The 122,404-nt window shown below is 42.6% G+C and overlaps 9 protein-coding genes and 1 long non-coding RNA gene across 10 annotated transcripts; all 10 read left to right on the top strand.

Moving 5' to 3' along the window:
- Window positions 1-21,837: 21,837 nt before the first annotated feature.
- LOC110519431 (B-cell receptor CD22) lies at window positions 21,838-24,373 on the top strand. Its single transcript, XM_090194602.1, has 5 exons — window positions 21,838-22,872; window positions 23,023-23,292; window positions 23,535-23,798; window positions 23,906-24,206; window positions 24,346-24,373. The coding sequence occupies exons 1-5, from the start codon at window positions 22,797-22,799 to the stop codon at window positions 24,371-24,373; spliced, it is 939 nt and encodes a 312-aa protein (XP_090050728.1). The 5' UTR covers window positions 21,838-22,796.
- Window positions 24,374-24,377: 4 nt separating this feature from the next.
- LOC149978740 (uncharacterized) lies at window positions 24,378-25,088 on the top strand. The gene is made up of 3 exons (XM_090195503.1): window positions 24,378-24,464; window positions 24,570-24,624; window positions 24,766-25,088. The coding sequence occupies exons 1-3, from the start codon at window positions 24,454-24,456 to the stop codon at window positions 25,003-25,005; spliced, it is 306 nt and encodes a 101-aa protein (XP_090051629.1). The 5' UTR covers window positions 24,378-24,453; the 3' UTR covers window positions 25,006-25,088.
- Window positions 25,089-52,123: 27,035 nt separating this feature from the next.
- Window positions 52,124-54,003, top strand: LOC149978739 (uncharacterized). Its single transcript, XM_090195495.1, has 3 exons — window positions 52,124-52,391; window positions 52,618-52,959; window positions 53,061-54,003. Exons 2-3 carry the CDS (start codon window positions 52,638-52,640, stop codon window positions 53,318-53,320), a joined length of 582 nt encoding a protein of 193 aa, XP_090051621.1. The 5' UTR covers window positions 52,124-52,391; window positions 52,618-52,637; the 3' UTR covers window positions 53,321-54,003.
- A 6,266-nt stretch (window positions 54,004-60,269) lies between these two features.
- Window positions 60,270-61,974, top strand: LOC118940327 (uncharacterized). Its single transcript, XR_016485717.1, has 4 exons — window positions 60,270-60,409; window positions 60,702-60,782; window positions 60,955-61,047; window positions 61,120-61,974. It is a non-coding gene; the product is annotated as an uncharacterized LOC118940327 (long non-coding RNA).
- Window positions 61,975-74,679: 12,705 nt separating this feature from the next.
- On the top strand, window positions 74,680-78,108 carry LOC118938178 (B-cell receptor CD22-like). Its single transcript, XM_090194601.1, has 6 exons — window positions 74,680-74,734; window positions 75,012-75,353; window positions 75,517-75,735; window positions 76,776-77,102; window positions 77,263-77,517; window positions 77,726-78,108. Exons 1-6 carry the CDS (start codon window positions 74,680-74,682, stop codon window positions 78,106-78,108), a joined length of 1,581 nt encoding a protein of 526 aa, XP_090050727.1.
- A 144-nt stretch (window positions 78,109-78,252) lies between these two features.
- On the top strand, window positions 78,253-79,038 carry LOC149978738 (uncharacterized; the record flags this gene model as incomplete). The annotated part of the gene is made up of 4 exons (XM_090194600.1): window positions 78,253-78,365; window positions 78,460-78,499; window positions 78,626-78,706; window positions 78,846-79,038. Coding segments are annotated over 4 exons (303 nt in total), but the record flags the coding sequence as incomplete, so codon positions are not given.
- An 8,702-nt stretch (window positions 79,039-87,740) lies between these two features.
- Window positions 87,741-89,311, top strand: LOC149978737 (uncharacterized). The gene is made up of 4 exons (XM_090195508.1): window positions 87,741-87,812; window positions 88,051-88,395; window positions 88,559-88,777; window positions 88,905-89,311. The coding sequence occupies exons 1-4, from the start codon at window positions 87,758-87,760 to the stop codon at window positions 89,309-89,311; spliced, it is 1,026 nt and encodes a 341-aa protein (XP_090051634.1). The 5' UTR covers window positions 87,741-87,757.
- Window positions 89,312-91,774: 2,463 nt separating this feature from the next.
- LOC149978736 (sialic acid-binding Ig-like lectin 7) lies at window positions 91,775-96,677 on the top strand. The gene is made up of 8 exons (XM_090195512.1): window positions 91,775-92,110; window positions 92,211-92,431; window positions 92,640-92,661; window positions 93,629-93,892; window positions 94,094-94,184; window positions 94,298-94,349; window positions 94,445-94,680; window positions 94,988-96,677. Coding segments are annotated over exons 1-8 (1,209 nt in total). The 5' UTR covers window positions 91,775-91,788; the 3' UTR covers window positions 94,989-96,677.
- Window positions 96,678-107,465: 10,788 nt separating this feature from the next.
- Window positions 107,466-114,845, top strand: LOC149978735 (uncharacterized). Its single transcript, XM_090194530.1, has 9 exons — window positions 107,466-107,974; window positions 110,684-110,932; window positions 111,070-111,402; window positions 111,513-111,734; window positions 111,963-112,304; window positions 112,410-112,637; window positions 112,774-113,106; window positions 113,787-114,050; window positions 114,838-114,845. The coding sequence occupies exons 1-9, from the start codon at window positions 107,614-107,616 to the stop codon at window positions 114,843-114,845; spliced, it is 2,340 nt and encodes a 779-aa protein (XP_090050656.1). The 5' UTR covers window positions 107,466-107,613.
- LOC149978734 (uncharacterized) lies at window positions 114,825-115,411 on the top strand. The gene is made up of 2 exons (XM_090195502.1): window positions 114,825-114,999; window positions 115,095-115,411. Exons 1-2 carry the CDS (start codon window positions 114,919-114,921, stop codon window positions 115,332-115,334), a joined length of 321 nt encoding a protein of 106 aa, XP_090051628.1. The 5' UTR covers window positions 114,825-114,918; the 3' UTR covers window positions 115,335-115,411.
- Window positions 115,412-122,404: the final 6,993 nt, after the last annotated feature.

Genomic DNA, 122,404 nt, shown 5'->3' with positions numbered 1-122,404 from the left:
AGTCAACGGAGGACAAGAAGCCAGAGTAGAGTAACAGTAGCAGAGTCAACGGAGGACAAGAAGCCAGAGTAGAGTAACAGTAGCAGAGTCAACGGAGGACAAGAAGCCAGAGTAGAGTAACAGTAGCAGAGTCAACGGAGGACAAGAAGCCAGAGTAGAGTAACAGTAGCAGCAGCAGAGTCAACGGAGGACAAGAAGCCAGAGTAGAGTAACAGTAGCAGCAGCAGAGTCAACGGAGGACAAGAAGCCAGAGTAGAGTAACAGTAGCAGAGTCAACAGAGGACAAGAAGCCAGAGTAGAGTAACAGTAGCAGAGTCAACGGAGGACAAGAAGCCAGAGTAGAGTAACAGTAGCAGAGTCAACGGAGGACAAGAAGCCAGAGTAGAGTAACAATAGCAGCAGCAGCAGAATGATGTGAGATCAGACCCGGTCAGTTTAATAGACCACAGAATAAGATGGTGGTGAATGATACTAGTCTCTAATTGGACACTCAGGTTTCCTTCCTGAACTGGCCTACTGTTCTTGTGTACTTATCTGTTTACTATCTGTAGATTGTATTGCTTATCTTTTCTATTGGATTTTGCCAAATCCTGATTTTTTTAACATATAAAGTATTGTCTTGTCTTAGTGACACAAAAATGAATAATATTGACAAGAGATTTTAAATATTTGTATCTCTGGAGTTGTTCCTGATGTGTTAAAATATGTTTTACTTTGTATTGCTGTCAGTCATTACTGGTCATTTTATATTTTATATTAGGTAATACCATATTGTTCAGTGTCATGATATTGCTTGTTTCATTATCACATAATTAATAATGACGTATTTTAGATACATTGAACACAGTATAAGCATCATGTTGTAAATAAGCTCAAAGGTAGACAATAAAAAGACAACAAATAAATGGATAATTTTGTTAATTTACATCTATTCATAACTACATCCATTCAGCTTGTTTCTTGTATTTCTGCCCATTGGGGGACACACACACACACACACACACACACACACACACACACACACACACACACACACACACACACACACACACACACACACACACACACACACACACACACACACACACACACACACACACACACACACACACACACACACACACACACACACACACACACGTCTAGATCTTGCCAGATTCTTTCCCAGTAGTTCAGACATTGTATGGGTGTGTTCTTGTTTCTTGTGGATGCCTATGTGTGTGATAGGGGTATGTTGCTCCCTAGACTATTGAATGAGAACTCAAATGTAAGTTGTCAAACAGATTTTCTAGGTGGCAAAAGATCTGGACTATTTCTCCTTTGATCTCATTTCTTGTATTTCTTTGGGAATGGTTTGTCCTCCTAATGGTGTCTGGAGCTCTACCCCTCTGCCCTATCAGATGCTCAGAAGTCCATCCAGCTCTCTACTGTGAAAATGGAAATTGCTGCGTGTGTGTGTGTGTGTGTGTATGTGTGTGTCTGTCGGTGAAATCTGACTCTCAATCTCTTTGCTCTCTCCCCACTCATCTTATCTCCCCTCTCTCCCCCCTCCTCCCATCCCTCCCCTCTACCTCCTCTCACCCCCCCTCCTCCCATCCCTCCCCTCTTCCAGCTGTATGGTGAGGCAGAAAGGGCCATGGATCAGGTGTTAAAGCTAGATCAGGACTGAGATGAGTCCTCCACTGAGGTCTTCAACTGCAAGGTCCTGCAGATCATGATGAGGGGAGACAGGGGTCAGGCTCCGGCCTAATGGAGTTGGTGGTAGTAGAGTTGGATAACTCAATGTGTCCGAAGTTGAGGTTTGGTTTTCTGTCTCTCCTCCCTCTCAGGACTCCAGTGGTGGACCTCTCCTCTCCTTCCCACTGGACTCCAGTGGTGGACCTCTCCTCTCCTTCCCACTGGACTCCAGTGGTGGACCTCTCCTCTCCTTCCCACTGGACTCCAGTGGTGGACCTCTCCTCCCCTCATGACTCCAGTGGTGGACCTCTCCTCTCCTCATGACTCCAGTGGTGGACTCACCTCTCCTCTGGACTCCAGTGGTGGACCTCTCCTCTCCTTCCCACTGGACTCCAGTGGTGGACCTCTCCTCCCCTCATGACTCCAGTGGTGGACCTCTCCTCCCCTCAGGACTCCAGTGGTGGATCTCTCCTCCCCTCATGACTCCAGTGGTGGACCTCTCCTCCCCCAAGGACTCTAGTGGTGGACCTCTCCTCCCCTCAGGACTCCAGTGGTGGACCTCTCCTCCCCCTCAGGACTCCAGTGGTGGATCTCTCCTCTCCTCAGGACTCCAGTGGGGGACCTCTCCTCCCCTCAGGACTCCAGTGGTGGACCTCTCCTCCCCTCAGGACTCCAGCGGGGGACCTCTCCTCCCCTCTGGACTCCAGTGGTGGACCTCTCCTCCCCTCTGGACTCCAGTGGTGGACCTCTCCTCCCCTCAGGACTCCAGTGGGGGACCTCTCCTCCCCTCAGGACTCCAGTGGTGGACCTCTGCTCCCCTCAGGACTCCAGTGGTGGACCTCTCCTCCCCTCAGGACTCCAGTGGTGGACCTCTCCTCCCCCAAGGACTCTAGTGGTGGACCTCTCCTCCCCCCAGGACTCCAGTGGTGGACCTCTCCTCCCCTCTGGACTCCAGTGGGGGACCTCTCCTCCCCTCATGACTCCAGTGGTGGACCTCTCCTCCCCTCACGACTCTACTGGGTGAGTATGTTTAAGTCTGGTTATCATACCTGGGTCTAGACCATGCTAGCTCACTGAGCTAAAGTCTATGCATTAGCCCTGAGAGCTAAAATTAATCTCCAGGTCTCAGACAAGGTTATCTCATTATTACAGACCAGTTTGGTTCACTGAGACCAACTCCACTCTGTTGTTTGGTTATTCCACATCTAAATTATGCATGATTTAATATGAGTATACATAGCTATGTTTATAGATTATATAGACAGTCCCAAATAGAACCATATTCCTATATAGTACACTACTTTCAACCGGAGCCCTATGGGCCATTTAGAACCGTAATGTGTTGTTATAAGGTTGCTTTAATGGATTTATTCTGACCATGGTCCTTCCCTCCTTCTACTCTCATCCTCAGGTCCCCTTGTCCCTCTCACTGGATGGGGAACGTCACCATGGACCTCACTGAGAAACACATATGGGACCTCTCCAAAACGTATGACCACCACACTCATCTGTTTTAGTTCTGGATCTGCATCTCTAACTACAAATTATTAGTCATTTAACAGCCGCTCTTATCCAGAGTGACGTACAGGAGAAAGTAGAGTTAAGTGCCTTGCTCGAGTGCAGTTTTTTCACCTATTTGGCTCAGGGATTTGAACCAGCAACCTTTCTGTTACTGGCCCTACACTCATAACCGCTAGGCTACCTGCATGTCCACTGCTTGGCTTCTCTTGCTGTGAGTTTCTTTGTTTCTGACATGGTGTGTGGTGATAATCATCAAGTAACATAACATTAATACTTTAAATGGTTCACTCAAAATGGCCGCCGGTCCACCATTCTAACATGACATTTATCTCTGTCTGCTGAGTTGGAATGAGAATCATCATTATTGTACATTCTAATACTATGACATTTACTGTAGGTGTTGGGAGATGGAGTATCATTGTTCTGCATGAGAGATTATGTGCCTTTGTCAACATCAAGAATACCAACATGGCCGCTGTCGCCTTGGAGAGGCTCCAGGTGAGAGGTGGGATGAAACATAATGCTGTCTAAATGCCTTCAACTATGTGAGACGTGCTTTCAATTATTTAGCTTAATCTTTAGGAGTTTGTACTTTTGGGAATGTGCTACTGGTTCCATTGTACTTTTGGGACTACGCTTATTAGTCCCATTATTTGTGGATCACACTCCCACTCCACTCAATAGCAGGCTGGTTATTGCTTTGCAGCGCTTGCAGTCATCCACTGATTCCTTTTAAACCACTCATAGTTGAATTTGTGATTTCCAACTTGTTGTGTAATGTTCATGTCCATTGGCCGATGCTTGCTAGCTAAGATTTTGAAGTTGTGATGTTGACATGATCAGTCAAATCAAAGCGAAGGTAGATTTAATGTGATTTGACATCATTTTATCTGTGGCCAATGACCTTCAGCCTACTTGGATGGGCACTTCTAATGGCAGCACCCAAGGGGCTTGAATTTTCGAGATCTCCCTGTAGATTTTGTGGTGACGTAGTGTCCCCATGAGTGACAGAATACTGAGCCAATCTCGGCGCAACTAGAGATCTACAGAACAAACCCAGATTTGTCCGTCGGACTGCCAGATGGTGAAACATGATTCATCAATCCAGAGAACACGTTTCTACTGCTCCAGATGTAACAGGGTTATATTGGTGATTCCCCTTGCCACTTTATTGTTAAGCCAATGGGTTTTTGGTTTGAGTTTGTCTTGCCTTCACCTACTCAACATGGCATCTTATTGGCTGGTTTGTGTAGCTTGCTTACGAGGGGGGATGTTCCAGTTAGAATCGTCCCAGTGAACAAGCACCAAACCAGCGGTAAGTTGTTGGTTGCAAAGCACTGTACATCAAAAGTGATTTTTATACTCTCAAGTGATGATTTAAATGTACAATTTATATAAAATTGTTTGTAAATGTTATTCGAACATCACACATAAGATGCAGAGGTTTTTGGAGAATATTTGTTGTGCATTTTGTTGTAGAGAATTCCCACCAGTACTAGCTAGCAACTTACTGTGTCTGGTGGGGGGGTTCATATATTTTGTACAGTGCGTGAGTGCAGAGTTGGATGGTGAGACGAGCATTGCATGACGTGCAATTTTGTGCCGTTCTTATCAGGTACATTGTTAAAGACATTATATTGTGATTGTATTATTTTGGTAACTAGCCCAGTGAACAAGCACCCAACCAGCGTGCGTGAGTGCAGAGTTGGATGTTGAGACGAGCATTGCATGACGTGCAATTTTGTGCCGTTCCTATCAGAATAAATCTACATGACTGGTGCTACATGTTGGAGTTCCGTGTCGATGACTGATTGTACACAACGCAAGACGAGTACTGTTACAGTGGTGCCGTGACCGTTCTTCTGGATCGGATCATCCTTCGCTGGATTTCCATCTCAGAACTTCGCCGTGGTTGCTGTTGAAGAATCAGATAAGTCGTTGCTGGTGCAGTTTCTGGCGATATCGCATTTCGCCACAAGAGGGCGCCACTAGAACGTTTTATTATCGAAATTGATGATTTCTCTGGCTGAGGCTCTTCAAAGATAAACGATAACTTTTATGTTACTTGTTTATTTGCAATTCTAATGTATATCTGATATAAGTAGGGTGAGTTTTACCAGTGTACTAGATATAGGTTAGATTTTGACGTGAGGTTTAAAAAAAATATATATATATATACATGTTTTGCTATTTACATTTTTATTAGGGTGTTGATTTCCCATTGTTAAAATAGAAGGTGTTGGGAGAGGTAGGGGTTTCCTGTCATTTAATCTGTCACCATCTGTTGGTAGGGGTTCAGCCAAAATTCCAGTTACTTCTACACCTAGGCCCAAACTGGAGGGTTTTGATGATAGTTTACCCATGGACACGCTCAAGGATGTGTATGAAAGAGTTTTGCCAAATACAGGGAGTGGGGAGGTCTCCATGGATTTCATAGCAGACATAGTACAGCAGATTGGTCATTCCATTGGGGAGAACATTGCCTCCTGTTTGGAGTCAAAGGCAATTGTTGGACATGTTGGGGACAATGTTATGGGGAGTGTATGCAGCTCGAGGGGTATGGATGTGTCAGGCCTGAACCTGGTATTGGAGTCTGATATCAGGGAACCGGTTTACTTTCGGGGGGATGGCTCTGAAAAGTGCACAGTGCATGAGTGGGAGGATATGGTAATGGTTTACATGCGTAAGAGGGGTGTGTCTGTGATGGACCAAGCAGTTGATGTTATGGGCAGGCTTATGGGAAGGGCCTGAGATGTTGTTAAAGTTGGCATACGCAGCAATCCCTCCATTGATTTATCTAAAGGCCCGAGTCCCATCTTTGACATACTGAAACAACATTTTAGTGACACTGTTTTTTCAAGCATGCCCCTTGCTGACTTTTATGCCACATTACCTCTGACTGATGAACAACCATTTGAATATTGGCTCAGACTAAACAGGGCTATGGAGGTTGCTGTCTAAAGAGACAGGAAAAAAGTGTTGAACACCCATCTCGTGAGCTCACAGTCATGTTCATCAGACATTGCCCTAAAGCTGAACTGTCGCTTATCTGTAAGTGCAAGCCATTACAGCAGTGGACTGCTGCAGATGTTCATGAGAGGCTGGAAGAATACAGGAGGGAGCGGAGGTACTCTCACTTATCTAAGTTGACCCCAGCCATCGCAACAATGAAGCAGGAAGTTGGTGCTGTCATGCCGATCACTATGCCTGCTGTGAGAACCCACATGGAAGTACCCAATACGTTGCCTTACCCAGCCCAGACTATTCAGGGCTCAGCTGAGCCGATGGAACGTATCCTTGCCGTGCTGGAGCGTGTGCTGGAGCAGAGGCCACAACAGTCCGACCATAAGTTCCAAAAAGGGAATAGGAGCAAAGTGAAGTCTAATGGGCCATGTAACGTGTGTGGGGATGCTGGACATGATACTTACTTTCACTGCAGGGCCAATCACCTCTGCTTTCTTTGTCATGTAGCTGGCCACGCACGCTCTCAGTGACCCAAGGCTGCAGCTCTGAGCACAGCTCCCGGAAAACTAGTAGGCCTGCATGTAGAAGGGGAGAGTGTTGGGCCTTTTGTAGAGTCCCCATCAGTGAGAGCTGTTGATTTGGAGTCTGTATATAAAAGTGTTTGTGACGAAATGGAAACTGAGAAGAGTATCATAATGCAGAACACACAGAGACTTTCCCCGTATGATGATTTATTCTATGCCAAGGTGTTAATAGGAGGAGAAGTAGAAGTGAGAGCTATGCTTGACAGTGGATCCATGGCTTGTACCTTGAGCTCTAGGGTTTTACCTGAACTGTTGCATGCAGAAGTGTTGAAAAGTCCATCATTGAGTCCTACAGAGGTAGTCTTGGTTGGTTGTGGTGGGTTGAAGACGAGGCCTTTGGGAGTATGTGAGCTGGAGATGGAGGTGTACGGATGTAGAGTTGCTGTGCCTACACTGGTGGTGGAAGGCCAGAGTGATGACCTCATCTTGGGCAGCAATCTCCTAAAGCACTTGATTCGCCACCTGAAGACGGATGGAGATCTCTGGAAGAGGGTTTATACTCCTGTGTGTGACGGGGGTGAGGAGAGCAAGCTAATCGATATGATGGCTAATGTGGAGAGATGGAGAGACAGTGAAGTACCTGACAAAGTTGGAACTGTGAGACTAAAAGGGGCTGTGACTCTAGAGCCTATGCAGGAGCACTTAGTCTGGGGCAGACTAAGAAACACTCAGAATCTATCAGCTGGCAGTGCTGTTGTCATTGAGTTCAAGGTCAACACCAAGGTCAATACTGGTAGGGAGGGCAGTAGCTCTATTGCGGGGGGATGGGTGGCTCCCTGTTAGAGTGATAGACCCTTCTCAGAAGACAGTGACATTGAGACGAAACGCCACTCTAGCCGATGTCTTTCCTTACATGGCTCTAGAGGATTTTGACTGTTCATGTGTGAAAGATTATTAATCAGCAGCTTTCCAGCAGCAAGTGCAGAGAACGGCTGATATACTCACTGACTGCCAAGATGACTTGACACTGACTGACGGTTCCAGCCAACTTCACGATACTGACGGACCTGACAGTTCAAACGATCCTGAGGTCTTACGTGACTTAGGTTTGACTGATATTGATGTCTCCTCCTGTCAAGCGTCTCCTGCTGGTAAGGAGAAACTCATCCAGCTCATAGCTGAGTACCAGTCTATTTTTTCCAGGCACAAGTTGGATTGTGGAAAAGCTTCCGGATGTCTTCACCGCATTCAACTGAGTGATGAGAAACCCTTTCGGATGCCCTACCGACGCCTTTCACCAAATAATTATGAGAAGCTCAAACAAGCATTGAATGAGATGGAAGAACGTGATATCATAAGGAAGTCTAGTAGTGAGTTCGCCTCTCCCCTTGTCCTTGTATGGAAGAAGTCTGGAGACCTGAGACTCTGTACTGATTTTCGTTTGCTCAATGCTCGCACCATCAAAGACGCCCACTCCCTCACCAGGCTGACGCGCTGGCTGCGTTAGGTGGAAATGCCTTTTTCCTCGACAATGGACCTTACCTCTGGCTACTACAATGTGGAAGTGCATGAGGATGACCGGAGATTCACAGCTTTTACGTCGCCATTTGGATTGTACGAATACAATCGAATGCCACAGGGGTTATGTAATAGTCCTGCAACCTTTATGAGGATGATGCTAAACATCTTTAGGGATTAGAACTTTCTTAGCCTGCTGTGTTACCTTGACGATGTCTTGGTCTATGCACCCACTGAAGATCTGGCTATACAGCGCCTGGAAATGGTTTTTGAGCGTCTCAAGGCTCACAACCTGAAGTTGGCGCCAAAAAAGTGTAACTTTCTGCAGAGGTCTGTGAAGTTTCTGGGGCATATCATTAGTGCGGATGGTGTAGCTACAGACCCTGAGTAGGTGAGGGCCATTACAGGAGTAACAGTAGCTGATCTGATGAAAGATGGCACTGACATTCCATCTCAGAAGAAATTGAGGTCATTCCTTGGGATGGTGGTGTATTATCAACAGTTCATTGAAGGTTGCTCTACCATTGCAAAGCCTCTCTTTGGATTGACTACTGGACACAATGCTCCACGCTGGAAAAAGAAGTGAAGCTCACCTGTCAGGAAGTTGACGGCTGCCAACTGGACAACAGAATGCAGATAGGCCTTATTCCAGCTAAAGCAAGCCTTACTGGACCAGGTTTTGTTGGCCCACCCCAACTTCGAAAAACCCTTTCTACTCTCGGTGGATGCATCCAGCAATGGCTTAGGTGTTGTGCTATCTCAGGTGCAGGAACCGGGAGCTACAGCGAGACCTATAGCCTTCGCGAGCAAGTCCCTCAGTTATGCACAGTCGAGGTATCCTGCGCACAGGCTCGAGTTCTTTGCCATGAAATGGGCTATCTGTGACAAGTTCCACCACTGGCTACGGGGACAGCAGTTCACAGTATGGACGGATAATAATCCCTTGACATACATTCTGACCAAAGCAAAGCTTGATGCTTGTGAACAGAGATGGGTCGCCAAGCTGGCACCGTACGAGTTTGACATTAAGTACATCCCTGGAAAAATAAATGTTGTTGCAGATGCTATGAGCAGAGAGCCCTTCGTATGACCCAGTGCACTCCATCGCCTGACAAGGGTCCCATACGAGACCTTACTAGCTGAAGCCGACGCTGTGCGCACAGACAGAGTGCAAGATGTGTTTCGCTGGTCCAGCCACCCATTTGACAAAGCCTCTGACTCCAACGAAGTGGTCATTAGCTGTCAGGCTACTGTTGACCCCCCATCTGGTGCTTTATCAAGACATGAAGTTGCAGCTGTTCTTCATTCACACAGGTGCTGGGTGGGTGAAGTGGGCTCACATGCACTGCTGTTGCCACAGCTCCCACAGGCTGTTATGCCATCAGAGCAGACAGATGTCGATGTTCTGCCACACGACCTACTGATGAGTAAGCAGCGTGATGACAACGTGATCAGCAAAGTCATCTTCTTTGTGGAGAGGGGGAGAAGACCATCCCGGAGAGAGCGTGCCCATGAGAGTGTTGAGGTTTTGTGTCTTCTCAGAAGTTGGGACAAGTTGACCATGAAGATGGGTGTACTGTATCGTGTTTCGAAGAATGTGGTTACAAAGAGGAAAATGTATCTGTATGTGGTTCCAGACTCCATGAAAGCAATGGTGTTGAAGGGTGTCCATGATGAAGCTGGCCACCAGGGCCAACAGAGAACAGTCTACCTGACAAGACAGAGGTTCTTCTGGCATGGCCTGGAGAGGGAGGTAAAAGCTTATGTGAAGTGCTGCAGGAGATGCGTGGTGAGCAAGACTCCTGATCCGGAAGCAAGAGCTCCTCTTGAGAGCATAATAACAACTGAGCCTCTTGAACTAGTGTGCATAGACTTCTGGTCTGCAGAAGATTCTTCAAACAAATCCTTGGATGTGCTCGTTGTTACTGACCACTTTACCAAATTCGCTCATGCCTTCTTGTGTCCGAACCAGTCTGCTAAGTCAGTAGCTCATCAGTTGTGGAACAACTATTTCTGTGTCTACGGGATGCCCCGCCGTATACACTCAGACCAGGGAGCCAACTTTGATTGCGCTTTAATAGCCGAACTGTTGAGTGTTGCAGGCGTTCAGAAGTCTCACACCACGCCGTACCATCCGATGGGGAATGGGTCCTGCGAAAGGATGAATAGGACTTTTGGAAACATGATCCGGGCCCTGCCAACGAGAGCAAAGCACAGATGGCCTCAGGCGCTGAAGTCCCTTACGTTTGCATACAATTGTACAATCCACAAGACCACAGGCTTTGCCCCTTTCCTGCTAATGTTTGGGAGGACGCCAAGACTGCCTGTTGACATAGTCTTTGGCTCTGTCGACTATGACCAGTTTGTTCAGTCTTTGAGGAGAGATCTGAAAGAAGCCATGAATGCAGCACAGGCATCTGCAGCGAAGCAGTTGAAGAGGCATGCTGACCTTTATGACAAAAGAGTCAGAGGAGCACCAGTGTAGATTGGGGATCGAGTATTGCTGGCTAACAAGGGGGAGCGGGGAAAGCGGAAGCTCGCTGACCGTTGGGAGGATACTGTCTACCTTGTCACTGGATTGAATGCTGACAGTCACACTTTTAAGATTCAGAACAGCTCCACTGGACGGGAGAAGACGGTACATCGCAACCTGATAATGCCAGTCAACTTTCTTCCTCTTCCCCATGCTGCTGTTGAGGAGGGAACAGACATGTCTGGATTAACAGAGTCTGAGGACATGAATGACAGCCTTGTGGCCTCAGCTGCAATGGACACTGCAGTGGATGATGGTGCTGAGTACAGAACCAGAGTGTGGGTGTCAGAGTTGTCTTCTGAATTAACATGTGACACAAGCCTGGAGGGTGATGTGCGATCCTTGGATGGTCAGGATATTCCACCTTTGGATTCCATGGATGATATACTGCAGCTGGAAGGTCTGCCTCGATCAGAGAGTCTTCAAGAATCTGACTGAGACTGTAACAGTGTAGTGAGTGAGTTAATTGACCAGTCATGCTTACAATATCCGTACTGACCTACCAAACGCGGACCATTCCTTACCTGATCAGTTACGTACTGACTGTGTTGACGGACACACTATTGCAACAGTACACAACACTGTTACCCCTTATGCAGTTGAAGGTAGTTGGGGTCATATTAGGTCAAGGGCAGGAAGGCTAGTTAAACCAGTGTCAAGACTGATTGAGATTATGAATCAGCAGAAAGTTAGCTCTTGAAGGTTAAATATGTGAATAGAGGGTCAATGGTATTGACATCTTTTATTTGTTTTGCTTTTACATCATTGTGACCATGATTAGAGGTTGCAGGATGGTAAAGTGACACATGATAAAGTCTCTTATGGTGGTTTATTTTATTACTTGGATGTTTTAAAGTCACCGAGTGTACTTAACATGTGACAGGCATGTTTACCTATGAGGGCTAAGGGGATTGATCAACCGCTTTTCACTCTAATTCTCAAGGAGAATAGTCTAATGACTGGAATATTTTGTGACTGATTTAAAGCAGGGTCTGCATCCTTGATATACACAGCTTTACCTTTTAGTTCTCTCTATTAGGTAGTATATATTTTTTTTTTCTCTGGATTATTCTGTACATATGTTGAGTGTCTCTGTATCTGGTATGTTTGCACAGTGCCGTTTTGTATTTTGTTATTTTTCTTGGCAAGTGGAATTCAGTAGGGGGGAGTGTAACAGGGTTATATTGGTGATTCCCCTTGCCACTTGCCACTTTTGGTTTGAGTTGGTTTGAGTTTGTCTTGCCTTCACCTACTCAACATGGCATCTTATTGGCTGGTTTGTGTAGCTTGCTTATGAGGGGGGATGTTCCAGTTAGAATCGTCCCAGTGAACAAGCACCAAACCAGCGGTAAGTTGTTGGTTGCAAAGCACTGTACATCAAAAGTGATTTTTATACTCTCAAGTGATGATTTAAATGTACAATTTATATTAAATTGTTTGTAAATGTTATTCGAACATCACACATAAGATGCAGAGGTTTTTGGAGAATATTTGTTGTGCATTTTGTTGTAGAGAATTCCCGCCAGTACTAGCTAGCAACTTACTGTGTCTGGTGGGGGGGTTCATATATTTTGTACAGTGCGTGAGTGCAGAGTTGGATGGTGAGACGTGCATTGCATGACGTGCAATTTTGTGTCGTTCTTATCAGAATAAATCTACATGACTGGTGCTACATGTTGGAGTTCCGTGTCGATGACTGATTGTACACAACGCAAGAAGAGTACTGTTACACAGAGTCCAATGTCTGCTTTACACCACTGCAGCTGACGCCTGGCATTGAACATGGTGGTCTTAGGCTTGAGTGTGGCTGCTCGGCCATGGAAACCCATTTCCTGAAGCTCCGGACTAACAGTTATTGTGCTGAAGTTGCTTCCAGAGGCAGTTTGGAACTCTGAAGTGAGTGTTGCAACCGAGGACAGACAATTGTTACGCGCTTCAGTACACGGCCTGTTCTGTGAACTTACCACTTCGAGGCAGAGCTGTTGTTGCTCCTATTTGTTTCCACTTCACAATAACAGCACTTACAGTTGACCGGAGCAGCTCTACCACTGAAGAAATGTGATGAACTGACTTGTTGGAAAAGTGACATTCTATGACGGTGCCACGTTGAAAGTCACTGAGCTCTTCAGTAAGGCCATTCTACTGGCAATGTTTGTTTACAGAGATTGCATGGCTGTGTGCTCAATTTTATACACCTGTCAGCAACAGGTGTGGCTGAAATAGCCTAATCCACTAATTTGAATGGGGTGTTCACATACATAGTGTTTGTGTCCAAAGAAACACACATATTTCCTGAGCTTTGTTATATCTCCTAGATATAGGACAGTCACTTCAAAACCTTAGTCCTGAAGATACATGTTTTCACTTCCTTTTTTGCCAATAATGAAAGTGTTACTTAATGTGTTTAAATGGGCTATAGCACTAAAGGCCAAATTCATATTCATTTTTTTATACCTAAAGGGGTACTAAAATTCAAAATCAAATAGGTAAATGATCCATGGTATGACCACCACTTCTTGTGACTCTCAAACCGGGTCCGGGAGCGTAATCATCGCCTGACACCAATTAGCATAACGCAACGGACATAAATCTTCCTAGAAAATCTTCCTATTCATGGAAAATCACAAGTGAAATATATTGGAACACAGCTTAGCCTTTTGTTAATCACCCTGTCATCTCAGATTTTCAAAATATGCTTTACAGCCAAAGCTAGAGAAGCATTTGTGTAAGTTTATCAATAGACTAGCATAGCATTATGCCTTGCTAGCAGCAGGCAACCTTGTCACAAATCAGAAAAACAATCAAATTAAATCGTTTACCTTTGATGAACTTCGGATGTTTTCACTCACGAGACTCCCAGGTAGATAGCCAAAGTTCATTTTTTCAAAACATATTATTTTTGTAGGCGAAATAGCTCCGTTTATTCTTCACGTTTGGTTGTGAAATTGACCGGAAATTGAGGTCACGACAACGCCGAGAAATATTCCAAATTAGCTCCATAATATCGACAGAAACATGGAATCAATCCTCAAGGTGTTTTTCAAATATCTATTCTATAATATATCAACCGGAACAATTGGTTTCTTAGTAGAAGAGATTGGAATAATGACACCTTTGTACAGTAGATTTTCTCCGGGAGCCATCATGTGACCACTTGCGCAATGTAGCCCCCTACGTGTATTATTCAACATAAATGTGTAAAACTACGTCACAATGCTGTAGACACCTTGGGGAATACGTAGAAAGCGTAAGCTGGTTCATAGCACATTCCCAGCTCAATAGGGACTCATTGGAACGCAGCGCTTTCAAAATATGGGGCACTTCCGGATTGGATATATGCATATTCTAGCATCTTGTCCTGACAAAATATCCTGTTTAAAACAGGAACGTTTTTTTTCTTCAAAAAATGAAAATACTGCCCCTAGAGTCGCAACAGGTTAAAACAATTCCATATGTCAGCAAGTAGAACACCCCCCCCCCCCCAAACGGCTCAGACTTTTAGATGTTCAGAACCCCAGTGTCAGAGGGAGTGTCCAGCACCTAAACACACAAAGCAATTGTCAGCACCAAAACACACAAATCAAATCAAACCTAATTGTTTTTGTCACATGCGCTGAATACAACGGGTGTATTTGACCTTACTGTGAAACTCTTACTGACAAGCACTTAACCAACAATTCTGTTTTTTATGTAAGAAAATATTTTTTTTTTATAAAACGCAAAAAAATATATAAATTAAAATAACAATAATGAAGCAATAACCTATTGCATTAAATATTATTCATTGTCGTTTAAAAAACACACCCATCATGCAGACACAATAGGACAATAATCCCAGACAGAAAGACAGACTTAGTTATATGGATGTCAGGGTTCACTTTGGGTCCGTTGTTCTGAAGATCAGTGAGCTGAAGACATCTCTTTCACACAAGAACACACACTGGAAATTCAGAGCAGATTGCCTTGGCCTTGTCATAATGACAGCTCACTGTTGTCTGTTGTTTCTAGCTAGCTAATGTTGATAGCTAAATGTCAGCTAGCTAACTAGCTCACTAGCTAACTATGGGGTCTTGCTGTAATTCAGCGGCAGTGCATCATATTGTTCACAATCCAGTCCATTCAGAGTAACTGTGTGATGCACAAAAATGCTTGTTTATCACTGAATAACAACATCTTTATGTTGCTAACAAGCTAGCTGAGTTCACATGTTCGCTCAATTCAAACGCCAGTTCAACATAAGTCGCAATAACAGTATTTTTACGTGCGTGACTGTTTTATTCTATATATATATTTTGTATATGTTCTACCTTGTATTTTGTATATTTTCATCAGACTAGTAGTAACATATGAAGCCTGGAAGTTGCAGTAATGTTGAGATGTCAGTAGGGAGAGCTCTAGTCTAGAACACTGGAACCAAAGATACTCCCCTTTCATCTGTTCTGGAACCTTCAGTACCAGCTGATGAGGAGTGATGGGAATGGGTCACATTTTGTCTCTTGTAAAACATGTAGGTCCACTCCTCAAATAAAGAAATGTAACTACAGTATTCTGACTTTAGACCATTTTCTATTTAGATACAGTAACATCCCTTATGTGACATGTTGTTGCTGCATGTTAATGCCCTGACTAGGCTACTTTAAAATGTATCAACCACAGAACTCACACTTAGGCTACGCCTGCTTCTACTAATACTTACAGTGTTACAGAACTTCTTGTTCCCACGCAGTGACAATAAGTTGACTGACAGTACAAGACCTCTCCCCTTCACTTCACTCTGTAAGTACACTTGACAATATCTTGAAATATAGTTTTAGTTTTGATGTTTTTAGCCAAACATCACATGACTTCCTGTATCTTTGTACTTGTTGGTTTATTTTGAACTGTGTTTTGGTTGTTACATCAGGGCCTGTATTCATAAAGTGTCTCAGATGGTCCATATAATTATGATCTAAAAGGCTAAACTGATCCCAGATCAGCTCTCCTACTCTGATACACTTTGTGAATACTGACCCTGGACTGTGGTTTCATGTGTTTAGTTTAGATCAGTTTATTCATTTACATGTTTAAAACATGATCAGTAGAGTATACCAGTAATACCCAGATCTCCATTCAATAGGGTCATGTTCACTGTCAAAGTATAACAGGGTCAAGTATAACTGTGTGTGTGTGTGTGTGACATTTTGAAAGTGGCCTAAAGTAAGAGTTATGAGTGATTGAATGAATGAATGCTTCCTAAGAGCTTTAGGAGTAGTATAAACCTAGTATTAACATGAGACACAGTGATGGTGGGTTGTGTTTAGGAGTAGTATTAACATGAGACACAGTGATGGTGGGTTGTGTTTAGGAGTAGTATTAACATGAGACACAGTGATGGTGGGTTGTGTTTAGGAGTATTATTAATTAACATGAGACACAGTGATGGTGGGTTGTGTTTAGGAGTAGTACTAACATGAGACACAGCGATGGTGGGTTGTGTTTAGTTTAGGAGTAGTACTAACATGAGACACAGTGATGGTGGGTTGTGTTTAGTTTAGGAGTAGTACTAACATGAGACACAGTGATGGTGGGTTGTGTTTAGGAGTAGTATTAACATGAGACACAGTGATGGTGGGTTGTGTTTAGGAGTAGTATTAACATGAGACACAGTGATGGTGTGTTGTGTTTAGGAGTAGTATTAACATGAGACACAGTGATGGTGGGTTGTGTTTAGGAGTAGTATTAACATGAGACACAGTGATGGTCGGTTGTGTTTAGGAGTAATATTAACATGAGACACAGTGATGGTGGGTTGTGTTTAGGAGTAGTACTAACATGAGACACAGTGATGGTGGGTTGTGTTTAGGAGTAGTACTAACATGAGACACAGCGATGGTGGGTTGTGAGCTAGTTAGAGTAGTTGGTAGAGCACCTGCAGTGTAATGAGTTTGGTTCCCAGGACCACCCATACCTAAAATATTCTAAAAACAGGACATGTCAAAGTAAAATAGACCATATGTGATGGACAACCAGGCTAGTCACTGCTGTCCAGGAGATTCATCCTGTTGGCTATATTGTCATGATCAGTGGTTGTAAGTTTGTATCCTTCAATTCTTTTACAAGGCTAATAATAGCGAAAAATAATAATATTTCTGGGTTTTGTTGCTGTGTAAACACATTGGAAATAGGCTCAGGATAACTCCTCCTGATGAAGTTGGGTGTCTGATATTCAGAGCTTAGAACAGTAAGAACACCCCCGTAAGAACAGGTCTACATGGTAGAATACACCCCCATAAGAACAGGTCTACATGGTAGAATACACCCCCATAAGAACAGGTCGACATGGTAGAAAACACCCCCATAAGAACAGGTCGACATGGTAGAATACACCCCCATAAGAACAGAAAACACCCCTCATAAGAACAGGTCTACATGGTAGAATACACCCCCATAAGAACAGGTCTACATGGTAGAATACACCCCCATAAGAACAGGTCTACATGGTAGAAAACACCCCCATAAGAACAGGCTGACATGGTAGAATACACCCCCTTAAGAACAGGTCTACATGGTAGAATACACCCCCATAAGAACAGGTCTACATGGTAGAATACACCCCCATAAGAACAGGTCGACATGGTAGAAAACACCCCCATAAGAACAGGTCTACATGGTAGAAAACACCCCTGTAAGAACAGGTCGACATGGTAGAATACACCCCCATAAGAACAGGTCGACATGGTAGAAAACACCCCCATAAGAACAGGTCTACATGGTAGAAAACACCCCTGTAAGAACAGGTCGACATGGTAGAAAACACCCCCATAAGAACAGGTCGACATGGTAGAATACACCCCCATAAGAACAGGTCTACATGGTAGAAAACACCCCCATCAGAACAGGTCTACATGGTAGAATACACCCCCATAAGAACAGGCTGACATGGTAGAATACACCCCCATAAGAACAGGTCTACATGGTAGAAAACACCCCCATAAGAACAGGCTGACATGGTAGAATACACCCCCATAAGAACAGGCTGACATGGTAGAATACACCCCCATAAGAACAGGCTGACATGGTAGAATACACCCCCATAAGAACAGGTCTACATGGTAGAATACACCCCCATAAGAACAGGCTGACATGGTAGAATACACCCCCATAAGAACAGGTCTACATGGTAGAAAACACCCCTCTGTAAGAACAGGTCGACATGGTAGAAAACACCCCCATAAGAACAGGTCGACATGGTAGAATACACCCCCATAAGAACAGGTCTACATGGTAGAAAACACCCCCATCAGAACAGGTCTACATGGTAGAATACACCCCCGTAAGAACAGGTCTACATGGTAGAAAACACCCCCATCAGAACAGGTCTACATGGTAGAATACACCCCCATAAGAACAGGTCTACATGGTAGAAAACACCCCCATCAGAACAGGTCTACATGGTAGAATACACCCCCATAAGAACAGGTCTACATGGTAGAAAACACCCCCATCAGAACAGGTCTACATGGTAGAATACACCCCCGTAAGAACAGGCCGACATCTTTTGGACATATATTTTGGTCATGTCTGAACTGGCTTTACCTCAGTGAGCATCGTCCAACACTGACACCTTTTGGATGGTGTTTTTGTGCATTCCAGACCGGCCCTGATTTCCACGTTCACGGACGTTGGTTTTTGGTCTGGTCCGGACCAAATCTGAACCAATCATAGACGTCTGTGTTTCGCCAGCTTTCATTCGGCCCAAACACAGACATCCATAAATCACATATTTTCATCTCTCTTTAAGAACCTAAGGTGAACCTAACTTCAACGTCATGAAAAACAAGCATTTTAAAACCACGACCTAGAGAGGTAACACCGGCCATCAACTTAACACTTTACAACTAAACACACTGAAAATAAACAGGACTTCTGCAGAGTTGCACACACTGTGGTCCAACCAACAGCTCCACACAGAGAGCCAGAAGAGCTTTATTTCATCCTTCCTGACTGCTGATGTGCTCTTAAAGTGGCAGTGCACGGTGAAGGCTCTGTGCAGGATTTCACCACAACATTAAACTATATATGGATAACAGGCTACATTAGACTATACATGTATAACAGGCTATATTAGACTATATATGGATAACAGGCTACATTAGACTATATATGGATAACAGGCTACATTAAACTATATATGGATAACAGGCTACATTAGACTATATATGAATAACAGGCTACATTAGACTATACATGTATAACAGGCTACATTAGACTATATATGGATAACAGGCTACATTAGACTATACATGTATAACAGGCTACATTAGACTATACATGTATAACAGGCTACATTAGACTATATATGGATATCAGGCTACATTAGACTATATATGAATAACAGGCTATATTAGACTATATATGGATAACAGGCTACATTAGACTATTTATATGGATAACAGGCTACATTAGACTATATATATGGATAACAGGCTACGTTAGACTATATATGGATAACATGCTACATTAGAATATATATGGATAACAGGCTACATTAGACTATATATATGGATAACAGGCTACATTAGACTATATATGGATAACAGGCTACATTAGACTATATATGGATAACAGGCTACATTAGACTATATATGGATAACAGGCTACATTAGACTATATATGGATAACAGGCTACATTAGACTATATATGGATAACAGGCTACATTAGACTATATATGGATAACAGGCTACATTAGACTATACAGTATATGGACAGCAGCAGTCAATACAGCAGACTATGGTGATGATGATACTGATTCCTCTGCTAACTAATGCTACTACCAGTCCTGTACACAAGGGTCAACAGTGTAACATAATATGAAAGTGGCATGGTGTACTACTACAGATATCAGTGTTTGTGTGATTAAATGTGACTTTGTCAAGTAGTCAGTGTTGTGTTTCACCATTCTATCTGATGTATTGTCAGTTTGGAATGTTGTTATTAGCCCAACATTATTGAGGGCATTATTATTAGGATGGTGCAGTAATGTTGAGATGCCAGTAGGAGGAGCTCTAGTCTAGAACACTGGAACCTTCAGTACCACTTTGATGCAGATGATGAGGAGTGTAAATTGAATGTGTTTGTAGAATAGAATGAATGACATCATGGAACTGACCAAATGTAAATGGAACTTTGACCTGTTCCATGTAGAACTCAGAGGGACAAGGCAACACATTCTAAGATATTATAAACGTTCCATATAGAATAGTCAACATATTGTTAACATGGTTCTGTATTTATATAAAAGTGGAAATGGGGGACATTTTGTCCATTATAGAAATGTAGGACCCTCTCTAATACAGTAACCTCCCTTCTTTGACATGCTGTTCTGATTGTCATGCATGTTAATGTCTTAAAAGAGGAAGGAAAGGACTGTTCTGCATCAGCTACTTGTGTTCTGACTACTTTAACTATGTATCAACCACAGAACTGACACTCACTACCAGTAAGTTGACTCACTGTACAAGACCTCTCCCCTTCAGTCTGTAAGTACTCTTGAGATCTTGAAATATAGTTTTTTGTTTTTAGCCGTAAGTCATGTACTCAAGGGTCTCAGACATGGAGTGCTGATCTAGGATCAGGTCCTGCTGGTCCATATAATTATGATCTAAATGGAAAACTAATCCTAGATCCTACTCTAGGACACTTGGTGAATACGAACACTATCATATAATGATGATATAAAAGGTATGTGTGACTTGTTGTTTATCCTCACAGCTTGGGGATAGGAGTTCTCATTCAAGCTGGTGGTAACTGCCTTGCTCAAATTGGCAGAGGTTTCCACCTTGCCAGGTCTGGGATTTGAACCAGTAATGTTTCAGTTACTGGCCCAACGTTCATAACCGCTATTATGATGAATGTGATTTACACACCATCCTCTCAAGGCTGTGATGATGATGTGTTGTTATTCTGCATCCCAAATGACACCATATTCCCTATAGAGTGCACTACTTTTGACTAGAGTCCTACCTGCTGCCCCTGATGGTATGTATGTAGTTAGTCACCAGCTATAGAGTGCACTACTTTTGACTAGAGCCCTACCTGCTGCCCCCCTGAGGGTATGTATGTAGTTAGTCACCAGCTATAGAGTGCACTACTTTTGACTAGAGTCCTACCTGCTGCTCCTGATGGTTTGTATGTAGTTATTCACCAGCTATAGAGTGAGTTGTTGTTTATGTTTCTAAGACTGCAGGGTGGGAGATGCAACAATGGCCTTGAGAACAGCAGGAAGTGTGTTGGTGGTCTTTCTCTGGTCTGTAGCAGGTATGGTCTCATTCTTATTTTTTAGTTGCCCGTTTTATCAATCTACAGATATTTATAAAAGGATAAGAATCATAATGAAATTCTGGTGTGTTCTGTTAGGCGTCTCCACTTCACTTTAAATAGTTATCTTTCACACCTCACTGAGTGATGCTTATCTGTGGTTTCCATTCACACTCAACTCAGGAACTATGGCAACAAAATGTGAACAAACCCTACAGTCAGTGTGAGCCAATAGTCCTCGTTCTCATTCTTATACCATTGTGTTGTGTGACTGTGTTTCAGTGGTACTGGGTCAGGATGGCTGGAGTGTTACATACATCACTCAGAGTATCTGTACCTTGAAGGGGTCATCAGTGGATCTGTTCTGCTCTTACACATATCCCAGTGGTTATACAGTCACAACAACCTTCTGGTTCACTGAATGGGGGACTGGTATAGAACCTGAAGATCTAGGTCAGGACCCAGAGTATGCAGGTCGTCTGGAGTATCATGGAGATAAGAAGAAAGACTGTACCCTGAAAATCACAGACCTGAGAGAGAGAGACTCAGCTACGTACAATTTCAGATTCATAACAGATCAGACTGAAGGGAGATATTATGGTGATCCTGGAGTCACTCTGTCTGTTACAGGTACAGTAACTGCTAGTCTGTTGAATTCATATCTACTGTCCATTTAGGTCTAGAAATTGGATTTGCATATATGAAACAGATTTAAGAATTAAATGAGTTTGAGAATGTCTTGCATCATGTGATTAAACTATAGAACAGGTGATTCAGGGTTTTAATGTTGTGATCAACTCCAGCTCTGCAGGTGAAGGTGACTCCTGCTGCAAAGGGACAGAAGACACTGACCTGTAGCACCACCTGTACTCTGACTGACAACCCCACCTACATCTGGTATAAGAACGGACAGGTAGAAACCGTGAAGACTTCCACCTATTCAGTCCTCCCTAATGCTAAGGACAGCTACTCTTGTGCTGTAAAAGGCCAAGAGGATCTCCACTCTCCTGCAGTGTGTGAGTGAGAATTCAACTCAGTATTCTAGTATAACTTTTCAGATATAATTATTCTGTCTGCTAAACAGCTTCAGAGTTGTCTAGCAAAACTATCACACGATTACTGAAGCTCAATATTCTACTGTGTAAATCACGCCCTCTTGTCATTATGTTTCAGGTGTTCAGGGTCAGAGCTGCAACAGAGTGAATTACAATAAGATGAGAATCTGTGTCTTGAAGTGGTCAACAGTGGACATATCCGGTACTTATGTTGGTTATTATTACACCACATCATCATTCTGGTTTAGAAGTGATAAGTCGACCCCTGAAGATCTAACCAGAGACCCAGGGTATGCAGGTCGTGTGAAGTACCCTGACAAAGAGACAAGGAGAAACGAAGGTCCCTTCACCCTGAGAATCACAGATCTGAGAGAGGAGGACTCAGCTGAGTATCGCTTCACTTTTAAAACTCACAGCTTTGACTGGGGTCATAGTTTCCCAGGAACAACTCTGTCTGTCACAGGTAATACTACCCTGTATGATACAACTGTAAATCATAATGAATTACAGGATAAATATATTAACCATCCTATTAACACAGAGGTGTATGTGGTTTTATACACATTGTTTCAGGTCTGCAGGTGAAGGTGACTCCTGCTGCAGAGGGACAGAAGACACTGACCTGTATCACCACCTGTACTCTGACTGACAACCCCACCTACATCTGGTACAGGAACAGACAACCTATAAAAGAGGACTCCTCCCCCATGTACTCCATCAGCAGTGAGGATGCAGACAGTTACTCCTGTACTGTAAAAGGCCGTCTCAGCTCTCCTGCAGTGTGTGAGTACAGTACAATAGTACAGAATTCTACTCAGCAAGTATAATGTAAATTCAGGTAAATGAGACTTTATCAATCATTTTAGAACAAAAATATATTTTTTTACTAATTGCTAATTTTACTTTGATAAAATGTTTGGTATTTTACATCAGATAAACCAAAGAACACCTCAGTGTCAGTCAGTCCCTCTGGTGAAATAGTGGAGGGCAGTTCAGTGACTCTGACCTGCAGCAGTGATGCCAACCCACCTGTGCAGAGTTACACCTGGTGGTACAAGAAGAATGGAGGTGACTATCAGAGTATGACAGGACCACAACATGTCTTCAATCAAATCCAGTCATCTGACACTGGAGAGTACTACTGTGTGTCCCAGAATGAGATGGGGACAAACAGGTCTAGGACCATCAACATGGATGTGAAGTGTGAGTAAAGTACAGAACAGTGTTTGAATGAGAAGGTAGCAAAACAATTATAGCTAAATGCATTAGTCCAAAAGCATAACATCTCCAAATGAGTATTTGTTAAAGTTTTGTGTAAGTTAGAGTTTTAGATAGTTCTCTAACTAAACAGATAATTTATTTTTGACATGACATTTAATTTGTAAATATACTACTGTGGTAAATATACTAGTCATATCCCTCTGACAAATTCTCCTTTACATCAGATAAACCAAAGAGCACCTCAGTGTCAGTCAGTCCCTCTGGTGAAATAGTGGAGGGCAGTTCAGTGACTCTGACCTGCAGCAGTGATGCCAACCCACCTGTGGACAAATACACCTGGTACAAGAAGAACGTATTCTCACCAAAAGCATCAGGACAGAGTTACAGCATCACTAACATCATCTCTGAGGACAGAGGAGAATACTACTGTGAGGCTGAGAATAAATATGGACGTCTCAACTCTTCTTCTGTGTCTGTGGACGTTCAGTGTAAGTTCACCTAACCTCATCTTTAATCAGAGGATCACATTTAAATTCATATTTCAATCACAAGTAAAACACTATTTAATACACTGTTGTTACATATTGTCCACCAGACGGCCCAAAGAACACCTCAGTGTCAGTCAGTCCCTCTGGTGAAATAGTGGAGGGCAGTTCAGTGACTCTGACCTGCAGCAGTGATGCCAACCCACCTGTGGACAAATACACCTGGTACTTTCAAAATGAGACTTTTCTAAATGGATGTGGACAGATGTACAACATCAGTAACTTCAAGTCTAAGGACAGTGGACATTACCACTGTGAGGCCTGGAATGGAAGAGGATCTGGGAACTCTACAGCTCTGATGATCATTTTACCAGGTGAAGTTTCATCTTATATATTTCAACACAAAATGATGTTTCAAACTAATATTAATAATTATACTTTAGATTATAAAACGTTGTTTTATAATTATATATACAGTCAGATTAGATCAGTTAACAAATATTGTATTATTGTCCTGGACTATGTTTATGTTCAGTTTATTATATGCCAGGGCTCATATCATCCATATTTTATTGTAGGGAAACAAACATCAGTTGTGACTGCAGCTGTAGGAATCATAGTGGTGGTTCTGGTTCTCATCCTCTGTCTCTCTGGACTCATGTGGTTCAGGTGAGAGATTATTTTAAAGATTATTTCACTCCAACTCTTTTTTATTAACTTCATTTGTTCATTGATTCGTTCAATAATTAATTAATCCATTAATGTGTAAACCAGGAAGAAGGCCTCCATATCCACCTCTGACACAAGAGACATATCAGAGAATGTACAGGTGAGTCTGTTGGAAACAGAGAATGTACAGGTGAGTCTGTTGGAATCAGAGAATGTACAGGTGAGTCTGTTGGAATCAGATTATTTGTATTGCTTTGTGAATCATTTCTACTCATCATGTTGTCTGTCCTCTTCCCATCAGGGAGACTCTAGTCCAGTGTATGAAAATGTAAAAAGCATGTCCACAGCCCCTACTGCAGCACAGACAGTAGCCACAGACGACCAGGACGATGTCCACTATGCCAGCGTCCACTTCTCTCGCTCCAAAAACCAGGAAGTGCCTCTAAACTCCACCGTCCAAGTGCCTCAGCCCCAGAAAGAGGATGAGGATGTCCAGTACGATGCTGTGAAATTCAACCTCCACAGTGCTGCCACCTGGTGAGCATATTCTGTATTAAGGTCATTCATATGCTGCTGTTTATTGTAGGAGATGTCATCAATAAGCAAAACAGTTGACCCTTAGTGTGCAGTACAGAGGCTCTGAAAAAACATGAACAAATGCTCCAAAAACCCCCTAAGACGTCCTTTTAGAAACAGAAATATCTCAGTATAGTGATGCAGGTCTTTAGACGTAACAGTTGTACACATGACATTGTGTCATTCTGAACTTTATCCACAACGTTATATTCCGTTTTGTGTGACTCCTGCTGTTTCTCCGTCCAACGGTTCTATTCTCCGAGTATCAGGCTGCTAGAACGGACGAGAAGCATCGTTCAAGTCTCAACAACATGGAACATGACGTTACGGAGTTCAGAATGACACCATTTCATGTGTACAACATCTAAAGACATGCATAACTACAGACTTCTTAGAGCTTCTTAGTTTCTAAAATGATGTTTTGGGGTGTTTTTGGAGCCCACTGACTGAACAACGAAGTGAATTGATGGTTGGGGATAGTTTCTCAAAAACGAGTGAAATCGCCCAAAGAAAATCTGACCCTCCTATAACATTCCAGTTACATATGTTTCTAGATTTGGTTGTAAACAAGCTATATTCTTGATTACAGCTCATTCATATGTTGCTACTTATTGGACGAGAAGACCATGACGTCATCAATAAGCAAAAGAGTTGACCCCTAGTGGCCACTAGTAATGGCATTTCCTTACAAACCCAACAATATAATGAGAGAGTGGTGGTTTTGAGGAACTGTTCTGTGTTCCAAATGGAACCCTATTCCCAATTTAGTGCACTACTTTTCACCAGAGCCATATAGGCCTTGGTCAAAGTAAAGCACTATAAAGAGTATATGAAGGTTTTTTAGGGGGATGCAGATTCTGTTAAATTTCTGTTTCTCTCTCTTCAGACCCACGGCAGCACAAGCAGCTGAGGAGGACTCTTCTGAGATCTATAGTAGAGTCAACAAACCCAGAAGACCTGAACACAACAAACCCAGAACCAAGAAGACCTGAACGCAACAAACCCAGAACCAAGAAGACCCGAACACAACAAACCCAAAACCAAGAAGACCTGAACACAACAAACCCAGAACCAAGAAGACCTGAACACAACAAACCCAGAACCAAGAAGACCTGAACACAACAAATCCAGAACCAAGAAGACCTGAACAGAACAAGTTTGACAATAACCTTGTGTATCTGGACCTGTATATCTAAACTAAGTGATATAATGCCTGTGGAGGTGTGGAATATTGACCATTATAAACTGGGTGGTTTGAGCTGTGAATGCTGATTGGCTGACAGGCGTGGTATACCAGACCGTATACCATGGGTATTAAAATGTGTATTTACTGGTCTAAGGACATTGGTAACCAGTTTAAAATAAGGCACCTCTATGTTTGTGGTACGTGTGGGTTGTGGTACGTGGTACGTGGCCAATATACCATGGCTAAGGGCTGCATCCAAGCACTCCGAGTTGCATTGTGCATATGAACAGTCCTTAGCGGTAGTATATTGGCCATATACCACACCTCCTCAGGCCTTATTGTTTAACTTTATAATGGCAACAAGGTACTTCAGGGGTTTGTGTTATATGACCAACATACTGTTCCACGGCTTATTTTAAACTGGTTAACAACATAAATAGAACATTAAACAAGTATTTTTACGTATATTGTCTTATATACAGTATAGACTTCTGAAATGCTGTTTCAGCCAATCAGCATCCAGTGCCAAAACTACCCAGTTTATAACAGTATTTAATAATATATGCCATCTAGCAGACACTTTTATCCAAATTCACTGTCATTACAGTCATGTTTGAATACCCATGCTCCATAATGTACCAACTGAGCCACAGGACGACTCTATTCACACTTAGAGTAGGAGTTCTGATCTAGGGTCAGTTATGACTTTGAAACAGTTATGAATTAGAAAGGGACCTTAACATTTTTTTACATCTTTTTTACGTTGAAAAATGTTGTATTTCTGAAGTAGGAAACCTTGAGTTCCAGTTATATCTTACAGAGCATTCAGAAAGTATTCAGACCCCTTGACTTTTTCCACATTTTGTGATGTTTCAAACTTTTTCTCAAATTGATGAAATAGTTTTCTCCTCATCAATCAACACACTAAACCCCAATAATGATAAAGCAAAAAAGTTTTTTTGACGATTTTGCAAATGTATAAATACAAAACAACTGCAATATCACATTTACATAAGTATTCAGACCCTTTAATCAGTACTTTGTCGAAGCACCTTTGGCAGCGATTACAGCCGAGTCTTCTTGGGTATGACGCTACAAGCTTGGCACACCTGTATTTGGGGAATTTCTCCCATTTTTATTTCCAGATCCTCTCAAGCTTTGTCGTGTTGGATGGGGAGCGTCGCTGAACAGATATTTTCAGTACTCTCCAGGGATGTTCGATCAGGTTCAAGTCCGGGCTCTGGCTGGGCCACTCAAGGACATTGAGATTTCTCCCGAAGCAACTCCTGCTTTGTCTTGGCTGTGTGCTTAGGGTCCTTGTCCTATTGGAAGGTTGAACCTTCACCCCAGTCTGAGGCCCTGAGCCCTCTGGAGCTTGTTTTCGTCAAGGATCTCTCTGTACTTTTCTCCATTCATCTTTCCCTCGATCCTGACTAGTCTCCCAGTCCCTGCCGCTGAAAAATATCCCCACAGCATGATGCTGCCACCACCATGCTTCACCGTAGGGATGGTGCTAGGTTTCCTCCAGACGTGACGCTTGGCATTCAGGCCAAAGAGTTCAATCTTGGTTGCATCAGACCAGATAATCTTGTTTCTCATGGTCTTAGGGTCTTTAGGTACCTTTTGACAAACTCCAAGCAGGCTTTCATGTGCCATTGGCTTCCGACTGGCCACTCTACCATAAAAGCCTGGTTGGTGGAGTGCTGCAGAGATGGCTGTCCTTCTTGAAGGCTCTCTCATCTCCACAGAGGAACTCTGGAATTCTGTCAGAGTGACCATCGGGTTCTTGGTCACCTCGCTGACCAAGGCCCTTCTCCCCCGATTTATCATTTTGGTCAGGCAGCCTGCTCTAGGAAGAGTCTTGGTGGTTCCAAACATCTTCTACTTAAGAATAATGGAGGCTACTGTGTTCTTGGACATTAAAAAATACAGAAATGTTTTGGTACCCTTCCCCAGTTCTAGAGACAAATCCTTAAACCTCATTATTTTTGCTCTGACATGCACTGCAAACTGTGGGACCTTGTAGACAGGTGTGGGCCTTTCCAAATCATGTCCAATTAATTTAATTTACAACAGGTGGACTCCAATGAAGTTGTAGAAACATCTCAAGGATGATTCAATTCCGAGTCTCAAAAGGTCTGAATACTTATCTAAATAAGATATTTCTGTGTTTTAGTTTTAAAACATTTTCAAAACTTTCTAAAAACCTGTTTTTGTTTTGTCATTATGGGGATAGTGTGGTATATTTTTATTTAATCTATTTTAGAATAAGGCTGTAACGTAACAACATTTGAAAAAAGTCAAGGGGTCTGAATACTTTCCCAATGCATTGTATATAATTCTATATTTATTTATGTCATGTTTCTGAAACAATCATCAAACTTGTGAGACTTTTGCCTTTTTGCCATGTTCTAATGTAGCCTGTTGTCCATTCATATTCTAATGTAGCCTGTTGTCCATTCATATTCTAATGTAGCCTGTTGTCCATTCATATTCTAATGTAGCCTGTTGTCCATTCATATTTTAAGGTAGCCTGTTGTCCATTCATATTTTAAGGTAGCATGTTGTCCATTCATATTCTAAGGTAGCCTGTTGTCCATTCATATTCTAAGGTAGCCTCTTACCCATATATAGTCTAATGTAGCCTGTTGTCAATATATAGTCTAATGTAACCTGTTGTCAATATATAGTCTCATGTAGCCTGTTGTCTAATGTAACATGTTATCCATATATAGTCTAATGTAGCCTGTTATCCATATATAGTCTAATGTAGCCTGTTATCTAATGTAGCATGTTATCCATATATAGTCTAATGTAGCCTGTTATCCATATATAGTCTAATGTAGCATGTTTTCAATATATAGTCTAATGTAGCATGTTTTCCATATATAGTCTAATGTAGCATGTTTTCCATATATAGTCTAATGTAGCCTGTTATCCAAATATAGTCTAGTGTAACATCTTAAAAAATGTTTTACTTTACGAATGTTTCGTTCTATCTAATTGGTAGTTACAGTCTTGTCTCATCACTGTAACTCCCGTATGGACTCGGGAGTGTCGAAGGTCAAGAGCCACGCGTCCTCCGTAACATAACCCAACCAAGCCACACTGCCCACTGAACCTGGAAGACAGCCACACCCATGTGTCAGAGGAAACACCGTGCTGTGTCACACCCGACACGTCACAGGAGTTTCTAGAGCGCAATGGAACAAGGACGTCCCTGCCTACCAAACCCTCCCCTAAACTGGAAGACGCTGGGCCAATTACCCACCGCCCGCTCGGTCTCCCGGTCGCGGCCAGCTGCGACAGACCCTGGACTTGAACCAGGATCTCTAGTGGCACAGCTAGTAACTGTGATGCAGTGCCTTAGACCACTGCACCACTCAGGAGGCCCAGATCAAGTTTCTCCTGATGTGTTTAATGATGATTTACCTTTGTATTGCTGTCAGACATTATTCCACAATTTATATTGCGTATTACCATATTGTTCAGTGTCATGATATTGCTTGTTTTATTATTTAAAAAAATCATTATTACATATTTAGATACATCAAAGATTTTGACCTTTGCAGCTTTTACAGTGTGGTTCAGTGTCAATACAGGATAAACATCATATCAGCATCATGTAGTAAATAATAAAACAAATGAACAATAAAGACATTAATGAATTATTAATACATTGATTCATGACTATTTCCATTTTTTTTTCTGCCTATTGGACACATGATGGCGCCATTGAACCACGTAGCCAATGAGTGGCTAGTCTGTAGGCTCGTCAGACCTGCTACATTCTGTCAGGAGATAAACTGTCATTGATCAACACCCAGCACTGTTCATCTCACACACACACACACACACACACACACACACACACACACACACACACACACACACACACACACACACACACACACACACACACAGAGAGAGAGAGAGAGAGGCCGTGTTAATATCAATGTAAAAAGTCAATCTGTCTGTTTCCTCTCAGCATGTGGGGGAGCTGAGTGTACAAATGACTACTGGTTTATTATGTCAATCAGTTGTATTAATTCATAATAAAATACAGTTTAATCCAATCAGATGTAGTTTCATTATTGAATGTCATTTTAATCTGTATCTTTATCTGCTGCCATGTGTTGTATATTTATATTTACGTTTCCCTCTGATTGGATTGTCTGAATTCACTCGTCAAGTGACAATTAAATTTAAAAAACGACATTGATGAAAGATGTGAAACCCTCTACCCTGGCAAAGACATAGACCGTATCTAGGAAAACGATTTAGGCTTTGACTCTTCCTCTCTGCCCCTGTTTCTCTCTGCCCCTGTTCCTCTCTGCCCCTGTTCCTCTCTGCCCCTGTTCCTCTCTCCCCCTGTTCCTCTCTGCCCCTGTTCCTCTCTGCCCCTGTTCCTCTCTCCCCCTGTTCCTCTCTGCCCCTGTTTCTCTCTCCCCCTGTTCCTCTCTGCCCCTGTTCCTCTCTCCCCCTGTTCCTCTCTCCCCCTGTTCCTCTCTCCCCCTGTCCCTCTCTCCCCATGTTCCTCTTTGCCCCTGTTCCTCTCTGCCCCTGATTCTCTCTGCCCCTGTTTCTCTCTGCTCCTGTTCCTCTCCGCCCCTGTTCCTCTCTGCCCCTGTTCCTCTCTGCCCCTGTTCCTCTCTGCCCCTGTTCCTCTCTGCCCCTGTTCCTCTCTGCCCCTGTTTCTCTCTGCCCCTGTTCCTCTCTGCCCCTGTTTCTCTCTGCCCCTGTTCCTCTCTCCCCCTGTTTCTCTCTGCCCCTGGCCCCTGCCCTTACTGGCTGCGTCCCTATTCTCCACCCTTCACAAAGTGTGCACTAACAATGAATCACCAATCACACAAACAAACACACACACACAAACACAAAGACACACACACGCACACAGAGGCAGTGTTAACTGAGTGGTCTCATTTCAGGTTTAGAGTTCAGACACTGTGAAGAAGAAGGCAGTCTCACTAACAGGGGACATGAACACAATTATCTCAGAATGATTATTTCTATTCACTGAAATGACCCCAGTTTAACACTGTATGTGTGTGTTCTCCTCCAGAGAAGGGTATTCAGTTGTTTAAGCAGGGACAGTACTCTCAGGATGTGGACATGTTCTCAGAGTCTATCCACTGTGACCCCAATGACCACAGATGCACAGCACCTTAAAGCTTGACCTCTAACCAATGACCCCAAACAGAACAGGTACACAACACAAAATACCACTATACTCCCATCAATCGCTCTCTCTATCGCCCCGTCGCTCTCTCGCTCCTCTTTCCATCTCTCCCCACTCTCTCGCTCTTCCTTTTCTTTCTCTCTTCCATCTCTCTCTCTCTCTCTCTCTCTCACTCTCTCTCTGGTTCTTTGGGAATAATTGCTACAGCTAAGGGTGTTTGGAGCTCTACTCCTCTTACTTCAGATGCTCACAAGTCCATCCAGCCTGATCCTGATTGGCCAAAGGGATACTTCCACAAAGGGAGTGTACTAATACAGGGTTGAAGGTCACAATCTGAGCTTTCTACTGTAAATGTGGACATTGCTCTGTGTGTGTGTGTCTGTCTGTCAGAAATCTGACTCTTTTTCCTCCCCTCTTCTCTCTCCTGCGGTATGTTGAGGCAGACAGGGCCATGCAACACAGTGGAGGCTCCACAGAGGAGGAAGGAGAGCAGAAGGTCTACAGTGGACAGCATTCTGTAGGTTAGCACCATGGTGTAGCTGGAGGACAGTTAGATTCCGTCCTACTCTGGGTATATTGATTTCAATACAAAATCTAGGAGGCTCATGGTTCTCAACCTCTTCCATAGACTTACACAGTAATTATGACAACTTCTGGACGACATCCTCCAACCTATCAGAGATCTTGCTGCCTGAAGTGACATGTTGTCCACCCAATCAAAGGATCAGAGAATGAATCTAGTACTGAAAGCATAAGCTACAGCTAGATAGCACAGCAGTGCATACAATGTGGTGAGTAGTTGACTCAGAGAGAGAGAAAAACAATAGTTGAACAGTTTTGAACAAACACAGTACTTTCAAAATGAAGGAGAAGCAGGAGAGATATAAATCTTTTTTTTCACTTTCACTTACTTAGCTAGCAAATGCAGCTATCTAGTTTAGCCCAGTCAAACACCCTGCTGAAACAGAGGGATGCTATATTAGCTAGATGGCTATGATGATCCAACACAACACTGGAACTCTTCCACATCAAGGGAAGCTTTTGGTTTTACTAATTTATTGCCTCACCTGTCTAAGTGCTAAACTGCTTACTGACTGTTCACAGTAACTTTACCTCATGATTTTAGCTGATTTACTAATGCTTTAGTTCTATTAGCTATGCTGACTATGACGTTACTTTAGCTAATATGGTGACAACGATATAGGGTGTGTGTAGTGGTTTGGCTTGGAAAGTTTTTTTTCGCATGGTCACATACAGCTGATGCGTTGTACATTGCTATTATAACAACCTCCACTCTTCTGGGAAGGCTTTCCACTAGATGTTGGAACATTGCTGTGGGGACTTGTTTACATTCAGCCACAAGAGCATTAATGAGCTTAGGCACTGTTTTTGGGCGATTAGGCCTGGCTTGCAATCGGCGTTCCAATTCATGGGGTTGAGGTCTGGGCTCTCTGCAGGCCATTCAAGATCTTCCACACTGATCTCGACAAACCATTTCTATATGGACCTTGCTTTGGACACATGGGCGTTGTCATTTTGAAACAGGAAAATGTCTTCCCCAAACTGTTGCCATAAAGTTGGAAGCACAGAATCGTATAAAATGTCATTGTATGCTGTATCTCTTCACTGGAATGAAGGGATCTAGCCCGAACCATGAAAAAGAGCCCCGCCAAACCCAGATTCATCCATCTGAATGCCAGATGGTGAAGCGTGATTCATCACTCCAGAGAACGCGTTTCCACTGCTCCAGATTCATCCATCTGACTGCCAGATGGTGAAGCGTGATTCATCACTCCAGAGAACACGTTTCCACTGCTCCAGATTCATCCATCTGACTGCCAGATGGTGAAGCGTGATTCATCACTCCAGAGAACGCGTTTCCACTGCTCCAGATTCCAACGCCAGCCGACGCTTGGCGTTGCACATGGTGATCTGAAGCTTGTGTGCGGCTGCTTGGCCATTGAATCACATTTCATGAAGCTCCCAACAAACAGTTATTGTTCTGACGTTGCTTCCAACAGCAGTTCGAAATTCGGTAGTGAGTGTTGCAGCCGAGGACACACTATTTTATTTTTTTTACACGCTTGGCACTTTGCTGCTGAGCCGTTGTTGCTCCTAGATGTTACCACTTCATAATAATAGCATTTACAGTTGACCAGGGCAGCTCTAGCAGGACAGAAATTTGACAACCTGACTTGTTGTAAAGGTGGCATCCTAGGAAAGTCACTGAGCTCTTCAGTGAGACCATTCTACTGCCAATGTTTGTTTATGGAGATTGCTCTATTTTATACATCTGTCAGCAACGGGTGTGTTAAGGCCTTATCCACTAATTTGAAGTGGTGTTCACATACTTTTGAATATATAGTATCCTGAACTTTGTTACATCTCCTAGATAGAGGACAGTCACTTCAACACCTTAGTTCTTATTAGACATTTCATCACTGTCTTTGCCATTTATGAAAGTGTTACTCAATGTGTTTATATGGGCTATAACAGTAAAGGACTAATTCAATATTTTATCAAATCATTTTTAAGAATTGTATTTTTTTTAACCTAAAGTGGTACTATAATTCAAAATCAAATATCTAAATGATCCATGGTATGACCACCTTAAAACAATTCCATGTGTCAGCTAGTGGAACCTCTACAAATGGCTGAGGTTCAGAAACCCAGTGTCAGAGGGAGCAAGGTCCAGCACCTAAACACACAAATCAAATCAAATTGTATTTGTCACATGCACCGAATACAACTGGTGTTACTGTGAAATGGTTAATGACAAGCCCTTAACTAACAATGCAGTTGTTTTTATGTCAGAAAATAATAATAAATACACAAATATGGAAAAGCTACAAAAAACGATCACACAATAAAATAACAATAAAGAAGCAGCAATTACATAAAAGAATAATCATTGTAATTTAAAAAAACACACGCATCATGCAGACACAATGGGACACAATAATCCCAGCCAGAAAGACAGACTTAGTTATACACATGTCAGGGTCCACTTTGGGTCCGTTGTTCTGAAGATCAGTGAGCTGAAGACATCTCTTTCACACAAGAACACACTGGTAATTCAGAGCAGCTTGCCTTGGCCTTGGCATAATGACCACTCACTGTTGTCTGTTGTTTCTAGCTAGCTAATGTTGATAGCTAAATGTCAGCTAACTAACTAGCTCACAAGTTAACTATGGGGTCTTGCTGTAATTCAGTGGCAGCGCATCATATTGTTCACAATCCAGTACATTCAGAGTAGCTGTGTGATGCACAAAAATGCTTGTTTATCACTGAATAACAGCAGCTTCATGTAGCTAACAAGCTAGTTGAGATCACAAGTTCACTCAATTCAAACTGCAGTTCAATATAACTCCCAATAACACAGTGTTTTTACGTGCGTACCTGGTTTATTATATATATATATATATTTACATTTTCAAATGTTATTTTACCTTCTATTTTGTATATTTCCATCAGACTACTAGGGACATATGAAGCCTGGAGGCTGCAGTAATGTTGAGATGTCAGTAGGGAGAGCTCTAGTCTAGAACACTGGTACCAAAGATACTCCCCTTTCATCTGTTCTGGAACCTTCAGTACCAGCTGATGAGGAGTGATGGGAATGGGTCACATTTTGTCTCTTGTAAAACATGTAGGTCCACTCCTCAAATAAAGAAATGCAACTACAGTATTCTGACGTTAGACCATTTTCTATTTAGATACAGTAACATCGCTTATGTGACATGCTGTTCCTGCATGTTAATGCCCTGACTAGGCTTCTTTAAAATGTATCAACCACATAATTCACACTTAGGCTCAGCCTGCTTCTACTAACACTTACAGTAGACTACTTCTTGTTTCCACGCAGTGACAGTAAGTTGACTAACTGTTCAAGACCTCTCCTCTTCACTTCACTCTGTAAGTACACTTGACAATATCTTGAAATATAGTTTTAGTTTTGATGTTTTTAGCCAAACATCACATGACTTCCTGTATCTTTGTACTTGTTGGTTTATATTGAATTGTGTTTTGGTTGTTACATCAGGGCCTGTATTCATAAAGTGTCTCAGATGGTCCATATAATTATGATCTAAAAGGCTAAACTGATCCCAGATCAGCTCTCCTACTCTGATACACTTTGTGAATACTGACCCTGGACTGTGGTTTCATGTGTTTAGTTTAGATCAGTTTATTCATTTACATGTTTAAAACATGATCAGTAGAGTTTACCAGTAACACCCAGATCTCCATTCAATAGGGTCATGTTCACAGTCATAAAACAGGGTCAAGAATAACTGTGTACGTCAGGCTACATTAGACTATACAGTATATAGACAGCAGCAGTCAATACAGCAGACTATGGTGATACTGATTCCTCTGCTATCTAATGATACTACTGTATACAAGTGTAACATAATATTTATTTATTTAACCAGGCAAGTCATTTAAGAACTGATTTTTATTTTCAATGACAGCCTAGGAACAGTGGGTTAACTGCCTGTTCAGGGGCAGAACAACAGATTTGTACTTTGTCAGCTTGGGGGTTTGAACTTGCTACCTTCCAGTTGCTGGTCCAACACTCTAACCACTAGGCTACCCTGCCGCCCCAAAAATATGATAGTGGAATGTTGTACTACTACAGACATCAGTGTTTGTGTGATTAAATGTGACTTTGTCAAGTAGTCAGTGTTGTGTTTCACCATTCTATCTGATGTATTGTCAGTTTGTAATGTTGTTATTAGCCCAACATTATTGAGGGCATTATTATTAGGATGGTGCAGTAATGTTGAGATGCCAGTAGGAGGAGCTCTAGTCTAGAACACTGGAACCTTCAGTACCACTTTGATGCAGCTGATGAGGAGTGTAAATTGAATGTGTTTGTAGAATAGAATGAATGACATCATGGAACTGACCAAATGTGAATGGAACTTTGACCTGTTCCATGTAGTACTCAGAGGGACAAGGCAACACATTCTAAGATATTATAAACATTCCATATAGAATAGTCAACATATTGTTAACATGGTTCTGTATTTATATAAAAGTGGAAATGGGGGACATTTTGTCCATTTTTGAATTGTAGGGCCCAATTTAATACAGTAACCTCCCTTCTCTGATGTACTGTTCTGGTCGTCATGCATGTTAATGTCTTAAACAGGAAGAAAGGACTGTTCTGCATCAGCTACTTGTGTCCTGACTACATAAATATGTATCAACCACAGAACTGACACTTACTAGCAGTTGCCACAAACTACCAGTAAGTTGACTCACTGTACAAGACCTCTCCCCTTCACTTCACTCTGTAGGTACTATAGACAATATCTTGAAATATAGTTTTGGGTTATTTGTTTTTAGTAATAAGTCATATACTTGAGGGTAATGTATCATTTTACTTGTTGTTATGTTATGAGATGTGTTTTGGTTGTTACATCAGGGCCAGTATTCACAAAGTGTCTCAGTGTAGGAGTGTTGATCTACATAGAGATGAGATGATTAACCAGGGTAAAAAAAGAAAAATAACAATTTAACACTGCAGTATATGGGTGTGTGTGTGTGTGTGTGCGGGGGATTTGTACACTGCTAGACATGACCACCTTGTTAACCTGATAGCCAGCCAGGTGAGACAAGTATTCTCACCAACAGCACACATGCATAAACATTATTTTGCAAAGGGACACCTCGTTAGCGCTGGAGAAGATGGCTGCTGTTTTATGGGATCTTAAAAACTTATTTGGGATAGGGGGCAGTATTCTGAAATGTTAATGAATGAGGTGCCCAAAGTAAACTGCCTGTTACTCAGGCCCAGAAACTAGGATATGCATATACAGTGGGGAGAATAAGTAATTGATACACTGCCGATTTTGCAGGTTTTCCTACTTACAACGCATGTAGAGGTCTGTAATTTTTATCATAGTTACACTTCAACTGTGAGAGACGGAATCTAAAACAAAAATCCAGAAAATCACATTGTATGATTTATAAGTAATTAATTAGCATTTTATTGCATGACATAAGTATTTGATCATCTACCAACCAGTAAGAATTCCGGCTCTCACAGACCTGTTAGTTTTTCTTTAAGAAGCCCTCCTGTTCTTCACTCATTACCCGTTTTAACTGCACCTGTTTGAACTCGTTACTTGTATAAAAGACATCTGTCCACACACTCAATCAAACAGACTCCAACCTCTCCACAATGGCCAAGACCAGAGAGTCTTGTGGTGGTGGGTTGGGTTAAGGAGAAGAATTAACATGAGACACAGTGATGCTGGGTTGTGTTTAGGAGTAGTATTAACATGAGACACAGTGATGGTGGGTTGTGTTTAGGAGTAGTATTAACATGAAACACAGTGATGGTGGGTTGTGTTTAGGAGTAGTATTAACATGAGACACAGTGATGGTGGGTTGTGTTTAGGAGTAGTATTAACATGAAACACAGTGATGGTGGGTTGTGTTTAGGAGTAGTATTAACATGAGACACAGTGATGGTGGGTTGTGTTTAGGAGTAGTATTAATTAACATGAGACAGTGATGGAGGGTTGTGTTTAGGAGTAGTATTAACATGAGACAGTGATGGTGGGTTGTGTTTAGGAGTAGTATTAACATGAGACACAGTGATGGTGGGTTGTGTTTAGGAGTAGTATTAACATGAGACACAGTGATGGTGGGTTGTGTTTAGGAGTAGTATTAACATGAGACACAGTGGTGGTGGCTTAATAATTAGCCACATTGATTAGTCACATGAATCAGGACTAATTAAGTTGATACAATGGCTTGTTTTACAAACGGTGGACCTACCAAATGGATGGGCATTCATAAAATTCCATTGTGGTCCGACGTGGTAGAAAACAGCCCCGTAAGCACAGGATGACATCTTTTTTGGTCATGTCCGAACTGGACATTTTTTTTGTGTTTTATAAATGGTAGACCTACAACATAGATGGCATTCCTAAAATTACATTTCAGACAACACTGTACTTACCTCAGTAAGCACCGTCCAACACGGACACCTTTTGGATGGTGTTTTTGTGCATTCCAGACCGGCCCTGATTTCCACGTTCACGGACGTTGGTTTTTGGTCTGGTCCGGACCAAATCTGAACCAATCATAGACGTCTGTGTTTGTTTGAGATTTTGCCCGGTCTGGACCAGCTTTCATTTGGCCCAAACAAAGATGTCTATAAATCACCTCTTTTCATCTTTCATTCAGAACCTAACAGGACAGGTCAGGGTAAAAGAGACAATATGGTCTGGATAACCAGGCTAGTCACTGCTGTCCAGGAGATTCATCCCGTGGGCTAAATTGTCATGATCAGTGGTTTCAAGTTTGTATCCTTCACTTGTTTTACTAAGCTGATCATAGCGAAAAATTAAGTATTTCTGGATTTGTTGCTGTGTAAACACATTGCAAATAGGCTCAGGATAACTCCTCCTGATAAAGTTGGGTGGCTGATATTCAGAGCTTAATAATTAGCTACATTGATTAGTCACAGGAATCAGGACTAATTAAGTTGATGAAATGGCCAGTTTTTACAAACGGTGGACCAAATGGATGGGCATTCATAAAATTCCATTGTGGCTGAAAATAAACAGGACTTCTGCAGAGTTGCACACACTGTGGTCCAACCAACAGCTCCACACAGAGAGCCAGAAGAGCTTTATTTCCTCCTTCCTGACTGCTGATGTGCTCTTAAAGTGGCAGCGCACGGTGAAGGCTCTGTGCAGGATTTCACCACAACATTAAACTATATATGGATATCAGGCTACATTAGACTATATATGGATAACAGGCTACATTAGACAATATATGGATAACATGTTACATTAGACTATATATGGATAACAGGCTACATTAGACTATATATGGATAACATGCTACATTATACTATATATGGATAACAGGCTACATTAGACTATATATGGATAACATGTTACATTAGACTATATATGGATAACAGGCTACATTAGACTATATATGGATAACATGCTACATTAGACCATATATGGATAACATGTTACATTAGACTATATATGGATAACAGGCTACATTATACTATATATGGATAACATGCTACATTAGACCATATATGGATAACATGTTACATTAGACTATATATGGATAACAGGCTACATTAGACTATATATGGATAACAGGTTACATTAGACTATATATGGATAACATGCTACATTAGACTATATATGGATAACAGGCTACATTAGACTATATATGGATAACAGGCTACATTAGACTATATATGGATAACAGGCTACATTAGACTATATATGGATAACAGGCTACATTAGACTATATATGGATAACAGGTTACATTAGACTATATATGGATAACAGGCTACATTAGACTATATATGGATAACAGGCTACATTAGACTATATATGGATAACAGGCTATATTAGACTATATATGGATAACATGCTACATTAGACTATATATGGATAACAGGCTACATTAGACTATATATGGATAACAGGCTACATTAGACTATATATGGATAACAGGCTACATTAGACTATATACAGATAACAGGCTACATCAAAATATATATGGATAACAGGCTACATTAGACTCTATATGGACAACAGGCTACATTAGACTATATATGGATAACCGGCTACATTAGAATATGTATAGATAACAGGCTACATTAGAATATGTATAGATAACAGGCTACATTAGACTATATATGGATAACAGGCTACATTAGAATATGTATAGATAACAGGCTACATTAGACTATACATGGATATCAGGCTACATTAGACTATACAGTATATGGACAGCAGCAGTCAATACAGCAGACTATGGTGATGATGATACTGATTCCTCTGCTAACTAATGCTACTACCAGTACTGTACACAAGGGTCAACAGTGTAACATAATATGAATGTGGTATGTTGTAGTACTACAGACTTCAGTTGTTTGTGTGATTAAATGTGACTTTGTCAAGTAGTCAGTGTTGTGTTTCACCATTCTACCTGATGTATTGTCAGTTTGGGATGTTGTTATTAGCCCAACATTATTGAGGACATTATTATTAGGATGGTGCAGTAATGTTGAGATGCCAGTAGGAGGAGCTCTAGTCTAGAACACTGGAACCTTCAGTACCACTTTGATGCAGCTGATGAGGAGTGTAAATTGAATGTGTTTGTAGAATAGAATGAATGACATCATGGAACTGACCAAATGTAAATGGAACTTTGACCTGTTCCATGTAGAACTCAGAAGGACAAGGCAACACATTCTAAGATATTATAAACATTCCATATAGAATAGTCAACATATTGTTAACATGGTTCTGTATTTATATAAAAGTGGAAATGGGGGACATTTTGTCCCTTATAGAAATGTAGGGCCCACTCTAATACAGTAACCTCCCTTCTCTGACATGATGTTCTGGTCGTCATGCATGTTAAGGTCTTAAAGAGGAAGAAAGGACTGTTCTGCATCAGCTACTTGTGTCCTGACTACATAAATATGTATCAACCACAGAACTGACACTTACTAGCAGTTGCCACAAACTACCAGTAAGTTAACTCACTGTACAAGACCTCCCCCTTCACTTCACTCTGTAGGTACTCTAGACAATATCTTGAAATATAGTTTTGGTTTATTTGTTTTTAGTAATAAGTCATATACTTGAAGGTAATGTATCATTTTACTTGTTATGTTTTGAGCTGTGTTTTGGTTGTTACATCAGGGTCTGTAGTCATAAAGTGTCTCAGTGTAGGAGTGTTGATCTACATAGAGATGAGATGATTAACCAGGGTAAAAAAAGACATGCAAAATAACAATTTAACACTGCAGTATGTGTGTGTGTGTGTGTGTGTGCGGGGGATTTGTACACTGCTAGACATGACCACCTTGTTAACCTGATAGCCAGCCAGGTGAGACAAGTATTCTCACCAACAGCACACATGCATAAACATTCTTGTGCAAAGGGACACCTCGTTAGCGCTGCAGAAGATGGCTGCCGTTTTATGGGATCTTAAAAACTTATTTGGGATAGGGGGCAGTATTCGGAAATTTTAATGAATGAGGTGCCCAAAGTAAACTGCCTGTTACTCAGGCCCAGAAACTAGCATATGCATATACAGTGGGGAGAATCATTATTTGATACACTGCTGATTTTGCAGGTTTTCCTACTTACAAAGCATTCAGAGGTCTGTAATTTCTATCAAAGGTACACTTCAACTGTGAGAGACGGAATCTAAAACAAAAATCCAGAAAATCACATTGTATGATTTTTAAGTAATTAATTTGAATTTTATTGCATGACATAAGTATTTGATCACCTACCAACCAGTAAGAATTCCGGCTCTCACAGACCTGTTAGTTTTTCTTTAAGAAACCCTCCTGTTCTCCACTCATTACCTGTATTAACTGCACCTGTTTGAACTCAATCAAACAGACTCCAACCTCTCCACAATGGCCAAGACCAGAGAGTCTTGTGGTGGTGAGTTGTGTTTAGGAGTAGTATTCACATGAGACACAGTGATGGTGGGTTGTGTTTAGGAGTAGTATTAACATGAGACACAGTGATGGTGGGTTGTGTTTAGGAGTAGTATTAACATGAGACACAGTGATGGTGGGTTGTGTTTAGGAGTAGTATTAACATGAGACACAGTGATGGTGGGTTGTGTTTAGGAGTAGTATTAACATGAGACACAGTGATGGTGGGTTGTGTTTAGGAGTAGTATTAACATGAGACACAGTGATGGTGGGTTGTGTTTAGGAGTAGTTTTAACATGAGACACAGTGATGATGGGTTGTGTTTAGGAGTAGTATTAACATGAGACACAGTGATGGTGGGTTGTGTTTAGGAGTAGTATTAACATGAGACACAGTGATGGTGGGTTGTGTTTAGGAGTAGTATTAACATGAGACACAGTGATAGTGGGTTGTGTTTAGGAGTAGTATTAACATGAGACACAGTGATGGTGTGTTGTGTTTAGGAGTAGTATTAACATGAGACACAGTGATGGTGGGTTGTGTTTAGGAGTAGTATTAACATGAGACACAGTGATGGTGGGTTGTGTTTAGGAGTAGTATTAACATGAGACACAGTGATGGTGGGTTGTGTTTAGGAGTAGTATTAACATGAGACACAGTGATAGTGGGTTGTGTTTAGGAGTAGTATTAACATGAGACACAGTGATGGTGTGTTGTGTTTAGGAGTAGTATTAACATGAGACACAGTGATGGTGGGTTGTGTTTAGGAGTAGTATTAACATGAGACACAGTGATGGTGGGTTGTGTTTAGGAGTAGTATTAACATGAGACAGTGATGGTGGGTTGTGTTTAGGAGTAGTATTAACATGAGACACAGTGATGGTGGGTTGTGTTTAGGAGTAGTATTAACATGAGACACAGTGATGGTGGGTTGTGTTTAGGAGTAGTATTAACATGAGACACAGTGATGGTGGGTTGTGTTTAGGAGTAGTATTAACATGAGACACAGTGATGGTGGGTTGCGTTTAGGAGTAGTATTAACATGAGACCACCTGGAAAAATGGCTACCTCAGTATTTTACGCAAGATTTTCTGCGGGAGACACCATGTGACCACTACATATGGTCCCTTACGGCCATTCTTCAATGGAAATGCCTAAAAAGACGCCGCAATGTTGTAGACACCTTGGGGAATACGTGAAAAACGTAAGTTCATTTGTAGCTCATTCACAGCCATATAAGGAGTCATTGGCATGAGGCGGTTTCAAAAAATGTGGCACTTCCTGGTTGGATTTTTTTCTGGGTTTCGCCTGTAACATCAATTCTGTGGCACTCACAGACAATATCTTTGCAGTTTTGGAAACGTCAGAGTGTTTTCTTTCCAAAGCTGTAAATTATATGCATAGTCGAGCATCTTTTCGTGACAAAATATCTTGTTTAAAACGGGAACGTTTTTCATCCAAACATTTTAATAGCGCCCCCTAATGCATAACTGGTTTTAATGTTATAAATAGTTTAGTCAACACATTGTTTACATGGTTCTGTATGTAGTATAAAAGACCACAGTGAAAATTGACACATTTTTTAAAATATAATAAATATATGCCCAGACTTGTCTTTTTCACAATTTCTGTTCTATTACAGTAACAGCCCTTTTCTGGCGTGTTGGTCTGGTTGTCATGTTAATGTCTTTAATAAACAGGAAGGACAGTTCTGCATCCACTACTTGTGTTCTGACTGCTTTTATAAGGTTTCAACTCTTACTTCTTGTTTTCACTCACTACCAGACAGTTGACTCACTGTACAAGACCTCTCCTCTTCACTTCACTCTGTAAGTACTCTTGACAATATCTTGAAATATAGTTTTTGGTTATTTGTTTTTAGTCATAAGTCAAATATTTGAGGGTAATGTATCATTTGTGTGTGTGTGTGTGTGTGTGTGTGTGTGTGTGTGTGTGTGTGTGTGTGTGTGTGTGTGTGTGTGTGTGTGTGTGTGTGTGTGTGTGTGTGTGTGTGTGTGTGTGTGTGTGTGTGTGTGTGAGAGAGAGAAAGAGAGTGAGAGAGTGAAAGTCACTGGCTGTTTAGCCTCACAGCTTGAGGATAGGTGCTATCATTGAACCTGGTGGTCAGTCTTTAGTCACTGGCTGTTTAGCCTCACAGCTTGGGGATAGGTGCTATCATTGAACCTGGTGGTCAGTCTTTAGGCTGCTGTACAGATTGAGGGACCGTAGAGGATTGAACATTTATCCTTCTATATTTGGGGTTCTGAGAATAAAAAAACTTCAGAACAATCAATGTAGAAATATGTGTTTACAGTTCAATAAGTGATTGTTGTTGTTGTTGTTTACAATGATGATGATGACTACTGTATATATTAGGAATTTATTTTTGCATCATGTCAGTTTAAGTAGACAGACGTAGACAGACATGCAACACATCACACACATTACATACATACATAGTGCAGTAGACTTACAGACAGACAGTATTCACATAGACAACCATTTAGCACAATACAACACAACACAATATGAGCCTGGTTCATTTTCAGTAATGAGGCCCTGTACCCCATTTACAGTTTATACTTCAATGTATCAGGTGGAGTTATTCACCAGCTATGGAGTGAGTTGTTGTTTATGTTTCTAAGACTGCAGGTTGGGAGATGCAACAATGGCCTTGAGAACAGCAGGAAGTGTGTTGGTGGTCTTTCTCTGGTCTGTGACAGGTATGGTCTCATTCATAACTTATATGTTTGTCAATCTACAGACATGTGTATTACATTTGCTTGTGTTCTGTTAGGCATCTCCACTTCACTTTAAATAGTTATGTTTCACACCTCACTGAGTGATGATTATCTGTGGTTTCTAATATGGCAACAAAGTGTGGACAAACCCTACCTTCAGTGTGAGCCAAATACCTTGTCCTAATTCTGATACCATTGTGATGTCTAACTGAGTTTCAGTGGTACTGGGTCAGGATGGCTGGAGTGTTACATACACCACTCAGAGTATCTGTACCTTGAAGGGGTCAACAGTGGAGCTGTTCTGCTCTTATACATATCCCAGAGGTAAAGTCACAACAACCTTCTGGTTCACTAAAATGGAGGCTGGTGTAGAACCTGAAGATCTAGGTCAGGACCCAGAGTATGCAGGTCGTCTGGAGTATCATGGAGATAAGAAGAAAGACTGTACCCTGAAAATCACAGACCTGAGAGAGAGAGACTCAGCTACATACAGGTTCAGATTATTAACAGATCAGGAAGGAGGGAAATATTATGGAAGTCCTGGAGTGACTCTGTCTGTCACAGGTACAGTTACATTCAATATAGTTAAACTGTTGAATTCCATTTAGTTCAGGAAAATTGTCTTGGTTTGTGTTTCTGTCTGTATAACATAGGATTTCTTCCATCTTTGTATTAGAGTGATAAGTCAGTGATAAAGGGATTTACAGTGATATTGTTTTTTCTCCAGGTCTTCAGGTGAAAGTGACTGGTGGACATCAGGATAAGACACTGACCTGTAGCACCACCTGTACTCTGACTGACAACCCCACCTACATCTGGTACAAGAACGGACAACATCTAGATGAGAGCACCTCCCCCCAGTACAAAGACCCAGTCTCCAGTAACTATGAAGACAGTTACTCCTGTGCTGTAAAAGGCCATGAGGATCTCCACTCTCCTGCAGTGTGTGAGTGTTTATTTATTAAGGGACAGATTGAAATTTACTGGGGGACGGGACAGGACTGGTCTTCAAAGTTTAAAATATTTTCACATGACCCTCCCCTTGTACTGTAAAATAAATTGAACACCCTCCCCCTCATAGAATTAACTCAAAATAATGTTTACGACCACAAATAAGAATAACTGTAGTGACCCTGCATTTATAAACGTGAATACCGACTTTGCCACTTCAGCCTGCTTTTGTGGCCTGATCGATGCCACACAGGGCTACGGGCCAGAAGTTTGAGGGTTCCCGACCACCACAGACAAGCTCACCCTGCCTGTTCTATTACACTGCCATCATATACAAAATATATGCAACACATTTTCCACCAACAGGTTTCTGTGCCAATGCAGCACACAACCAATAAACAAAGCATACCGACTTCAGACACTTCAATGTCATGGTTTGTGTTTTCAACACCACAATACATAGACAATGTAAATCTGGACAAACAGAGAATACATCCCTCCCTACCTTGTAGTCTGACCCAGTATTGAAGGCTTGACAATCTCTGAATGTCATTCAACTTTTTGGTGTTTTGTAACTAATGTCTCTTTCCGTTCATCAAATGGCTGCTGCTCAGTTTGGATTGACTGATTGATTTTATTTGTCAGTTAAAGAAATACATATATAAACAATATTATTTTAAGTAAACAGGATTGTTGTTTTAAAGGATTGCACAATAAAGTTGGGGACTTATTTTCATTGTGGTCCCTATGTTTTACATAAATACATTTACAATAATACTGAACAAAAATATAAACGCAACGTGCAACAATTTCAACCATTTTACTGAGTTACAGTTCATATAAGGTAATCAGTCAGATGAAATACTGTATATTCATTAGGTCCTAATCTATGGATTTCACATGACTGGGCAGGGTCACAACCATTTTACTGAGTTACAGTTCATATAAGGTAATCAGTCAGATGAAATACTGTATATTCATTAGGTCCTAATCTATGGATTTCACGACTGGGCAGGGTCACAACAATGGGTGGGCTTGGGAGGGCATAGGACCACCCACTGGGGAGCCAGGCCCAGCATATCAGACTGAGGTTTTCCCAACAAAAGGGCTTTATCACAGACAGAATTACTCCTCAGTTTCATCAGCTGTCTGGGTGGCTGTTCTCAGATGATCCTGCAGGTGAAGAAGCCGGATGTGGAAATACTGGGATGAATGTAAAAAAACACACAATCCTCCCCAAAATAAAAACTAAATAGATCCCTAATACATCACTGTAAAACTGTATACAATGTATATCTGTGTTGGTTTCATTTTATAATATGAGAACTGTTAGCATTTCTAGATAGAACTGAGAATACAATCTAGTTGACCTCTTGTTATGTCACTGTGTTTCAGGTGTTCAGGGTCAGAGATGCAACAGAGTGACTTACACCAAGAGGAGAATCTGTGTCTTGAAGGGGTCGACAGTGGACATATACTGTACTTATGTTGGTTATTATTCCACCACATCATCATTCTGGTTTAGAAGTGATAAGTCGACCCCTGAAGACCTAACCACTGACCCAGGGTATGCAGGTCGTGTGAAGTACACTGGAACATACAGAGGTCCCTTCACCCTGAGAATCACAGATCTGAGAGAGGAGGAATCAGCTGAGTATCGCTTCACTTTTAAAACAGACAACTTTGACTGGGGTCATAGTTTCCCAGGAACAACTCTGTCTATCACAGGTAAAATACTACACTGTATGATACAACTGTAAATTTTAATGAATTTCAGGATAAATATATGAACATATGTTCTTTTTCCAAGATGGCATAGCAGTTCAGACGTCTTTTGTCCTCGTCTTGTCGTGTCCCGTATATATATATATTTACAACTTTTTTCACATACCTTTTTATACATATATTTTTAAATTTTCCATAAAGTCATCTTCAAAACACTCTCCTGCAACCCGCCCCACCAATTTATATTTATAAAAAAAATATTATTTACCTCAAATCTGTAATCCTCCAAGAAGCTAGCCAGAAATTAGCCCGAAGCTAGCCAGAAATTAGCCAGAAGCTAGCCAGGAGCAAATCCAGAAGCTAGTTAGCTTCTTTTCTGGCTAATCGTTAGTATTCAGCTAACCACGGTTTGTAGTCATCAGCTTTCCTTTAGCTCGAAAATCTATAGCCAGTTTTGTACGGCGCAGCGCGGCTCGGAACGGAACATACCGGACCAATTTTTTTCTCCATGTCCCTGGATTTCAACCGCTAACTCTGGACATTCATACCCGGATCTCACAACTATGCTAGCTGCTATCCGTGTGACTATCGGCTTTCGTCGATTCCGGAGCAAACATCAATTATTCCGGAGCTAGCCAGCTGAAGAGTTCCATCAATCACTCCTGGGCTACAATCACCTATCCGGACCCGCTTTACTGCCGATACAGAGCCCCACCGGGCCTTCACAACTGGACTGCCGACGTTATCTACCCGAAGGAGTTATCTGGCTGGCTCCTCCGTCGCGACGTTACCTGAACGCCCATCTGCGGCCCGCTAACCGTTAGCTGTCTTATCGGCTGCTATCTGAATAGACAATCGGACAATTTATTTATTTATTTGTATTATTATTTTTTATTATTTTTCTTCTCGGGCCTCTATAACTATATCTATTGTTTTTTTTTTGTTGTTGTGTGATTTGGATTAATCCCCTCTACCAGACGGAACCCCACTAATCTACTGACGGAACGCAAGAGGTGGCTAATAACAGACCTCCATCCTATGCTAGCTTGCTACCGATGGCCTGGCCAGCTGTCTAAATCGCCGTGACCCTCAACCAACCTCTCTACTCACTGGACCCTTTTGATCACTCGACTAAGCATGCCTCTCCTTAATGTCAATATGCCTTGTCCTTTGCTGTTCTGGTTAGTGTTTATTGGCTTATTTCACTGTAGAGCCTCTAGTCCTGCTCACTATACCTTATCCAACCTATTAGTTCCACCACCCACACATGCAATGACATCTCCTTGTTTCAATGATGTTTCTAGAGACAATATCTCTCTCTTCATCACTCAATACCTAGGTTTACCTCCACTGTATTCACATCCTACCATACCTTTGTCTGTACATTATACCTTGATGCTATTTTATCGCCCCCAGAAACCTCCTTTTACTCTCTGTTCCAGACGTTCTAGACGACCAATTCTTATTGCTTTTAGCCGTACCCTTATTTTACTCCTCCTCTGTTCCTCTGGCGATGTAGAGTTGAATCCAGGCCCTGCAGTGCCTAGCTCCACTCCTATTCCCCAGGCGCTCTCTTTTGACGACTTCTGTAACCGTAATAGCCTTGGTTTCATGCATGTTAACATTAGAAGCCTCCTCCCTAAGTTTGTTCTATTCACTGCTTTAGCACACTCTGCCAACCCGGATGTTCTAGCTGTGTCTGAATCCTGGCTTAGGAAGATCACCAAAAATTCTGAAATTTTAATCCCAAACTACAACATTTTCAGACAAGATAGAACTGCCAAAGGGGGCGGTGTTGCAATCTACTGCAAAGATAGCCTGCAGAGTTCTGTCCTACTATCCAGGTCTGTACCCAAACAATTTGAACTTCTACTTTTAAAAATCCACCTCTCTAAAAACAAGTCTCTCACCGTTGCCGCCTGCTATAGACCACCCTCTGCCCCGAGCTGTGCTCTGGACACCATATGTGAACTGATTGCCCCCCATCTATCTTCAGAGCTCGTGCTGCTAGGCAACCTAAACTGGAACATGCTTAACACCCCAGCCATCCTACAATCTAAACTTGATGCTCTCAATCTCACACAAATTATCAATGTTACCTACCAGGTACCTCCCCAAAGCCTTAAACACAGACACCCTCATAGATATCATCCTAACCAACTTGCCCTCTAAATACACCTCTGCTGTCTTCAACCAAGATCTCAGCGATCACTGCCTCATTGCCTGCATCCGTAATGGGTCAGCGGTCAAACGACCTCCACTCATCACTGTCAAATGCTCCCTGAAACACTTCAGCGAGCAGGCCTTTCTAATCGACCTGGCCGGGGTATCCTGGAAGGATATTGATCTCATCCCGTCAGTAGAGGATGCCTGGATATTTTTTTTAAATGCCTTCCTAACCATCTTAAATAAACATGCCCCATTCAAGAAATTTAGAACCAGGAACAGATATAGCCCTTGGTTCTCCCCAGACCTGACTGCCCTTAACCAACACAAAAACATCCTATGGCGTTCTGCATTAGCATCGAACAGCCCCCGTGATATGCAGCTGTTCAGGGAAGCTAGAAACCATTATACACAGGCAGTTAGAAAAGCTAAGGCTAGCTTTTTCAAGCAGAAATTTGCTTCCTGCAACACTATCTCAAAAAAGTTCTGGGACACTGTAAAGTCCATGGAGAATAAGAACACCTCCTCCCAGCTGCCCACTGCACTGAAGATAGGAAACACTGTCACCACTGATAAATCCACCATAATTGAGAATTTCAATAAGCATTTTTCTACGGCTGGCCATGCTTTCCACCTGGCTACTCCTACCCCGGTCAACAGCACTGCACCCCCCACAGCAACTCGCCCAAGCCTTCCCCATTTCTCCTTCTCCCAAATCCATTCAGCTGATGTTCTGAAAGAGCTGCCAAATCTGGACCCCTACAAATCAGCAGGGCTAGACAATCTGGACCCTTTCTTTCTAAAATTATCTGCCGAAATTCTTGCCACCCCTATTACTAGCCTGTTCAACCTCTCTTTCGTGTCGTCTGAGATTCCCAAAGATTGGAAAGCAGCTGCGGTCATCCCCTCTTCAAAGGGGGGGACACTCTTGACCCAAACTGCTACAGACCTATATCTATCCTACCATGCCTTTCTAAGGTCTTCGAAAGCCAAGTCAACAAACAGATTACCGACCATTTCGAATCTCACCATACCTTCTCTGCTATGCAATCTGGTTTCAGAGCTGGTCATGGGTGCACCTCAGCCACGCTCAAGGTCCTAAACGATATCTTAACCGCCATCGATAAGAAACATTACTGTGCAGCCGTATTCATTGATCTGGCCAAGGCTTTCGACTCTGTCAATCACCACATCCTCATCGGCAGACTCGACAGCCTTGGTTTCTCAAATGATTGCCTCGCCTGGTTCACCAACTACTTCTCTGATAGAGTTCAGTGTGTCAAATCGGAGGGTCTGCTGTCCGGACCTCTGGCAGTCTCTGAGGGGGTGCCACAGGGTTCAATTCTTGGACCGACTCTCTTCTCTATATACATCAATGAGGTCGCTCTTGCTGCTGGTGAGTCTCTGATCCACCTCTACGCAGACGACACCATTCTGTATACTTCTGGCCCTTCTTTGGACACTGTGTTAACAACCCTCTAGGCAAGCTTCAATGCCATACAACTCTCCTTCCGTGGCCTCCAATTGCTCTTAAATACAAGTAAAACTAAATGCATGCTCTTCAACCGATCGCTACCTGCACCTGCCCGCCTGTCCAACATCACTACTCTGGACGGCTCTGACTTAGAATACGTGGACAACAACAAATACTTAGGTGTCTGGTTAGACTGTAAACTCTCCTTCCAGACCCATATCAAACATCTCCAATCCAAAGTTAAATCTAGAATTGGCTTCCTATTTCGCAACAAAGCATCCTTCACTCATGCTGCCAAACATACCCTTGTAAAACTGACCATCCTACCAATCCTCGACTTTGGCGATGTCATTTACAAAATAGCCTCCAATACCCTACTCAACAAATTGGATGCAGTCTATCACAGTGCAATCCGTTTTGTCACCAAAGCCCCATATACTACCCACCATTGCGACCTGTACGCTCTCGTTGGCTGGCCCTCGCTTCATACTCGTTGCCAAACCCACTGGCTCCATGTCATCTACAAGACCCTGCTAGGTAAAGTCCCCCGTTATCTCAGCTCACTGGTCACCATAGCATCTCCCATCTGTAGCACACGCTCCAGCAGGTATATCTCTCTAGTCACCCCCAAAACGAATTCTTCCTTTGGCCGCCTCTCCTTCCAGTTCTCTGCTGCCAATGACTGGAACGAACTACAAAAATCTCTGAAACTGGAAACACTTATCTCCCTCACTAGCTTTAAGCACCAACTGTCAGAGCAGCTCACAGATTACTGCACCTGTACATAGCCCACCTATAATTTAGCCCAAACAACTACCTCTTTCCCTACTGTATTTAATTAATTGATTTATTTTGCTCCTTTGCACCCCATTATTTTTATTTCTACTTTGCACATTCTTCCATTGCAAATCTACCATTCCAGTGTTTTACTTGCTATATTGTATTTACTTTGCCACCATGGCTTTTTTTTATCTTTACCTCCCTTATCTCACCTCATTTGCTCACATCGTATATAGACTTGTTTATACTGTATTATGTAGACTTGTTTTACTCCATCTGTAACTCTGTGTCGTTGTATGTGTCGAACTGCTTTGCTTTATCTTGGCCAGGTCGCAATTGTAAATGAGAACTTGTTCTCAACTTGCCTACCTGGTTAAATAAAGGTGAAATAAAAATAAATAAATATATTAACCATCCTGTTAACACAGGATGCTGGTTATGTGGTTTTATACGTATTGTTTCAGGTCTGCAGGTGAAGGTGACTCCTGCTGCAGAGGGACAGAAGACACTGACCTGTATCACCACCTGTACTCTGACTGACAACCCCACCTACACCTGGTACAAGAACGGACAACATCTAGATGAGATCACCTCCCCCCAGTACAAAGACCCAGTCTCCAATGACTATGGAGACAGTTACTCCTGTGCTGTAAAAGGCCATGAGAATCTCCACTCTCCTGCAGTGTGTGAGTATGAATGAAACTAGTATTTTATGTGGTATCATTTGGAACAAATAAGAATGATTTTACTTTCTCTGTCCATATTATTAACTAGATATATTGGAATGATAAACAGTTTTATAGATTTATGTCAATATTAATATTGTTTTATTCAAAATGAACCTGTCCAATACATCTATAACATTGAGTCTCATTATGGTTTCAGGAATTGATCAGTTGCATTTTGTTTCAGGTGTTGTGGGTGAGAGCTGTATGAATGTGACTTACACCCATCAGAGTATCTGTGCTTTGAAAGGGTCAACAGTGGACATATCCTGCTTTTACACACATCCCAGTTGGCATAACGTCACAGAAGTGTCCTGGTTCAACAAATGGGAGACTGGTGTAACTAACGATCTGAGCCAGGACCCAGAGTATGCAGGTCGTTTGGAATACCATCAACAAACAGACAAGGACTCCACCCTGAGAATCACAGACCTGAGAGAACGTGACTCAACTGAGTACAAGTTCAGATTTACAACTGATGAGGCAAGATGGGGGTACAGCTTCCCTGGAACAACTCTGTCTGTCACAGGTAACACAGCACATTATAACGTTTTGAAGAGTCATGATGTTAATAATTAACTCAAACCAATTCTGAACCATATACTCTTTTTTTGTTCTCCTTTAATTCAGGTTTTCAGGTGGAGGTGACTCCTAAATGGAGATCAGAGTCGAAGACACTGTCCTGTATCACCACCTGTACTCTGAGTAACCCCAACCCCATCTACATCTGGTACAAGAACGGACAACATCTAGATGAGAGCAACTCCCCCCAGTACAAAGACCCAGTCTCCAGTAACTATGACGATAGTTACTCCTGTGCTGTAAAAGGTCATGAGGACCTCCACTCTCCTGCAGTGTGTGAGTGTTTATTTATTAACAATACTGTTTAACCTCTCTGTGTGTTGGTTTCACTTTGAAAACTTGAGAACTTTTAGCATTTCTAGAAAGAACTGAGAATATAATCTAGTTGACCTCTTGTTATGTCACTGTGTTTCAGGTGTTCAGGGTCAGAGATGCAACAGAGTGACTTACACCAAGAGGAGAATCTGTGTCTTGAAGGAGTCAACAGTGGACATATCCTGTTCTTATGTTGGTTATTATTCCACCACATCATCATTCTGGTTTAGAAGTGATAAGTCGACCCCTGAAGACCTAACCACAGACCCAGGGTATGCAGGTCGTGTGGAGTACACTGGAACATACAGAAGTCCCTCCTACCTGAGAATCACAGATCTGAGAGAGGAGGAATCAGCTGAGTATCGCTTCACTTTTAAAACAGACAACTTTGAATGGGGTCATAGTTTCCCAGGAACAACTCTGTCTGTCACAGGTAATAAATACTACACTGTATGATACAACTGTAAATCATATTGAATTACAGGATAAATATATTAACCATCCTGTTGACACAGAGGTGTATGTGGTTTTATACATATTGTTTCAGGTCTGCAGGTGAAGGTGACTCCTGCTGCAGAGGGACAGAAGACACTGACCTGTAGCACCACCTGTACTCTGACTGACAACCCCACCTACATCTGGTACAAGAACGGACAACGTCTAGATGAGCCCACTTCCCAACAATACTCTAGTAATATCCTAGTAGTGTTGGGTCATTCTGCGGACAGTTACTCCTGTGCTGTAGAACACCATGAGGACCTCCACTCTCCTGCAGTGTGTAAGTATGAATTAAACTACTATTCTACTTAGAAAGTATCAAAAACGTTATATCAATGAGAAGAGTATTACTGCTTTATCTATACATATTCATCATTACATAGAAATTACAGACAATGTCATAGATGTATGCATGTCTATAGTTAGAATGTTCAGTACATCAGACACTTGAAGAATAGTTTAGTAGACACTAAAGTCCTTGTTATGGTGAGTGAATGAGGACCCAAAAGCGAACTAACTTAAACAGAGCTTCTTTAATAACCAAACTTAGGTAGGCTCAGATAGACCGGCAGATTCCGACAGGACAGGACAAGGTTACAGCAAACATGACGATAGTCTGGCTCAGGCATGAAACACAAACAAACAAGAATCCGACAAGGACAGGAGCAGAAACAGAGAGAGATATAGGGACCTAATCAGAGGGAAACAGGGAACAGGTGGGGAACGGGTAGTTAGAGGAGACAAGGGACAGCTGGGGGAAAGCGGGGGAGAAAAGGTAACATAACAACGACCAGCAGAGGGAGACAGGGTGAAGGGAAAGGACAGAGACAAGACACAACATGACAGTACCCCCCCACTCACCGAGCGCCTCCTGGCGCACTCGAGGAGGAAACCTGGCGGCAACGGAGGAAATCCTCGATCAGCGCACGGTCCAGCACGTCCCGAGAGGGAACCCAACTCCTCTCCTCAGGACCGTACCCCTCCCAATCGACAAGGTACTGGTGACCACGGCCCCGTGGACGCATGTCCAAAATCCTGCGGACCCTGTAGATGGGTGCGCCCTCGACAAGGATGGGGGGGGGGGGGGAAGACGAGCGGGGGCGCGAAGAACGGGCTTAATACAGGAGACATGGAAGACCGGGTGGACGCGACGAAGGTATCGCGGAAGAAGAAGTCGAACTGCGACAGGATTAATGACCCGAGAAATACGGAACGGACCAATGAACCGCGGGGTCAACTTGCGAGAAGCCGTCTTAAGGGGAAGGTTCTGAGTGGAGAGCCAAACTCTCTGACCGCGACAATATCTAGGACTCTTAGTTCTACGCTTATTAGCAGCCCTCACAGTCTGCGTCCTATAACGGCAAAGTGCAGACCTGACCCTCTTCCAGGTGCGCTCGCAACGTTGGACAAAAGCCTGAGCGGAGGGGACGCTGGACTCGGCGAACTGAGATGAGAACAGCGGAGGCTGGTACCCGAGGCTACTCTGAAAAGGAGATAGCCCGGTCGCAGACGAAGGAAGCGAGTTGTGGGCGTATTCTGCCCAGGGGAGCTGTTCTGACCAAGACGCAGGGTTGCGAAAAGAAAGACTGCGTAAGATGCGACCAATAGTCTGATTGGCCCGTTCTGCTTGACCGTTAGACTGGGGGTGAAAGCCGGAAGAGAGACTGACGGAAGCCCCAATCAAACGGCAAAACTCCCTCCAAAATTGAGACGTGAATTGCGGACCTCTGTCCGAAACGACGTCTGACGGAAGGCCATGAATTCTGAAAACATTCTCGATGATGATTTGTGCCGTCTCTTTAGCAGAAGGAAGCTTAGCAAGGGGAATGAAATGGGCCGCCTTAGAGAACCTATCGACAACCGTAAGAATAACAGTCTTCCCCGCTGACGAAGGCAGTCCGGTGACAAAATCTAAGGCGATGTGAGACCACGGTCGAGAGGGAATAGGAAGCGGCCTGAGACGGCCGGCAGGAGGAGAGTTACCGGACTTAGTCTGCGCGCAGACCGAACAAGCAGCCACGAAACGACGCGTGTCATGCTCCCGGGTGGGCCACCAAAAACGCTGGCGAATGGAAGCAAGCGTACCCCGAACGCCAGGGTGGCCGGCTAACTTGGCAGAGTGAGCCCACTGAAGAACGGCCAGACGAGTAGGAACGGGAACGAAAAGAAGGTTCCTAGGACAAGCGCGCGGCGACGGAGTGTGAGTGAGCGCTTGTTTTACCTGCCTCTCAATTCCCCAGACAGTCAACCCGACAACACGCCCCTCAGGGAGAATCCCCTCGGGGTCAGTGGAGGCTACTGAAGAACTGAAGAGACGAGACAAAGCATCAGGCTTGGTGTTCTTAGAGCCCGGACGATAAGAAATCACGAACTCGAAACGAGCGAAAAACAGCGCCCAACGCGCCTGACGCGCATTAAGTCGTTTGGCAGAACGGATGTACTCAAGGTTCCTATGGTCAGTCCAAACGACAAAAGGAACGGTCGCCCCCTCCAACCACTGTCGCCATTCGCCTAGGGCTAACCGGATGGCGAGCAGTTCGCGGTTACCCACATCATAGTTACGTTCCGACGGCGACAGGCGATGAGAAAAATACGCGCATGGGTGGACCTTGTCGTCAGAGAGGGAGCGCTGAGAAAGAATGGCTCCCACGCCCACCTCTGACGCGTCAACCTCGACAACGAACTGTCTAGAGACGTCAGGTGTAACAAGGATAGGAGCGGATGTAAAACGATTCTTGAGGAGATCAAAAGCTCCCTGGGCGGAAACGGACCACTTAAAGCACGTCTTGACAGAAGTAAGGGCTGTGAGAGGAGCGGCCACCTGACCGAAATTACGGATGAAACGACGATAGAAGTTCGCGAAGCCGAGAAAGCGCTGCAGCTCGACGCGTGACTTAGGGACGGGCCAATCAATGACAGCTTGGACTTTAGCGGGATCCATCTTAATGCCTTCAGCGGAAATAACAGAACCGAGAAATGTGACGGAGGAGGCATGAAAAGTGCACTTCTCAGCCTTCACAAAAAGACAATTCTCTAAAAGGCGCTGGAGGACACGTCGAACGTGCTGAACATGAATCTGGAGTGACGGTGAAAAAATCAGGATATCGTCAAGGTAAACGAAAACAAAGATGTTCAGCATGTCTCTCAGGACATCATTGACTAATGCCTGAAAGACAGCTGGAGCGTTAGCGAGGCCGAAAGGAAGAACCCGGTATTCAAAGTGCCCTAACGGAGTGTTAAACGCCGTCTTCCACTCGTCCCCCTCCCTGATGCGCACGAGATGGTAAGCGTTACGAAGGTCCAACTTAGTGAAAAACCTGGCTCCCTGCAGGATCTCGAAGGCTGAAGACATAAGAGGAAGCGGATAACGATTCTTAACTGTTATGTCATTCAGCCCTCGATAATCTATGCAGGGGCGCAGAGACCCGTCCTTCTTCTTGACAAAAAAAAACCCCGCTCCGGCGGGAGAGGAGGAGGGGACTATGGTACCGGCGTCAAGAGCTACAGACAAATAATCCTCGAGAGCCTTACGTTCGGGAGCCGACAGAGAGTATAGTCTACCCCGGGGGGGAGTGGTTCCCGGAAGGAGATCAATACTACAATCATACGACCGGTGTGGAGGAAGAGAGGTGGCCCTGGACCGACTGAACACCGTGCGCAGATCGTGATATTCCTCCGGCACCCCTGTCAAATCACCAGGCTCCTCCTGTGAAGAAGAGACAGAGGAAACAGGAGGGATAGCAGACATTAAACATTTCACATGACAAGAGACGTTCCAGGAGAGGATAGAATTACTAGACCAATTAATGGAAGGATTATGACAAACTAGCCAGGGATGGCCCAAAACAACAGGTGTAAAAGGTGAACGAAAAATCAAAAAAGAAATGGTTTCGCTATGATTACCAGAAACAGTGAGGGTTAAAGGTAGCGTCTCACGCTGAATCCTGGGGAGAGGACTACCATCCAGGGCGAACAAGGCCGTGGACTCCCTTAACTGTCTGAGAGGAATGTCATGTTCCCGAGCCCAGGTCTCGTCCATAAAACAGCCCTCCGCCCCAGAGTCTATTAAGGCACTGCAGGAAGCTGACGAACCGGTCCAGCGTAGATGGACCGACAAGGTAGTGCAGGATCTTGAAGGAGAGACAGGAGTAGTAGCGCTCACCAGTAGCCCTCCGCTTACTGATGAGCTCTGGCTTTTACTGGACATGAAGTGACAAAATGACCAGCAGAACCGCAATAGAGACAGAGGCGGTTGGTGATTCTCCGTTCCCTTTCCTTAGTCGAGATGCGGATACCTCCCAGCTGCATAGGCTCAGCTCCCGAGCCGGCAGAGGAAGATGGTAGTGATGCGGAGAGGGGAGCAACGGAGAACGCGAGCTCCTTTCCACGAGCTCGGTGACGCAGATCAACCCGTCGCTCAATGCGAATAGCGAGTTCAATCAGGGAATCCACGCTGGAAGGGACCTCCCGGGAGAGAATCTCATCCTTTACCTCTGCGCGGAGACCCTCCAGAAAACGAGCGAGCAAAGCCGGCTCGTTCCAGCCACTGGAGGCAGCAAGAGTGCGAAACTCAATAGAGTAGTCTGTTATGGATCGATTACCTTGACATAGGGAAGACAGGGCCCTGGAAGCCTCCTCCCCAAAAACAGATCGATCAAAAACCCGTATCATCTCCTCCTTAAAGTCCTGATACTGGTTAGTACACTCAGCCCTTGCCTCCCAGATTGCCGTGCCCCACTCACGAGCCCGTCCAATAAGGAGAGATATGACGTAGGCGACACGAGCAGTGCTCCTGGAGTAAGTGTTGGGCTGGAGAGAAAACACAATATCACACTGGGTGAGGAACGAGCGGCATTCAGTGGGCTCCCCAGAGTAACACGGCGGGTTATTGATTCTGGGCTCCGGAGATTCGAAAGCCCTGGAAGTGGCCGGTGGATCGAGGCGGAGATGGTGAACCTGTTCTGTGAGGTTGGAGACTTGGGTGGCCAGGGTCTCAACGGCATGTCGAGCAGCAGACACTTCCTGCTCGTGTCTGCCGAGCATCGCTCCCTGGATTCCGACGGCTGAGTGGAGAGGATCCGAAGTCGCTGGGTCCATTCTTGGTCGGATTCTTCTGTTATGGTGAGTGAATGAGGACCCAAAAGCGAACTAACTTAAACAGAGCTTCTTTAATAACCAAACTTAGGTAGGCTCAGATAGACCGGCAGATTCCGACAGGACAGGACAAGGTTACAGCAAACATGACGATAGTCTGGCTCAGGCATGAAACACAAACAAACAAGAATCCGACAAGGACAGGAGCAGAAACAGAGAGAGATATAGGGACCTAATCAGAGGGAAACAGGGAACAGGTGGGGAACGGGTAGTTAGAGGAGACAAGGGACAGCTGGGGGAAAGCGGGGGAGAAAAGGTAACATAACAACGACCAGCAGAGGGAGACAGGGTGAAGGGAAAGGACAGAGACAAGACACAACATGACAGTCCTAAAGTTTATTATTATTGTTCATGTTTTGTGTAAGTGATAGGTTTAGATAGTCCTCTGAGTTTAGATATGATTTATTTTTGACATGATGTCATTTGAGGCAGTATACTACAGTCCTGACCCTCTGACATATTATCCTTTACTAGATGCTCCAAGGAACCCCTCAGTGTCAGTCAGTCCCTCTGGTGAAATAGTGGAGGGCAGTTCAGTGACTCTGACCTGCAGCAGTGATGCCAACCCACCTGTGGACAAATACACCTGGTACAAGAAGAACGTAACCTCACCAAAAGCATCAGGACAGAGTTACAACATCACTAACATCATCTCTGAGGACAGAGGAGAATATTACTGTGAGGCCCAGAATGGAAGAGGATCTATGAACTCTACAGCTCTAATGATCATTGTAGCAGGTAAAGTTACATCTTCAATACTTCAATACAAAATGATGTTCAATAAGAAATGATGTTTCAAGGTGATATTCTTCTAGTTTGCCTCATTACACTTTGGTTTATACATAGGCTTCTATATACAAGTATTGCATTAATGTCCTGTATTTCTGTATATTCGTTGTCACTTCATAATAACATGTACTCATATCATCCATTTGATCTTTTAGGGAAACAGACCTCAGTTGTGACTGCAGCTGTAGGAATCATAGTGGTGGTTCTGGTTCTCATCCTCTGTCTCTCTGGACTCATGTGGTTCAGGTGAGTGAAGAAGGAAAACTGATATTTGTATTATTCTTTTACCTTAACACTCTGATTTGTTATTGACTTAATTCATTCAAAAATGCATTTATTGGCCCAACGCCCTTAACTGGAATAGTAACCGCAAGGTTGCAAGATCGAATCCCCGAGCTGGCAAGGTAAAGATCTGTCGTTCTGCCAAGAACAAGGCAGTTAACCCGCTGTTCCTAGGCCGTCATTGTAAATAAGAATTAGTTCTTAACTGACTTGCCTAGTTAAATAAAGGATTTTTTTTAACTGCTAAATTGTATCAGTAACATATCAACTTCCACTTGAGGTCAGTAGAAAGCAGAACTCACTCTGTCCATCTTTACAGGAGATTCACAGGAGGAAGTGATGCGACAACAGACACACAGGTGATTATATCAATCAGTTATCAGTTACACCAGGACACCCCCCCCCCCCCCCGTGTAGTGTTAGGGCAAAAAACAAAACGTGCACCCAGGGGGGTCCAGCTCTGAGTTTGGGAAACCCTGAGTTACAAATCCATTTTCATTAATTTACTGTCAAGACAGTCTCTTTCATATTATTTTCATTGTTACGTCTCTCTCTCTCTCTCTCTCTCTCTCTCCCTCTCCCTCTCCCTCTCTCTCTCTCTCTCTCTCTCTCTCTCTCTCTCTCTCTCTCTCTTTCACTCTCTCTCCACAGAGTGTCCGTCCTGACTGTAACAGTGACACGTACACAGGTCTGAACATGAGGACCATGTCCCCTGACTATGACACTCTGGCAGTAAGTCTCTATAATACATTTTGATTGTTTGTGAGAGTGTTTGTGTTTTATACAGTACTTGAATGTGTTTATAGAAAATGATGGAAAGACTGTTTCAAAGAACACATGCATTCCCTCCCTCCCTCCCTCCCTCCCTCTCTCTCTCTCTCTCTCTCTCTCTTCCTGTCCACAGAATGTCCATCCTGACCCTAACAGTGACCCCAACAGTGACATGTACACACCTCTGAACATGAAGACCAGGTCACCAGAGTATGACACCCTGTCAGTAAGTGTGTTTGTGTGTGTCCATAAACATTTTAGTGGGAGTGTAAATTGCTAATTCAGTATCTTCTTTCAGAATATGAGGGGACCCTCCCACTTAAGAGAACCACTACAGAACCTGGACTGAAGAGAACCACCACAGAACCTGCACTGAGGAGAACCACCACAGAACCTGGACTGAAGGAAAGTACTTCAGAACATCAACTGAAGAGAACCACCACAGATCCTTTACTGAAAATAACCACCACAGAACCTGGACTGAAGAAAAGTACCTCAGAACATCAACTGAAGAGAACCACCACAGATCCTAGACTGAAGAGAACCACCACAGATCCTGGACTGAAGAGAGCCACCACAGATCCTGGACTGAAGAGAGCCACCACAGATCCTGGACTGAAGAGAACCACCACAGATCCTGGACTGAAGAGCTACGGTTCCGATCCAAAGCCAGGCCTCACTCCTCTATTCTCTAGCAACCATATCTAGATGGTTTTCCAGACCATGAACTTTAACTTTGAGTAAATGCTGGAATATATTTTTTATTTTCTTATTCTGATAATTATGTATATTGATGATAAATGGGAGGGGTTATGCTTCTGCTTTTTTTAAATGGGATTTTCCCATTTCCATATTTTTTCTTGTGTACCAATCTGTTTCCTATCTATAGTTTAAGATAACATTCCTGATATTTTTCTAAGTGGATTTTGCCGTATTGTTATAACATCAATAGTACTACTTGCCTCAGCAACTAATGTGGATCATATTGATAACAGCTTTCTATTATTTGTTTAGCTTTTGGGCCAAGTTTCTCCTGATGTGTTTAATGATTTACTTTGTATTGCTGTCAGATATTATTAATTATTTTTATGTTTTATATTACGTAATCCTATATTGTTTTCTTTTATAAAAAAATAATAAATACATTACATATATTTAAGCATTTGCAGTTTTTTACATGTTATATTAATTATAATTGTATATTAAAAACATGTGTCTGTGTGTCTGTCTGTCTGTCTCTCTGTCTCCCCAGCCATAGTATAGACAGGCTGCACTACCAGACCCCACCACAGGGGCATAGTATAGACAGGTTGCACTACCAGACCCCACCACAGGGGGCGTAGTATAGACAGGTTGCACTACCAGACCCCACCACAGGGGCATAGTATAGACAGGTTGCACTACCAGACCCCACCACAGGGGCATAGTATAGACAGGTTGCACTACCAGACCCCACCACAGGGGGCGTAGTATAGACAGGTTGCACTACCAGACCCCACCACAGGGGGCGTAGTATAGACAGGTTGCACTACCAGACCCCACCACAGGGGGCGTAGTATAGACAGGTTGCACTACCAGACCCCACCACAGGGGGCGTAGTATAGACAGGTTGCACTACCAGACCCCACCACTCGGGCATAGTATAGACAGGCTGCACTACCAGACCCCACCACAGGGACATAGTATAGACAGGCTGCACTATCAGACCCCTCCACTGGGACATAGTATAGACAGGCTGTACTACCAGACCCCACCACAGGGGCATAGTATAGACAGGCTGCACTACCAGACCCCACCACAGGGGCATAGTATAGACAGGCTGCACTACCAGACCCCACCACAGGGGGCGCAGTATAGACAGGTTGCACTACCAGACCCCACCACAGGGGCATAGTATATGCAGACTGCACTACCAGACCCCACCACAGGGGCATAGTATAGACAGACTGCACTACCAGACCCCACCACAAGGAGCATAGTATATACAGACTGCACTACCAGACCCCACCACAGGGAGCATAGTATAGACAGACTGCACTACCAGACCCCACCACAAGGAGCATAGTATATACAGACTGCACTACCAGACCCCACCACAGGGGCATAGTATAGACAGGCTGCACTACCAGACCCCACCACAAGGAGCATAGTATATACAGACTGCACTACCAGACCCCACCACAAGGAGCATAGTATATACAGACTGCACTACCAGACCCCACCACAAGGAGCATAGTATATACAGACAACACTACCAGACCCCACCACAAGGAGCATAGTATATACAGACTGCACTACCAGACCCCACCACAAGGAGCATAGTATATACAGACTGCACTACCAGACCCCACCACAAGGAGCATAGTATATACAGACTGCACTACCAGACCCCACCACAAGGGGCATAGTATATACAGACTGCACTACCAGACCCCACCACAGGAGCATAGTATATACAGACTGCACTACCAGACCCCACCACAGGGAGCATAGTATATACAGACTGCACTACCAGACCCCACCACAAGGAGCATAGTATATACAGACTGCACTACCAGACCCCACCACAAGGAGCATAGTATAAACAGACTGCACTACCAGACCCCACCACAAGGAGCATAGCCATTATTAGAGGAGTTTGATTTCTGATTTAACCAAAACACTTCAACAATAAAGAAATACATGCTATATCAAACATTGATTTATTGTGATGTTTAGCTACAATGTTTCCTGATGGAGGACCTCTCCTCCCCTCAGGATTCCAGTGGTGGACCTCTCCTCCCCTCAGGATTCCAGTCATGGACCTCTCCTCCCCTCAGGACTCCAGTGTTGGACCTCTCCTCCCCTCAGGATTCCAGTGATGGACCTCTCCTCCCCTCAGGATTCCAGTCATGGACCTCTCCTCCCCTCAGGATTCCAGTGTTGTACCTCTACTCCCCTCAGGACTCCAGTGTTGGACCTCTCCTCCCCTCAGGATTCCAGTCATGGACCTCTCCTCCCCTCAGGATTCCAGTGTTGTACCTCTACTCCCCTCAGGACTCCAGTGTTGTACCTCTACTCCCCTCAGGACTCCAGTGTTGGACCTCTCCTCCCCTCAGGAATCCAGTGTTGGACCTTTCCTCCCCTCAGGACTCCAGTGTTGGACCTCTCCTCTCCTCAGGATTCCAGTGGTGGACCTCTCCTCCCCTCAGAACTCCAGTGGTGGACCTCTCCTCTCCTCAGGACTCCAGTGGTGGACCCCTCCTCTCCTCAGGACTCCAGTGGTGGACCTCTCCTCCCCTCATGACTGCAGTGGTGGACCTCTCCTCCCCTCATGACTCCAGTGGTGGACCTCTCCTCCCCTCAGGACTCCAGTGGTGGACCTCTCCTCCCCTCATGACTGCAGTGGTGGACCTCTCCTCTCCTCAGGACTCCAGTGGTGGACCTCTCCTCCCCTCAGGACTCCAGTGGTGGACCTCTCCTCCCCTCATGACTCCAGTGGTGAACCTCTCCTCCCCTCAGGACTCCAGTGGGTGAGTATGTTTATTTCTGGTTATTCCACAGTATACATTTCTACAGTTATAGGTTCTATAGGCCGTCTCAAATAGCACCCTGTTCCTACATTCCTTGTATTTTGACTGTGGTCACCTCCCTCCCTTCCTCTCCTCCTTCTACATTGTGTGCTGTAGGTGAGGGGAGATATAATTAGAATGTAGAACTCTGATACTCTCTATGTTTTGTACTGTAGGTGTGGGGAGATAGAGAGTATCAAAGTTCTACATTCTAATTATATGTTCTCTACTGTAAATGTAAATCTCCCTCGGCCTGAGCTGTGAAACATGGAAATGACATCATCATTAGAAGTTGAAGGGATCTTTGCCCAGTGAACCTCCTCTATGATGACCATGTTGTAGACACTAAGGGGGATGACATCTGTTGTTATCATGTGTTTTACTGTGTATGTATGGTCATGTGACTGGACATGTGACCCATTGTGATGTCATTGTGAGACTCAGTGCCAGCCTGATGCCATAGGGTGCCTAGTAATTGCCCCTACAGGGGATAAATAAATGTTATTTTTGAATTGAATTACAGTTGAATATGGGGCATGTTCCATGCAGACTATATTGCAGTCACCTGCCTGCTCTCACAAACATTAGTCCTTATCCTTGTTTACCTAAAGGGGTACTATAATTCAAAATCAAATAGCTAAATGATCCATGGTATGACCACCTTAAAACAATTCCATATGTCAACTAGTAGAATAACCCTCCCGTCCCCGTCCACTGGCGGCTCAGACTTCTAGATATTCAGAATCCCAGTGTCAGAGGGAGTCCAGCGCCTAAACACACAAATCAAATTGTATTTGAAACATGCGCCGATTACAACAGGTAGACCTTACTGTGAAATGGTTATTAAATGCTTATTAAGCAACAATGCAGTTTTTTATGTAAGGAATTTTCCTTTTTTTTAATTATAAAAATTGTAAATAAAACTAAAACTAAAACTAAATCACAATAAAATAACAATAACGAAGCAGCAATAAATAATTATTCAATGTAAATGTTTTTTAAACATGCATCACTCAGCAGCAATAAACAATTATTCAATGTAAAAAAAAAATAAAAAAACGCATCATACAGACACAATAAGACATAATAACAGACAGACAGACAGACAGACAGACAGACAGACTTAGTTATATGGATGTCAGGGTTCACTTTGGGTCCGTTGTTCTGAAGATCAGAGAGCTGAAGACATCTCTTTCACACAAGAACACAGTGGAAATACAGAGCAGCTTGCCTTGGACTTGGCATAATGACAGCTCACTGTTGTCTGTTGTTTCTAGCTAGTTAATGTTGATAGCTAAAAGTAGGCTCACTAACTAGCTCACTAGTTAACTATGGGGTCTTGCTGTAATTCAGTGGCAGCACATCATATTGTTCACAATCCAGTCCATTCAGAGTAGCTGTGTGATGCAGAGAAATGCTAGTTTATTTAGGAAAAATCTTCATGTAGCTAACAAGCTAGCTGAGCTCACTTGTTCGCTCAATTCAAATGTCAGTTCAACATAAGTCCCAATATCACAGTATTTTTATGTTTGCGCCTGGTTAGTTCTCTATACATTTTACATTTTCAAATGTTATTTTACCTTCTATTTTGTATATTTCCATCAGACTACTAGGGACATATGAAGCCTGGAGTCTGCAGTAATGTTGAGATGTCAGTAGGGAGAGCTCTTGTCTAGAACACTGGAACCAAAGATACTCCCCTTTCATCTGTTCTGGAACCTTCAGTACCAGCTGATGAACAGTGATGGGAATGGGTCACATTTTGCCTCTTGTAAAACATGAAGGTCCACTCCTCATATAAAGAAATGCAACTACAGTATTCTGACTTTAGACCATTTTCTATTTTGATACAGTAACATCCCTTATGTGACATGTTGTTGCTGCATGTTAATGACCTGACTAGACTACTCGATAAGTGTCAACCACAGAACTCACACTTAGGCTATGTCTGCTTCTACTAATACTTACAGTAGACTCCTTCTTGTTTCCACACAGTGACAGTAAGTTGACTCACTGTTCAAGACCTCTCCTCTTCACTTCACTCTGTAAGTACACTTGACGATATCTTGAAATATAGTTTTAGTTTTGATGTTTTTAGCCAAACATCACATGACTTCCTGTATCTTTGTACTTGTTGGTTTATTTTGAACTGTGTTTTGGTTGTTACATCAGGGCCTGTATTCATAAAGTGTCTCAGATGGTCCATATAATTATGATCTAAAATGCTAAACTGATCCCAGATCAGCTCTCCTACTCTGATATACTTTGTGAATACTGACCCTGGACTGTGGTTTCATGTGTTTAGTTAAGTTCAGTTTATTCATTTACATGTTTAAAACATGATCAGTAGAGTTTTCCAGTAATACCCAGATCTCCATTCAATGTTCACAGTTTAACAGTGTAAGTTTAACAGGGTCAAGTATAACTGTGTGTGTGTGTCTGTGTGAGTGAGTGTAAATTTATTTTTACATATTAATCTGATTGTTGGATACAGAGTCATGACCAAAATTATTTGCACCCTTGACAAATACAGAGATATATTGTATGCTATAAAAAGATGGGATGTACATTGTACATGTGGTTTCACATAAAGACTTGTGCATGCTGTTTTAAGAGTTTTAAGAGCTCTGAGAGCAATACATTTTGAAAATGGCCTAAAGCGTGACAGTAAGAGTGATTAAGTGGATTCTTCATAAGAGCTTTAGGAGTAGTATTAACATGAGACACAGTGATGGTGGGTTGTGTTTAGGAGTAGTATTAACATGAGACACAGTGATGGTGGGTTGTGTTTAGGAGTAGTAGTAACATGAGACACAGTGACGGTGGTTTGTGTTTAGGAGTAGTATAAACATGAGACACAGTGATGGTGGGTTGTGTTTAGGAGTAGTATTAACATGAGACACAGTAATGGTGGGTTGTGTTTAGGAGTAGTATTAACATGAGACACAGTGATGGTGGGTTGTGTTTAGGAGTAGTATTAACATGAGACACAGTAATGGTGGGTTGTGTTTAGGAGTAGTATTAACATGAGACACAGTGATGGTGGGTTGTGTTTAGGAGTAGTATTAACATGAGACACAGTGATGGTGGGTTGTGTTTAGGAGTAGTATTAACATGAGACACAGTAATGGTGGGTTGTGTTTAGGAGTAGTATTAACATGAGACACAGTGATGGTGGGTTGTGTTTAGGAGTAGTATTAACATGAGACACAGTGATGGTGGGTTGTGTTTAGGAGTAGTATAAACATGAGACACAGTGAAGGTGTATTGAAATGCTGACTAAACGTGTCCTTTCCAACAATGCAGAGTTAAAGATAAAAATACAGTGTATTCGGAAAGTATTCAGACCCCTTGACTTTTTCCATATTTTGCTACGTTACAGCCTTTATTCTAAAATGGATTCAATTGTTGCTCCTCATCAATCTCCACACAATACTCCATAATAATACATACAAAAACAGTATGTTATACAATTTTGAAAATGTATTAAAAATGTAAACTGAAATATCACATTTCCATAAGTATTAAGACCTTTTACTCAGTACTTTGTTGAAGCACCTTGTCAGCGATAACAGCCTTGAGTCTTCTTGGGTATGATGCTACAAGCTTAGCAAACTTGAATTTGGGGAGTTTCTCCCATTCTTCTCTGCAGATCCTCTCAAGCTCTGTCAGGTTGGATGGGGAGCATCGCTGCACAGCTATTTCAGGTCTCTCCAGAGATGTTAGATCGGGATTGTCCTGCCTCTGGCTGGGCCACTGTTGGACATTCAGAGTCTTGTCCCGAAGCCACTCCTGCATTGTCTTGGCTGTGTGCTTAGGGTTGTTGTTCTGTTGGGAGGTCCTGAGCGCTCCGGAGCAGGTTTTCATCAAGGATATCTCTCTATTTTTTTCATCTTTCCCTCAATCCTGACTGATCTCCCAGTCCCTGCAGCTGAAGAACATCCCCACACCATTATGATGCCACCACCATGCTTCATCGTAGGGATGTGCAAGGTAACCTCCAGATGTGACACTTGGCTATTGAGGCCAAAGAGTTCCATCTTGGTTTCATCAGACCAGAGAATCTCATTTAGGTGCCTTTTGGCAAAGTTCAAGCTGGCTGTCATCTGGCTTCCATCTGGCCACTCTACAATAAAGGCCTGATTGGTGGAGTGCTGCAGAGATGGTTGTCCATCTGGAAGGTTCTCCCATCTCCACAGAGGAACACTGGAGCTCTGTCAGAGTGACCATCAGTTCTTGGTCACCTACCTGACCAAGGCCCTTCTCCTCCTATTGCTCCGTTCTTCCATTTAAGAATGATGGAGGCCACTGTGTTCTTGGGGACTTTCATACTGCAGACATGTTTTGTACCCTTCCCCAAATCTTTGCCTAGACCCAATCCTGTCTCGGAGCTCTACAGACAATTCCTTCGTCGTCATGGCTTGGTTTTTTCTCTGACCTGCATAGTCAACTGTGGGACCTTATATAGACAGGAATTTACCACAGGTGGACTCCAATCACATTTTAAGGACGATCAATGGAAACATGATACACCCGAGCTCAATTTCGAATCTCATAACAAAGGTTATGAATACTTGTGTTAAAAAAAACAGTTTTTGCTTTGTCTTTATGGTGTATCCTGTGTAGAATGATGAGGGAAATGGTTTATTTATTCCATTTTAGAATAAGGCTGTAATGTAACAAAATGTCAAAATAGGTAAAGGGGTCTGAATACTTACACTGTGTAAATGTTTTGAGGGAAATAGTGACACAAGGAATAAATACAGAGTGAATAACGAATATCAATAACGAGTAAAAATAACATCTGTTTCACAGTACCGAGTCGTTGTGCAGGGGTACGAGGTAATTAAGGTGTTTATGTACATACATATAAGGGAAAGGGGGATACCTAGTCTGTTGCACAACTGAATGCATTCAACTGAAATGTGTCTTCTACATTTAATTCAACCCCTCTGAATCAGAGAGGTGCGTGGGGCTGTATTAATGGACATAATCGATGACTGGGAGCAGTTGTTGTTGTGGGTTAACTGCCTTGCTCAAGGGCAGAACTGCAGAATTTACTGCTTTTGCCAGTTCAGGAAGTCAAAACAGCAACCTTTACTGGCCCAACGCTCTTAACCGCTAGGCTACCTGCTGCCCCATAGGTAGAGGTAAAGTGACTAGGCATCAGAATAGATAATAGACTAAGTGAGCATAGAAGTAATTTACTTTAGCTCGTCTGGTGGACTTGTGTCACTGGGCAGCTCGCGGCTGGATTTCCCTTTGTAATCCATGATAGTTTGCAAGCCCAGCCACATGCTTCTCGCTTCAGAGCCAGCATTGTAGGATTCAGCCTTAGTCCTGTATTGACGCGTTTCCGGTTTGATTGCTCTTCGGAGGTCGTAGCAGAATTTCTTTAACTGTCTGGATTAGTGTCCCGTTGCTTGAAAGCGGAAGCTCTAGCCTTCAGCTCTGTGCAGATGTTGCCTGTAATCCATGGCTTCTGGTTGGGGTACGTCTGTAGGTCACTGTGGTGACAATGTCGGCGATGCACTTATTAATGAAGTGGTGAAAGACGTGATCAATTCCTCAATGTTATTGGATGAATCCCGGAACTTATTCCAGTCTGTGCTAGTGAAACAGTCCTGTAGCTGAGCATCCACTTGATCGGACCACTTCTGTATTGAGCGTGTCTCTGGTAGGTCCTGTTTGAGTATTTGCTTGTAGGCAGGAAGCAGGAGGACAAAGGTATGGTCTGATTTGCCAAAGAGAGGGCAAGGGAGGGCCTTTTATTCATGTGTAGAGTATAGGTGAACTAGAGTTTTGTTCCTCCTAGTTGGACAGGTGAGGATCCAAAAGTGTTCTTCGGCTGTCCCCATAGGAGCACCCTTTTGGTTCTATGTAGAATTAGTTTTGGTTCCAGGTAGAACCTTTTTGTGTTCCATGTAGAACCCTCTGTGGAAAGGGTTCTACATGGAACCCAAAAGTGTTCTATCTGGAAACAAAAACAGTTCTTCAAAGTGTTCTCCTATGGGGAGAACCAAACAACCCTTTTAGGTTCTAGATAGCACCATTTGTTTTCTAAGAGTGTAGACAAATCAGCAAGATGTAAATCCATGATGTAAATCCACGTTCAGCCACGACTCTGAGAGACATATATTACAGTTATTCAGGTCCCGTTGACAGGATAGCCTCGAGCTCATCCAGTTTGTTGGTCTATTTGTTGGTCTATTTGATCACCGACGTAATCTCGTCAGGATGCCTGCTCGCTTGACTCTCGGCTGCCGGGGATCAGGGTTGCCGGGTATCAGGGTCTGGTCCGGAGTAAGTTGCAGACTCATTGAAGTTGAAAATTTAGTCCAAATCAAGTTTAGTGATCACTGTTGTGATGTTTAGAAGCTGTAGGCCAAAGGAAATGTGTCACAACTTCCTCCGAAGTCGGTCCCTCTCCTTGTTCGGGAGTCGTTCGGTGGTCGACGTCACCAGCCTTCTAGCCACCGATCCACTTTCATTTTCCATTTGTTTTGTCCTTGTCTTACACACCTGGTTTCACTCCCTCAATTACTTGTTCATTATTTAACCCTCTGTCCCCCATGTTTGTTAGTGAGTGATTGTTTGTTGTATTTACGGTCTGTATTGTGGGCTAGGTATTATTGACTATTTTTAAGTCTTGAGTAAAATGACGTGTATTATTTATCTCTGCTGTCCTGCGCCTGACTCCTCTGCACCAGCTACACCCAGACCTATTACAACATGATGGCAGAGACATTAAGAACAAAAAAAATTTAAGACCAGCATAAAAAACACAAATTAGCATCCACTGCAGCACCATCTCCTTCTATCACCAGCCTCCTCTGCTGTACATAAGGGCCAACATTGTAACATAATATGATAGTGGCTAATACTACTATAGACATCAGTGTTTGTGTGCTTAAATGTGACTTGGTCAAGTACTAGCCAGTGTTGTGTTTCATTAGTTTGTTATGTTGTTATTGACCCAAAATGTTTGAGGACATTATTATTAGGTACCAGTACTAAACACAAAGACCAACAGTGGTTGTGTGTGTGTGTGTGTGTGTGTGTGTGGTTTTACTATCCTTGGACCAGAAGTCCTCACAAGGACAGAAAATCAAGGAAAAGGTGGACAAGTGGGTACATTTCACAGGTCCACACAAGGAAAAAGGCTATTTTTGTTTGAGGGTTAATTTTCGATTTAGACTTAGGTTTAGTGGTTAGGATTAAGATTAGAGTTAGTGGTTAGGTAAAACATATTTTGAATGGGAATAACTGTTTTGGTCCAGGACAGTAACACAACATTTTGTCTGTGTTTGTCATTAGTTTACTCCAATTAGAGGAGAGGAGGTAGGGTAAGGGGAACATAATAAAGATTCAGATTGTTTAATAGTCACATGCACAGGGTTGCAGGTGTAATTGCAGGGTTCAGTGAACATCTTAGGCTTGGAGCTCCAACATGCAGGACTAGTGAAATAAAATGATGAAAAATGGAAATGAAAACAACAGAAATAGAACTAGCACTATATAGATAATAACTCTGGCAGTGATGAATAATGACCATTGGGGTGGAGGCAGAGTAAAGACTGTAGAGGGGGTGGGGTGGAATGACCATAGGGGGAGCAGCAGCATGATCCTTGGGGTGGAGGCTGTAGAGGGGGTGGGGTGGAATGACCATAGGGGGAGCAGCAGCATGATCATTGAGTGGAAAACATATTTACAAAAAATATATATAAAAACTGAAACGGCCTCTCACTGTCAACTGCGTTTATTTTCAGCAAACTTAACATGTGTAAATGTTTCTATGAAGAAATAACTGAGACATAGACTGACCAAGTTCCACAGATATGTGACGAACAGAAAGGGCATAATGTCACCCTGAACAAACGGGGGTGGGGGGTGGGGGGGGGGGGGGGGTCAAAATCAAAAGTAACTCAGTATCTGGTGTGGCCACCAGCTGCATTAAGTACTGCAGTGCATCTCCTCCACATGGACTGCACCAGATTGGCCAGATCTTGCTGTGAGATTTTACCTCACTCTACCACCAAGGCACCTGCAAGTTCCCAGACATTTCTGGTGGGAATGGCCCTAGCCCTCACCCGCCGATCCAACAGGTCCCAGACGTGCTCATCGGGATTGAGATCCGGGCTCTTCGCTGGCCATGGCAGAACACTGGCATTCCTGTCTTGCAGGAAATCACACAAAGAAAGAGCAGTATGGCTGGTGGCATTGTCATGCTGGAGGGTCATGTCAGGACGAGCCTGCAGGAAGGGTACCACATGAGGGAGGAGGATGTCTTCCCTGTAACGCACAGCTTTGAGATTGCCTGCAATGACAACAAGCTCAGTCCAATGATGCTGTGACACACCACCCCAGACCATGACGGACCCTCCACCTCCAAATCCAAATCCAAATCGATCCCGCTCCAGAGTACAGGCCTCGGTGTAAAGCTCAGTCCTTTGACGATGAAAGCGAATCCAACCATCACCCCTGGTGATACAAAACCGTGACTCATCAGTGAAGATATCTTTTTGCCAGTCCTGTCTGGTCCAGCGACGGTGGGTTTGTGGCCATAGGCGACGCTGTTGCCGGTGATGTCTGGTTAGGACCTGCCTTACAACAGGCCTACAAGTCCTCAGTCCAGCCTCTCTCAGCCTACTGTTGTACCGATCCTGTGCAGGTGTTGTTACACGTGGTCTGCCACTGCGAGGATGATCAGAATTGGAAATGATTCAGACAATTACATTGATTGAAGCCACAATCTATCTGCAATATTGAAGCTGAACAACCCCCTTAAAAAAGTGTGTGTGTGTGTCACTTGCTGTTTATCCACACAGATTGGTGATAGCAGCTATCATTCAACCTGGTGGTCAGTCTTTAGGCTGCTGTACTGCTTGGTGATAGCAGCTATCATTCAACCTGGTGGTCAGTCTTTAGGCTGCTATACAGCTTGGTGATAGCAGCTATCATTGAACCTGTTGGTCAGTCTTTAGGCTGCTGTACAGCTTGGTGATAGCAGCTATCATTCAACCTGGTGGTCAGTCTTTATGCTGCTGTACAGCTTGGTGATAGCAGCTATCATTGAACCTGATGGTCAGTCTTTAGTCACTTGCTGTTTATCCTCACAGCTTGGTGATAGCAGCTATCATTCAACCTGTTGGTCAGTCTTTAGGCTGCTGTACAGCTTGGTGATGGCAGCTATCATTGAACCTGTTGGTCAGTCTTTAGGCTGCTGTACAGCTTGGTGATAGCAGCTATCATTCAACCTGGTGGTCAGTCTTTAGGCTGCTGTTCAGCTTGGTGATAGCAGCTATCATTCAACCTGGTGGTCAGTCTTTAGGCTGCTGTTCAGCTTGGTGATAGCAGCTATCATTGAACCTGTTGGTCAGTCTTTAGACTGCTGTACAGCTTGGTGATAGCAGCTATCATTCAACCTGGTGGTCAGTCTTTAGGCTGCTGTACAGCTTGGTGATAGCAGCTATCATTGAACCTGGTGGTCAGTCTTTAGGCTGCTGTACAGCTTGGTGATAGCAGCTATCATTGAACCTGGTGGTCAGTCTTTAGGCTGCTGTACAGCTTGGTGATAGCAGCTATCATTGAACCTGGTGGTCAGTCTTTAGGCTGCTGTACAGCTTGGTGATAGCAGCTATCATTCAACCTGGTGGTCAGTCTTTAGGCTGCTGTTCAGCTTGGTGATAGCAGCTACCATTCAACCTGGTGGTCAGTCTTTAGGCTGCTGTACAGCTTGGTGATAGCAGCTATCATTCAACCTGGTGGTCAGTCTTTAGGCTGCTGTACAGCTTGGTGATAACAGCTATCATTCAACCTGGTGGTCAGTCTTTAGGCTGCTGTACTGCTTGGCGGACCGTAAAGGATGGAACATTTATCCTCCAATATTTGGGTTTCTGAGACGAAAACAGCTTCTGAATAATCAAAATATGTGTTTATAGTAATACAGATCTGTTCAATAAGAGATTGTTGTTGTTGATGATGATGATGATGATGATGATTACTTTACTGTATCCATTAGGAAATAGATTTTGCATCATACAACATGTCATCTTAAATAGACAGATGTAGACAGACATGCAACACATCACACACATTACATACATAGTGCTATAGACTTACAGACAGACAGTATTCACATAGACAACCATATAGCACAATACAACACAATATGAGCCTGGTTCATCTTCAGTAATGAGGCCCTGTACCCCATTTACAGTTTAAACTTCTATGTATCAGGTGGAGTTATTCACCAGCTATAGAGTTGTTGTTTATGTTTCTAGGACTGCAGGGTGGGAGATGCAACAATGTCCTTGAGAACAGCAGGAAGTGTGTTGGTGGTCTTTCTCTGGTCTGTAGCAGGTATGGTCTCATTCTTATCTTTTAGTTGCTCTGTTTAACAATCTACAGACATTTCTAAAATGATAAGAATCATAATGTTATTCTGGTGTGTTCTGTTAGGTGTCTCCACTTCACTTTAAATAGTTATCTTTCACACCTCACTGAATGATGCTTTTCTACAGTTTCCATTCACACTCAGCAACTACAGCAACAAAGTGTGAACAAACCCTACTTTCAGTGTGAGCCAAATGACCTTGGCTTAATTCTGATACCATTGTGTTGTGTGACTGTGTTTCAGTGGTACTGGGTCAGGATGGCTGGAGTGTTACATACATCACTCAGAGTATCTGTACCTTGAAGGGGTCAACAGTGGAACTGTCCTGCTCTTACACATATCCCAGTGGTAAAGTCACAACAACCTTCTGGTTCACTAAAAATGATGCTGCTGGTCCTGTAAGTCTGAGTGATGACCCAGACTACAAAGGACGTGTGACGTACCGTAAGGATAAAGAGAATGGTCACACCCTGAAAATCACAGACCTGAGAGAGAGTGACTCAGCTATATACAAATTCAGATTTACAGATCAGACTGGAACATGGAGGTATACTGGTGAACCTGGAGTCACTCTTTCTGTCACAGGTACAGTTGCATTCAATATAGTTAAACAGTTGAATTCCATTTCGTTCAGGATAAATGTCTTGGTTTGTGTTTATGTCTGAATAACATAGGATCTCTTCCATCTTTGTATTTGAGTGATAAGTCAGTGATAAAGGGATTTACAGTGATATTGTTTTTTCTCCAGGTCTTCAGGTGAAGGTGACTGGTGGACATCAGGATAAGACACTGACCTGTAGCACCACCTGTATTCTGACTGACAAACCCACCTACATCTGGTACAAGAACGGACAACATCTAGATGAGAGCACCTCCCCCCAGTACAAAGACCCAGTCTCCAGTAACTATGAAGACAGCTACTCCTGTGCTGTAAAAGGCCATGAGGATCTCCACTCTCCTGCAGTGTGTGAGTGTTAATCTAACATGGAATCTCATACAGCAAGTATACAGAATTTGATTCATATCTGAAAATATCTGAAAATACTGTATAATGTACTCATGTGATTCCATTATGTTTCAGGTGTCCAGGGTCAGGACTGCAACACAGTGGCTTACACCAAGAGGACAATCTGTGCCTTGAAGGGGTCAACAGTGGACATTTCCTGTACTTATGGCAGTGGTTATGATACTGTCACATCATCACTCTGGTTTAGTCCTAAACAGAGATCTAGGTGGAGGGATAAGTCGACACCTGAGGACCTAACCACAGACCCAGGGTATGCAGGTCATGTGGAGTATGTTGGAGAGAAGGAGAGAGGTCGCTCCACCCTGAGAATCACAGATCTGAGAATCACAGATCTGAGAGAGGAGGACTCTGCTGAGTACAAGTTCATATTCAACACACAGACATCAAGATGGGGACACAGTTTCCCTGGAACAACTCTGACTGTCACAGGTAACACTGAACAAATTATCATACTCATAGATGTATATTCACTGTTGGTTTCTTTATATTTTAGACTCAATACTTAATGATGTTATTGTCATTGACTCTGTATTCAGACCTGCAGGTGAAGGTGACTCCTGCCAGAAAGGCAGGGAAGAGGACACTGATGTGTATCACCACCTGTACTCTGACTGACAACCCCACCTACATCTGGTACAAGAACGGACACAAAGTAAAGGAGGACACTTCCAGCCTGAACTCAGACTCCTTTAGTGATGCAGACAGTTACTCCTGTGCTGTAAAAGGCTATGAGAATATCTTCTCTCCTGCAGTGTGTGAGTGTGTTTTTAAAAATAAACATCTCATACATGTTTGTTTCAGGTTGTGAGACTTATGCCAATGAATCAATTAATATGTATCATTATTCAAATTATGGTTGTCACGAATGTACACTGTTAAACTTGTTTGATTTTCTACTTTATAAACAACATCAGTGTATATCGGTAGATACTGTAATGAAAGATTTATATAAGGTGTTCTATTGTCTTCTTGTATTTCAGGTAAGAAGTGTTGGAGTGTGACTTACACCCAGCAGAGTATCTGTGCCTTGAAGGGGTCAACAGTGGACATATCCTGCTCTTACACATATCCCAGTTATCATGAGATCAAACAAGCTTTCTGGTTTACTAAATGGTCTGGTATGGAGGCTGAAGATCTGAGCTCAATGCCAGGGTATGAGGGTCATATGGAGTACCTTGGGGATAAGAAGAGTGACTGTACCCTGAGAATCACAGACCTGAGATTGAATGACTCTGCTGGGTTCAGGTTCAGATTCATAACATCTGGAGAAAAGTTTTCTGGCTCACCTGTCTCCCTGACTGTCACAGGTAATCTGTCACACATCTCATATCTATTAGTGTAATGATCTTATTAAGGGCAGTCATACAGACACAGTAGTGTTATGTGATGGAAAAATACCAAATGTTACATTTCACATAAGAGGACATATACAGGAGGAGAATAATGATTTGATTCATTTTACTCTAGATGTTGTGTTGGAGATGGATCCTACATCTGTGTCAGAGAGGGAGAATGTCACACTGAGATGTAGAACCAAATGTACACTGGACCCCAACACAGCCTACAGTTGGTATAAGAATAGACAGCCTCTACCAAACAGCAACACCTCCTCTCCTGTCTATATCCTATTCTCAGTCAGCAGTGAGGATACAGGCAGATACTCCTGTTCTGTAGAAGGACATGAGGATCTCCCCTCTGCTGAAGAGACTCTCACTGTCAGATGTAAGTACATTGGGTTTAAACCTTTAGTTAACTATAATAACATTGTAGTGACAGAATTTAGCTCCATATGATACTGGAATTGATCATCTTCAGTAGGAAGGTGAATCTACAAATAATTGTGTGGAAAACTACAATTGTGGAAAATGTATATCACATTTTTAACTGACCTAATTAGTTATATTTTTAAATCCACTGTCTTTTATATCAGATGGACCAAAGGACACCTCAGTATCAGTCAGTCCCTCTGGTGACATAGTGGAGGGCAGTTCAGTGACTCTGACCTGCAGCAGTGATGCCAACCCAACTGTGGACAAATACACCTGGTACAAGAAGAACGTAACCTCACCAAAAGCATCAGGACAGAGTTACAGCATCACTAACATCAGCTCTGAGGACAGAGGAGAATACTACTGTGAATCTAGAAACATTAAAGGGACAGAGACTTCCATCCCTGTCCATATTAATGTTATGCGTAAGTATGTCATGTTCTGTCTATTTCTGGTGCTCTGTGAGATGACAGATTTGACAGGTATGAAATATAAACACATGTACACATGGATTGTGTATTGTATATCTGTGGCAGTAGAGTAGGGGCCTGAGGTCACACACTTAATGTGTTGTGAAATCTATTGTGAGTGTATTGTAATGTTTTAAAATTGTAGAACTGGCTTAATTTTGCTGGACCTAAAGGGGATCCATAATAAATACAAACAGATATATGTTCTAACCTCTTGACACTTAAACCCAGTAAATCCTGCAGCAGTGTTTCCCTGGGTTCATGTGGTCTGGGTGGGGGCTGTCCTGACTGCTGGAGCTCTGCTCCTCACCATCTACTGCACTCTGAAGAGGTGAGGATTTTCTAGCCAGGGTTAAATATGAAATGTATATTAACCTCCACTAGAGGTCAGAAGAGAGCATAACTCACTCTGTTCCTCTTTACAGGAGATCCACAGGAGGAAGTGATGCCACAGCAGACACACAGGTGATTAATCAGTTACACCTCCACCTTCACACCTGGTGACATTAATCTACTGTATCACGACAGTCTCTTTCACACTATTTTCACTGTTACCATGTTCTCTCTCTCTCTCTCTCTCTCTCTCTACAGAGTGTCCATCCTGACTGTACCAGTGACACTTACACAGGTCTGAAGATGAGGACCATGTCCCCTGACTACGACACTCTGGCAGTAAGTCTCTTATTATGTGTTTGTGTTTAGAGAAAATGATAGAGGTGTCTCAAAGTGCTCATGCATTTCCCCTCCCTCCCTCCCTCCCTCCCTCCCTCCCTCCCTCCCTCCCTCTCTCACTCTCTCTTTCTCTCTACAGAGTGTCCATTCTGACCCTAACAGTAACAAGTGCACATCTCTGAAGAAGAATACCAGGTCACCAGAGTGACATCCAGGCAGTAGGTGTGTGTGTTTGTGTCATTTTATGAAGTTTATAAAGTGCTCATTCAGTGTGTTTGTTCAGAATGTGAGAGACTCACCCAGTGACACATCCCCTCAGAGAGATAGTGAACCACCACAGAGCCTGGACTGAATAGAACCACCACAGAACGTGGACTGAAGAAAAGTACCTCAGAACATCAACTGAAGAGAACCACCACAGATCCTAGACTGAAGAGAACCACCACAGAAGCTGGACTGAAGAGAACCACCACAGAAGCTGGACTGAAGAGAACCACCACAGATCCTGGACTGAAGAGAATCACCACAGAAGCTGGACTGAAGAGAATCACCACAGATCCTGGACTGAAGAGCTACGGTTCCAATCCAAAGCCAGGCCTCACTCCTCTATTCTCTAGCAACCATATCTAGATGGTTTTCCAGACCATGAACTTTAGCTTTTGAGTAAATGCTGGAATATATTTGTTATTTTCTTATTACGATGATAAATGGGATGGGTTATGCTTCTGCTTTTTTTCAATGGGATTTTCCCAATTCCATATTTTTTCTTGTGTACCAATCTGTTTCCTATCTATAGTTTAAGATAACATTTCTGATATTTTTCTAAGTGGATTTTGCCGTATACAGATGTTTTATAACATCAATAGTACTACTTTCCTCAGCAACTAATGTGGATCATATTGATAACAGCTTTCTATTATTTGTTTAGCTTTTGGGCCAAGTTTCTCCTGATGTGTTTAATGATTTACTTTGTATTGCTGTCAGAAAAGTATTAATTATTTTTATGTTTTATATTACGTAATCATATATTGTTTTCTTTCATTTAAAAAAATGTAATCAGTACATTACATATATTTAGCATTTGCAGTTTTTTACATGTTATATTAATTATAATTGTATATTAAAATTGTATATTAAAAACATGTGTCTGTGTGTCTCTCTGTCTCCCCGCCATAGTATAGACAGGCTGCACTACCAGACCCCACCACAGGGAGCATAATATATACAGACTGCACTACCAGACCCCACCACAGGGAGCATAGTATATACAGACTGCACTACCAGACCCCACCACAGGGAGCATAGTATATACAGACTGCACTACCAGACCCCACCACAGGGAGCATAGTATATACAGACTGCACTACCAGACCCCACCACAAGGAGCATAGTATATACAGGCTGCACTACCAGACCCCACCACAAGGAGCATAGTATATACAGACTGCACTACCAGACCCCACCACAGGGAGCATAGTATATACAGACTGCACTACCAGACCCCACCACAAGGAGCATAGTATATACAGACTGCACTACCAGACCCCACCACAAGGAGCATAGTATATACAGACTGCACTACCAGAACCCACCACAGGGAGCATAGTATATACAGACTGCACTACCAGACCACACCACAAGGAGCATAGTATATACAGACTGCACTACCAGACCCCACCACAGGGAGCATAGTATATACAGACTGCACTACCAGACCCCACCACAAGGAGCATAGTATATACAGACTGCACTACCAGAACCCACCACAAGGAGCATAGTATATACAGACTGCACTACCAGACCCCACCACAAGGAGCATAGTATATACAGACTGCACTACCAGAACCCACCACAAGGAGCATAGTATATACAGACTGCACTACCAGACCCCACCACAAGGAGCATAGTATATACAGACTGCACTACCAGACCCCACCACAAGGAGCATAGTATATACAGACTGCACTACCAGACCCCACCACAGGGAGCATAGTATAGACAGACTGCACTACCAGAACCCACCACAAGGAGCATAGTATAGACAGACTGCACTACCAGACCCCACCACAAGGAGCATAGTATATACAGACTGCACTACCAGAACCCACCACAAGGAGCATAGTATATACAGACTGCACTACCAGACCCCACCACAAGGAGCATAGTATATACAGACTGCACTACCAGACCCCACCACAAGGAGCATAGTATATACAGACTGCACTACCAGACCCCACCACAGGGAGCATAGTATAGACAGACTGCACTACCAGAACCCACCACAAGGAGCATAGTATAGACAGACTGCACTACCAGACCCCACCACAAGGAGCATAGTATATACAGACTGCACTACCAGACCCCACCACAGGGAGCATAGTATAGACAGACTGCACTACCAGAACCCACCACAAGGAGCATAGTATATACAGACTGCACTACTAGACCCCACCACAAGGAGCATAGTATAGACAGACTGCACTACCAGACCCCACCACAGGGAGCATAGTATATACAGGCTGCACTACCAGACCCCACCACAAGGAGCATAGTATATACAGGCTGCACTACCAGACCCCACCACAAGGAGCATAGTATATACAGACTGCACTACTAGACCCCACCACAAGGAGCATAGTATAGACAGACTGCACTACCAGACCCCACCACAGGGAGCATAGTATAGACAGACTGCACTACCAGACCCCACCACAAGGAGCATAGTATATACAGACTGCACTACTAGACCCCACCACAAGGTGCATAGTATATACAGACTGCACTACTAGACCCCACCACAAGGAGCATAGTATAGACAGACTGCACTACCAGACCCCACCACAGGGAGCATAGTATATACAGACTGCACTACCAGACCCCACCACAAGGAGCATAGTATATACAGGCTGCACTACCAGACCCCACCACAAGGAGCATAGTATATACAGACTGCACTACCAGACCCCACCACAAGGAGCATAGTATATACAGACTGCACTACCAGACCCCACCACAAGGAGCATAGTATATACAGACTGCACTACCAGACCCCACCACAAGGAGCATAGTATATACAGACTGCACTACCAGACCCCACCACAAGGAGCATAGTATATACAGACTGCACTACCAGACCCCACCACAGGGAGCATAGTATATACAGACTGCACTACCAGACCCCACCACAGGGAGCATAGTATATACAGACTGCACTACCAGACCCCACCACAAGAAGCATAGTATATACAGACTGCACTACCAGACCCCACCACAGGGGCATAGCCATTATTAGAGGAGTTTGATTTCTGATTTAACCAAAACACTTCAACAATAAAGAAATACATGATACATATCAAACATTGATTTATTGTGATGTTTAGCTACAATGTTTCCTGAGGGGAAGACCTCCCCTCGTGACTCCAGTGATGGACCTCTCCTCCCGTCGTGACTCCAGTGTTGGACCTCTCATCCCCTCAGGATTCCAGTGATGGACCTCTCCTCCCCTCAGGATTCCAGTCATGGACCTCTCCTCCCCTCAGGATTCCAGTCATGGACCTCTCCTCCACTCAGGACTCCAGTGTTGGACCTCTCCTCCCCTCAGGATTCCAGTGTTGGACCTCTCCTCCCCTCAGGATTCCAGTCATGGACCTCTCCTCCCCTCAGGACTCCAGTGTTGGACCTCTCCTCCCCTCAGGAATCCAGTGTTGGACCTTTCCTCCCCTCAGGACTCCAGTGTTGGACCTCTCCTCTCCTCAGGATTCCAGTGGTGGACCTCTCCTCCCCTCAGAACTCCAGTGGTGGACCTCTCCTCTCCTCAGGACTCCAGTGGTGGACCCCTCCTCTCCTCAGGACTCCAGTGGTGGACCTCTCCTCCCCTCATGACTGCAGTGGTGGACCTCTCCTCCCCTCATGACTCCAGTGGTGGACCTCTCCTCCCCTCAGGACTCCAGTGGTGGACCTCTCCTCCCCTCATGACTGCAGTGGTGGACCTCTCCTCTCCTCAGGACTCCAGTGGTGGACCTCTCCTCCCCTCAGGACTCCAGTGGTGGACCTCTCCTCCCCTCATGACTCCAGTGGTGAACCTCTCCTCCCCTCAGGACTCCAGTGGGTGAGTATGTTTATTTCTGGTTATTCCACAGTATACATTTCTACAGTTATAGGTTCTATAGGCCGTCTCAAATAGCACCCTGTTCCTACATTCCTTGTATTTTGACTGTGGTCACCTCCCTCCCTTCCTCTCCTCCTTCTACATTGTGTGCTGTAGGTGAGGGGAGATATAATTAGAATGTAGAACTCTGATACTCTCTATGTTTTGTACTGTAGGTGTGGGGAGATAGAGAGTATCAAAGTTCTACATTCTAATTATATGTTCTCTACTGTAAATGTAAATCTCCCTCGGCCTGAGCTGTGAAACATGGAAATGACATCATCATTAGAAGTTGAAGGGATCTTTGCCCAGTGAACCTCCTCTATGATGACCATGTTGTAGACACTAAGGGGGGTGACATCTGTTGTTATCATGTGTTTTACTGTGTATGTATGGTCATGTGACTGGACATGTGACCCCTTGTGATGTCATTGTGAGACTCACTGCCAGCCTGATGCCATAGGGTGCCTAGTAATTGCCCCTACAGGGGATAAATAAATGTTATTTTTTAATTGAATTACAGTTGAATATGGGGCATGTTCCAGGCAGACTATATTGCAGTCCCCTGCCTGCTCTCACAAACATTAGTCCTTATCCTTTTGTACCTAAAGGGGTACTGTAATTCAAAATCAAATAGCTAAATGATCCATGGTATGACAACATTAAAACAATTCCATATGTCAACTAGTAGAATAACCCTCCCGTCCCCGTCCACTGACGGCTCAGACTTCTAGATATTCAGAATCCCAGTGTCAGAGGGAGTCCAGTGCCTAAACACACGAATCAAATTGTATTTGAAACATGCGCCGATTACAACAGGTAGACCTTACTGTGAAATGGTTATTAAATGATTATTAAGCAACAATGCAGTTTTTTATGTAAGGAATTTTCCTTTTTTTAAATTATAAAAATTGTAAATAAAACTAAAACTAAATCACAATAAAATAACAATAACGAAGCAGCAATAAACAATTACATGAAATATTATTCAATGTAAAAAAAAAAAAAACACGCATCACTCAGACACAATAAAACATAATAATCACAGACAGACAGACAGACAGACAGACAGACAGACTTAGTTATATGGATGTCAGGGTTCACTTTGGGTCCGTTGTTCTGAAGATCAGTGAGCTGAAGACATCTCTTTCACACAAGAACACAGTGGAAATTCAGAGCAGCTTTCCTTGGACTTGGCATAATGACAGCTCACTGTTGTCTGTTGTTTCTAGCTAGCTAATGTTGATAGCTAAAAGTAGGCTCACTAACTAGCTCACTAGTTAACTATGGGGTCTTGCTGTAATTCAACGGCAGTGCATCATATTGTTCACAATCCAGTCCATTCAGAATAGCTGTGTGATGCAGAGAAATGCTAGTTTATTTAGGAAAAATCTTCATGTAGCTAACAAGCTAGCTGAGCTCACTTGTTCGCTCAATTCAAATGTCAGTTCAACATAAGTCCCAATATCACAGTATTTTTATGTTTGCGCCTGGTTAGTTCTCTATACATTTTACATTTTCAAATGTTATTTTACCTTCTATTTTGTATATTTCCATCAGACTAGTAGGGACATATGAAGCCTGGAGTCTGCAGTAATGTTGAGATATCAGTAGGGAGAGCTCTAGTCTTGAACACTGGAACCAAAGATACTCCCCTTTCATCTGTTCTGGAACCTTCAGTACCAGCTGATGAACAGTGATGGGAATGGGTCACATTTTGTCTCTTGTAAAACATGTAGGCCCACTCCTCATATAAAGAAATGCAACTACAGTATTCTGACTTTAGACCATTTTCTATTTTGATACAGTAACATCCCTTATGTGACATGTTGTTGCTGCATGTTAATGACCTGACTAGACTACTCGATAAGTGTCAACCACAGAACTCACACATAGGCTATGTCTGCTTCTACTAATACTTACAGTAGACTACTTATTGTTTCCACACAGTGACAGTAAGTTGACTGACTGTTCAAGACCTCTCCTCTTCACTTCACTCTGTAAGTACACTTGACAATATCTTGAAATATAGTTTTAGTTTTGATGTTTTTAGCCAAACATCACATGACTTCCTGTATCTTTGTACTTGTTGGTTTATTTTGAACTGTGTTTTGGTTGTTACATCAGGGCCTGTATTCATAAAGTGTCTCAGATGGTCCATATAATTATGATCTAAAAGGCTAAACTGATCCCAGATCAGCTTTCCTACTCTGATACACTTTGTGAATACTGACCCTGGACTGTGGTTTCATGTGTTTAGTTCAGTTTGTAGAGTTTACCAGTAATACCCAGATCTCCATTCAATGTTCACTGTTTAACAGTTTAACAGTGTAAGTTTAACAGGGTCAAGTATAACTGTGTGTGTGTGTGTGCGTGAGTGAGTGTACATTTATTTTTACATATTAATCTGATTGTTGGATACAGAGTCATGACCAAAATTATTTGCACCCTTGACAAATACAGAGATATATTGTATGCTATAAAAAGATGGGATGTACATTGTACATGTGGTTTCACATAAAGACTTGTGCTGTTTTAAGAGCTATGAGAGCAATACATTTTGAAAATGGCCTAAAGCGTGACAGTAAGAGTGATTAAGTGGATTCTTCATAAGAGCTTTAGGAGTAGGAGTCATGGTGGGTTGTGTATAGGAGTAGTATTAACATGAGACACAGTGATGGTGGGTTGTGTTTAGGAGTAGTATTAACATGAGACACAGTGATGGTGGGTTGTGTTTAGGAGTAGTATTAACATGAGACACAGTGATGGTGGGTTGTGTTTAGGGGTAGTATTAACATGAGACACAGTGATGGTGGGTTGTGTTTAGGAGTAGTACTAACATGAGAGACAGTGATGGTGGGTTGTGTTTAGGAGTAGTATTTACATGAGACACAGTAATGATGGGTTGTGTTTAGGAGTAGTATTAACATGAGACACAGTGATGGTGGGTTGTGTTTAGGAGTAGTATTAACATGAGACACAGTGATTGTGGGTTGTGTTTAGGAGTAGTATTAACATGAGACACAGTGATGGTGGGTTGTGTTTAGGAGTAGTATTAACATGAGACACAGTGATGGTGGGTTGTGTTTAGGGGTAGTATTAACATGAGAGACAGTGATGGTGGGTTGTGTTTAGGGGTAGTATTAACATGAGACACAGTGATGGTGGGTTGTGTTTAGGAGTAGTATTAACATGAGACACAGTGATGGTGGGTTGTGTTTAGGATTAGTATAAAGTATTGTGTTTGTTTAAATGGACACACTCAGTATCACTTCCCTCTTCTCCTTTCCTGTCTGTCCTCTCACAGTCCTCCTGAATCATATCAGAAATCTGTATATACACATTAGACTTTACAGAACATGTTCCTCTGTAACTCAGTTGGTAGAACATCCTGCAACGTTATGGGTTTGGTTCCCAGGACCCCTTAGGTGCTCTAGTCTTTAACATGTCTACATCAAAACATCCAAATCGTCAAAGAGACATGGGCAGGGCTCAATATCTTGGAATGACAGGAACATCATTCATTTTATTCCCATTACTTCCCAATTGAATGAGGACATCATGAGGACTGGAGGCTGCAGTAATGTTGAGACGCCAGTAAGTGGAGCTCTAGTCTAGATCACTGAACCTTCAGTACCACTTCGATGCAGCTGATGAGGAGTGATGGTCATGGGTGTTTAAATTGAATGGGTTCTAATTGAATAACATCATGGAACTTTGACCTGTATATACAGAACTCAGAAGGGGAAGGTAGGTCATTAAAATGTTAATGTTATAAATAGTTTAGTCAACACATTGTTTACATGGTTCTGTATGTAGTATAAAAGACCACAGTGAAAATTGACACATTTTTTTAAATATAATAAATATATGCCCAGACTTGTCTTTTACACAATTTCTGTTCTATTACAGTAACAGCCCTTTTCTGGTGTGTTGGTCTGGTTGTCGTGGATGTTAATGTCTTTACTAAACAGGAAGGACAGTTCTGCATCCACTACTTGTGTTCTGACTGCTTTTATAAGGTTTCAACACTTCTTGTTTTCACTCACTACCAGACAGTTGACTCACTGTCAAGTCCTCTCTTCTTCACTTCACTCTGGAACTACTCTTGACAATATCTTGAAATATAGTTTTTGGTTATTTGTTTTTAGTCATAAGTCAAATACTTGAGGGTAATGTATAATTTGTGTGTGTGTGTGTGTGTGTGTGTGTGTGTGTGTGTGTGTGTGTGTGTGTGTGTGTGTGTGTGTGTGTGTGTGTGTGTGTGTGTGTGTGTGTGTGTGTGTGTGTGTGTGTGTGTGTGTGTGTGTGTGTGTGTGAGAGGGAGAGAAAGAGAGTAAGAGAGAGTGAGAGAGAGAGTGAAAGTCACTGGCTGTTTAGCCTCACAGCTTGAGGATTGGTGCTGTCATTGAACCTGGTGGTCAGTCTTTAGGCTGCTGTACAGCTTGATGGACCGTAGAGGATGGAACATTTATCCTCCTATATTTGGAGTTCTGAGACGAAAACAGCTTCAGAAAAATCTATGCAGAAATATGTGTTTACAGTTCTACAGATCTGTTCAATAAGTGATTGTTGTTGTTGTTTATAATGAAGATGATGACTACTGTATATATTAGGAATTTATTTTTGCATCATGTCAGTTTAAGTAGACAGACGTAGACAGACATGCAACACATCACACACATTACATACATAGTGCAGTAGACTTACAGACAGACAGTATTCACATAGACAACCATATAGCACAATACAACACAACACAATATGAGCCTGGTTCATTTTCAGTAATGAGACCCTGGACCCCATTTACAGTTTCTACTTCAATGTATCAGGTGGAGTTATTCACCAGCTATAGAGTGAGTTGTTGTTTATGTTTCTAAGACTGCAGGGTGGGAGATGCAACAATGGCCTTGAGAACAGCAGGAAGTGTGTTGGTGGTCTTTCTCTGGTCTGTGACAGGTATGGTCTCATTCATAACTTATATGTTTGTCAATCTACAGACATGTGTATTACATTTGCTTGTGTTCTGTTAGGCATCTCCACTTCACTTTAAATAGTTATGTTTCACACCTCACTGAGTGATGATTATCTGTGGTGTCTAATATGGCAACAAAGTGTGGACAAACCCTACCTTCAGTGTGAGCCAGAATATCTTGTCCTAATTCTGATACCATTGTGATGTCTAACTGTGTTTCAGTGGTACTGGGTCCGGATGGCTGGAGTGTTACATACACCACTCAGAGTATCTGTACCTTGAAGGGGTCAACAGTGGAGCTGACCTGTTCTTATACATATCCCAGAGGTAAAGTCACAACAACCTTCTGGTTCACTAAAATGGAGGCTGGTATAGAACCTGAAGATCTACGTCAGAACCCAGAGTATGCAGGTCGTCTGGAGTATCATGGGATTAAGAAGAAAGACTGTACCCTGAGAATCACAGACCTGAGAGAGAGAGACTCAGCTACGTACAGGTTCAGATTATTAACAGATCAGGAAGGAGGGAAATATTCTGGAAGTCCTGGAGTCACTCTGTCTGTCACAGGTACAGTTACATTCAATATAGTTAAACTGTTGAATTCCATTTAGTTCAGGAAAATTATCTTGGTTTGTATTTATGCCTGTATAACATAGGATTTCTTCCATCTTTGTATTAGAGTGATAAGTCAGTGATAAAGGGATTTACAGTGATATTGTTTTTTCTCCAGGTCTTCAGGTGAAGGTGACTGGTGGACATCAGGATAAGACACTGACCTGTAGCACCACCTGTACTCTGACTGACAACCCCACCTACATCTGGTACAAGAACGGACAACATCGAGATGAGAGCACCTCCCCCCAGTACAAATACTCAGTCTCCAATGACTATGATGCCAGTTATTCCTGTGCTATAAAAGGCCATGAGGACCTTCACTCTCCTGCAGTGTGTGAGTGTTAATTTAATACATTATACTGTGTGTTGGTTTCACTATGAGAACTTGAGAGCTTTGAGCATCTCTAGAAAGAACTGAGAACACAATCCAATTGACCTCTTGTTATGTCACTGTGTTTCAGGTGTTCAGGGTCAGAGCTGCAACAGAGTGACTTACACCAAGAGGAGAATCTGTGTCTTGAAGGGGTCAACAGTGGACATATCCTGTACTTATGTTGGTTATGATTACATCACATCAACATTCTGGTTTAGAAGTGATAAGTCGACCCCTGAAGACCTAACCACAGACCTAGGGTATGCAGGTCGTGTGAAGTACCCTGACAAAGAGACAAGGAGAAACGAAGGTCCCTTCACCCTGAGAATCACAGATCTGAGAGAGGAGGACTCAGCTGAGTATCGCTTCACTTTTAAAACAAACAACTTTGAATGGGGTCATAGTTTCCCAGGAACAACTCTGTCTGTCACAGGTAATACTACCCTGTATGATACAACTGTAAATCATAATGAATTACAGGAGAAAATATATTAACCATCCTGTTAACACAGAGGTGTATGTGGTTTTATACATATTGTTTCAGGTCTGCAGGTGAAGGTGACTCCTGCTGCAGAGGGACAGAAGAAACTGACCTGTCTCACCACCTGTACTCTGACTGACAACCCCACCTACATCTGGTACAAGAACGGACAACATCTAGATGAGAGCACCTCCCCCCAGTACAAATACTCAGTCTCCAATGACTATGAAGACAGTTACTCCTGTGCTGTAAAAGGCCATGAGGATCTCCACTCTCCTGCAGTGTGTGAGTGTTTATTTATTAAGGGACAGATTGAAATTTACTGGGGGACGGGACAGGACTGGTCTTCAAAGTTTAAAATATTTTCACATGACCCTCCCCTTGTACTGTAAAATAAATTGAACACCCTCCCCCTCATAGAATTAACTCAAAATAATGTTTACGACCACAAATAAGAATAACTGTAGCGACCTGCATTTATAAACGTGAATACCGACTTTGCCACTTCAGCCTGCTTTTGTGGCCTGATCGATGCCACGCTGGGCTACGGGCCAGAATTTTGAGGGTTCCTGACCACCACAGACAAGCTCACCCTGCCTGTTCTATTACACTGCCATCATATACAAAATATATGCAACACATTTTCCACCAACAGGTTTCTGTGCCAATGCAGCACACAACCAATAAACAAAGCATACTGACTTCAGACACTTCAATGTCATGGTTTGTGTTTTCAACACCACAATACATAGACAATGTAAATCTGGACAAACAGAGAATACATCCCTCCCTACCTTGTAGTCTTACCCAGTATTGAAGGCTTGACAATCTCTGAATGTCATTCAACTTTTTGGTGTTTTGTAACAAATGTCTCTTTCCGTTCATCAAATGGCTGCTGCTCAGTTTGGATTGACTGATTGATTTTATTTGTCAGTTAAAAGAATACATATATAAACAATATTATTTTAAGTAAACAGGATTGTTGTTTTAAAGGATTGCACAATAAAGCTGGTGACTTATTTTCATTGTGGTCCCTATGTTTTACATAAATACATTTACAATTATACTGAACAAAAATATAAACGTAACGTGCAACAATTTCAACCATTTTACTGAGTTACAGTTCATATAAGGTAATCAGTCAGATGAAATACTGTATATTCATTAGGTCCTAATCTATGGATTTCACATGACTGGGCAGGGTCACAACCATGGGTGGGCTTTGGAGGGCATAGGCCCACCCACTGGGGAGCCAGGCCCAGCCAATCAGACTGAGGTTTTCCCAACAAAAGGGCTTTATCACAGACAGAATTACTCCCCAGTTTCATCAGCTGTCTGGGTGGCTGTTCTCAGATGATCCCGCAGGTGAAGAAGCCGGATGTGGAAATCCTGGGCTGAATGTAAAAAAACACACAATCCTCCCCAAAACAAAAGCTAAATAGATCCCTAATACATCACTGTAAAACTGTATACAATGTATATCAGTGTTGGTTTCATTTTATAATATGAGAACTGTTAGCATTTCTAGATAGAACTGAGAATACAATCTGTTGACCTCTTGTTATGTCACTGTGTTTCAGGTGTTCAGGGTCAGAGCTGCTACAGAGTGACTTACACCAAGAGGAGAATATGTGTCTTGAAGGGGTCAACAGTGGACATATCCTGTACTGTTGGTTATTATTCCACCACATCATCATTCTGGTTTAGAAGTGATAAGTCGACCCCTGAAGACCTAACCACAGACCCAGGGTATGCAGGTCGTGTGGAGTACACTGGAACATACAGAGGTCCCTTCACCCTGAGAATCACAGATCTGAGAGAGGACGACTCAGCTGAGTATCGCTTCACTTTTAAAGCAAACAACTTTGTATGGGGTCATAGTTTCCCAGGAACAACTCTGTCTGTCACAGGTAATACTACACTATATGATACAACTGTATATCATATTGAATTACAGGAGAAAATATATGAACCATCCTGTTAACACAGATGTGTATGTGGTTTTATACATATTGTTTCAGGTCTGCAGGTGAAGGTGACTCCTGCTGCAGAGGGACAGAGGACATTGACCTGTAGCACCACCTGTACTCTGACTGACAACCCCACCTACATCTGGTACAAGAACGGACAACGTCTAGATGAGAGCACCTCCCCCCAGTACAAAGACCCAGTCTCCAATGACTATGAAGACAGTTACTCCTGTGCTGTAAAAGGCCATGAGAATCTCCACTCTCCTGCAGTGTGTGAGTTTGAATGAAACTAGTATTTTATGTGGTATCATTTGGAACAAATAAGAATGGTTTTACTTTCTCTGTACATATTCTTAACTAGATATATTGGAATGATAAACAGTTTTATAGATCTATGTCAATATATATATTGTTTATTATTCAAAATGAACCTGTCCAACACATCTATAACATTGAGTCTCATTATGGTTTCAGGAATTGATCAGTTCCATTTTGTTTCAGGTGTTGTGGGTGAGAGCTGTATGAATGTGACTTACACCCATCAGAGTATCTGTGCTTTGAAAGGGTCAACAGTGGACATATCCTGCTTTTACACACATCCCAGTTGGCATAACGTTACAGAAGTGTCCTGGTTCAGCAAATGGAAGTCTGGTGTCACTAAAGACCTGAGCCTGAACCCAGAGTATGCAGATCGTGTGGAATATCATCGACAAACAGAAAAGGACTCCACCCTGAGAATCACAGACCTGAGAGAGAGTGACTCAACTGAGTACAAGTTCAGATTTACATCTGATGAGGCAAGATGGGGGTACAGCTTCCCTGGAACAACTCTGACTGTCACAGGTAACATAGCACATTATAACGTTTTGAAGAGTCATGATGCTAATAATTAACTCAAACCAATTCTGAACCATATACTCTTTATTGCTCTCCTTTAATTCAGGTTCCCAGGTGGAGGTGACTCCTAAATGGAGTTCAGAGTCAAAGACACTGTCCTGTATCACCACCTGTACTCTGAGTAACCCCAACCCCATCTATATCTGGTACAAGAACGGACAACATCTAGATGAGAGCACCTCCCCCCAGTACAAAGACCCAGTCTCCAGTAACTATGAAGACAGCTACTCCTGTGCTGTAAAAGTTCATGAGGATCTCCTCTCTCCTGCAGTGTGTGAGTGTTTCTTTATTAACAATACTGTTTAACCTCTCTGTGTGTTGGTTTCACTTTGAAAACTTGAGAACTTTTAGCATTTCTAGAAAGAACTGAGAATATAATCTAGTTGACCTCTTGTTATGTCACTGTGTTTCAGGTGTTCAGGGTCAGAGATGCAACAGAGTGACTTACACCAAGAGGAGAATCTGTGTCTTGAAGGAGTCAACAGTGGACATTTCCTGTACTTATGTTGGTTATTATTCCACCACATCATCATTCTGGTTTAGAAGTGATAAGTCGACCCCTGAAGACCTAACCACAGACCCAGGGTATGCAGGTCGTGTGGAGTACACTGGAACATACAGAGGTCCCTTCACCCTGAGAATCACAGATCTGAGAGAGGAGGACTCAGCTGAGTATCGCTTCACTTTTAAAACAGACAACTTTGAATGGGGTCATAGTTTCCCAGGAACAACTCTGTCTGTCACAGGTAATACTACCCTGTATGATACAACTTTAAATCATTGAATTTCAGGAGAAATATATTAACCATCCTGTTAACACAGTGGTGTATGTGGTTTTATACATATTGTTTCAGGTCTGCAGGTGAAGGTGACTCCTGCTGCAGAGGGACAGAAGACACTGACCTGTATCACCACCTGTACTCTGACTGACAACCCCACCTACATCTGGTACAAGAACGGACAACGTCTAGATGAGCCCACTTCCCAACAACACTCTAGTAATACCCTAGTAGTGTTGGGTCATTCTGTGGACAGTTACTCCTGTACTGTAGAACACCATGAGGACCTCCACTCTTCTGCAGTGTGTAAGTATAAATTAAACTACTATTCTACTTAGAAAGCATCAAAAACGTTATATCAATGAGAAGAGTATTACTGATTTATCTATACATATTCATCATTACATAGAAATTACAGACAATGTCATAGATGTATGCATGTCTATAGTTAGAATGTTCAGTACCTCAGACACTTGAAGAATAGTTTAGTAGACACTAAAGTCCTAAAGTTTATTATTATTGTTCATGTTTTGTGTAAGTGATAGTTTTAGATAAGTGAGTGATAGTTTTAGTAAGTGATAGTTTTAGATAGTTCTCTGACTTTAGATATGATTTATTTTTGACATGATGTCATTTGAGGTAGTATACTACAATCCTGACCCTCTGACATATTCTCCTTTACTAGATGCTCCATGGAACACCTCAGTGTCAGTCAGTCCCTCTGGTGAAATAGTGGAGGGCAGTTCAGTGACTCTGACCTGCATCAGTGAATCCAACCCACCTGTGGACAAATACACCTGGTACAAGAAGAACGTAACCTCACCAAAATCATCAGGACAGAGTTACAGCATCACTAACATCATCTCTGAGGACAGAGGAGAATATTACTGTGAGGCTGAGAATATTATAGGATCTATGAACTCTACAACTCTGATGATCATTGTAGCAGGTAAAGTTTCATCTTCAATACAAAACTACAAGTTACAAGCTAATATTAATCATGATGTTTTGGCTTATTACACCTTAGGTTATAACTATACATTGGGTTATAAGATCCCTTAACAAGTATTGCATTACTGTCCTGTATTATAGTTTATTTTTAGTTTATTATATAATGCCATGTACTCATATCATCCATATTTCATTATAGGGAAACAAACCTCAGTTCTGACTGCAGCTGTAGGAATCATAGTGGTTGTTCTGGTTCTCATCCTCTGTCTCTCTGGACTCATGTGGTTCAGGTGAGTTAAAATGCATAGTATCATGTTGTTCATTATTTAAATGTAGCAATCTAAATTGTTGTTAACTTCATTAATTTATTAATGTATTTATTCATAATTAATGTGCAAAACAGGAAGAAGGCCTCCAAACCCACCAACACAAGAGACACAGCAGACGTTGGACAGGTGAGTCTGTTGGAATCAGAAGGAGACTGTGATGACTGTGTATTCTTTGTGGAACATTTCCACTCCTCATGTTGTCTGTCCTCTCTCTCCATCAGGGAGACTCTAGTCCAGTGTATGACAACATCTCAAGCGTGGCCATGACCTCTACTGCAGCACAGACAGCAGCCACAGACGACCAGGATGATGTTCACTACGCCAGCGTCCACTTCTCTCGCTCCAAAAACCAGGAAGTGCCTCTGTACTCCACCGTCCAAGTGCCTCAGCCCCAGAAAGAGGATGAGGATGTCCAATACGCTGCTGTGCACTTCAACCTCCCCAGTGCTGCCACCTGGTGAGCATATTCTGTATTAGGGTCATTCATATGCTGCAGTTTATTGTAGGTGATGTCATCAATAAGCAAAACAGTTGACCCTTAGTGAAAACTATGAAGACAAACTATGAAGCCAACAATGGACATCTCAGGACAATTACTATGACATGCCTATAATGAGGGATTGACGTGATGATGGTTTTGAGGAACTGTTATTCTGCTCCAAATGGCACCCTATTCCCTATTTAGTGCACTACTTTAGACAGAACCCTATAGGGTGCCACCATTTGGAACGCTGTCTTTGTTTCCTTTTTGTTTCTCTCTTCAGACCCGCAGCAGCACAAGCAGCTGAGGACTCCTCTGTTCTCTACAGTACAGTCAATAAACCCTGAATCAAGAAGATCCGAACACAACAAACCCAGAACCAAGAAGACCTGAACACAACAAACCCAGAACCAAGAACTGAAAACAACAAACCCAGAACCAAGAAGACCTGACAAACCCAGAACCAAGAACTGAAAACAACAAACCCAGAACCAAGAATACCTGAAAACAACAAACCCAGAACCAAGAACTAAAAACAACAAACCCAGAACCAAGAAGAACTGAAAACAACAAACCCAGAACCAAGAACTAAAAACAACAAACCCAGAACCAAGAAGACCTTGTATATCTGGACCCGTATGTTATAACTAAGTGGTATAATTAAGCAATAAGGTCCGAGGGGGTGTGGTATATTGGCCTATATACTGTACCACGACTAAAGACTGTTGTTCTGCACAACGCAGAGTGCCTTGATACAGCCCGTAGCCATTGTATATTGACCATATACTACAAGCCCAAGGGGCGTATTGCTATTATAAACTGGTTACCAACATAAATAGAAAGTAAACAAATATTTTGGTGTCATACCAGTGTTCTATTGTCTGAAATACTGTATGTGAAATGAAATGCTTATTCAGCCAATCAGCATCCAGGACCTAAACTACCTGGTTTATAATAGTATCTAGTAATATACAGTGCATTCAGAAAGTATTCAGACCCCTTGACTTCTTCCACATTTTGTTATGTTACAGCCTTATTCTAAAATTGAATAAAGAGTTTTTTTCCCCTCATCAATCTACACACAATACCCCATAATGACAAAGCAAAAACTGTTTTTTAGGAAGGTTTGCAAATGGATTAAAAATGCAAAATGGAAGTATCACATTACGTAAGTATACAGACCCTTTACTCAGTACTTTGTTAAAGCAACATTGGCAGCGAGTCTTTCTAGGGTATCATGCTACCAGCTTAATTTTTTTTTTTTTACAGCAAGTAAATTTGGTTATTAAGGTTTTTATGACAGTTATAGCACAATTTTGCCTCACAATTCAGGAAGTAGTTCTGCTTGATGCAATAATTCTTATTACTTTTATCACAACATTACTAAAGTGTGAAGTGTAAACAAATCATAAAAATGCTGCTGTAATTCACAATCCACTTTGTCCACAGCAGCTGTGTGATGCACACAAATGCCAGTTTATGGAAGTCACTTCACTTGAATGTCAGAGGTAACAGAGTTAACTTCTAGCTGGCTAGCTAGCTTTCTGTATCACTGAACAACGTCTGCTTCATGTAGCTAACAAGCCAGCTGAGAGAGCTAGTTCACTGAATTCATATGCCAGTCCAACGTCATCTCTTAATAACACAGTATCTGTACATGGTTGGTTTATTCTGTCTACATTTCTTTACATTTGAAATGTTATTTGACAATTTATTTTGTGTATTTTCATTTGTATCTTTATGCTGCCATCTTTTGTTTGAATCCGCCCCTGACTCCGCCCACTTCTTCCCCGAAGTAGACCTGACTCCACCCACGTCTTCCCCGAAGTAGACATGACTCCGCCCACTTCTTCCCCGAAGTAGACATGACTCCGCCCACTTCTTCCCCGAAGTAGACCTTGTGAGCATCGTAGATTTGCATGTTTCGCTCTCTGATCGGATTGTCTGAATTCACTAGTTGAGTGTCAATCACAACATTGATGAAAATCAATGTTGAGAAAATGTGAATCCCTCGTCCGTTTCCCTGACCCCTGGCAAAGACATAGAATGTGTATAGGGCAAAGATTTCAGCTTTGCCTGTTCCACTGATATGGATTCAGCTAACAAATATGGAAACTCCAATGTTCACACCAGTCTCATACTTTTAAATCCATGACGGGAAGAGTGAACTTGCACACTTGGGAAAGGGTTGGGAATCGGGACCTCTCAGGCACCTTATTACCAGTTTGATATTTTGTTATTGATCCAAGTGGATGAGGACATGATTGGGGCATATGAAGAGAGACTGGAGGCTGCAGTAATGTTGAGATGCCAGTAGGAGGAGCTCTAGTCTAGAACACTGGAACCTTCAGTAGCACTTTGATGGAGATGATGAGGAGTGATGGGTCACATCTTGTGAGGAAACACATTAAGAAACCATATAGAACAGTCAACACTTTGTTGTGGATCTGTATTTAAAGAAAAGACTATGTTGAAAATGGGCTGCATTTAGCCCCTTTAAAACATGTAGGCTCATCTCCTCAAATGAAGAAATGTAAATAGCTATGCTGTCTTTAGCAGTACATCCAGTACATCCCTTTCTGACATGCTGTTGATGCATGTGATTGTCTTAAATCCCTGACTAGGCTACTTTCACAATGTGTCAGTCACTAAAATCACACTTCTTGTTTCTATGCACAGCTACGACGATAAGTTGACTCACTCTATCATTTTACTTTTACTTACATTTTTGACACTGTCTCGCCCTGACCTTAGTATTCTTTGTTTTCTTTGTTGTTTTGGTTAGGTCAGGGTGTGACTTGGGTGATGTATGTGTTTTTGTACTGTCTAGGGGTTTTGTAGGTTTATGGGGTTGTTTACTATCAAGGTGTCTATGGTTGCCTAGATTGGTTCTCAATTAGAGGCAGCTGTTTATCGCTGTCTCTGATTGGGAACCATATTTAGGCAGCCATCTTCTTTGGGTATTTTGTGGGTTATCATCGATGTCTATGTGATGTTGCATGTTAGCACTCAGTTTCTTTAGAGGTCGTCTTGTTAGTTTGTTTAGTGTACTACGTGTTTTTTTTTGTCCGTTCATTAAAGTATGCATTCACACCACGCTGCACTTTGGTCTCCTCAATACGACGATCGTGACAGACACTTTGTGAATATGGACCCTGGACTGTTTTTAATGTATCAGGTGGAGTTATTCACCAGCTATAGAGTGAGTTGTTGTTTATGTTTCTAAGACTGCAGGGTGGGAGATGCAACAATGGTCTTGAGAACAGCAGGAAGTGTGTTGGGGGTCTTTCTCTGGTCTGTAGCAGGTATGGTCTCATTCATAATGTTTTAGTAATGTTATCTTAATGTTATTCTGTGTGTTCAGTGACATCGTCTGTTAGGGGCTTCTTATTTTCTGGAATAGTTGTCTTTCACACCTCACTGAGTAACACTTAGGTCCTTTCTGTGGTTTCCATTCACACTCAGCAAGTAGAGTACGGCAACACAGTGTGGACAAATGCTGTTAGTGTGAGGAAATGGGTCTGTAATGTATAATCACTATAATGTGTGATTGTGTTTCAGTGTTACTGGGTCAGGTTGGCAGGAGTGTGACATACACCACTCAGAGTATCTGTACCTTGAAGGGGTCATCAGTGGAGATGTCCTGCTCTTACACATATCCCAGTGGTTATACAATCACAACAACCTTCTGGTTCACTAAAATGATGCTGAGGGGAATCCTGTGACTCTGAGTGATGAACCAGACTACACAGGTCATGTGATGTACTGTAGCAACAAGAAGAATGGCCACACCCTGACAATCAGAGATCTGAGAGAGTGTGACTCAGCTATGTACAAGTTCAGCTTTATAACAGATCAGACCGTAAGGAAATATAGTGGTGATCCTGGAGTCATTCAGTCTGTCACAGGTACAGTTACATTCAATAAATCTAAACTGCTGAATTCCATTTAGTTCTGGGCATTAGTCTTGGTTTGTGTTTACATCTGTATAGAATAGGATTTCTTCCATCTGTGTATTAGAGGGAAAACTCAGTGATAAAGGGATTTACAGTGATATAGTTTTTTAGCCACTTTATTTGGATAGTCTGGATAGATGCTCTACAGATGGTCATGATATCAACACACTACCTGTTGATAAGTTACTGCTTTTATTTTTTACTGTGTCACAATAGTCTCTTTCTACTATTTTCCCTGTACCTTGACACAGCTCTCTCTCCACAGAGTGTCCATCCTGACCCTAACTGGGACACACACACCACTGAAAATGAGGACCAGACACTCTGCCAGTAGGTATGTTATAACATATTCATGAATGTTTTTATTTTGTATATATTATTTGTGTTTGTTTGTGTGAGTGGGTAAGTGGGTGAGTGAGAGAAAGACAGCAGACACAGAGGAGAGAGATGAACACAGAAAGTAGAAGTGAGAGAGAATACTATAGAGCAGTGTGTAAAGTGCTCATACCTGTGTTTCCTGTGTCGCTGTCCCTCTCTCTGAGTGTTCACATCTCTTCAGAGAGATGCTCAGCACTCTGTGTATCAGACCATCCAGGGAAGAGAACCACCACAGAACCTGGAGGGAAGAGAACCACCACAGAACCTGGAGGGAAGAGAACCTCCACTGAACCTAGACTGAAGAGAATCACCACAGAACCTGGACGGAAGAGAACCACCACAGAACCTGGAGGGAAGAGAACCACCACAGAACCTGGAGGGAAGAGAACCACCACAGAACCTGGAGGGAAGAGAACCACCACAGAACCTGGAGGGAAGAGAACCACCACTGAACCTGGACTGAAGAGAACCACCACAGAACCTGGACTGAGAGAACCATCACAGAACATGGACTGAAGAGAACCACCATAGAACATGGACTAAAGAGCTATGGCACCAAACCAAAGCCAGACATTACACCTCTATTCTCTTACTAATATATTATCTTACTAATATATTGTTATCATATCTTGAAGTTTCACCCAAGCTACAAAATGACACATTGGTTTCCCTTCCCTTTTAGCAGTCTATGAACATGGTGTGACACCAGTCCCTGCTTTGTTTTAGTTTCCCCTGACACTGTTTCCACTAGCTAACGTTTTAGCATTCGTGGCACAAATCCCATTCGTCATGTGACTAATAAGAGGCATTTCTCGCACATCATTTAAAAATCAATCAAAAGTTTAAAAAAATGCGTTGTGAAGCTCAAAGTCACTTCCAGATGATTTGAACATGATGTGAGAATGTTAATATGTGAAATCTTAACATCAGTCCCGTGACTTGAATGGGATTTTTGTAAATGTGGGAGTGTTCGACATTGCAGCCAACTTTATAGGCAAGTCGAGATCTACAAATCACCTTGCATGATGAATAACTACTCAATATTATTAATAGACCAGTCAGTCAGTCACAATTTACCCATGATACATCAGTTTTGATGTTCTCGAACACTATCTGAGTGACTGCGGAAGGAAGCCCTCTCTGCATAAGCTTCTTGGTCCCTGACATAGAGTTGGATAGAAGGTACATCTTGACATCTTTGTCATGATGTCTTCTGTGACAGAATGAGCAGCACCATTGAGGGCTATTTCCATATTAAAGTAGTTAATATCTTCAACTTCCATAAGTTTAATAACAGTCTTCATACCAACTGAAATGGTGTATTCAATGGCTTTAGTCATGCTAAAACAGGCTTTGAAGCAAGTATGCCCTCTACTCAACTCTATTGTCCCTGACTGCTTCAAAGTTGTGTCAACCACAGACTTCAAACCTCCAACCACACACTCAGTGTCTATTTATATAGACTTCCAGTAACAACACATCTCCCCTTCACTCTGTAAGTATGCTTGACTATATCTTAAAATATGTTTATTTTATCATTTGTTTGTTTCCATGAACTTCTGTATCCTGTTATGAGCATGGCGATGCTATTGTAATGTATGTTTTGTTTTTCTGTTATTTACAGTATACTCTGTAGATGTATTTCTGCGTATATTAATCTGATACAGTATTGTACATGGGGTTACACATATAATACTTTAGCATGGTATTTTAAGGACTCTCAAAGCAAGAGATTGTTGTGGAGACTTGTTTGAAAATGACCTAAAGACTGAGAGTAACATTGATTAGGTGTATGCTTCGTAAGATCTTTAGGAGAAATATTAACATGAGAGACAGTGATGGTGGGTTGTGTTTAGGAGTAGTATTAACATGAGACACAGTGATGGTGGGTTGTGTTTAGGAGTAGTATTAACATGAGACACAGTGATGGTGGGTTGTGTATAGGAGTAGTATTAACATGAGACAGTGATGGTGGGTTGTGTTTAGGAGTAGTATCAACATGAGACACAGTGATGGTGGGTTGTGTTCAGGAGTAGTATTAACATGAGACACAGTGATGGTGGGTTGTGTTTAGGAGTAGTATTAACATGAGACACAGTGATGGTGGGTCGTGTTTAGGAGTAGTATTAACATGAGACACAGTGATGGTGGGTCGTGTTTAGGAGTAGTATTAACATGAGACACAGTGATGGTGGGTTGTGTTCAGGAGTAGTATTAACATGAGAGACAGTGATGGTGGGTTGTGTTTAGGAGTAGTATTAACATGAGACACAGTGATGGTGGGTTGTGTATAGGAGTAGTATTAACATGAGACAGTGATGGTGGGTTGTGTTCAGGAGTAGTATTAACATGAGAGACAGTGATGGTGGGTTGTGTTTAGGAGTAGTATTAACATGAGACACAGTGATGGTGGGTTGTGTATAGGAGTAGTATTAACATGAGACAGTGATGGTGGGTTGTGTTTAGGAGTAGTATCAACATGAGACACAGTGATGGTGGGTTGTGTTCAGGAGTAGTATTAACATGAGAGACAGTGATGGTGGGTTGTGTTTAGGAGTAGTATTAACATGAGACACAGTGATGGTGGGTTGTGTATAGGAGTAGTATTAACATGAGACAGTGATGGTGGGTTGTGTTCAGGAGTAGTATTAACATGAGAGACAGTGATGGTGGGTTGTGTTTAGGAGTAGTATTAACATGAGACACAGTGATGGTGGGTTGTGTATAGGAGTAGTATTAACATGAGACAGTGATGGTGGGTTGTGTTTAGGAGTAGTATCAACATGAGACACAGTGATGGTGGGTTGTGTTCAGGAGTAGTATTAACATGAGACACAGTGATGGTGGGTTGTGTTTAGGAGTAGTATTAACATGAGACACAGTGATGGTGGGTTGTGTTTAGGAGTAGTATTAACATGAGACACAGTGATGGTGGGTTGTGTTTAGGAGTAGTATTAACATGAGACACAGTGATGGTGGGTTGTGTTTAGGAGTAGTATTAACATGAGACACAGTGATGGTGGGTTGAAATTCGGACTAATGTGTCCTTTCCAACAATGCAGAGTTAAAGATAAAAATACAGAGCATTCTGAAAGTATTCAGACCCCTTGACTTTTTCCATATTTTGTTACGTTACAGCCTTCTTCTAAAATGGATTCAATTGTTTTTCCCCCTCATCAATCTCCACACAATACTCCATAATAATTCATCTAAAAACAGTATGTTATACAATTTTGAAAATTTATTAAAAATGTAAACTGAAATATCACACAAGTATTGAGACCTTTTACTCAGTACTTTGTTGAAGCACCTTGTCAGCGATAACAGCCTTGAGTCCTCTTGGGTATGATGCAACAAGCTTGGCAACTTGTATTTGGGGAGTTTCTCTCAATCTTCTCTGCAGATCCTCTCAAGCTCTGTCAGGTTGGATGGGGAGCATCGCTGCACAGCTATTTTCAGGTCTCTCCAGAGATGTTCGATCGGGTTTGTCCTGCCTTTGGCTCGGCCACTGAAGGACATTCAGAGACTTGTCCCGATGCCACTCCTGCGTTGTCTTGGCTGTGTGCTTAGGGTCGTTGTCCTGTTGGGAGGTCCTGAGCGCTCTGGAGCAGGTTTTCATCAAGGATCGCTCTCTACTTTTCTCATCTTTCCCTCAATCCTGACTAGTCTCCCAGTCCCTGCAGCTGAAAAACATCCCCACACCATTATGCTGCTACCACCATGCTTCATCGTAGGGATGTGCCAGGTAACCTCCAGACGTGACACTTGGCTATTGAGGCCAAAGAGTTCCATCTTGGTTTCATCAGAACAGAGAATCTCATTTAGGTGCCTTTTGGCAAAGTTCAAGCTGGCTGTCATCTGCCTTTTACTGAGGAGTGGCTTCCATCTGGCCACTCCACAATAAAGGCCTGATTGGTGGAGTGCTGCTGAGATGGTTATCCATCTGGAAGGTTCTCCCATCTCCCCAGAGGAACACTGGAGCTCTGTCAGAGTGACCATCGAGTTCTTGGTCATCTACCTGACCAAGGCCCTTCTCCTCCGATTGCTCCGTTCTTCCATTTAAGAATGATGGAGGCCACTGTGTTCTTGGGGACCTTCAATGCTGCAGACATTTTTTGTACCCTTCCCCAAATCTTTGCCTAGACCCAATCCTGTCTCGGAGCTCTACAGACAATTCCTTCGTCGTCATGGCTTGGTTTTTTCTCTGACATGCATAGTCAACTGTGGGACCTTATATAGACAGGAATTTACCACAGGTGGACTTCAATCACATTTTAAGGATGATCAAAGGAAACATGATACACCTGAGCTCAATTTCGAATCTCATAACAAAGGTTATGAATACTTGTGTAAAAAAAAACGTTTTTGTTTTGTATTTATGGTGTATCCTGTGTAGAATGATGAGGGAAATAGTTTATTTATTCCATTTTAGAATAAGGCTGTAATGTAACAAAATGTCAAAATAGGTAAAGGGGTCTGAATACTTACACTGTATAAATGTTTTGAGGGAAATAGTGACACAAGGAATAAATACAGAGTGAATAACGAATATCAATAACGAGTAAAAATAACATCTGTTTCACAGTACAGAGTCGATGTGCAGGGGTACGAGGTAATTGAGGTGTTTATGTACATACATATAAGGGAAAGGGGGATACCTAGTCTGTTGCACAACTGAATGCATTCAACTGAAATGTGTCTTCTACATTTAATTCAACCCCTCTGAATCAGAGAGGTTTGTGGGGCTGTATTAATGGACGTAATCGATGCCCGGGAGCAGTTGTTGTTGTGGGTTAACTGCCTTGATCAAGGGCAGAACTGCAGAATTGACTGCTTTTGCCAGTTCAGGAAGTCAAAACAGCAACCTTTACTGGCCCAACGCTCTTAACCGCTAGGCTACCTGCTGCCCCATAGGTAGGGGTAAAGTGACTAGGCATCAGGATAGATAATAGACGAAGCGAGCATAGAAGTAACTTACTGTAGCTCGTCTGGTGGACTTGTGTCACTGGGCAGCTCGCGGCTGGATTTCCCTTTGTAAGCATAGTAGGATTCAGCCTTAGTCCTGTATTGGCGCGTTTCCGGTTTGATTGCTCATCGGAGGTCATAGCTGAATTTCTTTAACCATCTGGATTAGTGTCCCGTTCCTTGAAAGCGGAAGCTCTAGCCTTGCAGATGTGTGCAGATGTTGCCTGTAATCTATGGCTTCTGGTTGGTACGTCTGTAGGTCACTGTGGTGACAATGTCGGCGATGCACTTATTAATGAAGTGGTGAATGACGTGATCTATTCCTCCATGTTATTGGATGAATCCCGGAACATATTCCAGTCTGTGCTGGTGAAACAGTCCTGTAGCTTAGCATCCACCTGATCGGACCACTTCTGTATTGAGCGCGTCACTGGTACATCCTGTTTGAGTATTTGCTTGTAGGCAGGAAGCAGGAGGATAAAGATATGGTCTGATTTGCCAAAGGGAGGGCTTTTTATGCATGTGTAGAGTATAGGTGAACTAGAGTTTTGTTGCCCCTAGTTGCACAGGTGAGGTTCAAAAAGGAGGAGCACAGGTGAGGTTCAAAAAGGAGGAGCACCCTTTTTGGTTCTAGATATAATTATTTTTGGTTCCAGGTAGAACCTTTTTGTGTTCCATGTAGAACCCTCTGTGGAAAGGGTTCTACATGGAATCCAAAAATGTTCTACCTGGAAAGATAAAGGGTTCTTCAAAGTGTTCTCCTATGTGGAGAGCCAAATAACCCTCTAAGGTTCCAAATAGCACCATTTGTTTTCCAAAGTTGCAGACTCGTTGAAGCAGAAATGTTCATCCAAATCAAGTTTAGTGATCACTGTTCTGATGTTTAGAAGCTGTTTCGGCCATAGGAAATGATGGCAGAGACATTAAGAACTAAAAAAGTTAACTATTATTAAAACTATTATAAATTATTATAAAAACTATTATAAAAAACACAACATAGTCCACTGCTGCACCATCTCCTTCTATCACCAGCCTCCTCTGCTGTACATAAGGGTCAACAGTGTAACAGAATCTGATAGTGGCTAATACTACTATAGACATCAGTGTTTGTGTGCTTAAATGTGACTTGGTCAAGTACTAGCCAGTGTTGTGTTTCATTAGTTTATTATGTTGTTATTGACCCAACATTATTGAGGACATTATTATTAGGTACCAGTACTAAACACAATGGCCAACAGTGGGTGTATCCCAAATGGCACCCTATTCCCTTAACATGTGTCAATATTTCTATGAAGATTACAAGATTCAACAACTGAGACATGAACTGACCAAGTTCCACAGACATGTGACTAACATAAAGGGAATAATGTGTCCCTGAACAAAGAGGGGGTCAAAATCAAAAGTAACAGTCGGTATCTGGCGTGGCCACCAGCTGCATTAAGTACTGCAGTGCATCTCCTCCACATGGACTGCACCAGATTGGCCAGATCTTGCTGTGAGATGTTACTTCTCTCTTTCACCAAGGCACCTGCAAGTTCCCAGACATTTCTGGGGGGAATGGCCCTAGCCCTCACCCGCAGATCCAACAGGTCCCAGACGTGCTCATTGGGATTGGAATCCGGGCTCTTCGCTGGCCATGGCAGAACACTGACATTCCTGTCTTGCAGGAAATCACAAAAAAAAAGAGCAGTATGGCTGGTGGCATTGTCATGCTGGAGGGTCATATCAGGACGAGCCTGCAGGAAGGGTACCACATGAGGGAGGAGGATGTCTTCCCTTAAACGCACAGCGTTGAGATTGCCTGCAATGACAACAAGCTCAGTCCGATGATGATGTGACACACTGCCCCAGAACATGACGGACCCTCCACCTCCAAATCGATCCCGCTCCAGAGTACAGGCCTCGGTGTAACGCTCAGTCCTTTGACGATGAACACGAATGCGACCATCAACCCTGTTGATACAAAACCGTGACTCGTCAGTGAAGAGCTCTTTTTGCCAGTCCTGTCTGGTCCAGCGACGGTGGGTTTGTGCCCATAGGCGACGCTGTTGCTGGTGATGTCTGGTGAGGACCTGCCTTACAACAGGCCTACAAGCCCTCAGTCCAGCCTCTCTCAGCCTATTGCGGACAGTCTGAGCACTGATGGAAGGATTTTGCATACCTGGTGTAACTCGGGCAGTTGTTGTTGCCATCCTTTACCTGTCCTGCAGGTGTGATGTTCGTTTGTACCGATTCTGTTCAGGTGTTGTTACACGTGGTCTGCCACTGCGAGGATGATCAGCTGTCCATCCTGTCTTCCTGTAGCGCTGTCTTAGGCGTCTCACAGTACGGACAATGCAATTTATTGCCCTGGCCACATCTGCAGTCCTCATGCCTCCTTGCAGCATGCCTAAGGCACGTTCACGCAGATGAGCAGGGACCCTGGGCATCTTTCTTTTGGTGTTTTTCAGAGTCAGTAGAAAGGCCTCTTTAGTGTCCTAAGTTTTCATAACTGTGACCTTAATTGCAGATAGCATGTAAGCTGTTAGTGTCTTACCGACCGTTCCGCAGGTGCATGTTGATTAATTGTTTATGGTTCATTGAGCTAGCATAGGAAACAGTGTTTAAACCCTTTACAATGAAGATCTGTGAAGTTATTTGCATTTTTACAAAATATTTTTGGAAGACCGGGTCCTGAAAAAGGGACTTATATGACATATATGATGTATACTGTATATATATATATATATATATTAAATATAATGTATATATATATATATTCAATATAATGTATATATATATATTTATATTTGATATATATTGTATATATTTACAAAAAATATAAATAGGGAACTGGAAAAGATTCAGACAATTACATTGATTGAAGCCACAATCTATCTGCAATATTGAAGCTGAGCTACCCCCTTAAAATATGTGTTTACAATAATACAGATCTGTTCGATAAGTGATTGTTGTTGTTGTTGTTGATGATGATGATGACTTTACTGTATCCATTAGATAAATTGTTTTCTGCCTCATACATGTCATCTTAAATAGACAGATGTAGACAGACATGCAACACATCACACATTACATACATAGTGCAATAGACTTACAGACAGACAGTATTCACATAGACAACCATATAGCACAATACATCACAACACAATATGAGCCTGGTTCATTTTCAGTAATGAGGTCCTGTACCCCATTTACAGTTTATATTTCAATGTATCAGCTGGAGTTAATCACCAGCTATAGAGTGAGTTGTTGTTTATGTTTCTAAGACTGCAGGGTGGGAGATGCAACAATGGCCTTGAGAACAGCAGGAAGTGTGTTGGTGGTCTTTCTCTGGTCTGTAGCAGGTATGGTCTCATTCTTATCTTTTTGTTGCTCTGTTTATCAATCTACAGACATTTCTAAAAGCATAACCATTTTTATGTTCTACTGTCGACACATTTGGCGTCTCCACTCCATTTTAAACAGTTGTCTTTCTCACCTCACTGAGTGAAGCTTATCTGTGGTTTCCATTCACACTCAACCAAAGAGTATCTATGTCTCAACTCAGCAACTATGGAACAAAGTGTTAGTGTGAGTCACAAGACCTTGAACTTAATGTAACGTCCTTGTGATGTCTAACTGTGTTTCAGTGGTACTGGGTCAATATGGCTGGAGTGTTACATACACCACTCAGAGTATCTGTACCTTGAAGGGGTCAACAGTAGAGCTGTCCTGCTCTTACACATATCCCAGTGGTATAGTCACAACAACCTTCTGGTTCATAACAAATGATGTTGAGGGGAATCCTGTGAGTCTGAGTGGTGAGCCAGACTACAAAGGACGTGTGACGTATCGTAGTGATAAGATGAATGGCCACACCCTGACAATCACAGACCTGAGAGAGAGAGACTCAGCTACGTACAAGTTCAGCTTTATAACAGACCAGACCAGAGGGAGATATACTGGCATTCCTGGAGTCACTCTGTCTGTAACAGGTAACATTCTATATACTGGCAGTCCTGGAGTCACTCTGTCTGTAACAGGTACAGTAACATTCTATATACTGGCAGTCCTGGAGTCACTCTGTCTGTAACAGGTACAGTAACATTCTATATACTGGCAGTCCTGGAGTCACTCTGTCTGTAACAGGTACAGTAACATTCTATATACTGGCAGTCCTGGAGTCACTGTCTGTAACAGGTAACATTCTATATACTGGCAGTCCTGGAGTCACTCTGTCTGTTACAGGTAACATTCTATATACTGGCAGTCCTGGAGTCACTCTGTCTGTTACAGGTAACATTCTATATACTGGCAGTCCTGGAGTCACTCTGTCTTTAACAGGTAACATTCTATATACTGGCAGTCCTGGAGTCACTCTGTCTGTCACAGGTAACATTCTATATACTGGCAGTCCTGGAGTCACTCTGTCTGTTACAGGTAACATTCTATATACTGGCAGTCCTGGAGTCACTCTGTCTGTTACAGGTAACATTCTATATACTGGCAGTCCTGGAGTCACTCTGTCTGTCACAGGTAACATTCTATATACTGGCAGTCCTGGAGTCACTCTGTCTGTCACAGGTAACATTCTATATACTGGCAGTCCTGGAGTCACTCTGTCTGTCACAGGTAACATTCTATATACTGGCAGTCCTGTAGTCACTCTGTCTGTAACAGGTAACATTCTATATACTGGCAGTCCTGGAGTCACTCTGTCTGTTACAGTTAACATTCTATATACTGGCAGTCCTGGAGTCTCTCTGTCTGTTACAGGTAACATTCTATATACTGGCAGTCCTGGAGTCACTCTGTCTGTTACAGGTAACATTCTATATACTGGCAGTCCTGGAGTCACTCTGTCTGTTACAGGTAACATTATATATACTGGCAGACCTGGAGTCACTCTGTCTGTAACAGGTAACATTCTATATACTGGCAGTCCTGGAGTCACTCTGTCTGTTACAGGTAACATTCTATATACTGGCAGTCCTGGAGTCACTCTGTCTGTAACAGGTAACATTCTATATACTGGCAGACCTGGAGTCAGTCTGTCTGTAACAGGTAACATTCTATATACTGGCAGTCCTGGAGTCACTCTGTCTGTTACAGGTAACATTCTATATACTGGCAGTCCTGGAGTCTCTCTGTCTGTAACAGGTAACATTCTATATACTGGCAGACCTGGAGTCACTCTGTCTGTAACAGGTAACATTCTATATACTGGCAGACCTGGAGTCACTCTGTCTGTAACAGGTAACATTCTATATACTGGCAGTCCTGGAGTCTCTCTGTCTGTAACAGGTAACATTCTATATACTGGCAGACCTGGAGTCACTCTGTCTGTAACAGGTAACATTCTATATACTGGCAGTCCTGGAGTCACTCTGTCTGTAACAGGTAACATTCTATATACTGGCAGACCTGGAGTCACTCTGTCTGTTACAGGTAACATTCTATATACTGGCAGACCTGGAGTCACTCTGTCTGTAACAGGTAACATTCTATATACTGGCAGACCTGGAGTCACTCTGTCTGTTACAGGTAACATTCTATATACTGGCAGACCTGGAGTCACTCTGTCTGTAACAGGTAACATTCTATATACTGGCAGTCCTGGAGTCACTCTGTCTGTTACAGGTAACATTATATATACTGGCAGACCTGGAGTCACTCTGTCTGTAACAGGTAACATTCTATATACTGGCAGTCCTGGAGTCACTCTGTCTGTTACAGGTAACATTCTATATACTGGCAGTCCTGGAGTCTCTCTGTCTGTAACAGGTAACATTCTATATACTGGCAGACCTGGAGTCACTCTGTCTGTAACAGGTAACATTCTATATACTGGCAGTCCTGGAGTCACTCTGTCTGTAACAGGTAACATTCTATATACTGGCAGTCCTGGAGTCTCTCTGTCTGTAACAGGTAACATTCTATATACTGGCAGACCTGGAGTCACTCTGTCTGTAACAGGTAACATTCTATATACTGGCAGTCCTGGAGTCACTCTGTCTGTAACAGGTAACATTCTATATACTGGCAGACCTGGAGTCACTCTGTCTGTTACAGGTAACATTCTATATACTGGCAGACCTGGAGTCACTCTGTCTGTAACAGGTAACATTCTATATACTGGCAGTCCTGGAGTCACTCTGTCTGTTACAGGTAACATTATATATACTGGCAGACCTGGAGTCACTCTGTCTGTAACAGGTAACATTCTATATACTGGCAGTCCTGGAGTCTCTCTGTCTGTAACAGGTAACATTCTATATACTGGCAGACCTGGAGTCACTCTGTCTGTAACAGGTAACATTCTATATACTGGCAGTCCTGGAGTCACTCTGTCTGTAACAGGTAACATTCTATATACTGGCAGTCCTGGAGTCACTCTGTCTGTCACAGGTAACATTCTATTGTCTGATGTTCTGTTTAATCTTCATTAACCCTTTAGGTCTGGAAATTGTCTTGATTTGTATTAATCTAATAAAATAATGAGCTGGTGCACACCCATATAAAATGATTTAGTGTCGAGGTGCTGACTAATGGAGAATAAACTGGAAGCTGTAACAACAAAGAGAGTCACACTCCATATGTATAACCTCCCAGTCATTTGTTGCTTAAAATACACCAATGTTTCGACATCACCTTCTTCAGGGTAAATGTATTGCATCATGTGACGACACTAGACAACAGGTGATTCAAGTTGATGTTGTCTACTCCAGACCTGCAGGTGAAGGTGACTCCTTATTCACAGACGTCAACATGGAAGAGACTGACCTGTAGCACCACCAGCTGTCCTCTGACTGGTAACCCCACCTACATCTGGTACAAGAACGGACAGGTTGTAACTGAGAACACTTTACCCTACTCAGTCTACCCTAATGCTGTAGACAGCTACTTCTGTGCTGTAAAACACCATGAGGATCTTCACTCTCCTGCAGTGTGTGAGTGTTTATTTCATTCATACTGTAATACTGTTTAACCTCTGTGTGTTTTGATTTCACTATGAGAACTGTTAGCATTTCTAGAAAGAACTGAGAATACAATCCAGTTGACCTCTTGTTATGTCACTGTGTTTCAGGTGTTCAGGGTCAGAGCTGCTACAGAGTGACTTACACCAAGAGGAGAATCTGTGCCCTGAAGGGGTCAACAGTGGACATATCCTGTACTTATGTTGGTTATTATTCCACCACATCATCATTCTGGCTTAGAAGTGATAAGTCGACCCCTGAAGACCTAACCACAGACCCAGGGTATGCAGGTCGTGTGGAGTACACTGGAACATACAGAGGTCCCTTCACCCTGAGAATCACAGATCTGAGAGAGGAGGACTCAGCTGAGTATCGCTTCACTTTTAAAGCAAACAACTTTGAATGGGGTCATAGTTTCCCAGGAACAACTCTGTCTGTCACAGGTAATACTACCCTGTATGATACAACTGTAAATCATAATGAATTACAGGATAAATATATTAACCATCTTGTTAACACAGAGGTGTATGTGGTTTTATACATATTGTTTCAGGTCTGCAGGTGAAGGTGACTCCTGCTGCAGAGGGACAGAAGACACTGACCTGTATCACCACCTGTACTCTGACTGACAACCCCACCTACATCTGGTACAAGAACGGACAACATCTAGATGAGAGCACCTCCCCCCAGTACAAAGACTCAGTCTCCAATGACTATGAAGACAGTTACTCCTGTGCTGTAAAAGGCCATGAGAATCTCCACTCTCCTGCAGTGTGTGAGTCTGAAATAAACTAGTATTTTATGTAGTATCATTTGGAACAAATAAGAATGGTTTTACTTTCTCTGTCAATATTCTTAACTAGATATATTGGAATGATAAACAGTTTTATAGATGTATGTCAATATATATATTGTTTATTATTCTAAATGAACCTGTCCAACACATCTATAACATTGAGTCTCATTATGGTTTCAGGAATTGATCAGTTGCATTTTGTTTCAGGTGTTGTGGGTGAGAGCTGTATGAATGTGACTTACACCCATCAGAGTATCTGTGCTTTGAAAGGGTCAACAGTGGACATATCCTGCTTTTACACACATCCCAGTTGGCATAACGTCACAGAAGTGTCCTGGTTCAACAAATGGGAGTCTGGTGTCACTAAAGACCTGAGCCTGAACCCAGAGTATGCAGATCGTGTGGAATACCATCGACAAACAGAAAAGGACTCCACCCTGAGAATCACAGACCTGAGAGAAAGTGACTCAACTGAGTACAAGTTCAGATTTACAACTGATGAGGCAAGATGGGGGTACAGCTTCCCTGGAACAACTCTGTCTGTCACAGGTAACACTGTATAGCACATTATAAAGTTTTGAAGAGTCATGATGTTAATAATTAACTCAAACCAATTCTGAACCATATACTATTTTTTGCTCTCCTTTAATTTAGGTTTTCAGGTGAAGGTGACTCCTAAAAGGAGATCAGAGTTGAATACACTGTCCTGTATCACCACCTGTACTCTGAGTAACCCCAACCCCATCGATATCTGGTACAAGAACGGACAAAATCTAGATGAGAGCACCTCCCCCCAGTACAAAGACCCAGTCTCCAGTAACTATGACGATAGTTACTCCTGTGCTGTAAAAGGCCATGAGAATCTCCACTCTCCTGCAGTGTGTGAGTGTTTCTTTAATTAACAATACTGTTCAACCTGTGTGTTGGTTTCACTTTGAGAACTTGAGAACTTTTAGCATTTCTAGAAATAACTGAGAATATGATCCAGTTGACCTCTTGTTATGTCACTGTGTTTCAGGTGTTCAGGGTCAGAGCTGCAACAGAGTGACTTACACCAAGAGGAGAATCTGTGTCTTGAAGGGGTCAACAGTGGACATATCCTGTACTTATGTTGGTTATTATTCCACCACATCAACATTCTGGCTTAGAAGTGATAAGTCGACCCCTGAAGACCTAACCACTGACCCAGGGTATGCAGGTCGTGTGGAGTACACTGGAACATACAGAGGTCCCTTCACTCTGAGAATCACAGATCTGAGAGAGGAGGACTCAGCTGAGTATCGCTTCACTTTTAAAACAGACTACTTTGACTGGGGTCATAGTTTCCCAGGAACAACTCTGTCTGTCACAGGTAATACTACCCTGTATGATACAACTGTATATCATAATGAATTACAGGAGAAATATATTAACCATCCTGTTAACACAGAGGTGTATGTGGTTTTATACATATTGTTTCAGGTCTGCAGGTGAAGGTGACTCCTGCTGCAGAGGGACAGAAGACACTGACCTGTATCACCACCTGTACTCTGACTGACAACCCCACCTACATCTGGTACAAGAACGGACAACGTCTAGATGAGCCCACTTCCCAACAATACTCTAGTAATATCCTAGTAGTGTTGGGTCATTCTGCAGACAGTTACTCTTGTACTGTAGAACACCATGAGGACCTCCACTCTCCTGCAGTGTGTGAGTGTGTATTAAACTACTATTCTACTTAGAAAGTATCAATCATTTAATATCAATGAGAAGAGTATTACTGCTTTATCTATACACATTCATCATTACATAGAAATTACAGACAATGTCATAGATGTTTGCATGTCTATAGTTAGAATGTTCAGCACATCAGACACTTGAAGAATAGTTTAGTAGACACTCTAGTCCTAAAGTATCTCCAAATGTATTATTGTTCATGTTTTGTGTAAGTGATAGTTCTCTGACTTTAGATATGATTTATTTTTGACATGATGTCATTTGAGGTAGTATACTACAGTCCTGACCCTCTGACATATTCTGCTTTACTAGATGCTCCAAAGAACACCTCAGTGTCAGTCAGTCCCTCTGGTGAAATAGTGGAGGGCAGTTCAGTGACTCTGACCTGCAGCAGTGATGCCAACCCACCTGTGGACAAATACACCTGGTACAAGAAGAACGTAACCTCACCAAAAGCATCAGGACAGAGTTACAGCATCACTAACATCATCTCTGAGGACAGAGGAGAATATTACTGTGAGGCCCAGAATGGAAGAGGATCTATGAACTCTACAGCTCTGATGATCATTGTAGCAGGTAAAATACAGCTCAATACAAACCTACATGTTTCAATCTAATCTTAATCATGATGTTTTGGCTTATTACACCTTAGTTTATGACTATACATTGGGTTATAAGATCCCTTAACAAGTATTATAGTTTATTTTTAGTTAATTATATAATGCTGTGTTCTCATATCATCCATATTTTATTATAGGGAAACAAACCTCAGTTCTGACTGCAGCTGTAGGAATCATAGTGGTGGTTCTGGTTCTCATCCTCTGTCTCTCTGGACTCATATCATCCATATTTTATTATAGGGAAACAAACCTCAGTTCAGACTGCAGCTGTAGGAATCATAGTGGTTGTTCTGGTTCTCATCCTCTGTCTCTCTGGACTCATATCATCCATATTTTATTATAGGGAAACAAACCTCAGTTCAGACTGCAGCTGTAGGAATCATAGTGGTTGTTCTGGTTCTCATCCTCTGTCTCTCTGGACTCATATCATCCATATTTTATTATAGGGAAACAAACCTCAGTTCAGACTGCAGCTGTAGGAATCATAGTGGTGGTTCTGGTTCTCATCCTCTGTCTCTCTGGACTCATATCATCCATATTTTATTATAGGGAAACAAACCTCAGTTCTGACTGCAGCTGTAGGAATCATAGTGGTGGTTCTGGTTCTCATCCTCTGTCTCTCTGGACTCATATCATCCATATTGTATTATAGGGAAACAAACCTCAGTTCTGACTGCAGCTGTAGGAATCATAGTGGTTGTTCTGGTTCTCATCCTCTGTTTCTCTGGACTCATGTGGTTCAGGTGAGTGAAAATGCATAGTATCATGTTGTTCATTATTTAAATGTAGCCCTCTGATTTATTGTTAACTTCATTTATGACGCAATGCATTTATTAATGAATGTGCAAAACAGGAAGAAGGCCTCCAAACCCACCAACACAAGAGACACAGCAGACGTTGGACAGGTGAGTCTGTTGGAATCAGAAGGAGACTGTGATGACTGTGTATTCTTTGTGGAACATTTTCACTCCTCATGTTGTCTGTTCTCTCTCTCCATCAGGGAGACTCTAGTCCAGTGTATGACAACATCTCAAGCGTGGCCATGACCTCTACTGCAGCACAGACAGCTGACACAGACAACCAGGATGATGTTCACTACGCCAGTGTCCACTTCTCTGGCTCCAAAAACCAGGAAGTGCCTATGTACTCCACCGTCCAAGTGCCTCAGCCCCAGAAAGAGGATGAGGATGTCCAGTACGCTGCTGTGAAATTCAACCTCCCCAGTGCTACCAACAGGTGAGCTTATTCTGCATTAAGGTCATTCATATGCTGCTGTTTATTGTAGGAGATGTCATCAATAAGCAAAACAGTTGACCCTTTGAGACCACTATGAACCCAAACTATGAACCCAACAATGGACATCTCAGGACAGTTACTATGACATGTCTATAATGAGGGAGTGACGTGATGATGGTTTTGAGGAACTGTTCTTCTGTTCCAAATTGAACCCTATTCCCGATTTAGTGCACTACTTTATACAGAGCCCTATAGGGTGCCACCATTTGGGACACTGTCTTTGTTTCATTTTTGTTTCTCTCTTCAGAACCGCAGCAGCACAAGCAGGAGAGGACTCCTCTGTTCTCTACACAGTCAACAAATCCAGAACCAAGATGACCTGAACACAACAAACCCAGAACCAAGAAGACCTGAACACAACAAACCCAGAACCAAGAAGACCTGAACACAACAAACCCAGAACCAAGAAGACTTGAACAGAAGAAGTTTGACAATAACCTTGTGTATCTGGACCTGTATGTCTAAACTAAGTGATATAATGCCTGTGGAGGTGTGGAATATTGACCTTTATACACTGGGTGGTTTGAGCAGTGAATGCTGATTGGCTGACATGCGTGGTATACCAGACCGTAAACCATGGGTATTAACATTTTGTATTTACTGGTCTAAGGACATTGGTAACCAGTTTAAAATAAGGCACCTCTGGGTTTGTGGTGCATCCAAGCACTCCGCGTTGCATTGTGCATAAGAACAGCACTTAGCGGTAGTATATTGGCCATATACCACACCTCCTCAGGCCTTATTGCTTAAGTTTATAATGGCAACAAGGCACTTCAGGGGTTTGTGGTATATGACCAACATACTGTTCCACGGCTTATTTTAAACTGGTTAACAACATAAATAGAACAGTAAACAAGTCTTTTAACGTCATACCCGTGGTATATTGTCTGATATACAGTATAGACTTCTGAAATGCTGTTTCAGCCAATCAGCATCCAGGGCCAAAACTACCCAGTTTATAACAGTATTTAATAATATATGCCATCTAGTAGACACTTTTATCCAAGTCATTACAGTCATGTTTGAAAACACTTTTCGTATGGGAAGTCCCAGCAGGAATTGAACCCATGCTCCATAATGTACCAACTGAGCTACAGGACGACTCTATTCACACTTAGAGCAGGAGTTCTGATCTAGGGTCAGTTATGACTTTGAAACAATGATGAGTATGAAAGGGACCTTAACATTTTATTATGCATATTTTACGTTGAAAAATGTTGTATTTCTGACGTAGGAAACCTTGAGTTCCATTTATATCTTACAGTGCATTCAGAAAGTATTCAGACCCCTTGACTTTTTATAACTTTTCCTCAAATTGATGAAATAGTTCTCTCCTCATCAATCAACACACTAAACCCCATAATGCTAAAGCAAAAAAGGTTTTTAGACAATTTTGCAAATGTATAAACACAAAAAAAACTGCAATAACACATTTACATAAGTATTCAGACCCTTTAATCAGTACTTTGTCGAAGCACCTTTGGCAGCGATTACAGCCTCGAGTCTTCTTGGGTATGACGCTACAAGCTTTGTAAACCTGTTTTTGGGGAATTTCTCCACATTTTTATCTCCAGATCCTCTCAAGCTTGGCCGTGTTGGATGGGGAGTGTCACTGAACAGAAATTTTCAGGTCTCTCCAGGGATGTTCGATCAGGTTCAAGTCCGGGCTCTGGCTGGGCCACTCAAGGACATTGAGATTTCTCCCGAAGCAACTCCTGCTTTGTCTTGGCTGTGTGCTTAGGGTCCTTGTCCTATTGGAAGGTTGAACCTTCACCCCAGTCTGAGGCCCTGAACCCTCTGGAGATGGTTTTCGTCAAGGATCTCTCTGTACTTTTCTCCATTTATCTTTCCCTCGATCCTGACTAGTCTCCCAGTCCCTGCCGCTGAAAAATATCCCCACATCATGATGCTGCCACCACCATGCTTCACCGTAGGGATGGTGCCAGGTTTCCTCCAGGTGCGATGCTTGGCATCAGGTTTCATCAGACCAGACAATCTTGTTTCTCATGGTCTGAGAAACTTTAGTTGCCTTTTGGCAAACTCCAAGCAGCCTTTCATGTGCCATTGGCTTCCGTCTGGCCACTCTACCATAAAGGCCTGATTGGTGGAGTGCTGCAGAGATGGCTGTCCTTCTTGAAGGCTCTCTCATCTTCACAGAGGAACTCTTGAGTTCTGTCAGAGTGAACATCGGGTTCTTGGTCACCTCGCTGACCAAGGCCCTTCTCCCCCGATTGATCAGTTTGGCCAGGCGGCCAGCTCTAGGAAGAGTCTTGGTGGTTACAAACGTATTCTATGATGGAGGCCACTGTGTTCTTGGACATGAAAAAATAGAGAAATGTTTTGGTACCCTTCCCCAGATCTGTGCCTCAGCACAATCCTGTCTCTGATTCTAGAGACAAATCCTTCGACCTCATTATTTTTGCTCTGACATGCACTGTCAACTGTGGGACCTTATATAGATGGGTGTGTGCCTTTACAAATCATATCCAATTAATTGAATTTACTACAGGTGGACTCCAATTAAGTTGTAGAAACATCTCAAGGATGATTAATAGAAACAGGATGCAGCTGAGTTCAGAGTCTCAAAGCAAAAGGTCTGAACACTTATCTAAATAACATATTTCTGTTTTTTAGTTTTAAAACATTTTCAAAACTTTCTAAAAACCTGTTTTTGTTTTGTCATTATGGTAAAGTGTGGTATATTTTTATTTAATCTATTTTAGAATAAGGCTGTAACGTAACAACATTTGAAAAAAGTCAAGGGGTCTGAATACTTTCCCAATGCATTGTATATAATTCTATATTTATTTATGTCATGTTTCTGAAACAATCATCAAACTTGTGAGACTTTTGCCTTTTTGCCATGTTCTAATGTAGCCTGTTGTCCATTCATATTCTAATGTAGCCTGTTGTCCATTCATATTCTAATGTAGCCTGTTGTCCATTCATATTCTAATGTAGCCTGTTGTCCATTCATATTCTAATGTAGCCTGTTATCCATTCATATTTTAATGTAGCCTGTTGTCCATTCATATTCTAATGTAGCCTGTTGTCCAATCATATTCTAATGTAGCCTGTTGTCCATTCATATTCTAATGTAGCCTGTTGTCCATTCATATTCTAATGTAGCCTGTTGTCCATTCATATTTTAATGTAGCCTGTTGTCCATTCATATTCTAATGTAGCCTGTTGTCCATTCATATTTTAATGTAGCCTGTTGTCCATTCATATTCTAATGTAGCCTGTTGTCCAATCATATTCTAATGTAGCCTGTTGTCCATTCATATTCTAATGTAGCCTGTTGTCCATTCATATTCTAATGTAGCCTGTTGTCCATTCATATTTTAATGTAGCCTGTTGTCCATTCATATTCTAATGTAGCCTGTTGTCCATTCATATTTTAATGTAGCCTGTTGTCCAATCATATTCTAATGTAGCCTGTTGTCCATTCATATTCTAATGTAGCCTGTTGTCCATTCATATTCTAATGTAGCCTGTTGTCCATTCATATTTTAATGTAGCCTGTTGTCCAATCATATTCTAATGTAGCCTGTTGTCCAATCATATTCTAATGTAGCCTGTTGTCCATTCATATTCTAATGTAGCCTGTTGTCCAATCATATTCTAATGTAGCCTGTTACCCATACATAGTGTAATGTAGCCTGTTGTCCATTCATATTCTAATGTAGCCTGTTACCCATACATAGTGTAATGTAGCATGTTATCCATATATAGTCTAATGTAGCATGTTATCCATATATAGTCTAATGTAGCCTGTTATCCATATATAGTCTAATGTAGCCTGTTGTCCATATATAGTCTAATGTAGCCTGTTATCCATATATAGTCTAATGTAGCCTGTTATCCATATATAGTCTAATGTGGCCTGTTATCCATATATAGTCTAATGTAGCCTGTTATCCATATATAGTCTAATGTGGCCTGTTATCCATATATAGTCTAATGTGGCCTGTTATCCATATATAGTCTAATGTAGCCTGTTATCCATATATAGTCTAATGCAGCCTGTTATCCATATATAGTCTAATGTAGCCTGTCATCCATATATAGTCTAATGTAGCCTGTTATCCATATATAGTCTAATGTAGCCTGTCATCCATATATAGTCTAATGTAGCCTGTTATCCATATATAGTCTAATGTAGCCTGTTATCCATATATAGTCTAATGTAGCATGTTATCATGTCCAGTCCAAGAAATGTTTTACTTTTACCCCCCAGTTTCATTCTATCCAATAGGTAGTTACAGTCTTGTCTCATCACTGCAACGCCCGTATGGACTTGGGAGAGTTGAAGGTCAAGAGCCACGCGTCCTCCGAAACTTAACCCAACCAAGCCACACTGCCCGCTGAACCTGGAAGTCAGCCACACTGATGTGTCAGAGGAAACACTGTGCACCTGGCGACTGTGTCACACCCGACACGCCACAGGAGTTTCTACAGCGCAATGAAACAAGGACGTCCCTGCCAACCATACCCTCCCCTAAACTGGTAGACGCTGGGCCAATTACCCGCCACCCGCTGGGTCTCCCGGTCGCGGCCGGCTGCGACAGACCCTGGACTCGAACCAGGATCTCTAGTGGCACAGCTAGTAACTGTGATGCAGTGCCTTAGACCACTGCACCACTCAGGAGGCCCAGATCAAGTTGATCCTGATGTGTTTAATGATGATTTACTTTGTATTGCTGTCAGACATTATTCCACATGTTATATTAAATAATACCATATTGTTCAGGGTCATGATATTGCTTGTTTTATTATTTAAAAAAATCATATTTAGATTAATTAAAGATGTTTTACATTTCTAGCTTTTACAGTGTGGTTCAGTGTCAATACAGTATAAACATCATATCAGCATCATGTAGTAAATAATAAAACAAATTGACAATAAAGACATTAATTAATTATTAATACATTGATTCATGACTATTTCCAATTTGATGTTATTTCTGCCTATTGGACACATGATGGCGCCATTGAACCACGTAGCCAATGAGTGGCAAGGCTGTAGGCTCGTCAGACCTGCTACATTACTGTAAGGAGATAAACTGTCATTGATCAACACCCAGCACTGTTCAACACACACACACACACACACACACACACACACACACACACACACACACACACACACACACACACACACACACACACACACACACACACACACACACACGGCGGTGTTCACTGAGTTGTCTCATTTCAGGTGGAGAGTTCAGAACCTGTGAAGAAGAAGAGTCTCACTAACAGAATCTTATCTGACTCTCTCTCGATCTCTCTCCCCCCATACTCTCGATCTCTCTCCCCCCATACTCTCGATCTCTCTCCCCCCATACTCTCGATCTCTCTCCCCCCATACTCTTGATCTCTCTCCCCCCATACTCTCGATCTCTCTCCCCCCATACTCTCGATCTCTCTCCCCCCATACTCTCGATCTCTCTCCCCCTCACTACTCCTTAGTGAATCTCATAAAAATAACATGTTTTAAATATTTAAAAAGTTATCATTTTAAGAAAAAACTATGTCATCAACTACATTTTTTTAAACATACTATTTTGCAATGAAGGTCTATAGTAGCCTCAACAGCACTCTGTAGGGTAGCACCATGGTGTAGCTGGAGGACAGCTAGCTTCCGTGCCCTCGTACATTGATTTCCATACAAAACCTAGGAGGCTCATGGTTCTCGCCCCCTTCCATAGACTTACACAGTAATTATGACAAGTTCCAGAGCATGTCCTCCAACCTGTCAGAGCTCTTGCAGAATAAACTGACGTATTGTCCACCCAATGAAAGGATCAGAGAATCAATCTAGTACTGAAAGCATAAGCTACAGCTAGCTAGCACTGCAGTGCACACAATGTGGTGAGTAGTTGACTCAGAGAGAAAAACAATAGTTGAACAGTTTTGAACAAACACAGTACTTTCAAAATGAAGGAGAAGCAGGAGAGAGATATAAATATTTTTTTTCACTTTCTCTTCCTTAGCTAGCAAATGCAGCTATCTAGTTTAGCCTACTCAAACACCCTGCTCAAACAGAGGGATGCTATATTAGCTAGATGTCTATGACTATCCAACACAACACTGGAACTCTTCCAAGTCAAGGGAAGATTTTGGTTTTACTAATTTATTACCACCGGGGCTCGCCTGTCCAAGTGCTAAACTGCTTACTGACAGTACACAGTAACTTTACCTCATGATTTTAGCTGGTTTACTAATGCTTTAGTTCTATTAGCTATGTTGACTATGACATCACTTTAGCTAATATGGTGGCAACGATATAGGGTGTGTGTAGGAGTTTGGCTTGGAAAGGTTTTTTCGCCTGGTCACTTGCAGCTGATGCGTTGTACATTGCTACTATAACAACCTCCACTCTTCTGGGAAGGCTTTCCACTAGATGTTGGAACATTGCTGTGGGGACTTGTTTCCATTCAGCCACAAGAGCATTAGTGATGTTGGGCGATTAGGCCTGGCTTGCAGTCGGTGTTCCAATGCATCCCAAAGGTTTTCGATGGGGTTGAGGTCTGGGCTCTGTGCAGGCCATTCAAGATCTTCCACATTGATCTCAACAAACCATTTCTGTATGGACCTTGCTTTGTACATGGGGCATTGTCTTGCTGAAACAGGAAAGTGGCTTCCCCAAACTGCCACAAAGTTGGAAGCACAGAATTGTATAGAAGGTGATTGTATGCTGTAGCGTTAATATCTCTCTTCACTGGAACTAAGGGATCTAGCCCAAACCATGAAAAAGAGCCCAACCAAACACAGAATCATCCGTCTGACTGCCAGATGGTGAAGCGTAATTCATCACTTCAGAGAACATGTTTCCACTGATGTTGATTCCAGCAGCAGTTTGGAACTCGTTAGTGAGTGTTGCAGGACACACAATAGTTTTTTACACGCTAGGCACTTCAGCACTCGGCGGCCCCATCTTGTGAGCTTGTGTGGCCTACCACTTTGCAGCTGATCCGTTTTTGCTCCTAGATGTTACCACTTTAT

The sequence above is a fragment of the Oncorhynchus mykiss genome, chromosome 13, assembly GCF_057628025.1.
Source record: "Oncorhynchus mykiss isolate SJ-2025 chromosome 13, ASM5762802v1, whole genome shotgun sequence".
In the NCBI taxonomy this organism is placed as follows: domain Eukaryota; kingdom Metazoa; phylum Chordata; class Actinopteri; order Salmoniformes; family Salmonidae; genus Oncorhynchus; species Oncorhynchus mykiss.
Note: the sequence above shows the minus strand (reverse complement) of the source record. Positions and strands in the feature narration are given on the sequence as shown.

Excerpts from the sequence above, each read along its gene's own strand:
- LOC149978736 (XM_090195512.1), top strand. The coding sequence starts at position 91,789 with ATGAATGTGACTTACACCCATCAGAGTATCTGTGCTTTGAAAGGGTCA. Across the intron at positions 92,662-93,628 it reads GTCAACAGTGGACATTTCCT|ATGCTCCATGGAACACCTCA; the intron begins GTACTTATGTTG and ends CTCCTTTACTAG. Across the intron at positions 93,893-94,093 it reads TCTGATGATCATTGTAGCAG|GGAAACAAACCTCAGTTCTG; the intron begins GTAAAGTTTCAT and ends ATTTCATTATAG.
- LOC149978740 (XM_090195503.1), top strand. Across the intron at positions 24,625-24,765 it reads ACATATCAGAGAATGTACAG|GGAGACTCTAGTCCAGTGTA; the intron begins GTGAGTCTGTTG and ends TCTTCCCATCAG.
- LOC149978739 (XM_090195495.1), top strand. The coding sequence starts at position 52,638 with ATGAATGTGACTTACACCCATCAGAGTATCTGTGCTTTGAAAGGGTCA. Across the intron at positions 52,960-53,060 it reads AACAACTCTGTCTGTCACAG|GTTTTCAGGTGGAGGTGACT; the intron begins GTAACACAGCAC and ends CCTTTAATTCAG.
- LOC118938178 (XM_090194601.1), top strand. The coding sequence starts at position 74,680 with ATGTCCTTGAGAACAGCAGGAAGTGTGTTGGTGGTCTTTCTCTGGTCT. Across the intron at positions 75,736-76,775 it reads TCTCCACTCTCCTGCAGTGT|GTAAGAAGTGTTGGAGTGTG; the intron begins GTGAGTGTTAAT and ends CTTGTATTTCAG. Across the intron at positions 77,518-77,725 it reads AGAGACTCTCACTGTCAGAT|ATGGACCAAAGGACACCTCA; the intron begins GTAAGTACATTG and ends CTTTTATATCAG.
- LOC110519431 (XM_090194602.1), top strand. The coding sequence starts at position 22,797 with ATGTACTCCATCAGCAGTGAGGATGCAGACAGTTACTCCTGTACTGTA. Across the intron at positions 23,799-23,905 it reads TGTGTCTGTGGACGTTCAGT|ACGGCCCAAAGAACACCTCA; the intron begins GTAAGTTCACCT and ends ATTGTCCACCAG. Across the intron at positions 24,207-24,345 it reads ATATTTCAACACAAAATGAT|GGCTCATATCATCCATATTT; the intron begins GTTTCAAACTAA and ends ATTATATGCCAG.
- LOC149978737 (XM_090195508.1), top strand. The coding sequence starts at position 87,758 with ATGGCCTTGAGAACAGCAGGAAGTGTGTTGGTGGTCTTTCTCTGGTCT. Across the intron at positions 87,813-88,050 it reads CTTTCTCTGGTCTGTGACAG|TGGTACTGGGTCCGGATGGC; the intron begins GTATGGTCTCAT and ends ACTGTGTTTCAG. Across the intron at positions 88,778-88,904 it reads CCTTCACTCTCCTGCAGTGT|GTGTTCAGGGTCAGAGCTGC; the intron begins GTGAGTGTTAAT and ends ACTGTGTTTCAG.
- LOC149978734 (XM_090195502.1), top strand. The coding sequence starts at position 114,919 with ATGCATTTATTAATGAATGTGCAAAACAGGAAGAAGGCCTCCAAACCC. Across the intron at positions 115,000-115,094 it reads ACACAGCAGACGTTGGACAG|GGAGACTCTAGTCCAGTGTA; the intron begins GTGAGTCTGTTG and ends TCTCTCCATCAG.
- LOC149978735 (XM_090194530.1), top strand. The coding sequence starts at position 107,614 with ATGTCTAACTGTGTTTCAGTGGTACTGGGTCAATATGGCTGGAGTGTT. Across the intron at positions 107,975-110,683 it reads TGGAGTCACTCTGTCTGTAA|GATTCAAGTTGATGTTGTCT; the intron begins CAGGTAACATTC and ends TAGACAACAGGT. Across the intron at positions 111,735-111,962 it reads TCTCCACTCTCCTGCAGTGT|GTGTTGTGGGTGAGAGCTGT; the intron begins GTGAGTCTGAAA and ends ATTTTGTTTCAG.